The 125,078-nt window shown below is 41.2% G+C and overlaps 1 protein-coding gene across 2 annotated transcripts; it reads right to left on the bottom strand.

The window, feature by feature from the left end:
• Positions 1 to 36,600: 36,600 nt before the first annotated feature.
• Positions 36,601 to 120,070, bottom strand: antxr2a (ANTXR cell adhesion molecule 2a). 2 transcript variants are annotated; one of them, XM_029440411.1, is made up of 17 exons: positions 119,611 to 120,069; positions 114,369 to 114,440; positions 111,271 to 111,342; positions 109,783 to 109,864; positions 109,583 to 109,687; positions 109,260 to 109,328; positions 104,673 to 104,753; positions 101,087 to 101,147; positions 99,931 to 100,026; positions 96,994 to 97,063; positions 88,106 to 88,184; positions 87,348 to 87,443; positions 81,796 to 81,846; positions 80,747 to 80,836; positions 78,250 to 78,420; positions 77,134 to 77,214; positions 36,601 to 39,221 (listed from the first exon to the last, which is right to left on the bottom strand). In XM_029440411.1, exons 1-17 carry the CDS (start codon positions 119,781 to 119,783, stop codon positions 39,183 to 39,185), a joined length of 1,488 nt encoding a protein of 495 aa, XP_029296271.1. In that variant the 5' UTR covers positions 119,784 to 120,069; the 3' UTR covers positions 36,601 to 39,182. The 2 variants fall into 2 exon arrangements, with proteins under 2 accessions (XP_029296271.1, XP_029296272.1); XM_029440412.1 differs by lacking the exons at positions 36,601 to 39,221; positions 77,134 to 77,214; positions 78,250 to 78,420 and adding an exon at positions 78,477 to 79,950 and having other exon boundaries at positions 119,611 to 120,070.
• Positions 120,071 to 125,078: the final 5,008 nt, after the last annotated feature.

The following is a 125,078-nucleotide window of genomic DNA, read 5'->3' as shown; positions in this document are numbered from 1 at the left end:
GGCTCATGGTTGTGTTGATCTCACTCTCTCTCTCTCTCTCTCTCTCTCTCTCTCTCTAGATTCCCCTCTGTACTCTCTCTTCTGTCCTCAATGAATGTCTCTGTCCCTCCCCCCTCCCCCTTCACCCCCCACTCTCTGTTGACATGCCAAGCTGATAAAGAGAACGTTTCATTTCATGCCAGGCATCGGCACCATGGCTGCTCTGCATGAGCGGGTCGTTCGTCAGAGCGTAGGACAAGCGAGGAAGATCCTCGAGCAGCCAGAGCTGCAACGCATAAAGCGAGATACAAAACAAATGGGCCAAAATACAAAAGAGAGAGAGAGAGAGAGAGAGAGAGAGAGAGAGAGAGAGAGAGAGAGAGAGAGAGAGAGAGAGAGAGAGAGAGAGAGAGCAGAAACTAAACATATGTGCGCGTCGGAAAGTCATGTCCTATTTAAGTGACTATTATTAGAGCGGGTCACCATCTGTAAGTCTAGATAAAGCAAAGTGGGTAGGGGGTTGATGATGGTGGAAGATTATGCTCCAAAACAAACAAATATATTAGTACATGCTAATGCTAGCTTGTTAGAAGACTAACGGAAATCTAACATATGTCCTACAATGCATGTAACACTCGGGTCTCAGAGAATGAGTCACTCTAGATACTCATATTATTAAATAAATACATATTTATTTATTTAATAATACTGCCAACAGTAAAAATTTGAGAAAGCCAGAAAGCCAAAACAACGAGCTAAAAGACGCTAAAACTCAGTCAAAAGTCAGTTTGTTGGCCACCGTTCCTGGTTGGTCTTTATGCCAATAGAATGCCTCAGAGAAACTCATATTCTTTTCAGCCATTGTTAAAAAAAAAAACAAGCCAACAAAACTTGCTAGCCAGTGTTAGCTAACGTGTTCAGGGAATTATTCTGCCTCCACCTGCGCTCCTCCCACACACGTCTCCATGAGTACAAATGGTGAGTCAGTTGTAAGCTACTAGCTACAGAAACTATATGTTAAGGTGCCAAAAGAAGCATGTAGGAAAAGGTTTGTTGAAATAAGAAACTAGGATCCTTTAGATCTGGAAAAAAAAAGTCTGTCTCACCCCACAACAGGTTTTCTCCTGAGAAGATGATTAGAAAGTTTACCTTCATATTCACGTGTAATAGCTCCTAACTTTCTACTGACATACATATTGATTAATTCCTGAATATTTTGCTAAATGCATCAACACAATTCAAATATGTAAATTTTTCCCAAAAAGCATATCTCTCTGGCATGGAGTCAGATAGCAGCAGCAGCTGAGCCACGCTGCATTAAAAAATCAGACCTTTGCAGTCGCTCCAGTGTTCAGCTAATCAGATTGGGTATGTTCTCAGAGCTAATGTCACCTTGCTATGAAGGCACATATTGCGCAGTGTGACAGCAATTGCTTTTCAGCCCACACAAACAAAACAGATGTTGTGGGTGTCAGGGGTCGGTGTGCAAGCTGCACAGGCCTTAATCAACTATTTAAACAGCTGAGAGCTAATGACGTCATTACAAACAGAGATTTACAGGCACTTTCAGCTCACTCCGTGTTGACTGGACATATTGTCATTATAATTCATGTCATTATTTTTGTAGATATTTGAACTGTGTGTTTACTTATTCTTGTAGCGAGTTTATGTTTATGTCGGTGGTCATACAGTGTGTCGTATCTGCTGTGTGAGTTCTGGTTAGGCTTGTGTATATCATATTGTGAAGAGTCAGCACACATAAAGCAGGTCACCAGGTCAACTCCTTGGACACCGATTGGTTTCGGCAAAATACATTTATTAATTCAATATTAATATGTTTGCTAATATACATTATACAATATACAGATTGTACAATTACTAACAGAAAGATAGAATAGCAAGCTAAAGAAATATTACAGAAAGAAAGCACTCAAGTTGTAATTTGGCTTGGATTTAAGTGCTCATCAAGTGGAGTATGCTATAATGAAGAAAGACAGCTGTCTGTATACATATCACAACCATTCTGTTATTTTATAACAAAGAGACATTTTATGCAACATTTAGCTACAAATCTCATTTCCCACGTCTCAACAGCTGTAGGTGAGATCTTTCTGGCTTTTATTTTTTTATTTTAATATTTTTCTTATTTTCAGTTCTATCATTAAAACTTTTTATTGGCCTCTTTGGGGCAAACACGCTGTTCACACAATCACTTTTTGAGAGAAAAGTTCAAATTTGAGGACGGAAAACCAAAACAACGAGCTAAAAGATGCTAAAACTCTCCAAGTCAGTTTGTTGGCTACACTGAAGTTAGCCATCGTTCCTGGTTGGTCTTTATGCCAATAGAATCTTGCTGCAAGGCGAGCACACTTCCAGCGCTTGGACCAATCTTCATTGCCAGGACTCATGATGGTTAATCATGTGTGTTTATCGGGCTTTCTTATAAATGAAGCCATACTGAGCATATATTTAGACCATTGTATCATGTCCATTGTACCACTTCTATTTTATCACATCTCTGCAACACGACCTCCACCAATAACAATAATATATAATAAAAGGTAAACAATACAACCTTAATATTTCAGTATAACGCTAACTGTAACTTACAAGGTTAGGTAACGTAACTTTAAGAAGCAAATAACTTGTAGCCTACAAACCTTTTGAGTTTACTTACATTAGCTAATGTCGTTAATAAAGGAACGTTAATGTTCGAACAAATACATGAAAAAATCTTATTGCAATAATTTCAGCTAATGTTAATGTTTGTCGGTTAACAGCATTAGCATAGCTAGCTAATGTTAGCTGACGTTAGCAAACCCATAAGGTTAACAGGCAAATTCCTGTTAAATGTTACGTTATCCAACTTTATACGTTACAGTTAGACCTATATCTAAATATTACGTTTGTATTGTTTACCTTTGTGTTATTGGTGGAGGTTGTGTGGCTTACTATAATTAATGAACGCATGCTATCATATCCTGATGATCAAAACCCAAATGGGTGTGATGAAGGAGGTGGCACCGAGCTTGGAGCTCTGCAGCTAGACCCTTCTCCTTTATGCAGCAACTGTGACTGAATTCTGAGTGGATCCGGCGAGACAGCCTCTGTTAAAACTCATCACTCTCAGGATGCTCGTATACCCCAGCATATGTACCTCCCTCTCCTTGTCCTGCCTCAACTTTTATTGTAATTGCACCCTCTTCTCCAGACTGATAAGTGCTCACACAGCATCCATGTAGAGCAGGTTGTGTTTTCCTGAATATCCCATTGAACCTCAGACAATTAAAGAACAGATCGAGGAGACAGACAGACAGACAGGCCACTGTGTGTTCCCGAGCCTCCATTGGCTGCTACAACAGTGACGCCTCCCCGTCTCATTAAATGACAGAACAGTGTGGCGTTGGCGGAGGAGATATCAGAAAGCGAGATGGACAGATAGAGAGGAAGGGAGAGGGAAAAAGAGCCTGGGGGTGTTGCAGTCAGTTTGTCAGAGAAACTTAACAGCCACCAGAGCTCCAACCTGCGTCACTTTGAATTCCTGGTCTCAGCACATGATATCCCCCCCCCAAACCACCCCTCCACCCGTCCTGTCCGCCTGGAGATAGAAGATAGATGCCCTAGCTGCGAAGTAAGGCCGGCTGTAACATGTAGGCCCAGACAAATGATTGATTCCCTCCTAATTCTCTCAAATAGGATGTATGAGGATGAGGAGGGTGCAGGGTGGAGGAAACTGAGTGGTGGTGATGGTCGTGGATTCGATGGGTGTGGTTGTAGAAGAAAAAAAGGGGTGAGGGACAATAAGTAGGCCACCCTGTGTCAGGTAAACTTTGGGCTTGTAGCTAACTGGACGTGTCAGGGTGACTAATCGTTGAGCTGTCACCGTGGAACAATGGGGTTAAAGATATGGCCTAAAAATCTTATGCTAGCATCACATAGAGAGAGACATGAAGAGGGGGTGGGAGATGGGGGTGGGAGAAAGGACCATGCAGAGTCAGAGAATCCTTATATTTTTTGCTTTTATAAGTTCAGATGCACAGGTTATTGGTTTGGTAACATATTTATTTATCCTGACAATCAGACTGAATCATCAAGAAGTGTTACTCACAATTCTCTAAATTCACAATTGATTTTAATCACAATTTGATTCAATATAAACTTTTTAAATATATTTGTTGGGAATGTACCACACTTAGGCCATAATGGTAACATTTTAATAATGTATTAATTTGTGTAACATAGGCTTCTGGTAAATCGGCAGGGGTAGATAGAAAGTAAATACTGGGAGAATCACCAATCCTGCTTTTAATTTCAAAGGTCGAAAGCTCATTTAAATCGATTTTTGATTTAGAATGGAAATCGTGACACCCCTAGTTCTCATCTCATCATTTACTTTGACATTGTGTTCATGTAAACCTTTTCCTGCAGGGAGGGATTGCTAACAAATTAACAAGTGACAAATCTTTTTTTGCCAATGTCAAACTGTGGTAGCGGTCGTTGGGAGCAGTTTACATAAAGTGTGTCTTGGTGATTGAAGAAATATGTGGATTTAACCTTACAACTAGCAACATACTGTAGCTGTGTCTATCTCATCCACACAATCCACTATTTTTTAAACAACTCTTCCCTTGCCACTTTTCTCTTACACATGAACATGACGTCTTCTTGATTAATCCAGCATACAAAACTCTGATTGGCTCGGCTGAGCAGTCATTGAGAAAATCAGACTATGGGAAAAATGATGGACTTCTGTGAAAATGGCTAAGGTAACTGAATAATTACATTATGCATAAAGACCAGACAAGGGCTGTTTGTATTGGAGGATTTTATATTAAAAAATTAATTATTCTAAAAACAGGTGGCAAACAGCTGTTTCTCTGTAGATTTGTTAGCTACATAACAGGCCAGCATGCTAATTTTGCACACAAAAAAAAATATCTGCAACGAAGCAAGTAGAAAATGCAAGTGTATTCAGTACTGATATTGTGTTTTGACTAATTACACAGAGATTTATCTGTGTAAGCCATAGCATTGCATCACACACACACACACACACCTGACGAATGTTTATTGGACACAGATTGCTGCAGCGTATATAAGCATAGATCATCCATCTGCAAACAACCGACAAATTAACAAAAAAGGTGACAGAGGGACTTTCTTATCAATAAAGCATGTTGGAACACCATACTGTTATCCAAAGATGCATTCAAAGATTGTGTTTTTAAAGTGCTTGTTTTATCCAAACAACAGTCCAAAAAGCAAAAATATAAAATATACACTGCTAATTTGTTTTGAAAAAAAAAAGCAAATGCTCACAGTTGGGAACGAGAGAATGTTTGACATTTGGATTGATAAATGACTTTACGAATAATCTATAAATAAACCAATTGGTGAATAATTCTTTGTCCTTTAACTGTGACGATATTTTTATGTTCGTCTTCCTTGCAGTAAGCAGTCTCTAGCTGTTCTAATAAGTCATGTAAACGTTTGGGACAAACAACAGTGATCCAGGGCTCCTCCACAGAGACTGGGCATCTGCCTTCGTTAATCAACGGCCCCTTCCCCCTCCCTGGGTACGAATCGGAATAATGAGTCAATTAATGTGCTAAAACGTCAATGAGAGATAGCAAAGAGAGAGGGAGAGAGGGAGAGAGAGAGAGAGAGAGAGAGAGAGAGAGAGAGAGAGAGAGAGAGAGAGAGAGGGAGAGAAAGAGAGAGAGAGAGAGAGAGAGAGAGAGAGAGAGAGAGAGGGAGAGAAAGAGAGAGAGAGAGAGAGAGAGAGAGAGAGGGAGAGAAAGAGAGAGAGAGAGAGAGAGAGAGAGAGAGAGAGAGAGAGAGAGAGGGAAAAGACAAGAGAGACAAGATGCACTGTGAAACGGAAGGAATGAAAAGGGAATAAGTAAAGAGAAGAAATAGGGTGTTGTGCCATTTCATTGATAATTGACTGCCTGTGTATCTGTGTTTGTGTGTGTGTGGCAACCAGCAGTTGTTTGCAGTGCAGTGCTTTTTTTTTTGCTTCTTTTTGTTTTATCACATCCACAGAGCCACACCGCAGCATCCATGCATGACTGATAGTCTCGGCTGACACCCGCCTCCCCTGGCCTGTCTGTCTTAAGTGAGGAACCCCCGGGTTTAATTGCAAAGGGCACATTGGAAATGAATCATCAGAGAAACGAGAGAGAGAGGGTTAGTGAGAGAGAAAGAGTGTGTGTAGCAGAGAGTGACAGTAAAGTGGTTTCACTTTAAGTTAACCAGCTCTGCAGTGTTTATTTTGGCACATTCTGCATTTTTGTCAGGAACTTCTCTTTCTATGTGAGTGTGATGTCTAAAAAGATTATTTTAGATTTAATCTGTATCCATACTGCATTAGCACTTAACATGGTAAAAATTGTATGTAGTTTGTATGTTTGTTTGTGTTAAATTCTCACTAATGTACTTCTGCACCACTTATGACAACACGTTGAAGGTATTTATTTCTCTTCCTAACTTCTTCAGGTGATTAAAAACAAACAATAGTTGTTATGTACTAAAGGTTGAGTCATTATTGTGCTATGTGTACTGGACCAGCAGGGTTGGTACTGGCCTACTACTGGAGCTTTTAATATTGTCACTAATATTATCCCTGAATGGGAAACGTAATGCATTCACTTAGGGAAGAAATATTTGCTCTTTTTTTCTGACTTAACTAGATACCTCAGAATCCTTGAGAGCATGATTTAATGTCCCACCACTTAAACTATTGTTATTACTTAAAATATACATTTAATAATTGGATTTTTACAAATGCTATATTTCAGTCTTTAGTGAGTTCTTGCACATTTCATCCAATTTTCATCAATCACCTTCTCAGCAGTGACACATTATGATGAGATTCTTCCGATTCAGTTCATCATTCGTTGTCAAGTGGAAATGAGGTACTAATTGGTCATTTCTGACACATTTAAACAAGGTGACCAGTCAATGTGGAAATATATCTGATGGGTCAAACCAAGACAACAGGCAGTGGAGAGAAATGCATGAACACTCACCACACGGCTCTGCAATAGTGTCACATCTTTCTTACGCTTCACCCCCAGTTTGACACACAGCCTTCCTATTATAAAGGTGAGGTCCCGAAGCTCAAGCTAAGATCACATCACAATGATGATTAGGGTTTTTTTCTCAGACCTGACAAAACTTTTGCTCTTCATGATTAATAAACTGGCCTATACAATAAAAAATGTCAAATTGTTCCAATACTTAAATTATATATTAATTTATAATTACATACAAATCTATGTAAAATTTCAGCAATTATCTTTAAATGTATAAAATGCTTTAGTTCTGTAATATAAAATAACAGGATTGATTTGAAAGTAAATCACATACATTCTACTTGCATGTGTACTTTTACATTCAAATTCTGTGAGAAAACATGTACACTGTATTACTGTAAAAACATTAAGAGTGTAGAATAAGAAAACAGAGCAATAACAAAAGTAATATGAATATATAATTCAAAACATTAAAGATTAAAACCAGGATGAGGGTTAAGACAGACAAGTGATGAACCAGCCAAAGTGAGGCGCTACCACCTGGAAATGTAACACCCACTCTGCCAAATGATTGCGTACACCAAAGTTAAACCCACCGACATCACATGTTGTGTTATCAACTGGTATGTAATGGAAGCTGCTCTCTGAAACTACATCTTCCAGGGCAGCAGGCGCAGCCACGCTTCATGATCCAGACGTAACCTTTAATAGTGGCAACCTGCCAGATGAGAGACACAGAATTTCCGAGGATGGTGACCCGGATGCTGAGTTAGTAACATGAATGCATATAGATAGAGAGGGAGAGGAGTAAGTCCCCCGGCAGTCTAAACTTATAGCAGCATAACTATAAACTATATCGAAGAGGAAAGTCTTTAGCCTGCTCTTAAATGTGGAGAGTGTGTCTGCCTCCTGAACATAAACTGGAAGCTGGTTCCACTGGAGAGGAGCTTGATAGCTGAAGGCTCTGGCTCCCATTGTACTCTTAGAGACTCTAGGAACCACAAGTAACCCTGCAGTCTCGGAGCGCAATGCTCTAGTTGGTTTATAAGGTACTATGAGATCTTTAAGATAAGATGGTTTATATGTTTTAAGATTATCTAGACATACAAAACAAGATTCTTCCTGCTTGGTGGAATGCCATTTCCTTTCAAGTTTTCTCAACTTTTGTTTTAGTTTGTGGGTTTGGGGGTTAAGCCTTTCTCTGTTTTATTATCTTCTCGTATAGAGGAGCAACAGAGTCCAGTGTTATTCGCAGTGAGCCTGCAATACTATCAACAAGATGATCAATTTGGGAGGGACTAAATTTGGCACAGGAGTCCTCCGTTATATTGAGATTAAGTGCCAAAATAATTAATAATTAAATTAAGCTAAAATATGCTACCAGTAACATAGAAACGCAGGAAACCCGGAAATGACAACACACGCTTACTATGCGACGTCAGGTTCGGCTGGACTGCAGCAAAAAGTGGAGATTGTGGTGTTTTAACCATTGAATTACTGAGATAATCTGTGTTTTCAAATGCAGAGAAATCAGCGTCACCTGTTTCAAACTTTATCAGCCCAACAAATGTCCCTAACTGGTTCTTATCACTCCCATTATAATGCTTCAAACTGCAGCTACCCGCACGTTGTAAAAGGGTCACAGTTTTAAATGTTGATAACATTGTGAATAGAAACAGATCAGGGTTTGCGTTACAAAAGGTGTGTTTGTTACGTAAATTAAGAGATTTAAGTAAAGTTTGTTGCGTGAATTGAGATGCGTACTGGGTGAAAGTCCTGAGCTTGTTTGATGCATCTATCCACCATGACCTTCTCCCTATGTGGATTTTGTCCCCCTTTATACTACGTACACTGACTTCCTCCATTGCTTCTGTCATAATTACTGCTGTCTAACAATGTGAACCTCCCTGCGGTGATCCAGTTTAACAATATATGATAACGGCTACTGAGCCAACAGTAGAGTGGGGCCATACCACCTCAAATCTACAACTGATAACGGCCATTTAATCTGCTGATAACATTTGAAGCGGATGTCAAAGCTGCTCTCTTTAACCTGGGCAAAAAAAACCTTAATGGGTTGAGGCATGATACTGCGTGCCGACACCAGCGTACACATGTGGCATTAAGAGACGCTGGTATTACAAATTGGCTGTAAGTGTAATTACCCCTGTTGCTAATTGTCCCCCATGAACGTGGCACTGCCCATGCCATTACAATCCACACGGCCACTTCAACCTCGCTGATCAATTATTTCCACTCTTGAATAATTAATAACTGCTTAATTGTCCACATCGCTGGTGAAGAGTCAGGGCCTCATTTACATCGTCGGTGGCAGCGTGAGCTCTGCAGTAAGATTCTTTATTCATATTCTTGTTGAACATGATGTTTCTTTGAGAGACGTTGTTTTTCACTACAACACACGGACGGAAATCAGAGAGTTTTCACATGGTTATAATCCAGAGCCACACTGACCTGACTCATCAATTATTTAAAGCCATTTGCCTTTGAATCAGTCACTGACACACTGCGCCGACGACAGGAGCTTGTACAGCTACTAGGAGAACACCAGGAGGTCCAGGCCCCAGCGGAGCTTCAGGTTCAGTCGCCTGCACACTTACTCTCAGCTTGTCACTAGGAGTCACCGACGACCTTTAATGCTCCCACCACCCCCACCCCTTTCCGAAGTTAAAGTAAATTAGCATGTGTCCCTGAGGAGCTCCTTTACAAGGCGAGGGTCTTTTATGATACAGCATATCTTATGAACGTGTGATTGTAAAATGGAAGTAGAGTCGCTGTAGCGTTCAGAGTGATTCAGGAAGAACAGGCAGGCAGGAGGTGATAGCTACAACACTGCAGGGTGGAGGATAATGACTGGTTGGGAGTGGGAGGCACCTGAATGAGTGTTTTACAGCACCACACACTGAATATGAGAGGAAATACCTTAACAAATGAGTGGATAAACATAACAAATGCATGATGCCTGCATACATGCAGAATATGAAAAGGATGTGAATCATGCAATGGCCTTCACATCCACTAGATCTCAACCCCATTGAAGACCAATGGGAGAAGGATATTATAATTTTAAGTAATCTGTGTGTGGAGTTTGTCATGGTTGGACATTCAATGTGTTGTTCATCTGCCTCATTGCGCTCAGTGAACACTTGCTACTATTTTTGGCTGACGATGCCAATAAAGTCTGTTGAAACTAGAGCCATTGCACCAGAAGTGATGACATTTTTTGTCGGATAAGGCTTTATTTTAAAGTTTAATTTTGAAGTATGATTTGTTTAGCCACAGCCCTGTGCCTTTATGCAATAGCACTGTGTTGCCTTGATGTTGCCAACCGTCAACACTTAATAGAGCCATACTCTCGTATCGGCCGACATATTTCATCAGGACACTGAACCTGTCCAGTGTAGTTTATTCTGAAACAACTCGTGACTGCATTTTGGATTCCTGCGGAGAAGCTCCATGTCAGGTAAATGTCACGCAAGAGCAAGAATATGCCACTAGATGCAACTGTATGGGTTTTTCACATGTTTTAAAATAATTATATTAAACATAAATAAATATAATGACTGGCCACAGACAACACCTATTAGTGGGACAAATACATTACTGGTTTTGGTCTTTGCATGGGATTTGTAGATAAATCAGTGTTATACTTCAAATGTGTGTCATCCGGAAGGAAAATCTTTACAGCAAACAAAACATTACTGTCCATACCCTCTCGGCTTTTATTCACGTCGTAAATAACGCTTTCTGTGTCATTTCCTTGATTGCATTCAAACACACACAAACTACCAAATAGCGAGACAGAGAGGCCTTGAAAGCACTTTTACCCGTCCAGATGTTGGTGACATCTCCCAGGCTATTCAAGCCTCACACAGACAGGCTAAGTCGCCCAGAGACCGCAGTCAGAAGGGAAATTACATGAGGAATAAGAGCCAGTTTGTGTGCTTTTCCATACAGGCTTAAGGGAACAGTGGGGAGGGCGCTTTAATAGACAGTGTGCGAGGTGGTGCGATGGCACTAGATCCATGGCAGCTGTTTCCTTCAATGTTTCATGCTCATAGCCACAGCTGCTCTCCAAATGAGAGTTAATATTGCAGGGGGGCCGTCCACCCTGGGTCGAGCCTTGTCGCATGGTCTGAATGTCAAACTCCGCCCAGCAGGGTGACACCGGCTCAAAGGACACACTGTGTGTTTCTCCCCTCTCTCCTCTCTTGCCCTCTCCTCCCTGTTGATGTATCTTTCTGCCTCATTGGATCTTTTTCCCCCAACTAGACAAGGGTGAAATCTGTATTTTTCACGGGCACACCAATGTGGTTTCAGCTTTAAATGAAAAATAAATGAGGAAATAAAAGACGGTTGTCTAGATGTAGCCGGGAGAACTGTGTGTTGGCATCGGGATCATGGTATGTGTTGTTGATGGCAGTCGGATACTAATGTTGTGGAGAAGCCAAAATGTGGCCCCTGCTCAGGTTTTATGGTTCGTATGTCGATTCAGTGCTTTGTACATATACATCCGAGCATCAGGACAAACTGGGAACATATGGAGAACTGGCCACCATTTGTTTTACTACTTTACACAATACAAGTAGAAGCATGTTATTTTTACAATTAGTAACTGCAAAGCCTCCACCCAAAAAGCTCCTCTTGTGATGCACTAATCTGTTGTGTGTAAGCAAATATTATTTAGCTCAGGTGGGCCACTTTGCACAGGGAAATAATAGATAATATAAAAAGCGAAAAGGGGTAAATTAACATGACAAATTTCGACATTTGAACTTATTACATTTTCATCCCCCTCTGTCAAACAGAATTACATACCTGGCGAACAGGCCAGCTTATCCCCACTGAGGTGGTTTCATGATGCATTTTTGATGCGTCTTAGCTTTTATTCTGGTTATACGTGGAATAAAAGCATCATGTCAACACAGCTAGTGCCACGCTCTTCCCGCACACACGACCTGCACAGTAGACCTGTGTTTCCTCTGTGCTGATAGTATCCATAGTGATAGATGTAGGGTGCCCCTCGACTCTCTGTTGTGTCTCACTGCAACGTCGGGCACTAGATCCCTTTGGACTGCCACGTACACACAGTGGTGGCAGCAATGAGCATGATTTGAAGTGTCCTGTCTGCGGTGGTGCAGCTGCATAAAGGAAACAGCTGCTGAAATATCACAGGCGGCCCCCCCCGTGTCTTCTAGTATCTATCACACACACACACACACACACACACACACACACAGTGGCCAGCTCAGCTCAGAGAGAGAGGACACAACAAAGACATCTGCAAGATGGCCTCGGACACACAACCCCACTGATGTGTGCACTGCTGTGATGTCGTCTTCGCTAGGTGGATGACAAGCGCACCGCTGTGATGTGCTCTTCTCCAGGCTTTATCCCACTCCTGCTGTTTTTTCTTTTTCTGTTGTATGTCGAGAGACTGACACGCAATCAGGAAATGATGTTCACATTCTTTGTTTGTAGCATAAAGAGACATTTCTGATGCTGCATCTTCGTCCGGTTTAGGATGGTCCAGGCCTTTGATTCCTGTCCTCGTCCAATAGTTTGAGTAGGTCAACACTTTTGCAAGGATCTCCAGCTCACTCTCAACACACTATTTTCAAGAGCAGTGCCATTCAGGTGTAACAATTAGTCTTGAGAATGTACTGAGCAGTAGCTATTGTTTGAGCATCCTTCTCAGTCCTTATCCATTGCAAGTTGTTTCCTATTCATTTTAATATAAAAATGTGTGATTTATTGTATTAATACGGCTAATTTAGGTAGTAATAAGTGGGTATATCAAGGTTAACGTATTTAGAATATTCTTATTAGCTGAGATGGAAACATTTGTTTGTAGCTGTTCATGTTTGTCAAATGAAAGAGAACAGAACATCAGTACGACATCGCTCTGTTTAATTTGATTCCACAAATTGACAAATGGTGGCATTAAAGCACTGTATAAGGTATTCTCCACTAAAAGAGAAGAAGAGCAAAAGCTGATGTAAACATCGTTAATGATAGCCTGCTTATCTGGTTAATGGATTTACGACCCCAGGGGGATAACAATGAAAATCAACAATATATCACCAAACATCTGGTTACTGAGAGTTAATGATTCATGTCCCATTACACTATATCATACACCAGGAAACACATGAGGTTTTCGTTTCACCTCATCAGCTGTTTAATTCTCAGTGGGAGTCTAAGGTTCCTGGAGTCTTTCAGCTTTCACAATACCATCTTATCACACTTTGAAGGGACACGGAAACCTATGCCAAGTTATTTCTCATAGACATCCCATACACCCCCACACCTGTTGCGTTACAGCTCCTTGGGGGATGTGCCATACTGCTGACAATTACGAGACATAAAGAAAAGTCAATGGCATATGGATCCTATTTGAGCAGCTCTGGTGGAGTTGAGCTCAACCAGATGTTGCGACAATCCAACATGCAGAAAGGTGGAGTGTGGTATTTGACAGATGACCCCATGGTCCATTCAAGACAACAGCTTTGGAAATTGTGCTTTTCTACGCAGAAAAGTTAATTTCAGCTCATTTCAGAACAATCTGAACAATCCCTAGTCCGAGAAAACTTGTCTTTAGTTGACATCCACTCTGCCATTCATGCTTTTTACATCCAAGAATCTTTTTTTTTTGACAGAAAGTTATTTACTTTAATAGAGCTTATTTCAAATTCTAATGTATCAATAATGCACAGCAGCTGTTTTCTTGGGGCTGATTTAAAGATTTAGGGTTTAAAAAGTTAATACACGTTTCCAGCTTAATGAGCAGTCGGAGATGGATTAATGTAGCCTCTCTCTGGCAGCCATATTGGAGGTTTCAGGTCGGTGTCAACAAAACAGCAATGTTTTCATGGCTGTGCTTTTTTGTCAAAGATCTCCACTGTTGCCTCATGCCTCATGCAACTTTTACAAACATTTTCATGCTAAGGCAGGGTTTTCAATGTTTTTCAGGGCAAGGACCCTCAAACTGGTGTAGCCTGGAGCAGGGACCCCCTACTGTATATATGGTATAGAAGAGGCTTGAATATAGAAGAGGTGGTGCGTGGCGCAAATATCTGCGCCACGCAAAATACATTTTCATCTCTCCTTCCTCTGCTCTGTCTCTGACTGTAGATGTGTGTGTCAGAAGCAAATCACAGCGGAGGAGGGAATGTGAATGTGCAAAGCAAAAAAAAAAAATCCCAAACATATTTGCTTTATCTACAAACTATTTGGCGACCCCCCTGCAGTACCTATGAGCTAAGGGAAGTTAGCTAGCAACATTTGCTAACCTTCTCACGATCAATGTCTTGAAAGCTTTCACCCTAGAGGCCAGAGTTTCTGTCCCATATGAAACCAAAAGTCAACGTGTTGTTCTATTAAGTTTCAGACTACATTTCTAGGTTAGTACCTAACTACGTTATGTTTTATGTCACATACGTAAAGTAATTATTACTGTACATCCCTTATTTGAACTTAAACCGTGATTTTTTTCCTAAACTCAACCAAGTTTCACAAAAGTAAGTAGAACGATCATATGATTAGCGGTCACGTGTTTAAAACTACAGTCGTGCGACCCTTTCACAACGTTAAACAGAACTTCATATACAGTATGTAGTTTTGGGAGATAGAGCAATTGACCTATCCTATCATTTTAGTATGAGCATGTGTTGTTATTTTTGTTATATATTATTTGCTCTAGCTAACCATGAAGTTACAATATGACTCGTGGCCTAGCAGGTTGGCCAAACAGAATCTTTCTGTCAATATATCCCCTCTATCATGTGGCTATCTAGCTAGCTATTTAACTAGCTGTGTTACGGCCAATGTACACAGCATCACCTTCGCACCGTTTCTGTGTCCTGAGTGTGCCACGCTGCTCTGTTCCCTGCCCCGCTTTCTTCATATGCAGGGAAAATAAATTCTGGAGCAGCTTGTGTCACTGATGTGTGAAAACCCTCTTGTGAATGTATGAAAATGCTAAACACAGCTAAACAGATCTAGAACCTACATAGTGACTCCATCCATGGTAACAGGGATTTTCTGCTTAAACTGCTTAACTTCATGGACATTTTTTAAACAGATTTCTTGACTGCATGATATCAATTCATATTTCATCGTATATGTTTTGCATGTGAAGAAACCTATCAACAAGCCAGTAGTTTAGAGATGTATCAATGAGACTTGTACACTGTGTGTCTGTGTCCTAGAGGACCATTTGTCTCACGTCTGGTAATCTCTCCATGCTACCTCTCACATATGGCCTTCTTCAAAGAGAGAGATCTCTGTTGGAGCCGGTTTCCCATCTGGCAAAGTCATATAGAGCCTCTCAGAGCAGAGCTCGCAGGGTGACGCTGAGCTATATCAACAGTGACAAAAGTATATTGAATAATTATCTTTGGAATTAATACATTAGCCAAAACTTAAGTAAATGTCAGCAGATCAGGATATCTGCGAATGAGAGGGAGAGCGGAGAAGAAATGTGAGGGACGCTGCGCTTCATTAATCACGTCTTCCAAGTAATGTAGGCAGATGAAATGATTCTTACAGGGAGCTGTCATTACAATCACACTGGTCATTTTAGATATCTAATTCACCACTCACCATTGCAATCTTCTTAACTAGATGGGGGGCAGACAATTAACTCATTCAGTGCTGATTACCTCCAGAAAGGATTTATATCCTATTGACACAAAGGCATATATCAAATAGGGAGTTTCAACCGAGCAATTTTACAATCATGATGAACTGAAACTTCAGATACATGAAGTAATATTCACAATAACATGAGTGTCCTGTCTGTTTTTCTGTTTTGTTTTTTACCTTTAAGACCATTTCCAAACTCTGTTAGATCAGCTCCAAAACAAGTCTGTGCATTCATTAGCCAATACAAAAAAAAGATTAAGTTTAGTGCTTATATCACAACATTTGACCATATACGTATATATATATATATATATATATATATATATATATATATATATATATATATGTATATATATATACCGTATACGTATATTTAAGCAATAGCTCACGACCGTGGTATATGCTCATTATATCACAGTTAAGGGGCGTGGTACAACCCCCTTAACTGTGATATAATGAGCATATATCACGGTCTGAAGTGAGCTATTGCTTTTATAAAACGGTTACCAAGTGTGGCAATATGAAAGAAAAATACACACTCCAATGTTCAAAATAAAATAGTCCCTCCGTTGCATAGTGCGAGGTGGTTGCTATGCAACAACACTAACAGCTAGCGAACATATTAGACAGACAACGTTGATGATTTGGTCTACCTGCTCTTCACGTAGCTCTGCATGTCGTCTTTTAGGGGATTTTTTCTCTGGAGATAGGCACTGATCGATCCACTCCTCCAGAGTGAAGCTTTGTAAATGTGTTTCCCTTTAACACCGAATGTGTCGCCGATTGCAAGCAAAGTTTTGAATTACAGTAATTATGTCATAGATTTCAACGGTTTCTGAAAGCTGAGACTCTGCGCTTTACAGCATATATCGATGCATTACGGTAACTTCACTTACGGCCCTTCCGGAAGCCCGCGAAACAGCGCCTTTGTTCTGAGCGAATACACATACAGCGGATTTAATTCAAATGGAAGCAAGACGGTATCTAAATCAACACTTGTATAGAACAGTGTACCAAGTCTGTAAGGTTGTACTAGGTGTGTAATTGTACTTAATCAATTAACTAACGGACCTAATTTAACAGCTGTAGCTTTTTCTCAAACCCGGAGGGATACTGACTTGTTGTGAAAAGTAACTACAATTCTACCCGTGATATACGTTCATTATACCACGGCTAAGAACCAATCAGATTGCTTGATTTGACATGTCCGTTTTATAAATATATATATATATATATATACACCGAATATACAGTATGTGTATATATATATATATATATATATATATATATATGTATATGGGCCACACACTTTTCTACCTATAGGCCATTTAGATCAAAAAACAACTCTCTAATCACCACACTCCCTACAAATGTTATCCAATGTTATCCAAATGCGGTACAGTAAAGCAGGTTCTGACTTGGACTTGTCACAGACTCAACTTAAGCATTCTTGACTACTGCGCTGTTTCAAAGGTTAGAAAGCATGCAATAAAAAGGTTGAACTTGAATGGCTAAGAAGAGTCGAGTGTTGTCGCCATCTGTACAATCATCCATAGTTAACCCCACAGTGAAAAGTGATTGATATTTCCTGTGACACGAACATCAGTTTGTCGTGAGCTGAACTGAGTCCCACACACCCAAAACCAGACCCCGCTCGCTAAAAAAGTGTGTTTACATTATTCACTGGTATGAATAAATCACTCCCAACTCTTGATTGTGCAGCATATGTGAGGCCTAAGTTGTGTTCATCTGCCATTCCAAACATCTGTTTAACCGCAGCCTCAGTTGAGCCGCGCTCAGTAGTGACCGAGCCCGAGCCGCTGGGACATGAGGATGAAATATACATGACAAGTATGGAAGAGAAAACACCGAAGTGAGTTCATAGCGGTGGGTTATTGATGATCCTCCATCCTGTCCCTTGAGCTGCTCTCCCTCTTATTTTGCTTCCCAGAACTTCTCCATATTGAATGATGGTTCCAGGGTCAGAGGGTCTTTCTTTCATTTCTGATTAATATTTAGGGTTGGTTGCACGAAATGCAGCTGTTCTCATCCATATCAGTGGTTATCTGTGTCATAGATATGGGTTAGCTACATCTACGAGTAGCTTCAGAACGCTGTGATCATCTAGTCACACCAATAGGAATACAAGAAGGCGGTGACTTCTAGCGGCCATCATCATTACGATGAGAGCAAATGGAGGAAGTCCGTTGACATAGTATAAAGAGCTCAGGCTGGGTGGGTCTAAGTGAAGGGTAAAAAAACCCGACTTTCACACTGGAGTCCCATGTGAAGCCAAAAGTTGTTGAATTATTTTAAAGGGCCAGTGTGTAGTATTTAGAGGGTTAGGGTTAGGGTTAGGTAACCCTAACCCTAACCCATCTATTATCAGAAATGGAATATAATATTCATAACTATGTTTTCATTGGTCGATAATCACCTGAAACTAAGAATAGATGTATTTTCATTAGTTTATAGAACGAGCACTTCATATCTACAGAGCAAGCGGGTCCTCTTCAACAGAATATGCTCCGCCATGTTTCAGCTCTGAACGGACAAACCAAACACTGGCTCTAGAGAGGGTCTTTCGCGTTTTAACGTTACCTAAAAGCCAGCGTTGTTTTTCAACACGCTTGTTATGTGGTTATGCCGCCACCGGAATTGTGTTCTCGCAAGTAATTAAGTTGTGTTATGGTAAGGATGGCCTCTGAGCAAAGCGAAGGTCCTGAAGATACCGTGGCGTTACCACGATTCTGCACTCGGTGGCTTCGCTACTTCGTTAGTCTTGGAAAGGGAGGAATGTGCGGAGGGGTATACAGTTGGTAGCAATTTGCAACACCAACACTAGATGCTGCCAAATCCTACACACTGTCCCTTTAATTGACGTAGTCTACATAAGCATAAGGTGACGTAACGTACGTAAGCAAAGTGACGTAACATACATAATTTAAGCCATGGGTTAAAAAGAACAAACATCTTTTCCCCAAACCTAACTATGCGTTTTTTTGAAAAGCACGACCAAGCTGCAAAGTTTTAGTTTCTCCATATTTAGTATTCACATATTTGCAATCACAAACAAAATGCCATTCAAAATGTTATTGAATTGATCCAAAAACCAAATGGGACTCTGTTCAAGCAGCTACAAAACTCAAGTTGAGAAGATGTGTTGTGTAGAATTTGATTTGACTAAAACAAGTTGGGACAAAGTAAAGAAAACCACAAAATGGACCTGTTTCCATACGATACAAGTCTGTATAAGTAGAAGGACATCTCACACGTCCTCCTGGCACAGTCTGCAGTGTTAATTTATCTAGATTAAGTTGTCTTGATCCTGTTCAAAGTGTGACCTCCTCCATACAGTAGCAGGTGCTGAGGCAAGTAAAATGGCCCCGGATGATTGATGCTTTTTCAATTAGTCACAATGTGAGACCTTCACATGTCACTCTCCCATCCTTATTAATGACATGCTGCGTTAATACTGGGTGTGTTATAGAACCTCGGAGTGAAGTTTGTAATTAATGTGCACGGCCTTAAAGACATAAGATGACTGAGGAATCATCTGATAAGAGCTTGAGGTGTTTGGGGTAGACATTTCATTTCATATTAATGTACTTCATTATCTACATGTATTAGTTAATATATGCACACAGTACATGCTCAAAGATTTTTAGTAAGTATTGACATGTACTACACATCATTTATATGTATTCATGAATTAGTTTTTGTTTAAATGAAATGAACCTCCAGTTGTGACATTTGATTGATAATGAAAAAGTTAATTTTATCTCTCCCTGAGGCGTCCTATAATTGTTAGTACAAGAGAGATGTCCCTGATGCATTAACATTAACACTTGCTTTTAATGCCCATTACTTTATTACATGTTTAAGCCAACAGCAGCGATATATTGTATATTGTAGGTAATTTGATTTTGTTTCATAATTAAAGGATACATTATTTAACTCCCACGGAAAGACTGAAAATGAATAACTAAGTATTGTCTGTGTTCCTAAAGTCTGATAAATGTTCTTCCTCCGTATTTGTCCAAAAATGATTCCATGTTACTTCATTATGAACATGGTCACTGTAGTTCATTTTGACAATATACACTGTCCTGCTGCTGAACATAGCACCACATGTGTATTACTCCACAGTGGAGTAAAACTATTCTCCAGTTTGATATGGGAAAGACATGTTTTACATATTTTATTCTCAACTAATTTTCAGTACAAGAAGATAGTTCATGTATGTTTTCCAGGCATTACAGTATAAAGAATATACTAGAAACAAGATGAGCTGCATAGCTGCACTCGCGTGACTTCCAAACACTCCTCCCAGCCTTTAGAATTAAGCTCTGTAATATGTCGGCAACAGATTTTCATTTGGGCCTCAGGACAACATCAGTGACCTGATGGCCATTGATCCTCCAGTGTAAGTTTGGAGGTCACATAAGTTTGGTCACGCGATTGAAGATTACAACTATATCTCCAGACAAATAATACATACAGGATTATATAGTACATACACTGCAAATGAAAATGCATATGTGTTCTCAGCACATACTGTATGTTGTGGTTAGATAATAAGAGACACAGCATTGTCTGAACTCACTGAGGGGGCAGACAACTTCTTAATGCAATCAAGACCTTTGGTTTTTCACTAATCCCATTGGCTAAGAAGATCCCCTTAGGCAGAGTATGTGTGTTAGCTGTAAATGCACAACACTGCGTTACACTCGGGGACTGACTTTGTTGTAAATAGTCTGATAAAAATGTTAAGAAGCTCCAGACATCCATCCTTTTCCAGCCACTTATCTGGGTCCGATGGCATGAACCTGCTTCTCTGGGCTGCATGTAAGTAAACGTCAACAGGAGACTTTTGTGTAGCTGTTTCAAAGTAGCATCCGGACGGAAAGTCGTATCAACCTAGCTGTAAGGTCCAGTTCTGAAAAGTTACATCAATGCAGAGGTGCCTTAAACTTGAATTCTCTCTAATAACCAGCAGGGGACGACTCCACAAAGAAGTCCAAATGCATAGAAGTCTATGAGAAAATGACTAATCTTTGTTAATCTTTGTTACTAAGGTTGTGTTCAGAAAGACATTAGAGCCACGTCTAACACACATCCTCTGCATTTATTGCAATGGGACCACAATGATGGGACAGCCAGAATCCTAACACAGAGGCTCCCCAAATAATCGTAAGATTTTCTGGCCAAAAAAGTCCCATCTGGTTCAACTTTTGTCTTCCTGTAGATGACTTTGTAGCAAGATTGGTGTAACACTATTTACCTTAAAATTGTTGAGACAGGTGATGACATTAGGAACTGATATCATGTCAACTGCTTTGAAACGTATTGATCTGTTACTCAAACTTCCTGGATCTCATGATCTGACCTGTACAACAACGCAAGTTCACCATTGTAGACCGTGTGTACATTTTTCAACACAGAGCTATTCCAGTTATAGACATGGATGAATATGCAGAATACTCCCGGATAGATAAATATACTATTTCCCAAAAATAACTCCAAAGTGAGACGTCGTGATCAGATCACTTCAACTGGCATCTTTCAAAACTAAAGAGCAGTCTTGCTCCAAACTCTGAAAAATACATTAAAGAATGAAATGTTATTTTCCTGGTGTGAAGGATCTTAACTACTAATCCTCGTGTTTGGGCAGCTGAGTAAATTGTTGCATGTTTGAGCTTGATTCACAAGTAGCAGTAAATCAGTTAATTCTTGAAAATGAGCGACAGAAAGACTTCCTCTCTTTATGTCTTAATCCTGTTTTTAACCATGTCAGCGCCACAACTCTCGACTACCATTCTGACCAGCAACATGGTGTTCATAGTGAGTCTAAGTTCTCAGATCAGTGGCACTGTAATGGAGGGAGTTTGTGCTAATAATTAGGGTTTTGAATTGTAAATAATGAATCAGGTTTGCAAGAAATACACACTGTATATAAGGCAGCATCGAGGCTGGTGCTGTAGTTGGGCAAAAGCTTTCAAGCTTCAAATTTAATGTTATGTGATTTTGAAAAGGCGCCTGCTAACAATAACACGTGCCATTTCTGGTTGATGTCTGCTGCTTTTGAGATGCAATAAGAGGAGCCATACAGTGGTGTACAGTAGCTCCACCCAGGACTGCAGTGCAGGCTTCATATCAGTGACTGTGTTTCTCTCAGGCAGAGGTGGAGGCGTGAAGGTTTGGTAGTGAAATGAGTGCATTGGAGGATTGTGTATGAGGTCAGCCTGCGCCTAGGGGCTTCCTCAGGTGAGAAGATGTCAAGGGAATCTGGACCTGGAGATGGATTTATTCACCGCAGAGCCATTCGGGCCCCCAGGGGCCACTCTCACTTTGTCTTAATGTCATTCTCTTTCATCCGTCCAGGCAGGTGTGATGATTGAGGCTGTCCCAGCCAATTGTCCGAAAAAGATTTGAGAGAAGAGCGAGTCAATGAGGAGGAGAAATGTGGTGTAATATTCAGGCAGGGGGAAATATTCACCATCACTGAGAGGGTGGCAGTTTGATGGTAGTTAGTAACAGAGTAAAGTTTATCTGTTGATTGTTTTACAGCGACAAACAGGAACTGACTTTTCTTTCAGGGCAATAATCTTAATAATCTTGCATCTAAAACAATTCAAATGTTATGACAGAGAGCTCGTCATGCTGAGCACAGGTTTTGGTTTCTGTACAGAGCTTGGACAATTTTCTATACACTTGAGGAAGTCAGTGTGTCTGAGAAATGTTTACACCATGCAGGCTAACTTCCTCTAAAATTAAAATTCACCATGATCATTTATATGTGTGTAACAATTAGGCAAACAAGACACTTGTTGACAGGTTATTTAGTGAATGCTAGATGTGTTGGAAGGTGTATTTTTGAATTTTGGACAGAGCCAGGTCAGCCGTTTCCCCCTGCTTACAGTCTTTATGCTAAGCTAAGCTACCTGCCTCGCGGGTCCCGCCCCACAGTACGAACATGAGAGGGGTATTTCACTTCTAACTCTCAGAAAAAAGCTAATGTATTTCCCAAAATGCAGAAGCGTGGTGTTCAGCTAACAACCTACATCTGAACACAAGCAAAACAAAAGAAATCATCATTGACTTCAGAAAACACCGTCCAGAACCCGCCCCCCTTCACCTCAATGGAGAGAGATTGGAGAGGGTCCCCACCTTTAAGTTCCTGGGGGTTCAAATCTCGGAGAGCCTCAGCTGGACAGCACACACCACTGCAGCAGTTAAGAAGGCCCAGCAGCGACTACACTTCCTGAGGGTGCTACGGAGGAACAGACTGAACAAGAAGCTGCTGGTGTCCTTCTACCGGGCGACCATCGAGAGATTGCTGTCATACTCCATCTCTGTGTGGTATGCTGGATGTTCAGCTGTGGACAAGAAAGCCCTGCAGAGAGTGATTAGGATGGCAGAGAAGACCGTTGGCTGCCCCCTGCCCTCTCTGGAACACATCTCCACCTCCCGCTGTCTCAGCAGAGCAAACAAAATAATAAAGGACATCTCTCACCCAGGTCACAGACTGTTCTCTCTCCTGCCTTCTGGGAGAAGATACAGGAGCTTCAAATCACAGACAAACAGACTAAAAAACAGTTTCTACCCCTGGTCTACCTCTGCTTAACCACCACACCTAATGCAATAACCATAACCATCTTCACACACATACACACTCTGAATGCACTTTTAAAAAGTATAAACTATTTTTATATCAATATTTTTAACTATTTATTCCCCGTATGATTGCTTATGTTGTCTGTCCTACTGCTGTGTTTTTAATGTTATGTATGTCTTTGTATTTTTTGCACACTGAGACAGAGTGGCACTCTGAATCTCGTTGTACATTTTGTATAATGACAATAAAAGGCTTTAACTTTAACTTTAAGTATTCCTTGAAACAGTGGGCATCAGTGGCTGGTAAAAGCATTAATAAGCAGTAGAAAATATAACTAAAACTTAAATTCTATGTCTAAATTCATCCTAAAGATAAACTGCTACTTGTTCTGTACACATACTTAGTCTCAAAAAAACAAAAAACATGGATTATTATTTTTAGTCTAAGAAGGTGACCAAAAGCTGAAAAACAACAATTCTCTGAGAAATCCCTTTTTTAATGTTTACCTATGTTTACGAGCATACCTAAGTCCTCTGTAACTATTTCCTCATAATCTGCTGGTCTCAGGAGCTTGTCTGCAAAACAGGATAATCATGAGGATAATCTAAATTATTAATAGGATGGTACAAATATGATTCACTGACCGATTGTTTGAACACACGACAGCGCTGAAGCAAAACAAAGGCGGGCCAGCGGGGTTAGAAAGGGAGGCAGCCAGGGAATTATCATGTGTGTGTCGAACATAATCAATCCCGGATCAACAGTGTGATTTGTTTGGGCATTTTTTGGCTCTTAGACTCGCGCTCTATTGGTCTATTGTTATGTTGTTGTTCTGGGAATTTGACCTCGACATGTTTGATTTAAGGTACTTTTGGAGGATTTGAGGATCAGCAAAACGCCTGAAATGTTGATTTAAATGTGATATTAAATTGCTTCTTGTATACATTCTACACAAATAATACATACTGCAAAACCAAGTGACTCCAGTATGAGCACTCTTCACCACACACTTCAGATGGTAGCACCCAGCATCCTGCCAGCCTCATGAATAAATTATTTTACTACTCACTGCCAAAGTGTGCTACAATGAGCGAGACTGTATTTTTGCCATTTAAAATCCTGAGCCCATTTTCATGCAAATGGGAAATTTATTGTCACAAACCATGTAACGCTGGCAGTAACACCTTATCTTAATGAATATCAAGTGCGGCTGTATTTCCCTGCTGCAATAGCTCACTAATCAACTTTTAGTCGGAATGTGATTCATAAAGAGACGATTCATGGCCTCTCGACTTACACTCAGACTCCGCGGCATATACGACTGCGTGTTATGAGGATTGATGAAGTCATCCATCAGATTGATCGCCAGCATTCTACCAAATGAAAATGATTATCGAATTACTGTGGCCGAGCCGTTTAAAGACCCCGGACTCGTAAAACCCGGAAGTTAGAGCTTCTCTGAACCCACTCAATTAAAAAGTACGAGGTAATCGCTTATACATGCTGTTAGTTTGAATTATGGTGGTTAGCTCAGTCTCTCGCCACCGGTGCTCCTAAGTCTATTGTGCAATTACTTAAGAAATGATACATTAAACCTTTAAAAAGTATCAAAGGTTTAAGTTCAGGTGACCTTTAGAAAGTGTAGTAAAGTTAAATAGAAAGTTGGACTGTGGGGTTTTTTCTATTAAAACGGCTCAACTGCTGCTGCAAAACATAATCCTTAAGCCTCCCTCCGCTGTCAGTGGCGTGCCATGAGTTCTTAGTCCATAAGCCACATATTGATATTAATCAAAACCTGAAAATGAATTAAGCCTCTTTACTTGTTTATCGATTTGTTTATGACTTTTCATACCAGGATAACGAGTAAAAAGGAGGCCTGTTGTTTCCTACTGGCCTCTCTGAGACTGTAAATACTGAACATATCAATGTTCACTTTTAACGCAGTAAAACTTAATTCAAAGGATAATCTTTGATCCAAGTGTAAACAAAACAACTGTCTCCTTCAAGTTATTTTTATGTTTAATGTCAACATTTTTTTAGCATTAACATCTAAATAAGGGGCCGTCTGGGGCCACATGCAGTTTTTAAGGGGTTACATACCAACATAGGTTTGGTTATCCAAAAGATTAACAATAAACACAAGGATACTCTTTTAGTGTTATTCTACATTGGATTTGCCACCGACATCATTTCTCCTCTCTGGGGATAAATTAAATGTAAAAAATGTACTAAAATATTCACAACAGTTAGGGGGGCTGGAGGGGGGTTCCCCATTAAACTGCCCTTCCACAGCAGTGATCTTTTCTAACTATCATTACACGCTCACTTCTACTGTCAGGACATTCTGCACCACACATGTCCTGCCCAGTTATGCATGAAGTCCAAAATCAAACCTCAATTTCTCAATAGATCCAAATCACCAGATTTTAACAGGAAATCTGGTGATTTGGTTCAGTTTTGTTGGTTATTTGGATTTGTTTAAATGATTCTCCAAGTTAAATCAATACAACTTATACACATACACAACATGTAACACAGATATAATACAAAGCACATTGTCTCCTGGTAAATTAGCTTTTGCCTGATTTGTAAAATCAAAATAATCTTTATCATGATTTATATCACAAACTAATATTATTTAATGAGACCTTCACAAGTAATGTCTGCTTCTAATATGTTGTAAACACTACTCACACACTTCCTGTAAATATGCAAACCCTGCCTCATTAATTAAAGTCGTCCCATTATTCAACCCCTGGACATTTCAGCCTCGACGGATACCTGCTGCGTATTTGTTAGGTCCCTAAGAAGAAACTAAATCTGGGTTTCATCTTTATTTATTCTTCTAAGTTACTAGAAAACAATCCTATCTAAATATTAGACATCAGGATACAACATAAGCTATTCCCTACATTATGAGAGCCTCCTACAACAACACATGCTAGAGCCGTACATGGCAGGAATGCAGACATCTTTGAGAAAGATTTCAGGTATTGTGTGATGAAAAACAAAAACATTCACTCTCACTAATGCCATCTAAGCTTTTAAATCCTGTTTTTAGTTAACAATCAAAATGATCTCCCTGCATTGAGGCATTCTCACCTTTTGTCAATAAACATGCTTTATCTCAAATAAGAGCTTTAGCGCTGACACAAACGATGATTGGCCCATATGTAATACTCTCGATTTCAGAGAGGAGAACGATAACAACAGTAATTCCCTGAGGGCTTTTGTCCCTTTGTTTTTGACAGCTACTTCAATTACCATCATATGACACTGGGGACAAGGTGACAAACATGTTGTTGTTGTGTGCATATGAAATTGTTTGTTTGCCTTCACAAACCACCAGGTTGAGCTAATACTTCACAGCCTTTGGTGGATTAGACTATTTGGGATGTGTCAATCAGCAGCCCTGCCTCCTACCTTTCCACAGTCACTGACCTGTGGACCAATAGAAACACATACAGGGAGCGTCACCCTCCACCTTTCCCCCCTTCACTCTCTCTGTCTCCCTGTCCTTCTCTCCCTTCATTTACTGAGGATCAAGCCTCCATAATCCCAGGATTTTATATCCACCAAAACAGCTTGGGCCCATCAGCAAATTGCAATGGCATATGGTATAGGTTTATGATTCATCTGGCACATGCATAGCAATGAGAGCCTCATCATCCGTGGGCAAACACCGGGAAAATATTGTAATGTTAAACGATGCCAGCCACGGAGAGAAGTGGCACCGGCCGTGTGGGAGGGCTGTGTTTGTTCGGCCCATCGAGCGCAGCAGCTGAGGTTGTAAACAGCTTTTTGGGTGTGCCGTCCCTCCTGCGGTCCGGGATAGATTAGGGACGGACTGGGACTGGACACTCCGAGAAGAAGCTCCAGAGGGAGGAGAAGCTGGAGAGGCAAACATGACAGGCTTGTAAATGTCTGAAACACACAAAAAAACACAAACACTAGCTATTTTTTATTAGCAATGTGAACATGTTGGTCCTAATTTTAATTAAAGAAGTTCTAGATTTATAATGTATTAACCTCAAATTCATTTAACATGAATGTCAACATTGCGTGGAAGTCTGGGACAGTGCCTAGGGGTTGGCAGACCGGGGTGGTGGTTCCCCTATTTAAAAAGGGGGACCAGAGAGTGTGTGCCAACTACAGGGGTATCACACTTCTCAGCCTCCCTGGTAAAGTCTACTCCAAGGTACTGGAAAGGAAGGGTTCGGCCGGTAGTCGAAACTCTGATTGAAGAGGAACAATGCAGATTCCGTCCTGGTCGTGGAACAACGGACCAACTCTTCACTCTCGCAAGGATCCTGGAGGGGGCCTGGGAGTACGCCCATCTGGTCTACATGTGTTTTGTGGATCTGGAGAAGGCGTATGACCGGGTCCCCCGGGTGATACTGTGGGAGGTGCTGCGGGAGTATGGGGTGAGGGGGTCACTTTTGAGGGCCATCCAATCCCTGTACGCCCAAAGCGAGAGTTGTGTCCGGATACTCGGCAGTAAGTCGGACTCGTTTCCCGTGAATGTTGGCCTCCGCCAGGGCTGCGCTTTATCACCAATCCTGTTCGTGATTTTCATGGATAGGATATCGAGGCGTAGTCGTGGAGGAGAGGGGTTGCAGTTCGGTGACCTGAGGATCTCATCGCTGCTCTTTGCAGATGATGTGGTCCTTATGGCATCATCGGTCTGTGACCTTCAACAGTCACTGGATCGGTTCGCAGCCGAGTGTGAAGCGGTTGGGATGAGGATCAGCACCTCCAAATCTGAGGCCATGGCTCTCAGCAGGAAACCGGTGGATTGCCTAATCCGGGTAGGGAATGAGCCATTACCCCAAGTGAAGGAGTTCAAGTACCTCGGGGTCTTGTTCGCGAGTGAGGGGACAATGGAGCGAGGGATTGGCCGGAGAATCGGAGCAGCGGGGGCGGTATTACAGTCACTTTACCGCACCGTTGTGACAAAAAGAGAGCTGAGCCAGAAGGCAAAGCTCTCGATCTACCGGTCGATCTTCGTTCCTACCCTCACCTATGGTCATGAAGGCTGGGTCATGACCGAAAGAACGAGATCACGGGTACAAGCGGCCGAAATGGGTTTTCTCAGACGGGTGGCTGGCGTCTCCCTTAGAGATAGGGTGAGAAGCTCAGCCATCCGTGAGAGACTCGGAGTAGAGCTGCTGCTCCTTTACGTTGAAAGGAGCCAGTTGAGGTGGTTCGGGCATCTAGTAAGGATGCCACCTGGGCGCCTCCCTAGGGAGGTGTTCCAGGCACGTCCAGCTGGGAGGAGACCCCGGGGAAGACCCAGGACTCGGTGGAGAGATTATATCTCCTCACTGGCCTGGGAACGCCTCAGGATCCCCCAGTCGGAGCTGGAGGATGTGGCCCGGAGAAGGGAAGATTGGGGTTCCTTACTGGAGCTGCTGCCCCCGCGACCCGATCCCGGATAAGCGGTAGACGATGGATGGATGGATGGATGAAATGGAAATGGGGTTAATAGAGTCATTGATTAACAGCGAGATGTTAAAGATCAGATAGCTTCACAGTGAAAAGTGAAGCCAATGCACAACTGCCTTAAACTTGCATTGTAGAAGTCTATGAGACCACTTGATTTATTACGACAGTAAAACATTTTCTAATGAGGTTATGGTCTAAATAACTAGTTTCAAGTCTTCTGCATTCCAGCATGATTTTCATTTTTTAAATGATGGTCCCATTTAGAGTAACATCGTCAATAAAGCTGGGTATGCTTTAGGGCCGGGCTACCTTGTGATTGACCGGTCGCTAGCATGTGTCGTTCCTAGCATGGTGTTGCTAGCATGGCGTCGTTCAGCATTTGGGTTTACTAAAAGACACCCTAGCAGTTAAAGGCTGTTAATTTTTTCATTACATTAGAAACAACAAGCCGGTTTTTCACTTTACAAAATTAGCATCCCAGTAAATATCACAGTTAACATGAATTACAGATGCACCTTGCTAACCAAGTTGGTTACTTAGCGTTTGCTATGCTAGCCCCGCCGCACCTCGCTCCTCTCCAGCTCCACCCTCTCGTGTCACTTCTGGCTTCAAAAAACCAAGATGGCGACGGTCAAAATGCCAAACTCAACGTTTCGAAACGATAGTCCACAAACCAATGGGTGACATCACGAGGACTACGCCCACTTCTCATACACAGTCTATGGTTGGCACCCTCACTGCATGGACGGACCGGCTCCATTCAAACAAATGAGAGCGCTGGCTTCTGAATGCATGTTGAAGGAGTTATGGCTTACACGTAGCCACTGTAACTAATGTGCACCTCCTCAAAAATGTAACTTCACATCAGAGCTGTGGTGGCTACAAAGATGACACGTGGACATAACAAGATAAGATTGGTCAGCTTTGGTTGCTTGTGTTTGCACAAAACGATTGCACAAAACGTTGACACAGGGACAGAGCTACAGATTAAAGGTGAAAATGCAGGAACATTGTATCCCTTAACTGTGCTTTCTTCCCTTCTGCACACATTCACGTTCTGACTCCCACAGGAGCAATGAGCCAAGGCCAACGAGTTGAAGATGTAAGTATAATGTAATAAATACAATTTGCACTCAGCCAGCAAGTGTAATTTAACTTAAATCAAATATAATGCATCACTGGAACAGCTAATATGATTACAGTAACACTTCCATAAAACTGGTTATAAAACATATTTTATGCATATATTTCTGTTAAAGGTACATATCGCCCAAGTTAACTCAGTTGTCATTAGTATCAGAGTTTGTTGCTGCGTGTTCACCCACAGACATAATCCACAACATTAGCACCATTTCCAAACATCTGCTGGAGAAGTCAGAAGCGATCTGCTGCCTCCTCTGCCCGTGCCTCTTTGGAAATGTGACATGATTACATACAAACACCTCCAGCCAAACTTTCCCTCTGCCTTCATTAAAGCGCGAAGCAGAGCGCTGCTGGCAAGGTGACTCGACCCGGCTCTGCCACGGCTCCACCCCCACCGGGACGGCACGAGCTCACACGGCCCCAATGCGATTGGCTCAGAGGGCCTTCCGTCAGCCGCCGTACCGGGTCAATATGGGTTCAGACGTGGAACAGAAGCGACCGCGGCTGCCTGCGTGGATCTGCTGCTCGGAGAAGGCCTGCCATGAGCTGACAGTCAGTATGTTGGAGGTTTATCATTAGCAGGCTCCAGACGGCCCCCCGGCCCCCCCGGCCGGACAGGTGATCTCGCTCAGCCGCCTGACTCAACATATGCCCCCGTGTAGCTTCAACACACATATTGTGCCATCATTATTTCATACCTAGCAGGAGCATCTCTGAGCGCGGCACAGATTTAAGGTGCAAAAGCAGGTTACTGTGAAAAGAGTTCTTTATATTTTTCTGTGTGTAGCAATAGGTGGGAGAGGGAAAATGGCATTTGCAACCTTTTTGCATGTGATGATCATCTGTTCATTTCAGAACACGTTCACATAATATTTCAGAAAAATAATTTAAGGATTGCGTTATTTTCCAGTGGGAAAAGTGATCAGATCATTTACTTGCCGCTTTGCTCCACAGTACCTCCCTGAGCTGCTAATCAAATATGAACTTCTATGAAATATGACTTCCTACGTCGTCTTTGAGTTGTTCCAATGGAAAAATCAAAATCTGGTGAAGAGGCTTTTTGATCGTACGGTCCTGGCTGGTGGAATATAAGAACCAGACTAGAGCTTTGATTCTTTGCCCAACCCTGATGGGGCCCAACCCGGGGTGGGTCGGGGTGTAATTTCTCAAAATTGACTCGGGTCATCTCTTGCCAATTTCCCGGCGTTTTTTCTTCCCCTCTCCTAAATGTTATACAATCTCTATTTAAATATATGGCAATGGCATATGACAGTGTTTGGGCTGTGCTGAACATTCAGTAGGAGAACACTCTGGGATCGGGCCCAAAACAGCTGCCATGGTTTGGGCTCGGGTCGGGCTTGGCCAGAAACTATGCAAGTTCATGTTGGGTCGGGCCTGATTTTTTTGGGCTCCATCATAAATCTACACCAGACTGCATTAGAAAATATAGGTTTTCTCGTGCACATTATTTCACTAATATTTTTCAGCTTTTCAGTCAATCACACAGCGTGAACCCTGGAGTTAAATGTGCCACATCCATTACGTTTTGTCTGCTTGCTTCCTCAGTAAAAGTAGCAATCACAGATACAATACCATCAGCATGTATTTTAATCGATAGCATTTATATGGTATACAGTATATTGTTGATTGTTCAGACACATTTTGGTCGGTACCAATACCCAACACTAGTTTCATGAATAATGTAACAGTTAGTAGATGTATGTATTCCTGCATTTATTTGACAAGTATAATTCTTCATTTTTACATTGTTTTTACATGTAGGCTCGTGCAGTACTTGAGTAAAAGTACTGAGTTACCCAAGTAGGTTTAAAGCTTTTGGAGCAACACATTTTATTATCTCATGGTTCATTATGATTATGTTTTTATTGCAGTACACACAATTGCCCAAATCTTGCGTGTAATATGATTGTACTTATATAACACACACATGTGTGAGTTTCTGCTTCCTCGCTGCTGTCGTGAAATAACTGTACACCATCACTGACACACAGTCTAATCATCTTACAGGGATCCTAAATCTTTATCAGCATATATAGTATATCGGGCTTTACAACTCACAGGAAGCTCACAGAAAAGAGCATCAAGATAAAGCTCTGAAATCCCGAGCCGTCAAGCTCTCCTAATCCCCCCACCTGCATTTTCCACAACCCTCGCTGAACAGCAGCCCTCCATATCGCCTGAGAAGGGGATTTAGTTGTAATGCTCTCAGAAATACAATGCATAAAATCAAGTGTCAACTCTAACAAGCTGTTCTTAAGGAGTGCGGGCTGGCCTCTGGGTGCGACTGGGTCTGGGCTCAGGCTTTGAAAGGTTAGCGGCCGTGCAGAGTTGCAGCATTTGATCCCACAGTTACCCAAATTTCAGAGACAACTGTGCAAATCGGGATAACCTGGGAAGCCAGACGGGCTTTCGGGGGGAGGGGGAGGGGGGGCAACAGCTGCTTAAGTCCATTCGCTGCTTGCCAGAGAAACTTTATCAGGGGAAGTGGAGGTTGAAATTTTATGGCAGCTAAGCCCCCTCCATCAAATTGCGAAAACAGAACCTTGTGGCACAGCTCAGGATGGATTTAGGGGTTTGCTTGGTGTTTTCTTGGCTGCTGAGTGTTAATATAAAAATAGAGGAATGCAAAGACCTTCGGATTCTGCGGTCCTCATGTGCCTCTTTTATTCCAATAGTCAATCATTTTCTTCTTGAAGTCATAACAATTCCAGTTTAAAGCCACACATTTCTGCAGCCTGACATGTGAGGGGATGTAGATTCAATCAACTTTAGTCGTGAACATCTTCAAAATTCATTTCTATTCTGCAAATTGGTCATCATGTATTTCTTTTGTATAATTTTTGTAAAAAATCAATTTCCGAATATTTGCAGCGTCTAAGTTCTTTAAACACACGACATCTTTTGGGTAATTCAGCTGCTTTATTCTCATTTCAGATGTCTTTTCATCTCCAAACTATTTTGTTTGTTCGAGTATGGCAGTGTGTTGCTTTGCACTGAGCCCGTTTACATTACACATGATATATAAGCTTGAATGGCAGCACGGTATATGAGCAGGCTCCACTGTCATATAATGGCACTTCATTAAAGAACTAAATAAAAATGTGTCCCAAAGAAATTGGAAGAAAAACAAAAACATTTTTATTTTTTGCATTGAAACTTTGTCATCATTTAAAGATTAAGTGAGGATTATGCTTTTTTCTTTTTGGATGATTTTGCTGTAACTTGGGTAGTTTTTACCTTCTGTTCACTAACTTTAAGTATTTTTATTCAGTTGCTTTTTATTTGTCCCTCCTGTGTGAATGCATTCGTTCTGGGGACTTGATCCCACATTGTCCTTCTCTTGCTGAGTATTTAGCACTTACAAAGGAACCAGAGAAGGAAGATCAGTCTCAATCGGGACTTTGCAGAAGATGTAATTTGATTGTCTAAAAAGTCCCGACTTCATACTTTGCTTTGAGTCTGAAACAAATATATTCTGACACAATTCAATTAAGTAAAAAATGGCAGCATACAGTGTGAAATAATGAAAATGATGTAGATATGTTGACAATCTGATCAGCTGATGGTCTCTTCTAAACTCCAGATTACGATCTGTGCGAGAGCTGACGTAGCTCAGAATCATGTATTTTGTCTCTTCTGCAAAAAAGCATCTGTAGTAAATATTAGATATGTCCAGATGAATTATGAACATTTATTGTTTTATTTGTTCATGCATTTAGTTATGTACTTCAGCATTTATTATGTATTTATTCAATTCACTTAACTTTATTAACTATTAACTTATTTATTAATCAATTTGTTTAAATATTTATATTTGAATGCATAATTCAAATTCAAGTATGATTCCTGTAAAAGTCAACACTGGTACCGTGGAACAGGGATATCACGATACCAGAAATTGTGTACGATTCTCGATACCCGATTCGGTAAGAAAAAGAAAATAATAATAATTTGCTTTGATAAAAACAAATTGGAATTAGTAGTTTTAATTATGAATTATAAACTGCTTAGAGTTAGTGTTAGGAAGTTGAAACAAGTCATAGTTCTCTCTCTAATACCTATTTTATATTGCTTCAAACAATTATTAAAGTTTCTCACCAAAAACTCAATTTTACAAGATTACATTTGAACACATCATAGTAACTTTATAATTGACCTTCAATACTCATTACAATACAATCATCAATTACTGAATTGAACTCGAACGCATCAAAATGTAACTCAATGCAACCTACGTTAACGTTAGCGGTTAGCTTCGTTATTTAGCCAACAGGACTGTGCTACCACCAGCTGCTCACTTTAAGTGTTCAGTAAGTAGGAAAGAAACGTGTGCAACCTCCAACTTCTACTTCATCTAACAATGTTGCCAGTCACAAACAAACACATCAACACAACTGTGGAGGGAAAAAGGCAAAGCATAGAATATGTGCTGTCTGGACAGTGGTCATGCACCAGACTTCAGTCTAGAAACATGCGTTTTTGCAGAATGAATAATGAAGTCAGAATAGTGTTTCCCGCAGCCAGCTGTGTTTAAAGCCACACAGCCTGTAGCTGCTGCAGCTGATCGTCATTAACACAACAGTTAAGTGAGCAGATAAGAAGATATTTTAATAAAGATTTTAAACACTTAATGAAAACCTAATGTCTAAAAATAGCTGTGTGAACTGGTCAGCTGAGAGCAGTAATCAGCTTATGGGGATTCAGTTAGTGTCTGTGGATCAGAATGACACATAGAGGATGTGTTTAGTCCAATTTATACAGAATCAGCAGTTAAAGCTCAGGGGACTTTAAACACAATGACTCAGGTTTGGTTTCCTGCAGCTGTTTGGAACTGTTTGTAATCAGACAGGAAACAATGAGCTGATGATGCTGTTACTTCTTCGTTGCTGCTCATCAGTACAGCTGGCACACATGCTTCAACTAACAAGGTTTTTATTATATGTTAATACATGTTTGTAGTTATTTCATTCATTGGTTGTGCAGTAAATAACATGTCTGAAAATAATGATGCTATAGCAACTTTCCAGAGGTGTCGTCTTCCAACTGCCTATTGTGTCTGAACAGTTCAAATGACTCAATTTCCTGGTGGATCGATGAAGTTTATCTTCTCTTAAAAGTCCAACAAGACTCGGTATGAAGACGAGAGAGAGAAAAGATACAAATATTCATATTGCAGAGGCTGGGAGCAACACATGCTTTGCAGTTTGTTTGATAAATGATTCATTTTTAATTAACTCTATGTTCTTTTTCCAAAGTTTAAATGAATGGCAGTGATGTATTTGAGAAATGAGTTTGTTAAAGGAGAAAATGTGTGAACAAATGAACATCAGGGTCACACACTGAACATCAGGGTCACACACTGAACATCAGGGTCACACACTGAACATCAGGGTCACACACTGAACATCAGGGTCACACACTGCGACTGTTAGAGGGGACAGTTTGAGAAAAGTTGAAAATAATATTGTTTTTTTCTATTTTAATTTTGATGTATTTGTTTATCTAGGTCTGAATGGATACATACATAATACATCATGACAGAAGCCCGTGATGAGGCTCAACAGTTTCACTTCATCTGATATCAAATGTTTAGTTCTGCTGGATTATCAAACTTGATGTTATTACGATAGTTTTCTATACATTTAGTGATACAAGATACTTGTGTGTTACTTAAGTATCTGTGCTAGTTACATCTCAAATATATCAAATACTATTATATTTAGAACATCTAAAGGGCCATTTTCTATAATAATAATAATAATAATAATAATAATAAGTACTTACACTCCTGATATTTTTAACTTTGCTGATAATACTTCTGTATTTTTACCTAAATAACATTTTTAAAGTGTAGTATTGCTACGTTTACTAAACTGAACTACCGGCTGGTTTTAACCAGATGAATCTTTAAGGCGTATTATAAACCTCCTCTGCTTTTTAATAACCTTTATTTCCTGGTATCAGTTTTATAATATTTCAGGAGCACTCTAAGGTCACCTGGGTTTTTATCATATGTGACTTTGCTTTTATATTTCTCTTAAGTTGACAGGCGGCCATCACTTCATCTTAAACCACTGTGAGTCTGGACAACACAAAATGATTTCTTCAGGTTTTTAGTATCAGAAATGACCAAAACAACCTTCTTTATCTTTATGACGTCTACACCTCAAACAAGGAGACATCACTTTCCCTCTTTCACTTCCAATGTGGAGGAGGGGCTATTGCATGTACACACACACACACACACACACACACACACACACACACACACATCTCAGCTGACATCTTGTCACAGCATGCAAACGTGGATAAAGCACAAGGTGTATGAGCACATATTTTTACTAAATGCAAGACCTCATTTTTGGGGCGTTGAAGACCTTGGAGGGATTCTGTGTGTGTGTGTGTGTGTGTGTGTGTGTGTGTGTGTGTGTGTGTGTGTGTGTGTGTGTGTGATGCCTCCGGTGACTGACTTCACAGGGGGAGAGGCTACACACTGTCCACTCCTCAGTCCACACACACTCTGTATAATCACGTTCCCTGTCGGGCCCTATAAATCTGTAAGGGCCCAATTAAAGATTGCCTTTAGCGTGTCCACCCCTACCAGCACACACACACACACACACACACACACACACACACACACACACACACACACACACACGTAAAAAAAAGAGAAAAAAAAAGAAAACACGCTTTACTTTTCATCGAATGTATTTTTGACACAACAGACTGCAGTGTAAAACAGAAACAAAATAAAAACAGTGTAAAACTCATTTTAAAAAAGCAAAAACAAAAACATTTTTGGTATTTTGGTTGCAACTCACACACATGTGCAGCTTGTGTGACTTGAACCTGGACTTAAAGGTGCTATGTGAATATAAAAAGTAAAAAAGGCAAAAACTGTACAATTTTAAGATAGTAAAAAGATAAATTATATGTTTGCACCTTTAGTGAGCAATAATGTACGAAGCAGAAAGTGAATTCATGCGAATGAAATTCAATCCAAAATTTGAAATGAAGATATATCAACAATTGTGATGATCTACTTTTTTAAAAGTTATATTTAAAAGTAAAAAAACGTGGCTGTGAATTCATTGTTTTAAATGAAAAGAATGCTCCACAGTACCTCATTTAACAAGTGCACAAACACAAACACAGTTTGTTTGTTCATCAAAGACACAATTTAAAAAAGGCACAAAGAAATTCAACAATTACTTTTTTTAAATTTACCACAAAAAGGTGCTAAAAATAAATTCTACGGTGCGTAATGATGTGTGGAGCGGACACAGAGGGGACATGTGACGTGTTATTAGCAGGGCGACTCGTGTTGTGACTGCTATGTAAATATCTCATTAGTTCGGGTTAATAACATTCCTGTGCTCTTGGTTGTAACATAAAAAAAGATCTAAGTGCTAAAATCTCCTCGTCCAGCGTCCGTCCAGAAAGAGGCTGATGAGCCTATTAAATGTCAGCCCTGCAAAATTATGCAAGAGGCTAAAAGCGTTTAAGTCGGACATAAATACCAGCACACCCCGAGGATTTGATTTGGAATTATTTATGTCCCTGCGATCGGGACGAAGAGGAAACAAAGGAATAATTAGCCTGGCGTGTTGCGCGTCGCCCGTCCTGCGCGCCCTCGTGCCCACCGAATGTGAGACGCTCACCCATTCCCCCTCAAACTTGATGGTTGTTGAACTTATTTTTAGTGTCATTTGATAAGCTTCCCTGCTTGCACAGAGACATCCCACTGACCCAGCCACTGGTCATTGTCTATACCGCTTCCCGTCAAAGCCGGCGCGCTTTGTCAGGTTTCGACTCGAATATCCATTTTGCATCTGAGGTACGGTATCCGAAGTGACTGGATCATTCGAGCCTTTTTCTTCAGCTGCTGCCCCCTTTCCTCCCCCACAGTGTTTCCGCTCACACTAACATCATTTGGGATTGGCGTCATGACAGCACGCTTGAGAAATCCACAATATATATAAATATATATACCCTGCTTTTTGGGGTGAGGGAGTTGGGGGTGGAGGGGGGGGACATAATTTCTGGAAATGAACAATACTTATCCGTCCGTCGCATCCGTTACTTTGGGTTTGTGTTTTGGACGTGGCGCACCGTCACCGCGGCACAGTGTCCTCTTTTTTCCTGAGAATAACGCAGTTATAGGTCATTCAATGTCAAAAGACATAAAAAAGAGACAGCCAAGTCTTCACAGGCTGCTGCTTGCTGTTGCCTTTAATTATTTTAATTAAACTTTGATATTCTGGTGCCGAGTGAACTAGTGAGTTGTGACGTGGCCGGGAAGCCCTCGGAGGATTGAGACAGTGGGCAGAGGAGGGTCCCGGCAGCTGTATCTATATCCTAAAAGTCTTAACTGATAGGCCTGTTTATGGGCTGTGATGTGCTACGCCTTGCTGAGCAGAGAGCAGACTGCACTGAAAACAGGGGCAAAAAACACCAAGCGCCATGTCAAGGTCTTAAAGGCATCAATCCCTCAAACCTAGCTGGAGATCATCCTGGTCAGGAGGCTGTCCTGCGGTCGAATAACGCTCTATTAATTTTCTTGTCCTGAGTGCATAATGAAAGGAAGGTGTCTTGAAAAAAAAAAAACACGAAAAACTACAGGGCAAAGTATTGGTGCCTTCCAGTACCTTGGGGCATCCTGTCTACAATTTGTCATGCGTGTGCACTTCTCAGTGTTAAAATGACAAGATAAGCCAGTCAAAGGGCAGCCGCCAGGCTTCCACGCTGCTGAAGTTGGACAGCATTTGTGATGAAACATTGCCAAAAGGCAACGGACTTCTGCACTTGTGAGGCCCACTGGGATTATTCCCACTTCCACGCCAAAGGCAAACAGCCCTTTTCTCCCGTTTTTTTTCTTTTCTTTCTTTCTTTAGATAGCTTCCGTCTGTGTCCATGAAATTAGGTTTTCCACAGAAGGCACAATATGGTCAGAATATGTTAAGCCTTTGGTGCGCACGAAAAACTAACCGAATTTGAATGTTTGAGTGCTGGGACGCCCTTCTGCTTTTTTCCTAATTAAAAGAAACATTTGGTAATGGAAAAAGGTAGTAAAAAACTTAGTTATATATAAGTTAATATTAACATTTCACCCCGTGTGCTTACAAGGTCTAAGAGCAGAAAACCAGAAGGGAAGCTTTGTGCACCACGTAGAGCCGAGCGAGCAGAAAGTGGTTTGAGCTGCAGGATTAGACATGAAATTCTTCTCTTGTCCACAGCGATCAGCACGTGTCGGTCTTCACACAGCTTCTCTTCTACTGACGCTGCACACGGTTGAAATTAATACACCGACCCTAAAAAAGCACAGAGAGAAAAAAAGAGAGATTATTACAACAATATAATAAATATATTAAGACTTCATTTCTTTGACATTTTCTAATATTTCTAATTAGTATTCTTAATTATTTACCTATATTCTCATTTACATAAAAAGTGTAGTCATCATGATTTGATAATTGACTCTTCATAATTAAAATAAGTTATGTAGACAACAATAGAGGCCATATAAAGATGAAAGTAATCGTTAAATGTGTCTTGGGATACATTCCAACACAAGGAAAAACAAACTGTAGGATATAATATGCAATAAACACCGTACACAAATGTTTTCATTATCGATTCATCTGCAGATCATTTTTTAGATGAATCTTTTGGTCTATATTTGGTCAGAAAATCGTGAAAAATGTCGACGGTGATGTCTTTAAATGTCTTGTTTTTTTATAAAGATATTCACTTTAATGTGATATAAAAAACAGAGAAGAAAGAAATCTAAATATTTGAAACAGCATTTTCTGACATTTCTGCATAAAAATGACTTTAATGATTTAAAAACATAGATTATCTTTGTGTGGATGACTAATCCCTGCAGCGCTAAAACACAGCATAATAATACGAGGTTGTACAAATTAACACACATACAACTGAAAATACAGAGAGCACATTTCTAATAGATACATTCATGACAAACAAATAAAATAAAACAATACGAGAAATCAGCAAAAACTATATTTAAATGAAATCAAATGAAGCATCAACTGTTCCCTCACTACCTTTCTCACAACACTGACACAAATAAAAGAGACATCTCACTTTCGTCTCCTTGAGCATGCTCTCACCCAACGTGTGTGTGTGTGTGTGTGTGTGTGTGTGTGTGTGTGTGTGTGTGTGTGTGTGTGTGTGTGTAGGCAGCTGTCTGGGCTTCTCGGTGCAGCAGGACCTGCTCACCAACAGTAGGCCGACTGGCACCAAGAGGGAGCTCTCGCACAGCGAATCCCCAGCAGCCAGCAGGCCTCCAACCTCACATACAAACAGACACACACACACACACACACACACACACACACACACACAGCTCTGACTGTCTGCACCTCCTCCTCTCTCTCCGTCAGCGAGTTCACATGTGCTCTCTGTAACCTGGTCACCACATCCTAAAAGCTAGTTAGTTATTCTTTATTCATTAATCCTTGCTGGGAAATGTGTCCTGTGACTAGTAATACATATTTAGAGGCAGCGAGCTGCATCATATCTACGGATCCCTGCTCAACAGCCACAGCAGGAGTATTGCTAAAGGAACATTTCACCCAAATCACAATAGAAAGGCCAACATTTTCCAGTCACATCTATCCACGCAGATGAACAACGCAGTGAAAACCTCCAACAGCAACACTGAACAACAATGAGCCTCATTCACCAACTGTAGGAAGAGATTTCCTCTTACGCAGTTTACCAAGATTCTGACGCTCGCCAATGTTTTCAGATTGAAGAACAGAATCTGAAACGCATTTGAGTGCCGGCGTGTTCGTGCAAAAAAGTGCAGATTGAGTTTTCTTCAATTCTACAGTTTGTATATTACATTTGAATTATCAGGATATTTTTTAGCAATTATAAAAAAAATGAAAATGATTTTCATTACAGTATTTGACAATAAATAAACATTATGGTGTTTTAAAATAAACACTACAGTAACACTTGGACACTGAACAAGTACTAGCATCACATGCATCTTTTCTTTTGGTGTTATTTTACATCCACTACTAAACATGAGGCTTGTTTGCCGTCCACTTCAGCACTATTTTCTGAACGTTTGGAGTCGGGTGCTCCACTGTTTTTAGACTTTTATTTGGGTGTTCTTGACTTAATTCTTTGCATTTTCTTCAGTATTTCAGAGTGTGCACACAGCCCTGCAGACTCATGTGGATTCACCTTCTAAGTACGAGTACAATGGGATTCATCATTATAAGTAGACATGTACAAACAACTCTGTGCTCTAAGAACACGTCATGGCTCTTTTCTTTCTCAAGAAGAAATGTAAGAACAAACTTGGGAAGTTTTGGTGACTGAGGCCCGATGATGTTGTCAATGTTCTTACAAGGAAACTTTGTTGGTTCGTCAAACGTTTAAAATGGAGTGATTCTTGTAATTTGGGTGTACTGACCCTTTAATACGCAACACTTCTATCCAGTGGAGCGAGAGATCTCAGGACCTTCTGGCTGCGAGTGTGACCCTCTGAGCCGCCATGCAGGTTAACAGAGCCTCAGCTCGGCTGGAGAACCCTGTTTTCTTGATCATGGAGACGCGTAACTGAATCTTTAGGTATTTGTAAGTACACATGTACACGATAAAGACTTTGGACAGAGAGAGTATCCCTTTGGCACAGTGTGCCAGGATGAGAGAGAAGAAACAGCTCCCACTGAAACTGAAATAAATCTGAATAAGATGCTCTCCGCAGATTAAAAGAGAAGAAATCCAAGAAGAAGAAAACGTTGTGCTCGCTCCACACACACCGTCCTCTCATCGTGTCGTCTGTCCAAAAAAAGATCAAGCTGTAGCGTCATTTCAGCAAACCTTTAATACACTGACAATATGCCAATGTTGATTTAAAAACAGGATAAGAGGATAGAGAGACATGTGATTACCGACCAACTGCATTACAGTAAAACCAGAGCAAATCCAGCACATACGTAAATACGTTCCCTATAACCTGGTTTCTGATCTCCCCCTGTGCTTTGCTCTGTGGGTTTACACATTGATTACTTCTTATGGTCCAAAGACTCCCCCCGTGTGTACGAGTGTGAGCATTTGCTGATAGTACTATTTTGGTTGTCATAGTAATAATGCAGAGCTTAATCCACTAAGTGTGACACTAGGTGCTAATAAGCACGTGTCCACACACTGCTGTTTCTGACTCTTGTCCCAACAGCTGAACTAAAAAGAAGTCTGTCCCCTCTGAGAGAAGCACGCACTTAATCAGTGTTCGTAGTCTTGCTGGACATTTTACAACTTTTTTGGGGAAAGAGCGTTCAGTCATTACTGAAAACAGTAGCTCTAACTCTGAAACAACTATTTCATTACAACCGTATTCTTCGGTCGTAATAAGATGTGAGTTGTTCGAGATCCTTCTCCGACTGGATGGAAGCTGATTTCTTAAAGAAATTCTGTGATTACTAGTTGACTAAAAATGTCTTTAATGGATCACATCCAAAGTTTTACTATCGTTGGAAAAAAAAAAAAAAAAAAAAAAAAATATATATATATATATATATTCGATATATAGATATATATATATATATATATATATATATATCGATATATAGATATATATATATATCGATATATAGATATATATATTTTTTTTGGTTTCAGAGGTGTGAGCAGAAATGTTAAACATTTTGAATTAGCACAACTGAATTTGCATTGAAATGTGCTGAACAGATTTGAGCTGCACATGTCTGTTTGTGAAAACAAAAGCACACATCCTCGCTGATGCCGGCAGTCCAGGTGGACGCTTCCCATTGAGGTGCTGTGGACACAAAGGACTTTGGCTCCGGAGCTGCAGAGTGAATGCAGAAGTCAGTTCCTCTGGTGTGGGGGCTCTTACAGTATCTGCACTGCAGTCTGGCTCGGGAGCAGAAGTGTGCGCGGACCGACTGTGACGAGGGCTTTAGACAAGCTGGAGAATCTTCCATTTCTCATTATTTGGCAGGCCTGGTGGGTGTTTGATGGAGGGGTGGGGGCTTCGCTCCGTCTCTGCATGGTAAGCCCCTCGACGTGTACCCTCTGCAACTAATCTCACACAGTCAACAAATAAGGCACATCAGATGCTGTTTTGGCCACGGCCATCAGAGCGGCTAAGTTCAGTGGATTTTACGGGTTTTACGGAGCGGGGGCTCGGTGAGGAAAGAAGTGCTCTCTGCGGCGGCAGAATGGCAGGCGAAGCAGAGGGATCTGGTGCGAGGGTGAAGCAGGTGCAGCACAATACGGTCAAACCCATTCCAGCTCCCCTGTTCCCGGATGAGCGGGGCCCGACTTGGCAGAGAGCGCCGCCTTGTAACTGGGCCATGTTGGAGAGATGGAGGCCCACCTGTGCCACCCGGAGCGGCAGAACAATAGTCTGAATATGTCAGCATGGAATGTCAGTGAAATCTCATCAGACGGACAGAAGCGTGACTGCAGATAGACGGGTGGATGAGTCAGGTGGAGAGATGGAGAGGTGAAGCGACATGGGGTGGGGGGGGGGGCAGAGAGAGGTGTCCACTTCCAAATGAAGGCTGTGATTAATCAGGTTCAACAGACACTCCTCTGGCTTTTACTGAAGCTAATGGAAATATATTGAACCTTGAGGTCAAACTAAATCTATTGTTGATATATCTGAGAGGTCCAACACACTAAAATAGATAGTTTGCATAAATAAATGCTGAAACAAATCCTTATCGTCATCGTCAACCTGCCTGGTGTAAATATCAGGATCATTTCATCTTTGAAAAAGGCCTTTTATTGGAGGAACTTCTTAAAATGAATAATCAAATTATTAAAGCTGTTGATGAATGTTCTCATGAATCCATTGAGTGCCCATCGCATCACTAAAATAATATAATAATATTATAATAATATATTTAGTAAGACCATTTGTTAAAAGAACCCACAAAGCAACAAAGAGCTACAATAATGACGAGGTTCTTGCACCTTTTATTCCAAATGATGTTCTGGAAAGTTGTTAAATGTTGTGTCGTCAATAATCTCAGCATCTGAAATAATCCTGCAAAGTCCCGACTCTGCATGTTGTAGAGTGCATCACGATCTGACCGCAGTCTCAGCCAGCTACACTGAAGTGTTGTTAGCGGGCCCTCGCTGCGTGTTGACAGGAGCTGCAGGTCCACAGTGGCCCGGTCCTCAGACAACATGTTTGTCTCTTGGACTGTTGGTGTGTAACTCGGGGCAGAGCTCCAGAAGAGAGGTGCAGAGAGTGTGACTGTGTCTACGTGTTTGATTTCCATTCTCATCTCTCGCAGTGTTAGCACGAGTCCCCCTGAGCTGCAACTCTGAGGAGCTCTGCTGCATGACAGAAATGTTAATGATCATGTTCTTTAAAATATTGTTTGTGGAGGGATCACAACGGCACTGAGGAATATTTTTTCTTTCTAGTAGTTGAAGGTTTGAGTTCTAACTACAGTTCCATTGCTTGAGAGGGTGTTTTTAAGACAAATAGATTCATTGAAACAATATAATACCGTAATTTTCGGACTATAAACCGCACCTGACTATAAGCCGCAGACGCTAAATTGACTAATTTGTACATATATAAGCCGCACTGGGCTATAAGCCGCAGACGCTAAATTGACTGATGTGTATGTAGCCGGTCTGTAGCTGACACCACGATCGACTCTGCGTTGTGTTGTGTAGAACCAGGAAATAACGATGGAGAACTTCTGCCTGTTCAATCAGCATTTATTGTCTCTGACCGTTGGTGTTTTCCTTAATTTGTCCATAAATTACCGTTGAAACAGAAGAAACACATGGAAGTCATCATCATACGGTAACTCCACAGTCGGGGTTTTTGGACATGCACACCTCTCTTCAGCGTATCCTTCTTTCTGTCTCCCGAAAAAGTGGCGCGAACCCCCAGAAAGTGCCGGTTTCAGGAGTATCCGGTTTCAGGAGTATCAACATAAAAGCATATTTAACAAAATAAGACTCCTCGAAATAAATATATATATTTCCATAATGAGGGTGTCTCACACACTGCCTCGCTCTCGTAATGTCCGTCTGTCTCTCGTACCACTCGCTACTTTTGCGCGCTCTTTCCCGGCATCCGGTGGACTGTAACCTGTAAAATCCATAGATTTAGGAATTCCCCTAGTGGCCGTTAGCTGTAAAAATCCATAGATAAGCCGCACTGTTATATAAGCCGCAGGGTCGCAAAATGGGGAAAAAGTCGCGGCTTATAGTCCGGAAATTACGGTATATATATTATAATATTCCCCATAACCTTTTGTGACAATGTCCACTCCCCTCACCAAGGTGGCACTTTGGGGTAAAAGATCACTTCAGCAAACAAAGCCGAGAAGGTTGTGTAAATGTTTTTAAAGACGTCATACAAGCACAGGAAATGCTTAATGGTTTCCATAATGATTGTGTACACTGCACTCATGTCAATCATTCAGTTATTAAATGACCTAAAGTGAACAACGTCTCCCTATTATTCACACGGATGCAGCCGGAGATGAAACTTTTAAAATGTTCCCACGTCTTCAGAGTGAATGACAAAGCTTTTGGTGAGCGAGCACAGCTGTAGGGGCCAACTGGACACGTCTTCCAACTCAACAAAGAAATGCAAAGTGAACATCAAGTCATTTGTATTCACAGCTGACTCTGAGGGTTTCAGTGGCGGACGGTTCACCTGAAAATCGTAACATCAGCACTCTTCTAAAACCCGTAGGTCACTTTGTAGTCTGGTAGGATACAATGCAGAGGGGGAGTCAGGGCATGGAAGCTACACTTGTGTGTTGTAATAGATATTTGTCTCAACTTTCTGTCTACCATTTAAAAAAAAGAATCTTGAAATCTTCTAACATCTACAAAACAAAACTACAACTGAAACATGTAATTGCCATGTGTTTGTCTCTTCTCAGAAATGAGTCCCCGCAACATTTTTTGGGAGACAAATAAATGGAAATAAACACAGCTGATGGTGCGTCAGCTTCCTTCCAAATGTTTGTATTGGCTCGTCGCATTAATTGATTGTATAGTTTGTCACATTTACAATATCAAAAACAGAAAAACAAGATGCGCGAAAGAAGGCATCCATTTAGGTTACAGAACGAATCTCCCATCTGGACTGTAGTGTGAAAACACTTGCAAGCATGAGAGTTGTAATCCAGTTGCAAGATGCTTATTTTGCAGTGATAAGCTTCAGGCTTTGAAAGATTTTATTACCAGAACAGAGACTTTTTCCCCCCTCCACATTAGAGCTTTGCAGCCTATACAGTATCTTAGTTAATCTAGGGTTTACTTAATCCAACAGCAACACTCATCACATTATTCCAACACTTGTCTGTTGTTGTGACACAATGTTAATGAGCTGAACAGTAAATCCATACTGCATCATATAGCTGGTGTATGTTTCACTGCAGGAAATAGCTACTTATGTATTATATATTACTGCTGCTTCCACCTGAAGAGGTCTGGGGAAGGGTTTGCTTTCAGAAATCAGAAGGAATGTTCTGGTTTATGCAGGACTCTATTAAATAGTAACCTTTTAGTGAAAATGCTTGTGTATGGAAAGAAGTGAGCATACGACTGGATACATATCTACAGTCAAAGGTGTCTGCGTAGTGAGAGTTTGTAAACTGACGTGTTGATGTAGTTTTCCTGCTGTAAAACACGGCCCTCCTTTAGTTTGTTCACCACGGAGGCAGGCGAGAAAAACAACGCTTTCTTCACAAATTCTAGGTAACTAGTAATAAATGATCATTTTGTGGGGGAAGTATTCCTTAAAGCAGGGGTGTCAAACATGCGGCCCGGAGGCCAAAACCGGCCCGCCAGAGGGTCCAATCTGGCCAAAGTGTAAAGATTAGTTGTTTTGATCACAAAGTAAAGTACTGTTCCAGATACCTGTGATGAAATGTGTTGTGCCTTTGTAGACACACTGTGATCAGTAAGTTGTAATGCACATGTGTAAATTATGAACTGCGGCATAATATTGTTGAAAATGCAACTTCTTTTCTTAAGAAATTTCAGGTTGTCCATAATGTTTTGTAAAAAGATCAAATTTGAACATTTTCAGAATGTTCTTTCTTGCACTAAGACGAAGGGAAACATTTGGAGTTGTGGTTATTTATAGGTTATTATGCTGTGATGTTACTGGTCCGGCCCACTTAAGATCAAATTGTGCTGAATGAGGCCCCTGAACTAAAATGAGTTTGACACCCCTGCTCTAAAGGGTGTGTTGCATCCAGTTCGTCTAAACTTCAGTTTCAACTCTGATCTCTGTTTAACTTTAATCCAACAGTTGAAATTATTTAACTTCATGGCTTCATTTTTGATATGGATGAAAAATGTATTAATAACATAACATCTAAACTTTGAAACGTTGACTGTCATAGAAGACAATTGAAAAGCAGAAAAGAAACAAACCCTTACATTATCAATTGAAGGCAAAAAGGACCAAAAAACATTTATTTCTGAAGTATTATTGCAAACAGTCAACAACCATGGTGTTTTTATTTAATGTAAATGTACTTCTGTAGGATGTAGCAGTAATGGTGCCATTTATGATTTGCTTTTCAATGACAATGACAATGATAAATGTATCCAGGACTTTATGGTAATTATGGTGGTTTTAACTTTAAATCCTCTTAAGTTTTACTATGTCAGGGTTTAATTTAAACTGTTAATTCTAACATTTAAGTTTAAACGGATCCCTGCTGACGCAATACACCCCGAGTACAAGACATCAAGAAACGTATGAACTGTTCCTTTATCAAATCACTGTCATCCTCAGTGGTGGAAGCAGACTTCTACAAGTTAAAAAAATAATTAACTCCACACAGTGTCATCATTCCTCTTCGAGCCCCTGCCTGTCGAGCCTCAGCCACTAGACATGTGTTCTGTTTTACTCCGTGTCCTCTGCCACATATTGAACAAATTAAAAGTTCAAGTTGAAGGGAGAAGCACAGCTGCACGGGGACAGAGGAGAGAGCCAGGGTGTGAGCAATCCTCCCTTCCATGAAGCTGCTGGCCCTCTTCTCACAGCCCCTCGTCCACACACACATACACACACACACACACACACACACACACACACACACACACACACACACACACACTGCCCACACAGCGCTGCCATCTGGCCTGCTGGGAAATCAGAGCCACCTGAGACTCGGCCAAATACATGATGATCGCTGACAACTTGGGCAGTTCTTCTCATTGTAAAGAGATGAATAAAGATTATACAAGCACGTAAGGTACATGGGAGGACATTTAAATAATACAAAAACACTCCTTGCACTACTATGTAGTTTAGCAGACATGTTGGAAGATGCTGGAGAAGAAATGATGCCGTCAGGAAGATCTTTTTTCCTGCTCCAAAACAGTCCATGCATAATATCCATGTTTCAAATGCTTCCATGTGCATGTGTTTAAAGTAGTGCTATAGGGCTATAATACACATGATCAAGTCTAGGTATTGTTAAGATGTTTGATACCGACTTAAGCTCCTGCATCGCTACCAAAGACGCAAAACAATGGGCATTAATGTTCTGCTATAACAGCTCCCACTATTCTGGTTTTCAGACTTTCCTCAACATTGTATAACCTGGCTGCTCCCATTCAGCCATAAGATCATTAGTGAGGTCCAACACAGATGCTGGTGGATAAGGTCTGGCTCACAGTCAGCGTTCCACTTCATCCCAAAGGCGATGGGGTTGAGGTCAGGGCTCTGTGCAGGCCAGTCAAGTTCCTCCACAACAAACTAGGAAAAACTTTTTTTTTTTATAAATGGAGCTGGCTTTGTGCACGGGGACATTGTCATGTTGAAACAGGAAAGGGCCAAACTCGATTATGCTCTGCTAGATCAGAGTAATACTATCAGATGTTAATATTGATTCCAAGCGGCAACCTTCGGGTCTGAAAAGTGAAGCCAATACAGAAGTGCTCTAACCCTCCCAGTCTCAGGTTCTCTCATGGCCAGCAGGACGTTTCACTTGATTCATTACCTCAGTAACATTGTAAACATGAGTTTATGTTCTCAATCACTAGTTTCAAGACTTCTTCGATACAGCATGAAGTTATGGTCCCATTTAGAGTTAAATAGAAGAGAAAGCAGGGTATGATTTAGGGCGGGGCTACCTTCTAATTGACAGGTGGCTACCACGCCGTTGTTCAGCATTGGGTTGTACACAAAGATACTAAGGTATTGAGTGTTCATGTTTACTGTGATATTAATGCTCATTTTGACTAGATGGCTATGTTAAATGGTAACATAGTGGGGCCTCGCTCCTCCCCAGCTCCACCTCCGGTTCCAAAAAATCAAAAATCACCAAAATGCCATACTCCAGACTTCCAAACGGTAGCCCATAAACCAAAAGGTGACGTCAAGTTGACTACGTCTACTTCTTATATACAACTCAGGGTTGATTCAGACACAATAACCTTCATAATCCAAAACCTGAGCAATAACAAAGATGCACCATCAAAACATATGATATGAAAATCCAACCTCTGACACATTATTTACATCTCAGATCTTCCAAACAGCAACACTGCCTCCAATAGAAAGTCTCAGTGTGAATAAAGTGGTGGATGATGGGAAATCCGGCTCTGATGGCTACTTCACTGACCCAGAGAGCAGAGAGGGAGTGAGTGACAGCTTGCAGTAAAAAGTTATGCTAGCAGGCAGCAGCATATGGTCTGCAGACTGTCAGAGCATCTCTGGCTCCCACTTCCTGCAGACAGGAGAACATTTTACTGAGAGGAGAAGAGAGAAACTGATGGTGAAGAAAAAGGGTCAGGGTCTTTGGTCCGAACCATCATGCAAATGTTTATTTTTGTTGCTTTGTTGAGTTTCCACTTCCATTTGGAAACAATGTTGATCAGACCATGTAACTTAAGCTTCTTGTAGCTGCACTGTTATATTTTCTTGTTTGTTTGTCAGTCTGAACTGCATGATGACCGTATGATAGCTGAATTAGAACATTATTTTTATCTTCCATTTATTTTTAATATCTTGAGGTCATATTTTGTATCCATGTCATGTCAACATTTGCTTCCTCGTGTCACAGCACTTCCTGTAAACGGATCTGCAGAACAGCATCAGCTGAAAGTCTAAAATCTAATCCTAAAAATATATAAACTGTCAAGTCAGTATCCCAAGTATTGAGCAGCAAAAGCGAGTTGCCAGAGAGAAGAATGAATCTGTTAAAGCGTTTTCCATATGGCCAAGTCACAATGGCAGCATATATTTGGTGACATTAAATCGTCTGCTGTTGTAAATTAGGAGTTAAGGACAGAACAGAACAGTTTACACCTCCTGGTGCAGGATGACCTGGTGGTTTGCAGGTTTTATTCTGTTTCGTGTTTCAGCATCTGTCACCCTGTACCTGCTCACTCATGCACACAGCCATTGTGCATAATACTGCCAGCTAAATGTCTAAAATGACACAGCTCTTGACTCTGTATCAGCTGTCTGTTGTTGCAGGGATAAGTGGTTTCTCCTGAAGCTTGAACAAGGACGTGCAGTACTGTAGGTGCAGCTGTTTCCTGCCGGGGCCTCCTGCTTGCTTCCACCCCCCCCTCACCCTCTCCGGCTTTTTTTCAGAGTAAGTGCACATCATTGGCAGCTAAAAGCTCTGGGCACCGTCCCTCTGGTTGTTCCAGAGAAATGCCAATCGTTTTGGCGTCGACGGGGCCCTCACAGACGGCGCAGGAAGGCACAGATGGCACTAATGGACGAGCAGAATCCAACCGAGGGACCGGGACAGAGCCACACCGGAGCGCCGTCCAAATAACTGTAGTGTGAATGTACTGTATGGCCAACGCGCCACTCTGCTCTAGCGGGGACGATGCCACGGCAATGCGGCATAAAGAATTTAAAATGATAAAATAATCATAAGAGAGGGAGATCGTGGGAGGATTGGCGTGGAGCGGTGCCAGGAGGATCAGACAGAGGAGAGATTGTTCTCGGGCTGATATGTGCTGAAGTGAGTTAGACAGACGTCGTCCAAGTCAACCCACTACAACCAGACAACTGGGTTTACAGCTAATGGACTGCCTGAGACACTGTTTGTCAAGGAAGAGCCAGTTTATAGACCTTCTCCTGATACAGTGGTATGTTTGTAGAACGTCTGAGCCAGCTGATAGCCTGTTTTACGACCTGTGAGGCGATAGACTTACATTTAGCCCCAAACATTTCCCTCCATTTCCCATGTGATGCCCACATGCTGAACATTTTAACATTTCTTGTGCAAAGCATTCACAAAAACATCCCTAAGTCTACCAGTCTCTTTTTTAGCTAGTAGTGCTAAGCAGATGCTTGTAGGAAGAACTAGTCACAGCTTTTAATGGTGCGAACAGGCCACTGAAAACCAGTTTGGAGCTCCGTGTTCTTTCGATGAAAGTTTAAATACTTCTGAAGGGTCACGATAGCTTAAGTTTGAGCCATTTTCAGCCTTCTGCGTGGTTTCTAAAAATGCAAGCGGCTTTCAGAGCTGAGAGGAAAAGCAGATAGGTGGGCAGATTGGAAAGATTGTAGCGTGACATTTTGTTTTGCAAAAACAGCACAATTTAGATAAAAGTTTCTCAGGTGCTAGTTGGCAATACAAAGTACAGTAACAAGCATTCAAACCTTAAATGGTGACACGAGAAAGATACGAACTTGTAGCACACATTGCAAATGAAAACATGCAAACTGCAGTAGCACCCTAATTCCACCCAAAAAGAGAGAAAAAGAAGCAAGTTCTGCATTGGACACAGCTGTTCAGTGTCCCAAAAGCTCAGATCTGCCGTACAACACGTTCAGACAACATGTGCAAGCCTTCTGAACAAGGACTCCAAACATAAACCACAAATAAAGTGGGGGCCATTTGTTAATTTTTCCTCTGGGTGCCACAGTGTATCAGCGTCCACACAGAGCCAGTGGGCTCATCTGTACTTTTAAATTACGTGTCATCGCCACAACTGTCCTCCCAGAGAGGCCAGGAGAGACGCCACACACACTCAGAACTGCACTTAAAACATAAGCTCACATCATGTCTCCAGGCCACGACTCTTGTATGTGGTTAGATAAAGTATGTGTAATGTTTGCCTGTTAATACTTCACCGCAAAAAGAGTCTGTTTTTATGCTAAATGGAATGAACCTCACAGTTGCTTAAACTTCAGGGTTTTTAGATGTTTACAGCACACAACACCACTGACGATGAAATATGTAACAGCATCCAAATCTTCTCATCCGGCCCGCAGAATATTAATGACTTCACAAAATGTGAGGAGGAAGAAAAGGGGTTCCGACATTTAGGATATCAAGCATTTCTTTCTTCCTATATTGAAGCAATTGAGATGAAATCATTTTATTAGGAATTATTTACCCGTCCCAATATCTGTGTTCGACCTGCGGGTACCAAACACGTTATAAATCCACCCGTCAGCTTATTATCAGCGAGTAGCCTGCACCACCCGATACAGGAGTCAAGCCTTCCTCACTCAGAAAGCTGTGCCTGCTGCATGATACCGTCAAAACCGGTTAAAGTTGATTAATATTTCCTGCCCATCAGGACTGCATTCTGCAATTATGTTTCTGTAATTACAGATTTGAACCATCACTCCTCAGTGAACTGCCTCCTTGGCGGAGGGCTTTAGAAGTCTTTATGCTAATAAAAATAATATTATTTTGTAAGAAAGTGAAACTATTAAAGAATGATAAGCTAATTCGGCCCTTGGACAAATGTAGTTGATGACCCAGAATGCCCCATAGCAAAACAATTTCCTTTCTGCAGATATGAGGTGAGGAATATTATTTTAAGTAAGCGAGTACATAATTGTTGGTGCCTCTTTGTTAAAATGTAAAGGCGATGTTTGCCTTCATGTGCAGGGACAGAATAAGTGTGTTGCACTATTAAAGGTTAATCATTTATTCTAACCTCATAATAAACTCAAGTTTGAAGACCAGACAACACAACTGAGCTATTTGCTTTCCAGTCACACTTTTTAAATGTTTACACCAAAACATTTGAACAATCGTTACAATTGTTTTTAACTGGAGCTGCTGCTCCGGCTTCCACTCGTGACTCCAGCTTTGTTTCAGTGGATGCAACTAACTCAATTTAACTGTGTGGCTTGTTACCACTCTACACTGCTTCTAATACATGACCTTCAATTAGCAGCAGCTAAATACTGTCTGCATCTTCAATGAGACAGCCTTTAATATTAATCATTAAAAAAAATAAAAAATGTTTTTCTTACCAAAAATAAATATGGTCTAAACTTTGTTACCTTAAATTCATCTGTCAATATTTAAAAATAACACAGATGATTCAATCTTTAAAAACGTATTAGTAAAAAAAGGTTTTAAGATGACTCATGAGCAGCAATGTGCTTTACTTTGAAGCCAGTCCTGTTATATTTTCAGATATATTTTCAAGTGCTCAAGATCTCATTTCGGAATGAAGCTCTTTGATTGGCCTCAATTTTTTTTGGAGTGTCCCCTCAATGAGTGTAAATGTGTGTGTGTGTGTGTGTGTGTGTGTGTGTGTGTGTGTGTGTGTGTGTGTGTGTGTGTGTGTGTGTGTGTGTGTTTTCCCTGCATGGTTCCCCCTCTCCCCCCTCCACCAGCGGCATGCTGGACGGGGTCACATGTGATCTGCTCTTAGCAGAGATGCAGGCCATGCGACAGGCAGGGCCAGTAATTGGAGTGAGCTGTCAATACGGGGCGGTGTGTTTGTGTGTGTGTGTGTTGTGCACGTGCCAGGGAAGGCTCCCCTCCTACAGGGTGGCACACATTAAAGTCCCTGATGAGACTAATGCAGGAGGAAATGGGTTTGGCGTAGCGCCTGGTCGAGAGGTGAAAGGGAAGGCTGGTCTGGGTCGACCCTGACCTGAAATAAATCTGGAGCAAGTGCAAAAAGGTTGCTGTTTATTTTTCTCTTTCACGTGTGTGAATGGGTTTTTAATTGTTCAACTGGATTTGATTTGCAATGAATATTCATTTTTTTCCCCCAAGCGATTCCTGAAAAAAAACAATACTATTTTCTGTTTCTTAAATCTAAAAAAGCAACATCTCATATTTGTATCATTACTGAATCATTGATCCTTCAGATGTAATTAGCGAGAGGGAGATCACAGCCCTGGTTTCTCTTTTAAGAGTTAATCAACAATTAAAAGACGCAGATTTGTTGCTAATGACGTGCCGACGTGAACTGCCAAAAACGTGCAACGCTTTCCTGCAGTTGACATGATTAACTACAAATACAAAAAAAAGGTAAAACAAAAGAATTAATGGGAAAATTGTGTCTAATCAAAGACACAAAAGGAGATAATTGCGTTGCGGGTTGATGAATTAGTTATTATTAGTTTCTCTGGCAATTTTGGTTTATTTTATCTTTGCCAGTACATGAACATCTGTAGCTGCCTTATTAGTGTTCGGCTCTGACAGACAGAAAAGTTACTTTCTGGAACACATTGAGTCGTTATTAAATAGTTTAATCAATTAGTCTGCATCATTTTGGGTATTTAAGGATTTATTTACATATTATTTTGTCTTTTGATAATTTTGATAACCCTCATTTATTCTTGTTCTACAATAAACTTTTTATTTTTTAACCAAAATATAACATTTCAAGATGTGAAGTATATATATTATACATCCTTTTGTATTAGTCGACTTGAAAATGACACATTATCTGTGAAAACATTTCACTTTAAATATTAGTGTTTAGTGTTTTGACCCAAATGAGATATCCATCATTTGAAAAGACGATAACTTTGTTCCCTGTCTAAATAAATAATTAAAATGTAAAGCAGCACTGTTTAAAGCAAACACACATTTTAATCACCTAACTACATATACATTTGACAGATACTGAAGGATTTTTTCAGCATTTTGAATATTAACTCCGTGTTGATGTGCTGTATATTCAAAAGTTGTTCTGCTTATTTAGCAGAGCTCATCGTTGATTTACACTAAAGCTTCTGGGTTCATAATTCACAACCAAAATCTGTCTTCATGTTCAAAGTTAAATCTGATTTTACAGCAAAAACTCCGGCTTTAAATCTCAGCGGGAGAAAAGTTGTTATTTACGAGGCTGTAAAGTAACAGGGTGGAAATACGAGCGAGCGGCGGCGGCGGCGGCGGGCTGCTCCGCTGGGTGGAAAGGCTCGGTGATAAAGCATCTTGTTAGCTCTACTGAGGAAAATATGCTTATCAAGCCGCATGTTAATACAAGCAGTAAATAATGTGATCATCGGCCAGAGATGCTGGAAATATAACAGCGTGAAGGAGCCTGAAGCCACGCTGACAACAGGGAGGTGTTGTGTGTGTGTGTGTGTGTGTGTGTGTGTGTGTGTGTGTGTGTGTGTGTGTGTGTGTATGCTTCTTTTTAAAAACATGGGCTACAAACTGTGAGAACTGGGTTAATGTGACCTGAGCAGTGAAGACATGAGCAGCAACACACACTGGGTGGACCGACAACAGGCATTTTACCAAACACACACACACACACACACACACGAACGCTCACAAACACACACATCTTCAATGTAACATGATAAATCAATGCACAACACAAACTAGAGACTGATTGTTGAGGCAAAGTTTTTACTGCATGTCGGATGCTGCGCTCAGGTTTTGTGCTTTTCTCCAGGTAGAAGTGAAGCCGCAAAGCGAGTGAACCTCAATAAACTCATATGCAAATTTAAGTTGAATCATCTTCGTGCCATTTATGTACATGATTCAAGTTTAGATGTCTGTTGGATGTCTTCTCTTTGTAGAGGTTTCCTTGATTAAATAAAGGTTATTTATGACTGAAGACAGCATCTAACAGTAGTATGACAACCCATCCATGTTTGCAGAACACTAATGCACAAGACAAAATACGCCTGGTCGTAGGGCTGGGCAATATATCCATATCGTATTGATATCGATCTTATCCTAATATTGCATTAGTATCTTTTCCTGGTTGAAAAGTCTGTATTACAGTAAAGTCATGTGCTTTTCTGATCTTATCAGACTGTTATATCTGCATTACTGATGATTGATTATCAAAAATCACAGTAAATATTTTGTGAAAGCACCAAACGTCAAGCCTACAATATCGTCACAATATTGATATGGAGGTATTTGGTCAAAAATATCGTGACATTTGATTTTCTCCACATCACCCAGCCCGACTTGGAGGACACCATGAGCACTGACAATTACTACCTTTCCTTTCGACTCCAAGTATTAGTGGATATTAAGAGCTGTGGAGATGCCTTCAATGTATTTTCAACCATTAGGGAGACAAAAGAACTGATGCACGAATGACTTGTTGTTATTCACTCTCCATTTAGTCTCTACTAACTCCTGAGAACAAACAGTCTGAAGCTGCTACATGCTCCCATTTCTTCACCAACTAGTATCTAACTCTGTCCCCACTTCCTCTCTTCTATCACCAGTAAGGCTATTTTCCTACCCAGCATGTCTACTATACACTAACCTCCCATCTTCTCAGTTTATGGAGCCTTTCTCATTTCAGCCCTGAAAGGGGGAATTCTGCCTTTAGTGTGATAGCGGACGCATTTATAGGAACTCAGGAAAGAAACATATATAATTTCTGTTTTTGGTCTTATTTACCTCATCTTTATAGTTATTCTTACGTTCTTGAATCGCGAAAACAACATGCAAAAAAGGACACTAAGTTACTGGTTTAGTTTGCGAGCTCCTGGGCCTCCTTAGTGTCTGAGACCCACCACACTAACTGATTTTTTTTTGAATTTCCTCCCAGCTCACTGTTTTTCGGTGCAAAATCAGGGAGTGTATCTTTAAGAAAGCCACAGGGTGCCACACACTGAGCGGAGGTCTTTGTTACAGCGTGTTACTAAATCTAAATCAATCCAGTTAAAAACAATACATCTCATTTTTGTAAGGGACCGCCCTTTTAGGCTTCACTGCAGTTCTCATGCCTGTCCTTAGTCAACGCTCTTGTCCGCGATGGTGGAAACGACGACTGCGACCTTGAGTCAACTCCGGTTGACCTGGGAGTTGGTAGAGGAATGGGGGGTGGGAGCTTTGATTTGCAGAATGATGAATCGTCGCACAGCATGCTCAAACCTTCCCCGAGGCCCAAGCAGTGAAACTAACAAGTTTGGCAGGCCGTCGCTGCCCTCTCAGACGCTTGCACTGTGGTGCTGTGCGAGAGGAGGGCGGGCACTGCCTCTTTGTCTCAATGGAGGCAGATCTTGGGCGGACTGTTTGTTTGGGGATGGGGTGTGAACGGCGCACAAGTCCATCAAATCAATTAGAGTCTTCTGCAGAGACGGCCTGGCTTGGCCTGGGCTGAAGGAGCTTGGCCAGATCTTTTGTGAGGGGTTATGTGAGTCAGAGTGTTGCCACAACCAACAGTCATGACTCGTGTACTCACAACAGCAGTATCAGTGGAGGGAGGAGGGGTGAAAAGCTTGCATATGGCCAGAGCCAGTGTGTCACATTTGGGCTAGAGTTCACATTGGGCTCAGATGCTCACACCAATGAACTTGTGAGAATTGTCGAGCTGCGGCACTGCGGTCGTGTTTGAGGGTGAGATTTACCAGCTTAGAAGCGATGAGTAGAAAACTGTACTGTATGTACACTGACATCCACTGTGCAAGTCCAACTGCTGGCATTTACCCCCCATCTTCTCCTGGACTCCTACTGCAGTCTCTAGGTTTCAAACATATACCCTTGTTCCACCATGTGTATATAAGTGGGTTTAAACACTGGAAAGCCCAGTTAAAAAGTAGAATGTCTTTCAGTTTTGTTTCCACTAGTTTGTCACCAGGGTTTGTAAACGATGACAAATATTACGTTGATTTATTCTTTTTTATATCTGTTACTTATACAGTCTCTCTTTCACACTCTCAAACCAGAGTTGGTGATTGTTGGAAGAGTGGAAAGAGCAACAAAGATGGTTTTGATGAGTGACATTTAGCTTCTGTGGAGTTTGAATGAAGTGTGCTTTACGATGATCAGCGAGGTAAAATGACTGTTTCTGTCAATGGAGTCTGGTGGCTTTGACGAGAGCGTAATAATTGTATGTTTTGTACGCTAAAAAATTATAATATATGTTTAAATCCCTTTCTCCTAAATTCAAATACATTGAGGAAGAGTGGACGGTACGCAGGATGAATGTGATCAAACACATTTCCATAGAATTAGGATGCTTTAAAAGGGATGAGAGGAAGCAATGCAGGAACTGCAAACAGTCATCTGAGGTTTAGGATTTATTATGTATTACAAGCAAACATATACATTTCCTTTCCAGGCTTTTTGTTTCTAAATCCTTCTGTGAAGCTTCATACTTTACTCACATTTTTATGCACGACTCAATGTCAACTTAATACATCAACTAACTGCCACGTGATGATGATCAGGTGATGGAGGTGAATGAAGCTGGAAAGGGTGGTGTTTGTAAGATATAAAAAATGTTTTTTATGATGAATGTTTTGTAAAATTCTATACATTTTCACTATGAAACTTCCCCACTTCATTACTTACATCAAGACAATCATTTTTTTGTATTACAAGTTTTCTGAAATGTTATGTTTAAACATGCAAATGAGGCATTATCTAACGCTAACTTTTAGTGAATTTAGGAGAAATCTACAGACACAAATAAAAAGCTAAATGTGTATTTTGGACATTTCTTTCCACTAGTCTGAAAGAAGAATGAAAGTATGAAGCAAAATAACTCAAAGTCTCAAAATTGACGAGTGCATGAAAAACAATGCTTTTTCCTGCAGTGTCTCGCCATAAAAACAAATACGGGTCAAATTAAATCAAATGCAACTTTTTTTTGCATATCTGCCAACATAATGTATAAGCCAATAGATAGACTTTATTTATCCTAGCAGGAAAGTTTAGAGTTACAGCAGCTTGGATATAATACTGAAACATCTAGAAGCCGATAATAATAAATAAATCGGTCGCTTTCTAGCTAGCAAGTCTCCAAATGTCGACTTCCACATGTGAAAAAGAAGTTTCCTTCCCTGCTCTTTTCATGATTTCAGGCCCTGCAGTAACACTGATTACACTGTTTATTAAGCAGGTTTTCAAGCTCTGCAGTGGGTCAACACGCGCTTCAACTTCTGCTGCTGCCATGAGCACAAATCTGAGTGCGATCTGCATTATGTTAATTTATTTGCATATGTTGGGAACTACAGACATTCACAGTTGCCTGCAGCCTCATCTCAAACACTCAGTATTAAGAGTAATTATTCAACAGTGTGGAGCGGCTCCACTCTCTACTGCACGGCATTAAAAAGGCTAATATAACTGCTGTTTTCCTAATGGCGAGGTTGGTGGCCATGTAATTCATTGCTATGTGCACAATGCAAGTCTCGGAGGATATTTCACCAGGAGGACCCACATATGATGTTACATTAACTGGCCGAGAGCATTTCGTTGCAAGTTTCCAAGTTTTTTGGGGAGTCAAGCTGTACTGTGAGGGTGACATGCATGCTAATCAGCGACGCCTCATCCTCTCGTCTTTTATTATGTGCCTTTCAACACAGCGTGTCAAGATTATTTCGTTTGAAGGAGAACGCCAGCTGTCATGTTTTATGCATTCGCTTTTCAGTTCAATTTCTCTTTCACGTGGCTGTTGGAAAATGCATCTTGACTTGTGCTTCAGCTTTTATACTTTACATACAGGTTTTATACATTCGCTGCAGATGCTCAGGCCTTCATCGCCTGGCAGCAGACTAGACGCCACGCAGCGGTGATGGAATACGACACCAATGTACATCTGGACGGGAACGTGTTGGGATAAGGCTTAATTTCATCTTCATCTAGTTGAAACGACTGTGACTTAACAGTTCATTTTCTTTCTAGGTCACTTAATAATTCAAAGATTTAACCTTAAAAACAATATTAAAGTAGGATACAGGATGACAACCGACTAAATGTTTTAACCCTAAAGTCTCCATTCTGCTCCCACAGCGCACACACCTACACAAGTAACCAGTTAATATATTGACAGAGAACTTTCCAGATACACAGAGATTATTGTAAAGTATATACAATATTTATAATGTATATGTAATGCACTAGCTGTGCGGGTTGAGCTGTCTGGGCTCAAAGTAGAACTGATGATACAAATATTCTCCCAGCCAATATTTATAGCAGCTTCAATATCTTCACCAACAAATACACTGATGATGAATATGGTGTCAGCAGCGAGAGCAACATACTTTAAAACGTCCTGCACAGTGAGCTGCCATTAAATGTTATAGCAGGTCCTGGTTTAGGTTCTTGTATGAGTGCTTGTGTAGAAAGAAAGAAGAGGGATAAGAAGTTTCCATCCCACTCGGCTCTTTGTCCGGTCTACATGTCAAAATATACTTATATGTAAACGTTTGTCCTTTTAAATAGATACATTCTCCTCGTTCAGTGAAGAATCCTGAACTTCATCAGCTCCATATGACAATGGAAAGTATTTTTCCAACATCAATATATCACAGTATGTATATAAAATCCCATGTAATGCAATCATCCAGACTCTTCACACTTTCTTTGACAAATATACCTTGGATTTGAAAAACTGCATTTTGTAAAACATAATCACATCATCATGATATGATTCCACTGAAAGTCACTAAATGATAATATTGAATTATCACCCAGTCTTAAGAATGATCTTACATCATAAGAGCAGTAGCCAGCAGGACTATCAGAGACACTGGAGGAGAAAATGGACTTATCAGTCTAAGTGCAGGGCAGCGACTCTCACATACTCGATCTGTCTAATTGACTCAAATATTCTGCCCTGAAATCCCAAAGGCCTCTGGAGCAAAACCTGCGCACACACACACATACACACACACACCCACACACACACACACACACACACAGAGAGAGGCCCCCTGTCCCCTTCTCTTTCTTCTCCATGGCCCTGGCTTCATTAGCAGTGGTTTACATCATCCCCGGTGAAAACGTCACATGTCATCAGTGACTCCATTCTTTATCACTTCCTTCGGTATAGACAGTGTAACCTTCAGAAACCTGCTGCCCACAGTTTTACGTCTTAATTAGGAGCATTGTCAAAGGCGCCTAGCGCCCCTCGTCCCGATGTGAACGGACAGAGAGGGATGGAGACGAGTGTTAAAGACGCAGAGGAGGACAAAGTCAGACACCATGGCAGCAGACAAAGGCGGTGCGAGAGAAGCAAGGAAAAGATGTACAGTGGAGGAGAAAGAGAGCGGGGCCGGCAGGGAGAGGAGGGGGAAGTTGTGACAGTGGGCAATAAAAGAGACAAGAAGAGAATTTTGTGTGAAGCAAAGTTTCATCACGCAAAATCAAATGATAATTCTCAGGCTGCTGTGACGGAAAAGAGAAAAAACATATCGTCTTGTGATGCAGAAAGAAACTAAAATGAGAAATATAACTGAAGGGAAGATGTTTGTCTGGATATCATAAACATACACGATACTTTTTATAAACCTTACTTAATAAATATGAACGTGTTTCACATAAAGAAACCTTTTTATTGTTTATTTTTAAGGTTAAGTGTTGTCTCTGCACGAGAAGCTATACAAGACTCTGACTTATTTAAACCAGGAATAATTTCATCAAATATTACTGAGATTACAGCTTTGATCAGATGTTACCAACAACGTACTGAGGTTTAATAGCCAGCCATATTCATGTGAGCTGCAAATGATCCGCATAAATCCCAAACATCGAAACATTTAGAAGCCATAAAATGACCAAACGTAGCCCAGGAGCCTGAAGGTGCTGTGGAAGAACACGTATGCCTGAATAAAGACATGCTTCTAATATCATGTTCCTCCTGGCTGACAGGGAAGGAGGTTTTTTTTCTGGCACCAAAAAAACATATTTTTTAGTTTTCCATTTCGGAATGGAAAATAAATGTAACAAATCACATGTGGAGTTTGTTTAGTGAAAGACAGCAGCAGTCAGCAGGAGAGCAGAGGGAGCAGAGAAGGAGGGGGATGAAGCAGAAGCGTTTGGAAGTTGTGTTGGCTACTAGCTCAGCGAGAAAGAGTGAAAATCCGGCTTAGCGGCGAAAACACTGGAGACGCTTGTGTCCTCGGTTTGGGGACAGCTGACGGGTTAACACTATTAAGACTGCGGAGAACACAAGACTGAATGTACATCTGTGCTCCCAAACAGTGGGATTGAACGGCGCTTTCGAGGCATTCGCTCAGACACAGATAAACAGACAGACGGACTGCAGAGAAGCAAAGGGACGACTCAGGAACACAGAGACTTTTTTTCTTTTTTCTTCCCACACTTGTATGATGGCTTTATCTTTTGGGAGTTTGGAAAACACAAGATAAATTCAAATCTGGTGAAAGTACGCTCCGGTTTAATTCAATTTATAGTTTCTCCGTCATTTGCACTTCAATTGCATGTACAGCATTATGCCTACATTTCATCTCATTTGTGCCCAGTCTAACCTACAATAAAGATGGCTCCTGGGTAAATATCTTCCCCTACTACCGTCCAAACAAACAGTAACGTAAATAAACAACAAACAATGAAAGGAAACCCCCAGTGGAGCTGCACTGGGGAGCTGCTGTACAGCCATGAAAAAAGCCATTAGAGCACTTAAGCATTAATTAAATCTGTATCATCATTACTCAGTATAATTGAAGGTGAGACAACCTATCAATTTTAAAAGATCACACTGTCATTAAGGTTAATAAGCTGTTTTATAAACTATCGTCATTAACATCAGATACATCTATTATAATGATAAATGACGTATTGATAAAATAGGTGGTAAAATTGGCATCTTCTTCAAAGATGGCGTACGGTGGACGAGGTGAGACAAATGAGGCCGAGAGACGAGTGAATCAAAGTCTTATCGAGACTTGATTCTTCACTTCACTGTCGGAAAAGCCTAAAACAATAACCGTAATGAGGACATTTCACGAGGTGGGACAGAAAACAAAGAGATGACTACATCTGGAACCCCTTCAAGAATGTTTTCAATTAGCCGCTGGGCCGTTTTGCCAACTATTGTCACATCTGCATCTTTTCTCTCAATCAATTATGAAACGCTGTAATTTATTCATGGGTTACTCAGGCTCCAGTTGTGAGAATGTATGAAGAATTCAACCCCCGCAATGACGGGGGAAAACAAGCATTCAGCAGCATCCTTAAAGAAGACATCTGTTTAAATCACAAGACATGGAGTGAAGAGTTGCGCCGAGATTGTTTTCACTAAATTAAACCCTGTTGTGTGACCGCAGAGCTGCTGATGCGCTTTTAACAGCTGCACAAGTCAGAGGTTAGGTTTGGAGTTTTCTTTTCAGCCACAGGACATCACGAGGAAATCACTTAAAACTGTTTATTCCTTTTTTAAAAGTACAACGCAAATAACTCCGGAACGGACGCTCGCACCTGCTAGCAGTCATGTGTCGAGACAGAACCGTGATGGAAGCGAGGAAATCTCTCAGAGCCTTTTCCTTCTCGGCTGAGGTCACTTAACACAAAATTAATCAGTGTCAAATAGGAATTAAAACGTCTTATAATAGCTGTTGAGCCTACAGTTTAGGATGAAAGAGCTTGGGCCATTTGCATGCTTAAGCTCATTAGCATAATTAAGATCATGTTAAAAAAAATGGCAAAGGCCTGGCGTGGAAGGAGTTAACGAGGTGGAGCCAGTAATTGGACGAGGAGTGACCCTTTCACGGCGGCTGACGGGGACGCGGCTAATTCACTTAAATGGTCACTGGAGGCCGATCCAAACTGATACAATTAGCATCTCGGGGTGGCTTACTGTAAAAATAAAAAAATATGAAAATAAATAAGCACAATTAACCACATTGGTCGGCTCAGCGGTAGCACAATGGATGTCAAAGTGTTGTTTTGTTTTCATGTGTGACAAAGAGAGACAAGAGATACAAGTCGATATCCAACTCTCTGAGATGATTTTGTGACGACTTTCACTTTTCAACGTATAACATGTGACGGACACTGAAGGATCCAACTACAGTAGAAATATCAAGCAAAATGTTTAAAGTTTACGTCCTTTTGGCGCCTTTGAAGACAAAATAAAAATCCCAAAAGATGCTGATTGGCATATCGATCAGTTCAGTGCGTCTGGACACGTTTCTGTTAGTGATCTGCAGCATTACTAAAAGATGACGCCAATATTTAACCTTTTCTGGATTTTCTGTTCTGACTGTGTTTAACTAATATAACTAACAGTTACAGTATATTAGAATATTAGATTTTAGGATTCACTAGAATCCTAGTGAATTATTCTGTTAGTTACATTTGGTACAAGGAAACAGAACAGAAAATTTAGTTTATGAAATTGTTTTGTTTTTTATTCCTCATTGGAGTTGACATTTGGGCTGGAACAATTTGGAAAAAATATATGAATGAGATTTTGACTGATCATTTTTGAAGCATTATTGTAATTTTCATTGAAGAACATATTAATATTATAATGGTGGGATTTTCTGCGAGGATCTGCACCAAACAAAGATTTATTCTTAAGTCTATAGAATACAAATCTGTATGGTAAGGTAAGTCCATATTGTGATCCTAGATGAAATGATCCTCTCACTAAATGAATAAGGAGATGAGATACATAAAGTTATAGGTGGCTCCCCACCTCAGCTGAAAATTATATATCAGTTAGTGGTTCATGGAGGCACCTCTGGATTAGTTTGGGACCTGTTGAAGTTCCCATATTGGTGCAATGTACCTGAGAGACATTACAATATCACTGTGATCATCCAGCGTAGCCACATGGGAAATATTAAACTACACTTAAAAGTACCGTATTTTAAGGGAAATGATTGTACGTGAGTCATAACCACAAGAACAAATAGGTGTACATGTATAATTTTACAAATCACGTATTCATTTATGTGTCCATAAGTATTCAAATACATATTGTATAGAGAAGTCCAGCATATAGGCCTTTTAAAATGTGAAGCTGTGGTTCTTTAAAGACAGATCCACCTTGCAGAGAGCGAGTGACCTGTAGGAGGAGGAGCAGAGACGTTGAGGAAGAGGAGCAGAGAGGAGGAGGAGGGATGAGGAGGATGAGCAGAGAGGAGGAGGAGGAGGAGGAGGAGGAGCAGAGACGAGCAGAGAGGAGGAGCAGAGATGAGGATGATGAGGAGGAGTAGAGGAGTAGAGAGGAGGAGGAGGAGGAGCAGAGGAGGAGGAGAGAGGAGCAGAGACGAGGAGGAGGCGGAGCAGAGAGGAGGAGGAGGAGCAGAGACGAGGAGCAGAGACGAGGAGGAGGAGGAGCAGAGAGGAGGAGCAGAGAGGAGGAGGAGGAGGAGGAGGAGGAGGAGGAGCAGAGAGGAGGAGGAGGAGGAGCAGAGAGGAGGAGGAGGAGGAGCAGAGAGGAGGAGCAGAGAGGAGGAGGAGGAGGAGCAGAGAGGAGGAGCAGAGAGGAGGAGGAGGAGGAGGAGCAGAGAGGAGGAGGAGGAGGAGCAGAGAGGAGGAGCAGAGAGGAGGAGCAGAGAGGAGGAGGTGTGTGAGACTCAAGCCAGCAATGAATCTGAGCATGAATAGAGCCACATTAGAGACACTTCACTGCTCTACTCACAATGGAGGAGAGGATCGGCCGGGAGACGTTGAGGGTGTTTTCTTACCAAAACACATTTTGAAAAAAGAAATCATAATAAGCCTGCATGAGTGTTTTGCCGATGAAATCAGATTTTTACAAGGACAAAAAGAGAATTATAAAGACTTATAGAAAGCTCAAAATAATACATTATCAATGATGGTAAAGCTTAAGGATTAAAGTACAAAATAAAACTGTCATGTTGTACATTCAGTATGAAAATGACAATCTGAGGCTCACATGTTTACATGTTTATTCATAACGCACGTCTGTTATCAAACGCAAACATTTTGGAGCGGATCATATTACATGTAGTTTCATGCGAGGGCCCTTCACTACATATTAGCCGCCGCCGTCACAGCGTTACATTTATGTATACAAAATACGAGCAGGCTAATTGAATATTCACTGTGAACATATTCCCTGCATAACATGACTCCCCGCTTCCATCTTTTAAAAAATTCAAATCGATGGGAGGAGAGGAGGGGGGGCATTAGAATATATTACTGCATGTATGTGTGATCCCCCCCCCTCTTTCTCCTCCCTCCTCTATATGTCTGTCAGGAGGTGAGCCGAGGAGGAGGAGGAGGAGGAGGAGGAGGAGGAGGAGGAGGGCAAAGTGCACGCGACAGAGCCAGCCTCGGCAAAGCTGACGTTAACAATAATGTAATTTAATTAAAGCCAAGATCCCAGCGGTCCTCGCCAAACGACGGGGCTTTGATTTTAATAGGTGATGAAGAAAAGGCTCGGGATGAGGCAACTCTGCCGCCGCTTCAACCAGTCTGAGGGGTTCTGGGAAAAAAGGCACCGGCAGGACATCAGTTTAGATCGTATCAGGCAGGGGGGGGCGGTAGGGAGGGGGGGTAGTGGGTGCAGGTACCAGCCCCGGCCACCCAAATACAACAACACCGATCAGCTAACTGAGAGGAAAAAGGGGAGACCTCCACCACAGGGGGGCTGGACAGTCCCAGAAACAACACCAGGAACAACAACACGGGAAAATACTTGATTGAATGGCAAAATACTTTTGCAGCCGAGTGTGTAAAGCTGTGTTCAAAGTGGATTTCACTGCAGGATGAGATTTAAAGGGAAGAGAAAAACAAGAGCTAATCCAAAAGTGTCCGAGGAGAGATCACAGTCACAATCTTCACATGCAGATAAATGACATTAAATCTGGACGGATATTAAAATATCCAACAAACAGCTTCTTTTTTTTATGTGGGTGACATGTTGCTTAAGAAACTGATTTGCTTTGTTGTTTCTGTAAATCCAATTCTATAATAATAATAATAATATTAAAAATAATAACATCAATAATATTTTTAGAAAAACAACAAACCTTGGAAAGAAGTTTTGTCATATTTGTGTGTATTTAATGAGGCCACAAACACCAGAGGTCTGGGCTGTGGATAACATGTGTATTCAATGTATACAGATAAATAAAGTTTGAAGATCTCTGAATCACATACTGAACACGCTCGTGTTTGACAAATACTGTTTCAATTAGATTTTTAGTAAAACATTTTTAACCACAATTGAAGTGTTACCAATTACCGTTATATACATTTGAATGCATTCTGAAATGAAAGTGTTTCAAATGCTGGTTACAGGAGTTGCTTCAAGTGAAGACTGAGATTCTGAGACATTTGGGTAGAACGAGAAGGGATCTGATCCTGATGTCTCGCTAATCATTTCCTCATTATTTCTCTCTTTTTTCCCACATTAGGTTACTTTTCACTTTACTCCTCCAACCAGCCGCCACCAACTACAATTAGCTTCCTTTTTCCTGGTCCAAGAAACACACAGACACACACACACATACGCGCACACACACACGCACACACACACACACACACACACACGCACACGCACACGCACACGCACACACACACACACACACACACACGGTCCCCTCATTGGTAATCCTGTTACCAGCCAGGTCCCAGCCTGGACTTGCCGTGCAGGGGCATGGATGAGGAGGGGAGGAGGGAGGGAAGGAGGGGAGAGAGGGGGGGGGGGATTAACATGGTGGTCATTATCAAATTTACAACCAGTCATACAGACATCTGCCCTACTTTTCCTCGGTTAATGTAAAAAGAACTAATCTGGTTAAGAGAGCACGGGCGCGGCTCATAAATCGGCGGTGCTCTCCGCCATAGTTAAAGCTGTCACTTCTCTTGTGGGGGAGCGGCGGCTGAATGGAGCTGTCAGCTGGCTACTTGTTAGGGCTAACAAGGCCGTCCACTGATAGGACTAATGAGGCCCAGGGCTCGCCGCTACCCCGCACAGCCCACCGCCACCACTTACTGCTGCTGCTGCATTATGTGCTGGATAATGTACAAAGAGCTCCGAGGTGCAAGAAAGAACACAAATCAATCATGATTATTAAGGACAGAAGGAAAAAAATTAAATAAACTAAATGCACATCCGTCTGAACAAGTAAGAAGTAAAAACCGTCCATCCCAGTTTATTAAAATCCAAGGGGATGTCTTTAAATGTCTTGTTTTGTCTAAAACCCAGAGCTGTTTAAAGTAGATCATTTTTAGTGACTTATGAATTAAGAAAGTGACCTGACGTTTTGATTTAGAGGTTCAGAAAAAGGACAGATAATCTCACATACTGGCAGCCTTCTTTTACTGTCACATCCAAAATACTGTAGACATCATTTGTTAGCAAAATTGTGTTTTGCAGCACTAAATTGTATCTGCACACTGTAGAAGAATCTGCCACACATGACTTTGAACCCATTTAAAAAGCCAACGAAACAAGAAACCAGGGTTAAAAATGGTTACATAGAAAACTGGACATGTATGACTTGTAGTCTGTACGGAGGATCATTTTTCAGTTTTTCAGTTTCTTAAAAATACATTATTTTTATTGTATCTGAAGAATGCCTGAACATAAAGGGATGTACAGTTTATTCATCATTCTAAATTTCCTAAAACGGTACTAAACTCACAAATTGATGTACGTTATGTTATTTGCGGTGAAGGTTTGTTTGGAAAGAGAGAAGAATTAACAATGAGCCACCAGGACCAACGACACAAAGAAACACCTCTAAACTAAATAAACGCAGAGGTCAAACACACCATTTAACTGAAAATACATTTCTTGGCTAAAGAGCGACGAACCCTGCTTTGAATTGTTAGATTTTACAGTGGCGACAAGGTATCACCCTTGTTGTCCATCTGCCTCTTGAGTGAAACTCACACAGCACACACGCAGTGCAACAAAGAAGAAGAAAGAAACACTAAATAAATTCCTCCCCCCTTCAGCATGGAGAGACAAATGTGACGATGGTGGTCGGGGGCTAAAAGTCAAGCACGAGTAGCGTCTGATTGTCATTTTTGAGTCAACTCCAGCCTTTTCCAATGAAGCCTCGTCTCTTCTCCCAACGCTTCATTATTTGCGACGCTCTGGTTTAACTCCAATTAGCCCTGTTAATTAGGAAATCTCATGCTCTCTGATCTAGGGCTTCGTTTCAACTTAATGTCATTTGCCAGGTTGTTTACTTTCGATTAAAGCCTTTTATTGTGAAATTAAGGGTTACATTTGTTTCAACAAGGTATTTATCTGTGTGGCGGTAAACATCCCGACTGACTTCAACACATAGAAGTCGTCCTGCCTGCATCCCCCTGTGTTTACTCTGCATTAGTGCTGCTGTCAACTCTTTCTTTAAGGCATATATTAGTACCACATTAGCATATTGTCTTATCAGACGTTTAGGTACCAAATTATTCCTTTTGACGGCTGTGGAGAGAGAAAAACGTGGGCCTTCTGTAATGCTGAAAACCTTCAAGGATGTGTCATCTATTGGCTCGACTTGGGCATTTATTTAAACACTGAACAATGCAGTTTGACGGCTTTTAATAGTTTCAAGAAAGATGTTCTCACCATATTCAGTGTGGCATTGTAATGTGACAAGACAAAGGAAACAAACGGGAAGCGTGAAAGGATGAGTCTGTGTGCATCTGTTTAGGTTTGTTTTTTTTAACGATAGCGAGCAAATGTTTGCTCCGCTTTACATACTGAGATCAAGTGACAAAAGATGCAAAGAAAGAAGCTGCTAAATACATCCTTTATGTGGAAGACTGAATAAACAGTCTGTTGAATGAATCTCTCTGCTGAGCTCAGTGATCGTCTATTCTCACTGTAAGATGCTGTGGCCGTCATTGCAGCTATTTCACCTCTTGTAATATCTAAATGGGTCACTGTGTATCTCTCAGGCCATAATCAGCCAGCCTGATTTCCTGCGAGGCAGCCATTTCCTCTCTTGGATCGTTTCCATGTGACCAGCCTGCTCAGTACATACTGATACACCAGTAGACCCAGTATGGCAGCCAGTTTGCTGCTGATCCTATGGCATGGCGGATGTCCAATCTTTAAATCTGTATTTAAATCTGATTCAGGGAGTTGGGTTTAGCTAGTCTACTACTGGTGATATTAGTCATGCAGTATGTTTGTACAGTATGTCAACAGATCAGTAATACTTCACTCTTTACACAGCAGACATGCTGCAATCATAAAACTCCCACATCTAGAATTTATATCATCTTATTCGCTTTTTTCACATGGCTGGTTTTCACTTGTACAATAATGAGAAAAGTGTCGCTCTCGGCCCATTCGTGCTGAACGAATGTGATGGCTTAGACATCATTGTATCACTATATGACACCGTGTTCATCAAGTGAATATTCATTCCACTAGTGTTGCATTTTCTGTTCATTTAGTCCACAGTACATACAAACTGTGTACTTTACATTAATACTGATGGTCTTTTGAAGAGATTTGAGTTCAAACCTATGAAGGACTTTAGTTGAAATGTAAAGAAAGTTTCAGGTCTCTCAAACTTCCTTGAGATTGCCACTGGTTAACCACACAGTAACCATCAATATTACCTCTGCCAAGGAGGTAATATTTCTGGCTCGGTTTGTCTTATCTGTTTGTGTGTTTGTTTGTCTGTCTGTCAGCAGGATTACGGAGAAAACTCCTGGCTCAATTTTCATAAAACTTGGGAGGGTGAAGCATGGGCCAAGAAAGAACACATAACGTGTTGGAGCAGATCTGAATCACAAATTATGTTTCACTTTCGTTAACATTGTGAGATAGCACATTTGTGCTGCATTCATGTGGTGCCGTAATAATTGGGAAAATGTGTTCTCTATGGGGAAAACTCATTTGAGCGCTCCCTCAAGACAGAAGCAACAACTCGGAAACAGATATCAACTTGTTGTGAGCAGTAAAATACAACACATCTTCTTCGTAGCGGCCATGTTTCCATATTACGACCTGATGCTCATGAACACACCGAAGACCGAAGAACGACTTCCCAACCTCGGAAATGGAACCATCCGCGGAGCACGTGAATGCAAAAAGACAAATAATGTGTCAAATGTTTTTAAAACCATAAAAGCAATTGTTCAGTGATGGATCACAAATCTCAAATCATTTGAGTATAATAATAATCCTCCTTAGTTCTTGTTACAAAGAAAATGTTCTGATCAGAACTTTTCATTCTGAAGACGACGAACATATTGGAAATTATTTTTCCTCCCCATCAGCCGTTCCCTCCTCTACCATCTGCCATCGAGAGAAACTCGGAGAGAAACTCGAGCTCCATTTGCGGCGGAAAAACATTTCCCACAAAATGTGACCCGGTGGCTTTGCAATGTAAAATTCAGTGTAGAGGCCAGAGAGAAGCTGCCAATCCTCTCAGAAACGCTCTTGTTTGTTTACAGTAATTACGCTCATGTTTCAAAATCAATGTGGTAATTACTGATGACTTACTGATGTGAAAAAGTTACATGAGGCACCTTCATGCCAGTCAAATATTGAAAACTGAAAAATTTAATATTTTCGTCCAAATTCCAGCCTAATGTTTCCCTTGGCTCTATTTCCATGCAAACAATCACCTCGCAGCCTCCTAATTGAGCCCTGAGAAACCAGCAGGCACTACACTGAGCTGCTGAGGAAGCAGAAAATAAACCCAAGCATGTATTGCTGTGACCTCCAAGGACAGCTCTGCCATGCCATGCCGTGCCATGCCAGGCAAGCAGACTGTCACCTCTACCCTTGGTGGCCCTTGGCTTGTGCCAGCCTTGTCCTCGTTTCTTTTGGTGTTTTTTTTTTCTTACACCTCCCTTTTACATCCATCCCTTTCTCTCTCTCTCTCCTCCCTCCATCTGACGGGACTCTTCCAGAGCAGGTCCGTGGAGTCCCTCTGCTCACAGTCACTTAATTAAACACTCCCACAGCACCGTCTAAAACGTGACCGACGACTGTTAAATTAAGACGCTGTCACAGCCGGGGAACAAAGCGCTGGCAGGGTGAAGGAAATATAAACCAGCTCAGGGAGGAGAGGAGGATGAGGAGACACAGAGAGGTGGGAAGCTGCCGCTACGACTGCAGTTTACTGCCTCACATGTGTTCTTCATCTGCACACTTTCTTGCCGTTTTATGGGGGAAATCTCAACCGTCTTACTCCTGAATCCAGTCTTTTAGATTTTCTCCATCTACTCTGACTTCTCTCCTGATGTAAAGAAAAAAGGAAAACAGAAGAAAGGTGTGCCTATCCCACTTATATCATTATTGTTTTATCATGGGAATACTTTGTTGGCAGCAAGTGTTCACATTTGAGAAGCTGATGTAAACAGTATAACATTTTCAATTTCAATTGATCAACTAATGAATAAATCAACATTGTTTCAGCGCTGTATGTCCGAGTGCTGCAGCTTTAAATCCTGCACGCTCTTCTTCTGGCTGCTTGTATAACACAGGCCCAGGATTTACATTCTTTCTGCCGATGCACTCACTTGTGAGTTTACGCAAGAGGATTATGCACATGTAAACATGTCCTCGATCAATTTTAACAACTTTTCCACTTGGGCGACACTTTTGAATAAAAAAATACTAATAGTGTGATGTCACATGTGATAGAGACAAGAGAGGTGCGAGGGTTCTCTTCTTCAATTTTGTTAAATTTTGCTTGAATAACGTTTAGGGAATATGTTCTGCTGTTATTGCTCTGCGTTTCACCCTGAAGGATCAGTAGCTATCCCTACATTTGTACTTTTCATTGAAAAATGTGAAAAAAAGAGATAACTGGAAAAAAGAAAATGCACATGCATGCACGCCACCGCCTCACCAGAATAAGGTCTCTCCCTCCCTCCCTCCCTCCCTCCCTCCCTCTACCTGCTGTCCCCAGTCGATCCCCGGCAAAACTTGGCGGCAGATGTTGCTGTGCTAAGTTGGCTCTGAAGTGCCTCCCCGGCTCCCGGGTCTCACCGACAACACAGTCAAACCACATTAGATCTCTTTATTTGTGCCTGGGGCAAGTTCGGCACTGCAGCTGTGTCCACCCCCACTCTACCTTTGGTGTTGAAGGCCCTCGGGCGCTAAATGTGAGACCACAAAAAAAAAGAGAAAAAAACTGTTTCACTCTCATTTTCTGTCTCTCTTCTGCATCTGCTGACAATCCAACAGTCTGGCTCCGGGCAGCAGCACTGAGGGAGGAGGAAAGGAGACTGCAGAGGGAGGGAAGATGGGTGAGGTTGGAAGCTCGGCAAGGAGAGGGGGAGGAGAGGGGGTGGCATGGACACCCGGGTCCTCGCGCTGAACAGATGTCTGCGACAACCTGCTTCCTTACACCTGTACGAGTCCTTGTAACCCCGCGGATGCAGCGCACTGAAAAATTCATGACCCTAGAGGTTTCCTGTCCGCCATCAAAGACCGCTGCCCCCCCCCCCCTCTCCCTCACTCCCCTCCATCCCTCCCTCCGTCGCACCTCTCCTCTCCCTTCTCCACGTCACCGCTGCCCGCTCTGCCATCTACACCTAACCTCCCACCGGACAGTCCAGACTCCTCTCACTTTGATCAAGTCAAGTTTATCTGTTCAGTCCAATATCTCACGCACGTCTCATCGAGGACCAGGCCGGAGGCCAACAACAGTAGAAGTTACCGACTCAACATGAGCTCTCTAAGGAGACAAGGAACAATAAAAAATGTTTTAGCATATAAGAAAAGAATACATAAAAGAAAAGCTGAGGTGGGAGGAAACACAACAATGACATACTTATGTTGTTTATATTTTAAAGAGCCGTTACAGCTGGACTCAGACAAAAAGTAGTCCAGTGAAATGGGACATGATATCAGCAGTACATGCAAACTGTGTTGTGTGTTAAGCCTTTAGCCCATAGACTGTGTGTGCAGTGATGTCACCCATTGGTTTGAAGGCTTCTCGGTTGTTTGGAACCAGAAGTGACAAAAGAGGGAAGACATTTTTAAGCCGACTAAAATGTTTCCATCAACTTTCATGAAGTGAAAACACAGCCTGAAAGGGTTAAACGAAAACACAGACAACAACCAACAGCACCTTGGTAGCAACCTGTCAATCACAGGGTAGCCCCGCCCTATCGCATACCAAGCTTTATCGTTTATTCTACTCTAAATGGGAACGTAATGTACCAAATGAACATGAAGTTGTATTGAAGAAGGCTTGAAACTACTGATTGAGACCATAAACTCGCTTTAGTCACTGTGAAGATCCACTCCACTAAAAAGATGAAACATGTCAACACGAGTATCAGTCTTGGTGAAAATATAATTATTAGAAACCACAGAATCTGCATCAGCAGTATCAGTATATCTGTCTTGGTTTAAAGCTCCACTACTCAAACCAGATGCCATCTCCACCATGGAGTTGTGAAGGATTGACACAGAATTCATTGCCGTGTAAAAGTCATCAGGTAATCTGACAAGGTAAATTGATTAACATAGATTACTTTAAGGTGTTTCTTACAAAAACCCTGAAAACTAGTTGAAATTCAAAAGTTCATTCTTGATAATGGAAACGCATTTGAAAAAAAACAATGTCAGTATAGGTTTGTATGAGTTTAATTAATATTAACAGAATCAGTTTAGTGAAACTTAATCTATATTTGTAGAATTGTTTTTTTGGAAGTATTGAAATCCTTTCTGTGAGCACATTTTGCCGTCTAAAATATGTATTAAAAACGTAATTTAGATGTTTTCCGTTTTGTAAAAAGCATTTGTATTCTTCATTGCAACACTGGGAGTACCGTGTTGAAGTTCAGCTGAGAGCCACTAGGGGATTTAAAAACATCATGAATCACTTAAAAATCTTTTTTTTCTGTTTTCACCAATATTCAGTTTCCATTCACTGTCGTCGACTGATCCGTTAAGATGTGACTTCAAACACACACAGCCTTTGTGGCCTGCTGTTTGATTCTCTCCTGTGTCCGCTGCGTACAGTCTTGATCAAAGACTTAAAAGTGGAGTTTGGCGCGGAGATCGGCATGTGAATGAAGTGAAGCTGCCAGCGATATCGGGGACTCCGCTGGAAGCCTCTCTTCCCCGTCCCCTTCCATCCTAAGTGCTTTGACACCACTGGTTTAGTCACCAGTGGGCTTCACTCTCCGTTTCCTACACTTCCAAACAGTTTGCTCGGAGCGACTGAGGTGACTGCTTGTGTGGGAACATCTATTAAATTCATCTTTCACATAGTGGGAGCCATGATGTTTCCACAATCTGCATTTTCCTGCTTAACAACTCAGTTGGATGAATACTGGGCGGGGGAATTGTTGTTATTTCAACATGAAATGAAAGCGTAGTGCAGGAAAATATGCAGGTTTGGTCATCTAATGAAAACCCTGGCCTCATCATTAAGCCTCAAGACACGATACAAATGCAACCAGAAAATATTATCAATTTGTTAACAATTCATCATGGTAGTTGATCCAACTCAAATCATACTTCTTCGTGCTCTCACACAGAGAAGTTTCAACAGCACACACACAACTGACACACACGGGTATTGCTTGAGAATACCAAAGAACGCATTGATTTGGTGATTTGCAGGTCAAGAGCTGTCTTTCTGACATATTACTGTTTTTGACAGCACTTCAGTTATTATAGTTTAATCAAGTGGCAACCTACAATGATAACAAATTAAGCTAAAAACTCTAAAAGAGAGTAAATCCCCAGAGACCTCCATGTTAAAATGCTCTACAGTGCCTGGTACAAAAAACTATTTTGGTCTCTATAGCTAATTGCCCTGCTCATGACAACTGTACGGGGAGGAATATTTATACAACTCGTCCGCAAATTATAATAACGCTTAAAGTTATGCATTAGTAGGGGCGTGGCCACTTTGAGTGACAAGTGGGAACCTTCACATGTCACTAGACGCTAGCTGTCTGCTCTGCTGCCTCACCCAGGCCGCCTCAGCTCCACAGACGTTCCACCTCGATGCCCATTTTTTGGATTAGCCAGGAGTCGGGACTGCCAAGATGTGTGACGTCCGGAGCCACCCACTTTGAATGTCCATATTTCTTTTCTTTTTTTGTTGTGCATCTTCTGGCATTCTGAGTTTTTCTAAAGAGCACAGTGAGTCCCTGAGTAGCAACTGGCAGGCTCACAGCTGGCTCACACTGGCTGGTTTTATCCATGTTCTACAGAGCAGCAAACGTTATTTCACTTGAGACGTTTGCAGTCTGACATCATTCTGGGAAACATTCAAACTCTTATGACCATCTTCCTCTTTAAAGAGGTCTCAGAACAGGAACCATAAGTGGCCACTGTGGATAAAAGACGTCAGGGACTAAAGTTATACAGAAGGTATGAATGTGCAGACGAGTCCATTTTTACTTCATTCACAAACCACTGCCAAAATAAATTGTAGCGGGGACTTCATAAGAAGAGGAAAATCTCTTTCTGGGCCTTACATCTGGTCAAGAATTGAAATCCAAATTCTCATCACTCTACAACCTTCTGCAAAGTGATTCTAAAGCATGCTTTTCATTTTGAGATTAGGCATATAGCTCAGTGTCCACAGCAGCTGATGTGGTTTGTTAGATTAACTGCTGCCTTAGAAAGCTAACAACATATCAAAACATCTGGTTAACTCTGACTTGGTGGCGGTTTGTAAGCAGTGTGCTCTCTTAACCGCCTGCAAGGCGTCGGGTTTCAGTGTGTCGGTTCGTGGAGCCGAGATGTTTCCTTTTTACTCGAGTTTGACCATATTTGGCCGTCCCTGTCATGCTTCCCTCAGTGAGCTGTTGCAGCTGCAGCTCACATCGGCCCAGTTTGGTAACAACAACACAATGCTAAACTCGTGCCAGCAGCTTCCTCTTGTGAGAGCCACTACACAGATGATTGTACCTCCACAGCTGTAATTCAATACTGCAATACAATAATGAGTTCTTAACTGTAATCGTGGCGACTCAACAGATTTGGAAGGATAGAACAACTCATACTGAGGATTAGGGCTTTTAAAGAACGGTTACAGAAACTTTAAATAGTCAAAAGAAGCCCATGCACACTGCTGACTAATGCAGGAATTGCACTATTTATATCCCTGAATACATCAAACTGCACTGATGACCACTGATGAGACTTTGACTCACTCCCTTCAGGGTGTCGGTTTGTGCAACTGACGCTGATTTAGTGTGTCCCACACACACCCTACAGTCACACACCCACGTACACTTCACTGTTTATGCAACCTTGCGTGCCTCTGCATATTGTGTGTGGTTTGTATTTTGAGGTGTCTCTGCAAATACATTTTCCACTGGGAACAAAAGTGTCAAGAGCTGCTCAACGTCGAGGTTCTCTTCACTGACTTACCTTGTCTGCATTTGAGGGTCGCATGAGGGACACTCGATCGTACTGCCGCCCCAGCAGAGCCCACAGAGCATCGAGACGACCCTGATAGAAGAAGAGAAATGGTATTTTAACTCAGCAGAACTTGTAAGAAAACTAAGATGATTTTGTTGCATAATATATCAAATAACAAACACCATTAGTTAGATCAGGGGTGTCATTTTAGTTCATAGGCCAGGTACAGCCCAATTTGATCTCAAGTGGGCTGGACCAGTAAAACCACTGCATTATAACCTATTAATAACGACACTGCAACTTTTCCCCCTTTCTCTTAGTGTTAAGAAGTACAAGTACGTTTTGAAAAATGTTCACAATTAATGAACAATACATTTATTTACAAACCAGATGATGAACAGCCTGAGATGTTGTACGCAAAATAAGTGTAATTTCAACAATATGTCTCAGGTTTTCCAGCTCATTGTCATTACAATTTACATTTGGGTCTAAAAACGTACATAACTTTTAGCCACATGTATTTTGGAAATGATCAACAATATGTTATTTTATTTCTTTGTGATTCAAACAACTTGTTGAGATCTACAAATGATTGTATTTTCTATGCTGTGTAGTAATGCTGACGTCACTACACCAGCTAAGCTGGAAGCTATTGTGGAAGCAGGTTAAGTTAACCCCTACCTTACAAACCATTTATAAAGCTAACGTTTTGGCAGTGCCTCGACAATAAGGTCTTACCTCCACACATCTTTAAATGTGACTGTGACAGTACCACAAGCATTCGTTCTCCTTTCAGAGAGCTGGTTTCTGTTCAGCGTGGAAAAGCCTCTGAAGCTGCATTTTACATGAAGTAGCTACTCACTGTTTAACTTGCTCCTGAAACCTGGCACCTCTCAGCCTTCACAAGTGTATAAGAATAGCAGTGCATTTTACTGAACAATTGTAATTAATGACTCCTCTGCAATTTTCACACATTGCAAAGTCATACGGTGGGCTGGATTGGACCCTTTGGTGGGCCGAGTGTAGCCCCTCCAAGGGATAGAGGGAAGAGAACTGAGAGAGGTTCATGCTGAAAGACAAAATAACCAACATATGAAGTTGCACATTGCAGGTTGTCACGCTCACCTTGATGGGAGTGTACCATTTGTTCTCGGTTTGATGGTAGGTAGGGGCAGCCTTCGGGGTTGGACGTTTAATCATTGGCTCCTCTGAATCCTCTGGTATGGACACCACGGCATTCTTGGCTTTCTCCAGCCTGGCCCCCTCCTCGGTGGAGCCCTTCTCCCCCCAGCGCACCTGGACAGATAGAACAACACACAGCACCAATTTAAGAGACAAGAAGAGCTCCGATCTTTTTACATTTATCATTTACAAAATATGAAAACAACATTAGTGCTGAACCTATTAGTCGAGTAACAGATTAGTCGTCGGTGAAAAATGTATCAAGCAAAAAGGCACTTCCCACTTCTAGTTTGTCAAATGTGAGCTCTTTGCTTTTCTCTGTTTGATATAATTGAAAAGTTAATACTGTTTTTGTCTGTTGGTTGAAAAAAACATGTCGAGGACATCCGCTTGCACTTTAGTAAACTGTGGTGGTCATTTTTTATTTGTCATTTTATAAACCAAGTTAAAGTTATCACACAAAAAAGAGAAAAAAACTATTCAGGATTTCAATTTCATTAGATTGGGGAACAAACATGAGAATGAGCAATAATAATGATAAGTATTTTAACACACTTAAGTTGCAAGTTGCCCCAATTACAAATCAGTCAATATTCATGAACTACTAAATAGCCAATAAGCTGTCAGGAGAGGCCGGACACACTTTCAGCCAGAGGACCAACCAACACAGGAAGTAGGAGTGTCCCCGACTAAGAACTTACATAGTCGAATCTGATTGGTCAAGTCTTGCCTGTCGTCGAATCATGATTTTTAGTTTTTTGCTATTGATTGACAGTTTGTTGTGTGTAGGTGTGTGTAGGTGTGTGTAGGTGTGTGTAGGTGTCCGTAGTACTGAAACGGAGCCGAGGCAGACAAACAGAACACTGTTTACTAACCTGATATTTATAACAAAATCTGCAATATTTCATGATTTATTGGGAGAAAACAAAGCAATTGTATGTAAAATGAGACATTCAGAGCCCCTTATAGCTCGCATGGGATGATCTTTTCTTTGCAACACATTTTCACTGCGATGATTCGACTGAGATTGGCAGTCGAATATTAAGGGTCACCCCTGACAGGAATGTGATTATAGTAAGAAGGGAGTTGAACAACAGTTATCACTATGTATCCATAAGGAAATGAAATGACCTGAAAACATGTGTTTGCTTGTAATAATAAGCACATTTACATGTGGTATAATGTGTCATTGTGTGAGCGTGTGAATGCAGGCCTGTGTGTTAGTTAAGCTGTCCTGTTTTTAATTGAATTCATCACATCTGTTGCAAGGAGGAGATAAAAACTCCACCGTCACATGAATGGGGAGAGGTGATTAATTAGCGACACAGTTTTCAAGCTGTAGGTTAAGCCGTGACAATATAGAACAGCTTTTCAGAATCATCTCTGGGATCCATCCCCGGCCTGCCGCATCAAGAAAAGAGCGGGCTGCGATGAATAAAAGATACGTTGTCACCTCAGCCGGCTCAATGCGCGTTTGAAATATTGGAAGCGGCAAAGCGGTGGAGGTGGAGGTGCTTTTTCTCAGCATGACGTCGGAAATATGGATGCAGAGGAGGACGCAGGTTGATCTCAACAAGCACCTCGTCCTCTATCCGCAGGGGGGAGGCTTCAGAAGTGGAGATGGGCCTGTCGGTGGGAATCAACCTGCTCCAGGAAGAACAGAGCGACGGGATAGCCGTGTTAGCAGATCACAAACACTCATGGGGAAGAAAGTCAAGAGATAGGAGCTCCCTGAGGATGCTGGGAAATCCCTGCAACGCCACCAACTTCCTCGGGGCTGAGGAGCGGTAGGGGGAAACAGCGAGGGGGGAGGAGGGGAGCTGGCCTTTAAACCTGGATTCCCTTCGGAGGAGGCGGAAAACAAAAGAGGCTGCCGAGGTTTGGGGGGAGGTGGTAGAGGAGAGATGGGTGAAGTGGTGAAGTGGGTATGTCAAGTTGACAGCAGCACTCAATCCTTCATCCCGGCAATGACTTGATCCAATCAGGCCCGGACGGCCAAGGACGAGATGGCAGGGCCTGTCATGTCAGAGGCATCAGTGGACTGACGAGGACAGCGGGCCGGCTGGTCAGTCAGCCGCTCCCTCCTCCTCCTCCTCCTCCTCCTCCTCTTCCTCCTCCTCCTGCTGCTGCCCGTGTAACTCAACAAACTTGTAGCTTCATAGAAAACTGCTGACATTCAGTGTTTTGGTTTACAGGATAACAGCTGTCAGAAATGTGCGACTTCCTGCTGTCTGGGATTTTATCTTTGTAGGATTTAAATTATCTTTTACTGGTTGGATTTGATTTAAAAACGTTTTAACATTTGCTGCTCTAATCATTCCACGTCTTCAAGAAGATTCATGTGTCAAACATAATGTTAGAGACATGTCTTTGTGACTGTGATGAAAGGGTTTCATGCTCCTGAAAGCAATATGTCGGGGGATGATATTTAGGCTCTGACCTCCATGCGTTTGATCCCTCCAGCTCCTCTTCCTCCGTAGTAGGAGGCGTCCACAGTCGGCCACTTCGACTTGGGCAGCGGCTCTGGCTCCTTCGAGAGAAAAAAGGGAAATAAATAAGTGTTTTGCAGTTGGAGGAGCCATAAGCACAGTTTATTCTATCTATCTCTGCATGGACAAAAGACAGGAAGAGCAGGACCGTGCACGCTATTGTTCTATTTTCTTTCAATCCCATTGATCAATATTTGAATGCACTTCCTCTCAACAGGAAAGACTCCTTTACGTCATTGTGTTTGGAAGGAAGAGACACTAAAGTCCATGGAACAGTATTAGGGCATTAGGGCCGGGCATGAGGAAAAATATGAGAGGAGGAAGATTTTCTTTTAAATTTAAGTAGAAATGCTGAGATGAGTTATAATACCATTTAAAAAATAAAGTGGAATCAAAGTACTACTGCTAGCACATATACTGTACTGAAAGCAAAATACAAATAATCTTACAAAATCTTTTCTTCCCTTATGCCTGACCCTAATACCCTTCTGTACATGTCCTTACTTCTGCTACAGCTATCAATTCATCAACTAAATAATTGGCTCATGTGCTGAAAGTCGACAGATTTTTATGCTACGATGATATCATCTTCCAGTAAAGGACAAATAATTATATCACGCCAGCATCAACTTTTTAAACATTCTTTAAAAACGAAATTCTGGGAAACATGCATATTCACTTTCTTTGTCTTTGTTGGGCCATGAGTGGGATTAGCCTAGCTTAGCATAAAGACTGACAACATGGGGGAAACAACTAACCTGACTCTCTAAAGTAAAACATGAGAGCGGTTTAAATCTGTGGAAATATTCACTCAAGCTACATTTCAAAGCTTAATTTGTATCATTGATAATCTTGTATATGAATAATTGTTAATGCGGTGTAATGAAATGCTGTATTGGTTCTGCGACTTTGCTTGATGATTTTATATTTTTCATCTACAATACTTTGGCAGCAATACAAATATTCTGGCATCGTGACAACACTATAGTGATGTACTCACAGGTGGTGGAGGACGGGAAGGTGGACGAGGTGGCGGCGGGTCTTTGATGACCTGGATAAACAGATAAAGCAAAAGAGCGTCAGCACAAAGTCCATCAGGGGACGTATACACACACACAGACACACACACACACACACACACACGCTTGAACCTTGTGAAGACAAGCACAGACGAGGCTGACGGAGGTGATTTGTGACAGGTGACTGAGTCAAACAGAGACGTCCCTGAGCTTGTCGCACAGCGGAGCCGCTGCCGCCGCCACCAGGCTGCTTTGTAACTGCAGCTGGCACCCCGTCGACCCGCTGACTACTGATTACAAGGATTCTGCTTGTAAACCAACATCAGGAGCCCCCTGTGCAAAATAAAGAAAAGCTGAAAATCAACTTGTTGACAGGGGAGTCTTTGGGGCGAGCGCTGCTGCCCGTTTAGCTCTTAATTAATTGGATGGGGTTCAGTGCTCCCAAGCAATCCTCCCAATCATAAAGTCCTAAGGAGTTAATTAGCTCCAATGAGATACAGAGGAGGAGGCTCGGGCTCGGCTCCAAGCCCCGTCTGCGTGGATGATGAGTGGCAGCGTACACACACAGAAAAAGAAGAGGAAGAAAAAAAAGAGAACACACGTAACCACGACACACCTCTCCCACAGCAGAGTGACCAGCCCAGCGGCATTGTTCATGACAACACTGGATGACATGGCACCTGAGGAGCAGGTTGTCCACAATGTGATTCCACTCAAGGACAAGATGCCTCTACTGGGTTTTTCAGATGTGCATGGCAAAGCAAAGAGCAGCCAGTGGCATTTGTCAGGTGTCAGTCAGACGCTTCACATACACGATATACTTTTTACTGTAGGATTGCTGAAGACACCACTGCCACTCACTCCATCTGTGAGAGGGATCACGCTGGAAAGGTGGAGTTTATTCTTCTGTGTTTCCTGGTTTCAGGAGTTGTAAGTCAAAGGCAAAAACACAGAGGTCCCGTCTGTGGTTTCTGAAAACTGTGGAATTTAAGTGACCCTACATGCATAGACCCGTATGCGACAGGAGCACACCATGCTGAAATTAATAAATAAGTCAATAGATGGAAAACATCATTTGTAGCCACAATTTGTTCTACATGAGGCCCATCGTCTGCTTCCAACTTACAACATATGACAATTTACTTATTTTGTCCTGTTCGATATTGTAAACTAAATATTTTTGGCTTAAAAAAAAAGTAGCAACTGAAGACACCACGTGTAATGACGATGTTTATTGAAGATTAAATGATAATGAAAATTAGGTCAAGAACTTTGCTCGTCAGCAGAGGGCCGATCACAAAAGGAAGGAGTTTCCTGTTGATTCTCCACCCAGATTGTACCGGTTGGTCTGAGATAAGCCTCGTTTCTCTCTTACACAATATTGGACATTGGCACTACGCACGAGAGTACAGAAGCTGGCCTATAAATACTGAACATATAATTACATTGAGGGCATTTCTCAACTTGAGGTGTGCGGCAAAGTGCAAGGCAGACCTTTGTCCATTAGTCATCAAAGACAGACTACTACACTGTCATCACTGGTTATGCATTTGCTAAATTGGTTTTGGAGGGAGAAAAAAATGAGCAATGTAATAATGGCATATCATAGATCCTAACAGCTGTTTCATTCACTGTCAAGCGCAGGGATACCATCACACACTCCACATACTGTTGTCATTAGAATAATGAAAAATAATCAATTAGGGTTAATTAATTGCTCTTTGACACACAACTGGCTGTAAGCAAATCCAGTAAAGGTCTACTGGTAGCCTCTCCATACGCTCAGTGATTAACATCATTTCAGCCACACCTTACGTTGACAGGATTATCTCTTTTTATTAAGTAATTATGCAGCAGATTTCCTCGACATATTGTGGGACAAACAGAGCATTATACAAATGACGGCGCTCTGCTGCTCTTTCCCAGCTACCTGATGGACAGATGTGCTGAGGAGCGCTCAGCGACGTAATTAAAAACTAAACCTTATACTATACTATACTTAACCGTCTGACATCAGCCCAAGCGGCTCACCACCGCAGTCACGACTCCGGGGGGAATCGGACCAATCAGAGGAGCTCGGGGCATCGTCCCCATATGGCTGTCTCTACAACTGTCCAATGGGACTTGGTAATCCGTTCATTCCCAACCTCAAGCTCAAACCGTGTTGTGTCAAGCTGTTTCGGGAGGCTTATTGTGACGGATCAGTAGCAGGTAGCATATTTGGAAATTTTAAAATGATTTCTCCTTTTAACTACGGAAAGATTAACTCTTTTTGTGGAGAATAGAGGGGGACAGACACAACATAAGATAAAGGTTCTGCATCGGAGAGCAACGGTGACAACTTTGAACATGTAATCTGAGATTATTAACATATTAGGCACCAACTGAGTTGAAAATGTGTACAAAAGTGCATCCAATTTAGCAGTGAATCGTTGTTATTTGGATAAACTGGCGATGTAATTCAAAACTACATCTCCGACCCTGAATCCTTTCATTTGAACTAAAGGCCACGCCATTCTGAGTTTAATTTCCAAACAAATCATAAACAAAGAAATTACCACTCCACAGCTTGTATGACCTCTCTCTTGGCATCATTCCATGTGCGAGAGAGACAGAGAGAGAGAGGGATTGTGGGAAAGAGGTTGGGCATGTGTGTGTGTGTGTGAGTGTGTGTGTGTGTCTGTGTGGCCTCATCCCGATTGCTGAAACCTGGCAGACTGGGGGTTTAAATATTAACAAGTCACACATGGCCCTCCTCTTCTGCCGCGTCCCTCGATGGAAGGCAACAGCAGCTCTCTCCACCAAGACAAACACGTCCGCGGCCAGACATGCTGCAGGGGGTTTACATTTTAATGCCTTTGTTGGTTTTCCAAAATATGCTTCCATCTCATCCTGGAAGGGCTCCCTTCAGGTCCACAAAGCCAGGTGACGTCTATCATTTAAGGGGCGGCGCGGGTGTGCGGGAAGCGGTGGTGGAGGGTAAAATTTGCCTTTATCAGATCAGTAGAAAAAATGCAGGGACACAGAAAAAGACCAGGGTGCACCATCTGCAGCCCCTCTCTCATAGCCCCAAACGATAATCTGCTGTGGATTTTTGTAAACGGTTAAGTGGGTGAGGCTGTTTTTCCAAAGGCGATGAGAGCAGTTTTCATGAATATTCAGACTAAAGAGAAGTTTAAACAATGTATTTAAGAAAGAATTATCTTCCATCAAGCACAAGCAAGTTGTTGAAAGGAAAACAATGAAAGAGAGCTCGGCATTTCATTGCAGATTCAAGATTCGTTAATTACACAGAGCCTCAGGTTCCACCTGTTCACAAGGGACCAGTAGCATGTGGCGATCTGTGGAATTAATGAACAACCTTCGAACCTCCACATTTAGACAATGGCCAGAGCCTCTGAACCCAAGTCAATATTAACAACCATTCTGTCGCAGATCAGTCGTGAGTAGTAGCACATTTTATCAATACCAGTGCGCGATATGAAGAAAACGTGCTTTTAACTTTGTTGAATATTGCAATATTTTAGATTTACTGTGCCGCCCTAATACAGATATCGATATTGCTTAATGATATCCATATTTATTGGTGCTCTAATCAAAGCTCTTCCATAAATCTAGTGGGTCTAAAATGTATAACTTGGTGCATCAGTGCTTAAATGGGCCACTCTGCAGAGCACCTGCCCACTTCATGTCATGGTTCACATTCTGTTAGCTGTAGTTACTCACGCAACACTAATGACAATAAGGAAAAAGTAGGTGAACTGAAAATGTTAAATGTTTAATTAATGAACGAACAAGGATGAGCAACAGATCTGATTAATGAACTACTAATTAATCAACTGGTCCAGTTTAGCACTGGACGTTGGTACCCGTCCCTACTGCTGAGGTAGGCTTCATTTGGCCGGGATCATAGCAACAGCGCCGGGATCATAGCAACAGCACCGGGACCATAGCAACAGCACCTCCCTGCATTCGTACAAAGTCAGGTTATTGAGGTGTATGAGGAGAATTTAAATAATATTTGAGTGAAAATGTTATGACAGTTAATGTTTTGTTTACTTTTGTTGCCGACGCCATCAATCAAATCTGATCAAACCCCGACCACACAGTCCCAATGACGCAGATTAGCTTCCTTTTAAAGTAATAACTAAGGATGGTTTTTTTTCAAAGCTTTAATTTTTGTTGTTGAATATTTGGTGGGGAATATTTAAGGTTAAAGAGAAACACTTAAAGCTCCTGAAAACCTACTTTCAATTCTTAACTACCTTTATTATAGTTACCATATTGTGGTCATTTTGGTCACTTTGGCTGGTTGGTACGTTGTTTTAGTTAAAGATATAACGTCAATATTTCTACATTATCAAATGAACTTAATGTAATAGAGCGTTGTTGCTGTGGTCTGATTGGTGGGTTTCTCCCAGGTCAAATTGATATGCATGGTGCCAGGGCTGTTTAAAGAAATCTTACTTGATGAAGCACTGAAACGTCAAGAAGACTCTGTGGTGTGCAGGAGCTTTGCTGAAATCGTTTCACTCTGATTTAGCAAAGCAAAACATTCACTCTATACTTTCCTCTCCAGATTGAGATACTGTTCAGGAGAGGAAGTAAGTAATCACCAGAGAAAAATACTAATTATAACAATAGTAATACGAGGAGTAAGATCTACAAATTAACTCAGTGCCAAAAACAGCAGCTGAAACAAAACACTGACAGGAATGAAAAAAAAAGATTTCTCTGTTTACCAAAACAGAGAAAGTATTTTAAGATGGAGCATGGGCATGAAAGATTCAAATGTGATTAAACCATAAATAATCTCTGTGATTATTATTAATCACTTCGGTCCCCAGGTAGGCCCAATGTTAGTCGTGGGCAAACAGAGATTTTGTTAATGTTCGTGCAGTCTGTCACTCACAGTCTCCTCCTGCTCGTCTCTCCATTGGTTTTCAAACACACTTCGTTTGCATGAAATTACTTCATCTCTTCTCAGAGCTTCGTGCGCAGGATGTGGGTTCTTCACTTCCTGTTTGAGGTTCTTCCTCTGTGGTGTTGCTAAGCCACCGCGGATGACCGAGGTAAACGGGAGGTGAAGGGGCTGAAAAGATGTTCGACACCACTTCCCTTCACAGCCAGCTGGTGCACAATGCAGAGCCGGCTGCATAGAGCGGCCTCGGAGTCGGACACAGTCAAACCTGGCACTGACCTGCTGGTTAGCGCTTTGGGGAATAAACTTCACATGCCTTCGACCCCATCCCCAACTACAATTCGATCAAAGAAAAAACTGTTTTCAGTTGAAACGATTTCTTAAGACGAGCTGCGTTTGCCACAACAGGATGTTTGTCATCATCAGAGTTAGAGAAAGGCAGAAGCGAGTAATATCCCATTATTTTTTGATTGCAGGCAACATAAGAAGTATTTGGCATGTTTGTGTCAGCACAGAACTGTGATGTTATCTCCATGCAAAACCAGAGTAAATGAATCAGTAGCTCTGGTTGCCCACAGCTGAAGATGCTATGAGCAGTGCAGCAACACTCACTATTGTGCAGCAAAGAGGCCAGAACCACCACATGAGGGCCAGAGCGACGAGGATCAGCAGCACCAGGAAGACTATCGCCACCGCAAAACCATCCGACTACAGGGAGAAAATGACAAAAGTCATGAGTTTATTCATCAATAATGCATTTAGGTTTTACATCCAAAGACAAAATAGTGAAATGAGACGAACAAATCACTGCTATTTGCTACTGGATAGTAAACAAAATGTCAGCAAAGAGGACAGCCTTTCAATAAACCCCACCATAATTTGGTTTTAGTTGATCACACGCAGGGATGCAAAATGACATAAGTGATTTTAGTTTCTTTCAATTTAATTCTTCAATATTTGAGTGAGAAGTATAACATATTGATTGGATAATCACTACTATTAGGTTAAAAACTGCGAGATTTAAATGATGAAAACTAATTGACTGTTTGTGTTTTGTTTACCTTTTGCATTTTGCAGCGAGGTTAGGAAGCTATCCGGAACTACTCATGAAAAAAGACTACTTCCATGATAAACATGGAAGAGAGGATGAGGGAGTTCTGCTCATAAGGACGATGACGATCACATTCTCTAAACCAAAATATGAGCAACTCTAACTGAAACAGGAATTGACTCATGTTATAAAAAGACAGGTGTGAGGGAAAGAGCCGTTTTCAAGTCAGAAGGTGGAAAATACAGGAAAGAATATCATATCTCATTATCATCTCAGATGCTTTCACTCTGTGATACATAAGAAGGTCATCCAGACTCACACATGTGGAGGCAGTGATGGTGTGGGCGCTGAAGATGAAGGACTTGCCGTGGTTCAGGCTGATGAGAACATCCATGGTCCTGTAAAGAGTTTAATTAGTGTCACAGTAATATATTCAATTAACCATATCTGATATACACAAAGTGACCTACATGAACATTAGAGAGAAAACCATGCCTCTCGTCACTTTACACTCCGGGGGTCACACATTAATCTCACAGGAAATACGTTTATAACATGACAAAGAAAATGCAATCGTACAAAACCTTCGCTGATTTACCAGAAGAAATGTTGTTCAATGCTGCATTTGTGTGTATGCATGTATGTGTGTGTATGTATGTGTGTGTGTATGTATGTATGTATGTGTGTGTGTATGTGTGTGTGTGTGTATGGATGTATGCATGTGTGTCTATGTATGTATGTGTGTGTGTATGAATGTATGAATGTATGATATATATATATATATATATATATATACACACATACACACACACACACACACACACACATATATATATATATATATATATATATATATATGTGTGTGTGTGTGTGTGTATGTATGTATGTATGTATGTGTGTGTGACTCTTATACACTCCCGATGGTCAGGGCAGCACCTTGCAGTGTCGCTTCCTGCCGTTGGTGTGTGAGTGTGTGAATGGGTAATAAGGAAAAAGCACAATATAAATGCTGCCATTTTTGGTGTATTTTATGTATATTTTCTATTTTTAATTATTTAATTTCAAGCTCACTGTGAGCAGTAAAGATTATTGTTCCACTGCAAATATCATACCTCAGTTGATATCTTTTCAAAGTCCAAGAGGTAAATGTACATTCTTAAATTTTTGCAGTGTTCGTTTTATCGGAACAAAAAACAACAACAAGATTTGTGGACATTGAGGAACAAGAAACACAATTGACAAAAGGATTTGTCAATCATCAAAACATCGTTAAGTAACAAGGAATGTCCAGGTTTTGTCCTTCAGCAGATATCTGTCACAACTTTTAAACTACTGAAATATGAGGGATGATAACCAAACAAGTTTTTGCTTTTGAATCAATAAAAGCAAAAGATCTACAAACACTGCAAATGTTACAGTAAGAAAAGGAACATTAACTCATGTATAAGCAATAAATTCACTTATTTCCAATATTAATACCAGTAATTTCCTCAAAGCTCATACAAAAGGTAGCGTTCTACAAAAAGTATTTTATGACTTCCAGGGACAGAATAAAGAGCTAAATTGTATAATTTCACATCAAATCCTGTTAAAGAGTGAGTCCAGCGCCCACATTAGAACAACGCTCAGTAAAGAACACAATGGGTACAAAGTAAATGGTCACAAACTCGGAGGGAGGAAATCCTCTCGTTATCCCAGCCGTCAGCGCGTGTGGATGAAGTAACCTGACTGGCAGTAACAAGGCTCGTGAACTCCTATGACTTATTTAGAGGGGGAAATGCGGAAGCCAAAATGGGCACAATTAAAACCCTAATGATGAACGGCACCGCAATTTCCATATGTCTATTACGCCCAATCCAATTACCGCAGGTTTAATGAGAATTCAGGATATGAAACGCCTGAAATCCTCCCTACAACACAAAAAGGAAGAGAGAAAGAAAGTACGCAGAGTGGTATTGTGTGTGAGGGGCCAGCTGTGAGTGTGCGGTAGCGTACAGGGGAGGCCTGCATAAGAACTGGTGCTGCGGAATATTAACAAGAGAGCTCTTCGCTTTGCTCTGGATTTCGCCCGAGGCAGTGCCTTGGGCCACCAATTCTCCTGCGGTTCAGAACAGATGAGCAACCTGACCATGTGTTCATTACTATGCAGTGGATTCTAAATATTCTAAAGTGACTCCTTTGCACCTTTTCCTAATTTACCCACACTGAATATTTAAAATGAAACTCATGGAACTTTAAAAACGATGGACTTTGACACTCAACTAGTTGTCTCCACTTTTCTTTTTCCCCCTCTTTTCATTTGTTTATTCTATATTCTATATTATTTAAGTAAAACACATTTAATCAGCAGTCTTAGTTGAGATCAAGATTCTTTTTTTAATTTAAACAATGTACTCTTTATCTGTAAGGGACGGTTTAGTGGAGCAGATTAATTAATAGAACAATTAAAGCAGTAACAGACCGGTAGGGACAATTATTATGAACGGTTTTGAAGTTATTGAATAAGTTTTAAAATGTTTTGGTGACATTGCAGATGACACCATGAGTACATGAAACTCTGTTGCTTGTTCTTAACCAGGATGCTGAAGCAATAAAAGTATAAAAAAAATAATAATCTTTAGAATCGCACAACCAGACGACCAGACGACCAGACGACCAGCATTTAAGCAACACAATAATGAATAAAAACGTTTACCAGATTCATAAAAGATCCAATCATGTTTACATACGCAATAACAAAGACTTAATACTTTTTGGATTGTGGCTTGCATTTGAAAGGTTTTGTGCGAAAGAAAGTGTGTAAAACTGTGTTTGTTTTCCCTCCTCGACATGATGAGTGTAAAGTTAACTGGTAAAGCATCACAAACGGAGTTTAACAGAAGTAATGACGGGGCAGCGTGACAGTGACATCAAGTACATAAAAAATAGCTTTTAATCTGATCTAGAAATATGGTTTAATTTTGTGTTTAACTGAAATTCTGAATATTTTATATGACAGACGTTTGGTTTGTTTCAATTGTTTGCATCTGAACCTTCCTTCCTGTTTAGACGAGGTTGAAGTGTGCCCATTAGAGAGGGCACTTTTGTGCTCGCTACTTTTCTTAAATCATAGACGTTTGAATTCCCAACAAATGAGAACACAAAGATTTGAAAACTCCTATTTTTGAGTGTTTGCTTCTACAAAATATCCCTTTGTGTTCGATGTGGATTCGTGAAACGCTGCACGCCTCTGCAGCTCAGCGAAGCCGTTCCAGGTCCTTGCATGTTAACTAAGTGCTTGTGCTGAATGGGTGAGGGGAGAGGCTAATTTAGCTGACACCCTCAATCCGTGATAATGGTGGGCAGGTTGTTAATCAAGCTGGAGGTGTGGACCTCGGCTTGTGAAGGAGGAAAGCTCCCAAGCGAGTTACACTGACGAACACCCAACTCTCCCCCCCACACCCGCCCGCCTCGCCTGACATCGCTGGACATCCTTAATGTACCACAACCCAACCATAGTCAGAGAGGCCTTTTTTCTTCCTCCCTGAGACAGTGACTGCTAATTTAACGAGTTACTGTTGAGTAGGCAGAATCTGCTGCAACACCGAGGCATGAGTCATATATGCTCTTCTTTTTTCACCCTTTAAACTTCCATGAAGATTTACAGAAGAGTGATTGCTAATAATTAGGTGACAACGTCATTTTAAAGTGGTTATTATGTGCCACTGAATTACAGTTGGTGCTCAAATAAAAAATGTATCTACGAGTATTTAGTTAATCACCTTATTGTTTAAATAAACTGTCAAGAAAGAAATTACATAAATTCGATTGTTTCCAGATTCTCAAATGTGAGGATTTTCTAAGAAATTGGAAGAATACTTGTGACGGCTGTTTTTCTTTATCTCGTGACAAAATGTTTAATAAATGTAAAATAAACCACTGGCGGAAAAATTGATAATGAAAATTCTTAGCTGCAGTTTTAGTAAAGGCCTATAAAAACACTGTGCATTTCTGGTTTATGGTCTAAATTATGCTTTGTTGACAAAACCACAGTGAGGGCCATTACTGAATGAACACAGACAATGCTAGGCACAACCAGGAAATAAAGAGGATCGAAAAGATGAAAAAAAAAAGGCAACTGAGTGACTTTAAAAAGGATCCAGATGAATAATTTAAAAACAACGCTTGCTGTCATTTAACTTCGCCGTGGTGAAAGCTAGTGAGCGACACTGAGGAGCGAGCTGCAGCTGCTTGGTGGTTCCATGGTTATGTTTGAATAAATGGGAGATGAGAGGGCAGATTGTCACAGGGCCCAGGGATCAGTCAAAATTTGGGTAGAAAGCGACACAGGCTCCCAGGGACACCAGTTGAATGGCAGAAGGCTTCTTCCCGCTGTAGTTCTCTTGCTCCACGTTGGAATTACTTTGTCCCAGGGCTCACTATAATCTGTCAGAAAGTAAAGCCGACGTGATGCTAAGCTTTGGTGATGTGATGCAGCTGGAGCGGCTGACAATGATGACGCTAATGGCTTTCAAACTTCCCTTAAAGATGTGAAAATTGAGGAGGCTGAATAATTCACAGCAGAGCATATGCAGGTCCTGTCACTCGGCATCCAGGAGTCATCACTCTGCACGGGTTTGTGTGGAAAAAGTTCTGATGGAGGGAAGAAAACTCGGCCTCATGAAGCCTGAGGAGCAGATGAGAAGTTGTGTTCCAGAGTGAGACATCCACCATTTGGAAAGAGTGACATGCACTCTAACAAACTGACTGATGCTACAAAATTAAAATAAAGAGATGGATTTTCTGACATGGCAGCTGGTACTTAAAAAGGACCAAACCAGTGTGTTGCACGACTTAACTTCTTAACCACAAAGATTTAACTTTTTGTGTAGTTTTCGATTTCTGAAGAAATGTAATGTAATGACAATAATTGCATCTAAAATTAGACATATAAAGCAAATTGCTAATACATTTTCAGATCCTAGAAAATGTATGGAAAACCAGAAGCAACGGACAATCGATGTAAAATTTAGTTTCAAAGGGTCTCAAGATGATTCACAAAATAAAACAACTAACTTTTAGACTAACTACTTTCAGGCCTTTATAAACCCTTAAAAATAAAAATAAAAACACTGTTGGGAATCACTGATGCAAAGTAAAGGAGTCAACAGGCTAAAACTAATAACATCCGTACACCAGGATACCACTTATATATTTAATATATATAATATTTGTCTTCTTTTACTAAAATTGATTTGGAAGGGTTGAACAAACCCTGGAGCGTTTACCAGCTTGGTGTGTTTAGTTTGGGTTTGTGTGAGCGCCAGACTAACTCTGTTGTAGACCAAACAAAAGACAATAATTAGCTAGCTAGCGCAACCCGCGTTCCCTCTGCCTGTAAGGGGAGCGGCAGCTGCGTAGTCTCCTAGCGGCGGGGTGTGAGGCAAAGGGGCCGTTTAGACCCAGCGGCAGCGGGACACCACCCGCTATTTTCTGTAATAAGCATTACAGAAAGCATGAAATAATGGTGGAATTAGCAAGCTAGCTAGCTATTTGACCGGCCGCAAATGAGTCAAATTAGACAACTGTTGAGTTGTACAAGGTGCACCAACTGAAATTCCTGCACCATTTAGAAAATTGAAACAATGCATCATCCTTGCATTGGTTTAATTCAGGAACCGGCCCTTTAGATGTGAACCCGACCTTAATCTGAAAGATTTTCTGAATATCTGGAATTGTAGGTTTCAGTTTATTGCTTATTTTGTTTTCCAGTACCAAGAAGAGCACGAGTTATCCGTCAATGCACATACAAAATCTGAAGTCAACATGTTGCTTCTTGCATCCTTCAATCAAAGAGAGCTGGTTCCAATTTCATGGCAATCAATGCACATCTAACATGTCTGTGTCCCACAACGTGGAGGACAATCAAACAACGGGACATCTTCATAGTCCCACTGGAGCAGATGGAGCGATGCCTCTGCAAGCAGCAGCCCTGGGACAGCCTGTTTAATTATTGACAAGCATTAGCATTCACTACTGTACCTGCTTTGTAAAGCAGGTGTCGACTCCCCCCTTAGTTATTTTTTGCTCTCCACCATTATTGTGAAAACACCAGGTGAGGACATGATGCTGCAAGAGCGCAGCCACTTAACCTCTCGATCGACGGCTCAGCAGGGGATGCCGGGTCTCCTAATGGGGATACACTGAGGTGAGGTGGGGGGGGGAGGGAGGGAGCGGGGAAGGAAGGGCGTCAGCAGATGCTAGCGTTTCAGGCCTGATGCCGCAGCTGTCAGCACAGATGATGCCTCCGCCGTGAGTGCTCCTACACAGCTCGATGACCAACGGAGGACACTGTGGTTCCTGGACATCGAGGCTGAACGTGGAGCCGCCTGCTCCACGTTCCCGGTGGGACGGGAAGCTACCGCTGAGCACTTCAACTCGAGTGACTGCTGCATCTGAAATATATTTCCCGGCAAACTATGTTTACGAGGTCAAGACAGAAATTGAAGCAGTGTTTGCGGAGGACAAGGCCTCGCGTGTAACAAAACATGGTTAAAAAGGGCAAACAGGGAGAAGGAATGTGCAGTGAAAAGGCGATTCTTCTTCGGCTGAGTAGAGCCGTGTTAACGGAGCGCCCTGTGCACCGGTAGCGGTGATGGAGCAGAAGCAGACAGATGGACGGAGACGGAAGTTCCCGGGCTCCGCTGTTCCATGCAGGTGGTCCTGGGTGCGGGGATTGTCAGTGCATGGTGAATTATTTAAATGGAGAGCGTGGAAAAGGGAATGGCTGCATCTGTCGCACATCCTTTTAAAGCCCCTCCAGCAGATGTGTTTACTCACCGCCCGTACCAGCTAACTACTTAATGGGTCACCATCGGCAGCCAAGAGTTAATTAAGCAGGCCTTTTGCAAATGGCGGGCACGGAGCATCAGCATCAGCTCAGGTCTTATCTGGTCGTAGCAGGTGCTCTCGGCCTGTGGCTTACAGATGTAGTCGCTCAAGTCCATCGTTTTACTGCATCCTTAGCGAGTTGTTTGAAAGATATCCGATTCCGTTTTGTTCTCCTGATTTTTGGACAAAGCAAGAATAAGGACTTCTCCAGTGACTGCTACCATAAGACTAAAAAAAAAAACTTTTCACTTTGATAAGTGAGGAAAATCAGGAGATTGCAATCCCACTGAATTTTGTGAATTTCCTATTTTGCCAGCTGGAGGAAGTGTCAAGTTTTGTATCGCTAGCAGCTGGAGGGAACAAAAGCAGTGACCTGCTTTAAAAAAAGAAAAACGAAAGACAGAAATCAGAGACCACATACCTCCGCAAAGGCAGTTACAATCTTTTAAATGTATTTCATTAGAAGAAATTGTTTTGAAATTTGAATCTGCATCTGGAGAAAAATCTATACCAAAATGCAAAGTGACAGACAGTAATGGGAAGTGTCATTTTGTCTTTGCGCTGTATGTCATAAGATAATGATAACAAATCCATCAACATTAAAGAAACATCGTGCAATCTCTCTCCTTACACCATGTTTTATTCATTATATATTATTTGGCCATCTTCCCAAGTGAGTGGATCAAATTCACTTCTTTTAAAATCAGTGCTGAAGACTTTTCTCTTTGAGCATTTTATTTAATCAAATCATTCACTTCTTACACAGCACTGTAACTTGTATTCTATACCTTATTCTATAGCTTGTATACTAGTATTGTAAGTGCTTGTTTTCTGTATGTGTCTTTGTGTGTATATAGTGTGTGTATAGTGTGTGTATAGTGTGTATAGTGTGTGGATCTATGCAAATCTTATTCAGTGTTCAATGCATGTTCAAGCCAGCATTTCATTTGTGTATTAAAACCTGAAAATGTAGTTGAAACCTGCAAGATGGTTTTGTGATATCCGGCTGAGAAACAAAAACGAATCCAACTGAAAACATGTCGAACTTTGTGTTTTGTATGCCTTCAAAAACTCATGTTCCTCTCGCAGCACTGTCGGTCAGCATCTGGCAGGAAAACATGTTATCCTGAGCAGTGTGGACGTGAAAATGAGGATTATCTGAGGTAAGGTTCATTTAGATTTGGAGTAGTTACAGCGTCGCCGTCATCATATGATACATAATCTGTTTTAGAGCTGAAAGACCTTCAGGAGCCAGCGGCACTCATAATCATACATTTTTGATTGGATTGGAGTCATCGAGGACATTAAAATCTGTTGTTCCATCTAGAATGCCTTAGCGATCATCTGTTATGGTTTGGGATTATAAGAGATGACGTTAAAGTCAAACAATAGCTATGCAGCCAGGAATAAATGCATATTTACACTGTTTTCACTTCAATCTTTGTGTGTTGTATGTATGGAGTGTTTTCCTGTCGGGCTCCGTCTACAATGTTTACTGCGTCTCTACGCTACAACAAACTCTTCATCCCTACTTCTACTGTTTTAACATACAGCTAATCTATAGATTAAGGAGTTGTTTATTTGCACAAAAGAAAAACTGTGCATGTAAGAACAAGAGAAACCAAAAGGATTGAAGCGTTGCATCTAAATATCAGACACGGGGGGATTTAAATCACAAAACAACTCCAAAACTGAGACAGCAGAGAGCAGCACCAAAACGACAAGATGCCTGAAGCAGAGGAAATTAGATTGTTTCAAAAAAGTTTTGATATGGGTAAAGTAAAGAGCGGAAGTATTTGTGTGTGTGTGTGTGTGTGTGTGTGTGTGTGTGTGTGTGTGTGGGTTACAGATAAAGACGAAAGACATGATTCCCTCCGCTTATTTCTACTGAGATAAGCTTCTTGATTTCGAAATGCAGCTGAAAAACTAACACCAAATCGATATTTTTACTAAACACAACACTGCTTTTCTTCTCTTTACTTTTCAATGGCAACATAACCTACGTAGTTATTTTGGAAAACTTACTTCATGAGAATATTGCTATATTTTCCACACACACTTTGCATATGTCCAGCCATTTATTTATCATTTATCATTAACTTTATAGTAACTATTGTTTATGCCCACTTACTAGCAATATTTTTGCTGATGAAGGCAAATAAGATAATTGGGAAATCTTATTTCATCTACAGTCATGTCATTTAATTATATAATAAATATAACCAGACAAAAAAATAATATCTATGCCTGTGGTAAAAAGTAAATATTTGCCCCATATGCAACACTAACGTGCTCCACCAGCTCTTCCCTCCAACAGAAATCCCACTGGCTACTTACTGTCCCACTTCATAGAGCTTCGGTGCAGGACACAGCAGATAATCATTATGCACAGCACTCGGCTTATGATCTGTAAGAAACCACAAAAGAAGAAAAGACATTGTGTCAGAATTTGTTCTCATTGAGCGCTGCATCGGAAAAGCACAAATGACAGCAGCATTAAACCTGCGTTTACTAAACAATATTCAAAATGAAAAGAAAACGTCACTACTTGTTTATTTTAATTATTAACGTTTTGTGAACTTTAAAAAAAGAAATCAGAAATTAAAAAAGGCTTGATTCTGAGATACAAGGCATCACAGATTTGTATTCTCAACTGGAAATAAATGTAGTTATTTTGAAATATTTAAACCCTAAATATTAGTGGGGTGAATATTTCATGTATGATTCTAAACAAAATCAATTCTCAGTTTAAAACAATTCCAATTATGATCAGCACAGGTTCACAGAGGCCAGAACCATCTTCAGCCATAGAGGTCGTTCAGATGATTGATATTATTTCCTTGTTGTCTGCTCGGGTCTCCGACTGGTTTGGTGATGGAGAAGACTGTAGCATCTGTTCCACATATGTGGCGTGTGTGTTCCATAGTTGCCATGATGCCTATCCATAATTATAAGGTGCCCCACTGTTAAAAAGGTCTGGGCTGAACACATGCAAAAGCCAATAAGGGAATAAATAGCCCCAAGTGGGCGAATGTGAGACAGCCTAAACTGAGAAAGGACCAACAGGAAGACATCTGCTAACGGCCACTTCCTGATTCGGATGGAGTTCTTTTTTTAAAGGAAAAAAAGAAATATGCTCAAGTGTTTTAGTCAAGTTGAAATGTTGAAAATCAAAAATAGCTTGTCAAGGAGGGAAGTGTTGTCATTGGCAGTCGTCAATCCCGCAGATCCCACGGCCAAATGAGAGCTTGAAAAGATTGGCTCTTTGTGCCAAATCCCGTTTGCTTCTTGAAAAAGGATTTCTCTACAGAGCAGACTGCGAGCTCAAAATAAGGAGCACAGTGACCTACATATCCTTTCTTTCGCTCTGATCATATAGATGCTATGGAGGTAACAGACATGTCGGGTTTGTTTTGTCTTTCCTTTGAGCACCCATCACCAACTCATATTGCAGCAAGTGTAATAAGAAGATGCGGAGCGAGACGGAACAGCCCGCAGGTCCGACTGCGCTGAGAAGGCCAGATCACTCATGTATGATGTTGGTTAACGCGCAATACCACAGTGAACTAAAAGGGCACTCTGAGAGGTCAGACCTTCACCAAGGCCAATGGTGCATTCAAGTGCTCCTCGGATGGTCCCATTTCTCGAGTTGGGAAGTTGCTCTTCCGACTTCGGTGTGTTCATGAGCTTTAAGTCCTTTAACTTCACATGTTGACCGAGACATGTGGTTGAAAGCTAGTAAGTTGACCTTGAGAGCAGAATAAATACGGTGTATTTGTGAAGCGTACATTAACAAATCAACATTACTGGTCGGTCAACACGACTCATTTGAACGAATATTGGACGAAGCAAGCACAAAGGACTTACATGTCACTTCATACATAACTTTATATTATACAGGGTGGTGCTAGCCTAGTGGTCTGGTGGTACGCCTTCCACACCAGATTGTAGTGTGTTCAACACCAGGGCTGACACCAGCAATGTACTTAACCCCAAGTTGCTCCAGGGAGACTGTCCCTGCTCTGGATAAGAGCATCTGCTAAATGACCTGTAATGTAATAATACTGACCAAATTTGAAGTCCATCGGGTTAAATGTCTCAGAGAAGTTAGTTAAAGTACAGAGACTGGAAATGGCAAAAATCGCCATTAAATGCAAAATGGCTTCCTTTTGGGTTTATATATACACATATAAGAAATAAGAAGAAGAAGAAACAGCGATTTCAAACGCTCCTCGTCACAGACGCTGGCGGTGCTCGGGCCCTAAATATATTGACTAAAATAAACATAGGAGCTGGGAGACATTCACACATTCACATGTCGCTGCCTGGTTGGTAAATGGTAGCATTTATATACATTTATATAAATACATGTATTACAAAAAAGTTATTTTAATCTCTGTAGTAATCTCACAACGCATTTACGTTCCAGGCGATACGTCTTTTCACCTGCTGAGCAGAACAGTTCATGATGGGTTATAAGAAGTCAGAGATGCTTGTTTTTGTTCTTTCATGTGAACACGGTTTAGGCCTTCAGCTCTAAACCCTCACGCACTTTGACTTACACATCTTACACACTTATCACATGATCAGCATATATTCTGAGTCAAAAAGGATGCAGCTGATCCAAACACTGTATGTGTGATGGGACGGCAGTGCTCACTGCTGCGTGCATGTACACTTCCCCATCTCTATTTCTGACTTTAGATCACTATGAAACGCTGAACCCCCTTCAGAAAGTCTTCAGTTCTGCAGAAGGCGTGCACATTTAACGGTAAAGCATGACATTCAAACTGCACTTAGGACTTAGTTGACTGGAAAAATGTGTAGCAATGAATCATTTGACTTAGAAATCATGGCTGAAGGCGAACTGCAGGCTTGACGATCAGCTGTGTAACTATGTGGCAATGTGGGTGTGTTTTGGAGAAAAATAGGAACTTTTATAGACAGAAAAAACTGAACTTAACGTCTGAATTCCGCTCACACTGGGCTCATCACATGTTTGACTATTCTAATGTGTGCATACTGTGAGATACTGACTTAGAGCACATATCAGTGAGGGCCAGACAGGAATTGTTATGTGACTCCATATTTGGCTTTTTTTGCTGTTTATAGTGATTAGAAAATATCAGAGCTGGGCTGAATGAACATTTTTAGGCTGCAGTTGGACTTCAGCCTGCCCATAGTGGAGCCCTGTGGTTCAGAGCCTCTGCTGTGGATACAACCAACTGAATGCAACACGTACTTTAGTCACTGCTAATGATTTCCACCACTTACTGAAGGTTTGCTGGTCGATTATGAAGCTGCAGATGACGCCTTCGTTGCTGCGGCCGAGACTGAAGCCATTCCCTCTGAGGACAAGGTCGAAGGACTCTGTGGAATGTAAACAAACGGGAGGTAAGACTGGGAGGAGGGAGCTATGTGAAGTATACAGTGTATAGTTACAGTATAGAGAGGACACTGACACACTGTAGGCTGCAGTTTAAGATGCGCTGATATAATACAACATCAGGCATGTTGTCAGTTGCTGATATGATTAATTAAAATGATTTTAAATGTTTGATAATCATTTTCTTTGCATATTTTATTTTTCCACAATTCTTTTCAGGGCCTTTGTATACAGACCAGTTCCTAAGGGCCTTCCTGCATTCACTTCACATGAATATGAACAGATCCATACTCCCTTTGTTGCAGAGATATTACATTTTACAACATGGTAGTTTATGTCCGAGCAATATCCAAGTTTCAGATGGCTGGCAGGACCAGTAGCAAATTCAAGTTTGAACTTTATGTTCTAACTTCGGTAGCTTGTGTTGTGTTTTGCACAGCTGGACAATTGAAAGTGTCTCTTCACTGCTTGTGAGTTATGTGCTGATATTTGGGCATCTTATTCACACCAGTGGTTCCAAACCTGGGGGGTCGGAGATAAATCAGGCTCACAATATGATTAAAAGGGATACGAAAGACATTTCTGTTACACACATGTCTTTGTTTTTTCTGACTTTTCTCTAACTTGAGGTTTTCCTTGTGAAATACTCGATACTGTCATGTCTTTAGGCCTCTAAAAGTCATAGAAGTGACTCTCTTGCACGCTTTAAATGCTCACAACTTGTGTTTTGAGGTGCGATAAACTAGACTTAATTTCTAAAGGAGCCAAAAAGGTTGATACTCACTGCTTTAATTGGATCACCCCCTAAAGGGATGTGCGTTAAAAGGCTAAAAAGCTGCAAAATGTGAAATAATTTAAATTATTATGTGCAGAGTTTGTTTGAAGTTTCCTACGATGCCCTTAGTGATTAATCTACTCCTAGTCTCCAAACAAACTTGGAAAGATGTCATAAGTTCAGTAAGCAAACAGTACAAAGAGAGATTCCTGCAGAGAAAGACGTGTGCAGATCTCCAGGGACTGACTGCAGCAGGAGGTTCCACTCACCGTTCACACAGACACTGGAGGGCTCCACACTCAAGATCTCTGTGCACGACCGCTTTAATATCTGGAGGATGAGAGAAATGAAATGGGTACATTATCGCTTGATGGCCAAGAATAAATACATCAAGTCTCGGTCGTTATCGGCTCTGTCAAGTTTAGAAAACAGATTAGGGTGCAACACCTGAGAAATGTCTCACTCCTGATCGGGGCCTGGCGGCTAAAGGAGAGCGCCGAATATCAGCGGCGAGAAGAACAGGAGGAAGCAAACGGCAGCTGTGTCAGCCTTTATGGGAAAATTATGCAAGACTATTACATTTCTCAGTTCTATTAAAAACCTCCGGGATCCTGCATTATCATATAAAGAGGCCTGTGTGAGCCCACTGTCATGGAGCTGCACTATCCGCTTTGATTCAATAAATCAACAAAGGACAAACTATGCAAATCCCAGTACACAGTCGGTAAAAAGAAGCATATTAACTGCAATATAGGACACTTGAACCTTTCATCTGATGTTGGGTGAAACTTCAATCAGAGGAGAGGAAGAGGGAATGTTTACAGCGGCCTTATTAAATATGATGGCTTGATATGGAATCGTTAAAAGGGGAGAGGGTTGTAGATGACAGCTGGGAGGAAAAGGATCTGCTGCTGTTCCTCTGTGCCACTATCTTCCCCGTCTAATTACTTCCTTGGCAGTGCCCGAGAAAAAAAGGGGAGGAAAAAAAAAAGCGGACTGTTTGCCTGCCCTAAGCTTAAAATAATGGTGGGACCCGAGGAATTACTTTGTTGTCCCTTTAAGTGTAGAAATGTTGCTCCAAAATGAGCAATTTGCCATTTGCAAAAGTAACACTTACCTTAAAAAAAAAAAGAAACACTATATTTTGTTATATTCATTTAAGAAATGTGGGTAAATTAATTGATCAGGGTTAAAGGAGCTCAATGTTTTGTAAATATTAGAATATAAGCTTTGAATGTCTCAGTTTGGTTGAACTTTAACAGCAGCTATTCATTTCTCTGGGATCTAGTGACAAACATTATTTACAGGCTGCAGGGGGGGGGGGAGGTGGCAAGTCGTCCAAATATCCAAAGTCCTCCGAATATCTCAGCCAGCGTTGAAACTGGTGAGCTTTCTGAAAGGATGAGGCTGGTTTAGTGGAAAGGTTCATGAGGGTATTTCTGTCATACATTATTTAAAGGAATGCGTCACAGCATCCGAACATGTTGAAGTCTGCGATACTGTACAGGTCGCAGCGGACTGCGTTCAGCAGCTAAAGGAAGTTAACGAGAACGATGTGGCTACATTGCAATTTAGAGTTTTCACAATAAGCCGGCAGCGCAGACAACAAAGGTCCAGTGTAGCGCAGATGAAGAAGAAAAAATAGCCTCAAAAGGGTTCAGAAACTTTGTCGCGCTCCTTCTGTGTGTTTTGTCATGCTGGTCACAGACACAGGGTGGATCCTGCAGCAAAAGGCTGCGCAGATCATCTCAAATCCTCAAAATCCAACAGAGGAGTGAGGAGGCCAACTAGTCAGGAATCCATTAGTACTAATCAGAGAAGAATGCAACGCGTTTCACTTGGATGCTGGAAGCGTCGCTGAGCCTTCTTTGTTGCAAATTCTTGTACTGGCTTTAAAGCATTTTTGGAAAAGACAGAAATATGTATTAATGTCTTTAATGGGAAGGACGACCTCGTGAGAAGAAATGTGTGCATGCTCTCAAAATAAAAAAATATAAAAGGTTTCCTTAGTTTAGCACATTAACAGATTAGAAGCATATTTTCTTCTAATTATAAATAAATCTAATCCAGCCTTTCAGAGGCTTTCAACACATCCTCATGCTAATTACTACAACATGGATTCACTCGCTCCTTTGAGATGATATTCTAGGTCATCTTTACCTTTTTATAATATGCTCGTCATTGTTACTCCCGCTTTATAATGATCCAACAACTATTACACCTGTTTTGAATGAATTGTGGTGTCATTTATTTATTTTTATAATTACTTTTTATAATTTTGCTGCAAACAGAGTTCCTTCTTTAAGGGCCTCCAGACCTAATTCCTTCAACCCAACACGGCATAGTATGAGACACGGATCAAGTTAATTAGGGTTACAACATTGAGAATCTTTTGAATAACAAGGAGCAGGTTTTACAGAAGCTCACAGTCAACAGTTAAAGAGAGAGGCTTGAGCGTGTGAACACTTCTGTGCTGCGTTACAGTGACGGAAACAACTAACGCTAAGTAACAAAGATATCTAAATAACTTCCATTTCTGATCTGAGCACAAAATATATAAATTCAAGCACTTTCAATGACACGTGTCTATTTAGGTCTATTTTCAGAAACTTTCAAGGCCTTGATTTCGTTTCCCCTCAAATTCACAAACTTTCAAGGACCCGTGGAAACAACGTGCAGATGAAAGACGCACGCTAGACAACATTTGTGGGACATGCAGTTGTTGGAATTTTAAATACATATCATGATGTTTTAATCACAGTGCCAATTTAGTGAAATAATATATGAGCAGAAGAAATTTCAAATAAGATATTTGGCATCAGAGATATCCTACGTTATTGTGCATCATCCCACTTTCACATTGTGCGAGAGCCACAGCTTCAGAGCCTCCTTCACTCGACAGTCATGTTGTTAAAAAGCAACACAATCAATCATAGTCGTTGCACTTTGGATCACACAACAGAAACAAGACACACCCTTTGGCTCCACGTCCCTCCAGCTGCATGTCTGACTGCTTCGTCTGCTTCTGCTCTTTTCCCAAACACTGCCAGCCTTGTTAAGTCCGGCTTAGGTCAGTGCGCTCCGCAGGGCTCCGGGCTCAGATTCATGTAAAAATGTTGCCATACAAACCCCTGTCTTGGCTGACAGCGTTTAGGCTAAAAGCTGCAGCAAATGGAAAGTATCACTAATTGGCTGGCTGCATGGGAAACTCCATATAAACACTAACGGGACTCTATTCACCGATTACAGCATTGCACTGACAAGATGGGTTTGATGCGCTACTCTTTTATTCAGATTTGTTCATCAGAAAAAAAAGCATTAATTGTATTGAAGCGCTAATGCTGCAGAGTTGACACTCAACACAATAAAAACACTGTGAGGAGGATGTCATATGGACAGTGACTAACTGTCAAGCTGCTCCCATTCCAGCGTCTTAATTTGATTTGATTAATAAAATACATTTCCTTCTCCGTCTACAAACACACAGCGAGCAGTTATTTCCACAGACATTTTCCATGCAGTTCACTGAGGTTGTGCCTTAATGGGTGACACACTTCAATGAAGCCAAGGCAGGGAACACAATTCTTTTGCCCATCTACACACCTGATTTCCGAAATAGCCAACAATATTGTATGTCAATTTTTCCTCCCTAAAATACGGAAAAAAACCTTTAAATGATTCAACAGTTTCATGCATAAGTGTTACTAATTAATCTCATACATCCACCTCAGACCTAAGCTGACTGAAACTCACAGTCCAACAACACACACACACACACACACACACACACACACACACACACACACACACACACACACATACACAGACACACAAACAGAAAGTAGGCGAACTTACAGAATTGATGATGCCTTTGAGCGCGTGGAAGCCATCTTTGACAGGAAACACTTGATCCTTGGTGTCCGCAATTTGAGCAAGCTGTTGGTATCATGACAGAGTTGAGTAAACAAGAACGGATTTTATACTGCTTTCTTCTTTTTCTCTTTTCCTCTTTATGACTGAGCACTGTCTTTCCTTTCATATCATGGGCAGGAGGAGACATAGCAGATGGCATGACTGTGGCAAACACTTTGCTCAACCACTAAAAAAAAAGAAAAAAAAGAAATCACTGCGACATCAAACTGAGAGCAATATTTTCTTTGTTATTTGACTTAATAAGAGCTCATCACAGGATGGTTACCATTGGTTACAAGGGACAGGCCACCATGTTGGAGGAGAGACCGCAGACATCACTGACATGAGAAGGAAAGATTGGGACAGTCTGACATCATTTTATGGAGTGAATATTATATGTGGGGACAAATAATAAATAAAAGTGGCGATTAGATTTTCCTTTGGCCAATTCAATTTGTTGATTTCTAAACAGTGTGAATAGTGTGATGGGCCAATAACTGATTTAACAGCCAATGTAAATGTTCCCTTTACTCCACAGTTTCTACTTAAACTGGCACACAGTGCACATGTTCACAGTCAACTTTAATAGTTACACATCAGTGTTTAACAGACTCTTGGTTACATGCAGGCAAGGGAGAATCGGCAGGCACATGTAGGGACGGCAGGGACATGTAGGGACGGCAGGGACATGTAGGGACATGTAGGGACGGCAGGGACATGTAGGGACGGCAGGGACATGTAGGGACAGCAGGGACATGTAGGGACGGCAGGGACATGTAGGGACATGTAGGGACGGCAGGGACATGTAGGGACGGCAGGGACATGTAGGGACATGTAGGGACATGTAGGGACATGTAGGGACGGCAGGGACATGTAGGGACGGCAGGGACATGTAGGGACATGTAGGGACGGCAGGGACATGTAGGGACATGTAGGGACGGCAGGGACATGTAGGGACGGCAGGGACATGTAGGGACGGCAGGGACATGTAGGGACATGTAGGGACATGTAGGGACGGCAGGGACATGTAGGGACGGCAGGAGACATGTAGGGACATGTAGGGACGGCAGGGACATGTAGGGACATGTAGGGACGGCAGGGACATGTAGGGACGGCAGGGACATGTAGGGACGGCAGGGACATGTAGGGACATGTAGGGACGGTAGGGACATGTAGGGACGGCAGGGACATGTAGGGACGGCAGGGACATGTAGGGACATGTAGGGACGGCAGGGACATGTAGGGACGGCAGGGACATGTAGGGACATGTAGGGACGGCAGGGACATGTAGGGGACATGTAGGGACGGCAGGGACATGTAGGGACGGCAGGGACATGTAGGGACATGTAGGGACGGCAGGGACATGTAGGGACGGCAGGGACATGTAGGGACATGTAGGGACGGCAGGGACATGTAGGGACATGTAGGGACGGCAGGGACATGTAGGGACGGCAGGGACATGTAGGGACATGTAGGGACATGTAGGGACGGCAGGGACATGTAGGGACGGCAGGGACATGTAGGGACATGTAGGGACGGCAGGGACATGTAGGGACATGTAGGGACGGCAGGGACATGTAGGGACGGCAGGGACATGTAGGGACATGTAGGGACATGTAGGGACATGTAGGGACGGCAGGGACATGTAGGGACGGCAGGGACATGTAGGGACATGTAGGGACGGCAGGGACATGTAGGGACATGTAGGGACGGCAGGGACATGTAGGGACGGCAGGGACATGTAGGGACATGTTAGGGACGGCAGGGACATGTAGGGACGGCAAGGGACATGTAGGGACGGCAGGGACATGTAGGGACATGTAGGGCACGGCAGGGACATGTAGGGACATGTAGGGACGGCAGGCGGACATGTAGGGACGGCAGGGACATGTAGGGACGGCAGGGACATGTAGGGACATGTAGGGACGGCAGGGACATGTAGGGACATGTAAGGACGGCAGGGGACATGTAGGGACGGGACATGTAGGGACGGGACATGTAGGGACGGCAGGGACATGTAGGGACGGGACATGTAGGGACATGTAGGGACGGCAGGAGGGACATGTAGTGACATGTAGGGACGGCAGGGACATGTAGGGACGGCAGGGACATGTAGGGACGGCAGGGACATGTAGGGACGGCAGGGACATTGTAGGGACATGTAGGGACGGCAGGGACATGTAGGGACATGTAGGGACGACGAGGGACGGCAGGGACATGTAGGGACATGTAGGGACATGTAGGGACGGCAGGGACATGTAGGGACGGGCAGGGACATGTAGGGACATGTAGGGACGGCAGGGACATGTAGGGACGGCAGGGACATGTTAGTGACATGTCGGGACGGTTAGGGTACACTGTCAATTGGGACTGTATGCAGTAGGACGACATGTAGGACGGCAGGACATGTAGTGCATGTAGGACGGCAGGGACATGTAGGGACGGCAGGGACATGTAGTGACATGTAGGGACGGCAGGGACATGTAGGACGGAAGGGACATGTAGGGATGGCAGGGACATGTAGGGACGGCAGGGACATGTAGGGACGGCAGGGACATGTAGTGACATGTAGGGACGGCAGGGACATGTAGGGACATGTAGGGACGGCAGGGACATGTAGGGACGGCAGGGACATGTAGTGACATGTAGGGACGGCAGGGACATGTAGGGACATGTAGGGACGGCAGGGACATGTAGGGACGTGTAAGGGACGGCAGGGACATGTAGGGACGGGACATGTAGGGACGGGACATGTAGGGACGGCAGGGACATGTAGGGACGGGACATGTAGGGACATGTAGGGACGGCAGGGACATGTAGGGACGGCAGGGACATGTAGGGACGGACATGTAGGGACGGCAGGGACATGTAGGGACATGTAGGGACGGCAGGGACATGTAGGGACATGTAGGGACATGTAGAGACGGCAGGGACATGTAGGGACGGCAGGGACATGTAGGGACATGTAGGGACGGCAGGGACATGTAGGGACGGCAGGGACATGTAGGGACGGCAGGTTAACTACAACAGAATATTAGAGATACTGATAGAAAAAAAAGGAAATTTGATATTTAGTAATTTAAGTCATAATCTATAATATAACAGGAGGGGCAGCTGTGTTTCTGTCTCTGCGTCCGACACGCTAATAGACACATTTGCTCTGTTTGGGACTGTCTCTCTACTCCATGCTTCCCAGTGAGAAGCTTAAGTTAACATGTGTGTGTACAATAAGACAAACAACGGTGAGATTTATGCCTGATCGGAAGTGTTTACAGTTCGTTTCAGTTCCTTCCTCCGGTGAAGAGTAGTGCACGGCCGCTTCCCTAAACTCTAAATGTTACAACTTTATTCTCAAAATCTGAACACAGATATGTGAAGTCTGTTTTGAATGTGCAGACATTTTGGAAAATGAGAATATTTCATTAATTATGAATTCATTCATAATAGAAATTGCACATTTTAAAGAGGTGACTTCATCAAACAAAAGATTCAAAATAGGAGTGAAGAGTAAATCATATCTACACGTGTGCTGACTCAGCAGGGATAGCGTTAATTGAGAAAAGTAGATCTTTAGGAGAAGATAATATTGGAAAGCCAGAGAGCCTTACTGATTCACATTACATTATATTTTTGAATCGTCACCCTCCGTCTGAATTCTGTGTTTTCCTTTACAGAAATAAAGACATTTCCACCAGGTGCAGACAAGTTCACCAGAATGCAGGAAAATAAGTGTTCGAAGCGCAAACTGTGGAGGAGGACCCCCAGACCCCCGAATTCAGACAATGCATGTCCAAGTCTGAATAGTATACAACAAAGAAACTACGCTCACAGTTAGTACTAAAGACACTGCACTCTTGTGATTTTACATCAGGAAATTTGTAGAATTATCAGATTGAAGCCATTTTTACACAAATCACTGCTCACCCACTTAAACTCTTGCTCAGAACTCATAGGCCCAAAACCACTTGACTTACATAGCTTCCACGAAATGGAACAAATTCAGAGAATTCCCTCCTCGTTAGCCAACGTAACTGCGGCAGGACTTGTTTCTTTTTTATTCCATATGTATTCATGAAGAGCCCCAGTAGCCAAATGATTACATAACTCTACATTATCAATCTAAACTATTATCTATCCAAGAAAGAAAATGCTAAAAATAATAAAGTACTAAAAATAAATAAAGAATGCTGAAGAAATGTCTAAATATCCTGTTGTCCTGGGAGCTCCAGAGCTCCACATGAAGCAGCATAATCCACCTTCTTTCAGAAAAACAAAGAGTATTTGGATCAAACTGAACACACAGAAGAACATCTGAAAGGTGGATTATGCTGCAGGAGTGTTTTACTAGAGTTTTTACTGATATCACTGACATGGATTTTCCATGCAGGTAATGGCAGTCACATTACATGTGTTTACCTTTCTTGACACTCTTCCAACATGACAAGATGTCTCTTGCTATGAAATGTAATCGTTCAGCGTTCATTCAGTGACAGACTTCACTGCTGCAGATTAAGACTCGAGCTTTCTTACCTGCTGCTCATCGAAGTCCTTGATACCCACACAGTAAACACGAGCTCCGAATTTCCTCGCCTCGTCCGCCTGCGGATCAAACAAATGTGTAGATTATGTGCAACAGGTTGCACATAGAGAAAAAAATTAATGTAGACAGGATGTACAGGCACCACATCAACATTCAAGAAAAAACATTATACATATTTCACTAATTAAATAAATAAAAGTTGTTTGAAAAATAGGATATTTTAAAATGCTGAGGAAGAAAAGGGACATTTATTTGTTGTATTTGCAGTCAATTTCAGCAATTTCCTAACATTCTGACACTTTATGAATCTCACCTCTTTCACCGTGAGCTCGTGAACGTAAACTGCAAGTTTCCCGTCAGTTAAAGCCAGGATGATGCTGGAGGACTTGGTGGTTTGTGCCCGTATCTGAGCTGAGGCCTTCAGGTTCAAATGACACGAAACATTTCATCACACCTCAATCTCACAAGGATATTTGTAAAAACAAAATGATTTATTTGGGAGGGTAAACTGACCTCTTTTATTCCCTCATGCATATACGTTTCCCCTGCTGGTTTCACGTCCCGCAAGAGCTTCAGACCCTCTTCTATCTCGTATCTTGAAGCACACAGAGAATAAATGCTTGACATTTTGGTCCACATGCGTCCTACTGTACTAAAGTTAAATCAGAAATCCAAATGTACTTATTTGTATCACTGTACTGTAGCTACATGATGAGCTGGTTATGGTCGTGCTGCAGAGACTTTAACAAGTTGTTCTAATAGTAAAGATGAAAATAGAAGCCGTTTATCCAGTTTAGCATTTAGAGGCCCAAAGGGAATTGAACCTCTAACCTCAACAGAATGTCGCCATGCAAACATTTCACTATGGAGGCCTGAAGGAAACCCCAAACAACAAAAAACTGTCATAGTATGTAATTACAGCAATAAAATATGATCAACAGAAATATAAATGATATACTGTATATTCTGATATATATATATAGTATTATTATGACAGCTTGGAAAGTGTCTTAGTTTAATTTAAGAGATATTTTTATTTAATACACAGCTTAGTACTATCTTATATGTTAAGTAAACTTTAGTTCTGGTACTTACCCTTCACTTCACTGATTTAGGCTTTTGTATGTAATCAAAATAAAGTGCAAAGACCACACTTATTAGTATTCATAGCATTTTATCTAATAAGCAAAACTGGAATCCCACCATCAGGTTACAGTTGTTATACTACTTAATACTGTTGTATCATCTGCTGCACACAGCTTTTGTATGTCGGACATGTTTGTTATTTGTTGTATTCACCACGACCGCATGTGTGATTCTCCTGTACACTCAGTGCTGCATATGGAGGTGATGACAACACAATTCTACCGTGACCTTAAACTTCCTAAGAAACTATATCTGCTGCACTTCTGCAAATCAGTTGTTTTGTTTGTTTTTTTACAATTTTGCAGTTTTGACTGAATTCATTTGTATCCCTTTTGTTGGTTCTTAAATAAGTGATGTGACTTTGAGAGGCACAATATTAGCAACACCCCAAGATGGAAAAGCAAAGATACTTAGTAGATAAGTGGTAGAACTGGGCAATAAGGAAAAAGACTATATGTCATTAGTTTTATCTTATTGTAAACATCAGCTAGACAGGAATGTCTGATGTTGGCTAATAATTAACTACCAGAGTAATTAAGTTACTTCATCACAATGATGAAGAAATCATGTAAAAACACAGTATTGCTATAAAAACAGTCCTGATTGGTGCGTTACAACATTAGACATTACAGGGAGAGCTTCAAGGGTTTAAACACTACGGCAACATCTGTGACTTTTGACACATGTCATCTCACAACTGTTGCTGGTGTGTGAGATATAAAACAAAATGTGAAAAACATAAATCAAAAAAACTAAACAAAAGTAGACATATGTAGACCATGAGACTTCTTAATGTAAGGTACAGTAACCATGGAAGCAGCCTTGTACATGAGAGCGTATTTCACAGTTCAGTACCTGTCTCCGGTCAGAGGCAGAAGGACTTGGGCTCTGGACGAGAAGACGATCAACGAAACTCTCATTCTGGGGCTAAAGAGAAAAACAAAAATTAGTAATCAGAAATGTTGTGTTTCTTTCAAAAAATCTCATTCTTGAAATTTAACAGCACTAAGTGTCTATATTAGACAATATACTATAAATAAAATCCTCACTTCATCCTCATAGCATGACATGTAAAACACCCACAATGGCTATAAAAGAGTGTGACTGACAGTTTTTATATAAAACTCTTACATGGGTTCAGGAGAAGGTAATATAATGAACCAAACATAAGGGGCTCTTTTAATGTCAACTAATATTAGTGTACGACTTAAAGCAGCTTCTGTGGGACTGAAGGAAGTGATTAATCCATTCACAGACAGGAAACATGTTGTGATGATGAGTCACACACACACACACACACACACACACACACACACACACACACACACACACACACACACACACACACACACACACACACACACACACACACGTATACTTTGTACCTGTGACTGTTTAAGGGTGTGATATGACACTGGACACTCTGAACACAGAGACTGTTTACATTCAGTATCACTCCCTCTGTCAAGTTACAGCACAATCACTGCCTCAGAAATACTTTCTGAGTATACTTCCAGCTGAAATTTGTGAAAACTAAGATGAGCACAGAAAATATACAACTCCCACTGTAAAAATGTACTTGAAAACTTCACCGGCTCGTCTTGAAAAACTGTCAAATTATTCAAATAAACGCTGTAACGCCACAAAGGAAAAATAATTAATAACTAATTACTAATTACAAGTAATAGTCCTGTGATTTTACTGAAGTAAAAGAAAAGCAACGAGTATTAAAAGTACTCATAGTGATAAACGATCCACAATTTTAAGCGTTACCCTTACTTTGCAACTTGTTAGGCAGGATATTGTTTAAACATGTTCAATACTCGTGCCAACAGAATAGCTGAGTTTTGTTATAAATACTAAAACAAAAAAAGCATTGTAAATTGCGGGTGGTTAATTTCTTCTTAACACACAGCAGTTGTACTTTGCCCAATTAAGATAAAGACTGAAATGAGCAAAATTAGGATTTAAAATAGGAGATAATAAGGTTTGAATATTTTTCCCGACTGACACATTTTGAGCCATACTGACTTTTTATTTATCTATAACTATATATTGTTATCTCGTTTCTCCATATTGTAACTCTACTCTTGTCATTTCAGTCTAATCTATACACAAGACATCCAATGAATGTCTGGGATTTTCTTTTTTTTTTCCTTATCCGAACCTCCGATCTAAGTCTGCATGGAGATACGAATAAATGAATTTGACTTGAGGCTTTTGTTTCATGCACGATGGACTGAAGGTTCACAGGCTCCTCTACAGATCACGCTGAAACAAGGATGCTTTTTTTTTAAGTTCCGGAAAAATGTACATCTCAGAAATACAAGATTTTTATCAAACAGCTTTACTCTCTCAATTTATCTCACAGGGAAAACAAAATGAGGAACTGTAATGACATTATGTAATGGGTCAAATATTGCACCGGTGTGACCAACACACATAAATACTTTTTTAGTCGCTGTGGTTAATAAAAACACAAATTTAAACCTAATATAAATAACAGAAGCCTAAAAAAGATTAAAGTTGGATGCATAGCTAAAGCTACATCCTCAGTTGACACTATTTAAAATCACAGACGCTATAAGTAACCAACCATCAGATAAACGTAGGTGAGAAAATAATAAAATTGATATACCACATAAAGTATTAGTATACTGAAGTACAGGACTTGGGTAAATGTACTTCCTGTATCTGTTACAAACACACAGCACACGGATGCCATCCCACAGAGCGAGTTAAACTTCAGATAGTTAAGCGCACAAGTGTTTCCTTCAGAGATCCGAAGCCTTCGGAGCATAAGGAGAGGTGCTGATATTTCTCACCCACATGACACATGGCCCAGTCGCGATCCTCCCCCGCAAACATAGCACAATCTTTAAGCCACACGGCCAGATTTGGATGGTGCCAGTAGCAGTTGTATACGTCCACATCCTGTCTGCAAGTTTCAGAGTCATATGTGGACTAAAAATTAGCCACGCTCAAGTCGCAGATGATAAATCGTGGGTGGTGACTTCACGTCAAACAAGGCTTTCAGTGGAGCTTGTGATTGTATACGTTACCGCTGAAGCAGTATGGACAGACTAAGAGGCAGTGATGCCAAGGACATATCAGAGGGTGGTTGTGGGACTTCTTTTTCTTTGGCGGGGGGGAGGGAGGGGTTGATGAAGTAGTCCAGTTTGCTCCACATGGCACAACAGAAGAGCTCTTGGTGAGCGAGCATTGTTAAGCAGATTGTCCTCGTCGCCTTCCAGTGTTCTTTTGCTTTACTGTACATTGTCTGCCTGTCAGCCGTTCTGTGGTGGAAGCAGGGGATAAGTGTGGAGCCGGACCCCCCCGGTGCAAATGGCCATTCTCACAGCCCAGAAGACTGCTCCTCTCTGCCACCCACTCCCACCTGGTGCCTTTGCTATTTTCTTCAACCAAGCACTTCATTCTGGCTGGGTCGCCACCGTCTGTACTGTGCTGGCAGGCGCCGCTTGACTCAAACGTTATGCAAGCTGAACGTTTCAAGCTGGTTTCTCTGCTTTCGTCTTTTTAATGAATTATGTGCAAAAAAGGTGTCATAGATTTTGCTATTTAATAGTTTGTAAAACAGGTGGGGGCTGCAACTAATGTTGTAGGCTTTTTAATTATAGCCTTTTAGCCGCTAAAGCAAGCAGGATAATATTAAGACAGATGTAAAATAAAAGGTATTTTGTTGAGGATTGTAATATTACATTTGACTTGATTTTCATTTGATCAGTTATGTTATTTTTATTTGTTTTATTATTTTTAAGAGGTGGTGAATAGCTTTTCTGTAAGAAGATTCTTGTAATGTTTTTTTATTGCTCTGTGCAATATCAGCAGGTCTGCCTGTGGAGCATAATGTCCTTTCTATGAGCATTACGAAACGCTGAAACTTTGTTTCCAAAGAAAGTGTATGACAACGACACTGCCGACTTTGTACTGACCTCACAAATCTGTCGGTAAGGTTCTTCACAAACGAGTAAATCTCGCCCCAGTCATTAGCGACACTTCCGGACCTGAAACAAGAAAACAACAGTAAGTTTGCAGCTCGTCAGTGGCAGCAGATTGTGTGCTGGGGAGTAAAATACTGTACAGTATTTGTGCTTTGTACCACAACCACAGTTGGACATTAACACCAGCCACATGCTGGATAATTGTGCTGATAAGTCTGTGTTGTATAGCAGCCACTTCAGCTGTGAGAACACTCAAATGTTCACAGGAGCTTTGCCTTTCTGCAAATCTACTTGGCTGGTAGAGTTAGAATTTATTTCTCAAAATAAAAAGGTAGAAAGATCACCAAAGTGATGACAGTAACTACGTCCAGGCCAACATTAGCAATAGTTCCCAACTCAACCACGCTCTCCAAGAGGACATGGAAAAACTCAAATTAAATAAAAATAAAAAAACATAATTTCAGAGAAAGACTGGCCAGGTGTGCAATAGGAGCCACGGGCAGGAACAGACAAAATAACAAAGGAAAGAAATCTAAATCCAAATAGGTCAAAGAGTCCAACAGAAAGTCTGTGTGTCAGGACTGCAGCGGGGCAAGTCCAGCAGAATGGATTCATTAACAATTGTGAGACTTATGTATTTAGAGAAATGTTTTGGAATTGTAATATTTTATATCTTTCCTGGTTTCATTCCTGCTTTTCTTTTTTCCTTCATTTGAACTTTTACAACTTTCCTTTGTCACTCTTTTGAACTTATTTTCCTCCTTCTGTCATGTGTTCTTCCATCGAATCTTCTTTCCTTCTTCTCTTCAGCTCATATTAAAGAATGAAACCTGGAAACAGGAAGGTTTCCTTTGAGGTAGAGCCACTTTATTTGCGTTAAAGCACTGAGTACTTCCACCACTGTCTTTTATCTCATTAAAACTAATTAAGACCGGGTAATTTGTTGAAAACGATGCATAAATTTCTCGCTGTAACCAAGGACAAACCAATGTTAGGTGGGTGTCAACCTGTAGCCCTTGGACCTTCTCACCCCTCGATAAGTCAGTCCGACCACAATGAACACACTGTGTAAAATGTGCCCTTGATGTAACGACAAAGAGGTAATTAAAGCAATAATTACAATTCAATGTAATATGCGGAGAACATAAAACAGAAGGGTTTGACCATTAGGAGGCTCATCTTTCATGCCACCTCTCTCCTCCCTGCTGCCCAAAGACAAGGTCACACAGTGAAGGGAAGACACGACTGTGAGGGTGAAGTTCCACTGCACTTTGACAACATTATGTCAGTGGGTGATTAGCAGTGGTTAAATAGTGTTGATGCTGCAGTTAACGGGGTGACACATTTATTGTATTGCTCCAGAACACATCTGTATTGTGTTGATGGTGCTAATGATCAACAGAGACATTTCTTTTTATTGGTATCCTGCATTTCCATAACTCCATCCCACTTTGTTGTGCGCTGGTGGCTGTCACTGCACATGCTCAGTATCCAGATGTTTACCTGTTGATTACAAAGACCGCAGGAACTAGAGAGAGGTAATAAATCAATGTAAGTTATGTAATGATAAGAGATTCAATATCTCCTGAGATTTGGTTTTAGTCATTTCAAGATATACTTTAAAACATTTCCTTTTATATCAGCTAATAACGCCTCCTGTGTTACGCTCTGGCCTGTAATGAAGTACATAAAGGCAAATAATATTCTCTGTAATGAACCACAGAGACTGAAATCAGTTTTAAATTATCTGTAATAAAGTGCATATTATTCTCTAAAAAGTGAATTTAGAGTTAAGTTAGTCTTTGATAAAGTTTTCAAATCTAATTACTAAACTCAATTGAACGTAATCACAATGCATATTATTTTAATGAGTTGCCAATAGTTCTTTCCTCTGTTACACTATGCATTTATATTGAGGTATTCTTTTTCCCAAACTGCTGACATTAGGATCTTTGGCCTTTCAGTACAATCAGGAAGTCTGAAAGTAGAGTGATTTTATCTGCAGGGAAAAGTAAACTTCCGTCAAAGAGACATGCTACTATTTGCCACCATGACAAACGGATGACGGAGGAATCACTGCAGATTAGGATTTTTATATTTCACAAATATAAATGTGTAAATCAAACAGACCCCCAATTCAATAACGTACACATGCACTTGGTCAAACTTGTGCCAATAATCTTGGTCATCATCCTATAATTGAGCTATTTAGGTGAGGGTGAGGTCATTTGAAAATGGGTCAGGGGAGCAGTGTTTCAACTCAGCGGCCCTGAATGATGGCATGTTTCCAAGCCGGGGGAGGAGAGGATTAAAAACAGTTGTTGTCACGGCTGTAAACTCTCCATGATACATGAAGCTACTGCAATGTGTAGCTTCATGTAGAAAGAACTTTTGCTGAACTGACTGAATGTGGTTTGTTTGAAGCAGCACTTTGAGTACATAGAAGACACAGGAAGTAGCATATTGCCAAAGTGTATTCAAAATGGTGATGCAATTCTTTCTTGCTTGTTGCATGATTAACACACAATTTTTCAAGGACTGCAAAGATGTTTAAAGTCTTACTTCCTCCGCCAAGGAGGCTAAGTATCGGCTCGGCTTGACTGTTTGTTCCTATCACGGGGCAGATACACAAATCATTTTTCACTATAGTTAACATTGCGAGATAGGGCAGATGTGCTGCATTCATGTGGTGTCAGAATAATCAGAGAAATGTGTTCCCCACTTGGAAAGTTAAGGTGGACACCCCCTCAAGTCGAAAAAACAACTTGGAAACAGATAACGTGTTGTTTAAACACTGAGCAATAAAATACAACACATCTTCGCGTGAACACACTAAAGTTGGAAGAACAACTTCCCAACTCGTGAAACGGGACCATCCGAGGAGCATGAGAATGCACCATGGGCCTTGGTGGAGGTCTGCTCTCTCTTAAATCCAGTTTTTGGTGATACTTAAGGAGTTAAATGGTCATGTGTTAAGATAACAGTCCTGCTGGATCCTATAGGTCAGACTGTAGACTTTTAAAGTTTTATTAAATCGACAAACTTTGAAGAACTTTCAATGAGTGAGAGAACCCCGTTTTTACTGTCAAGACCAGGACCGCTTACCGGTAATCTATCTCCATCTAAATAACTGTTGAAATGCTGTAACCTAAACAAAACATGGCTGAATTTATTTATAAAAGTATTTAAAAGTAGTAAGCATTTTCTAGGTGACAAACCTCCCTTCTTCCGTGTAAATGGTCACCACCAGCATGTCTCATGTGAGGGAAACAATACATGGACAACCTCATGACACCATGTGACTATGCTTCTTATAGACAGCTGGTTAAGGCTGGTTAACCGGCAGATACAACTACTTGGTTAGAGAGAGAGGTCATGGTTAGACCTGTGTGGTTCCATGAGGTTTGAGTGCTCTCTTCCTCTCATGTCACCACTGAGAATCACACTCCAGCCAATCAGGGACAGGCATCAGTTATCTGTCAGATCTGATTGGTCAGAAGTCAGAGTGTGTCTTCACCAGATCCAACCTGACCCGTTTCAGAAAGTTTTAACTTTCCAACTAAGGCATGAACATGCACACCTATTTTCAACTTTGGTGTTTAGGTATTTTTATGTTGCACACTTTATATATTTGACATTACTGCTAGCAATTAAAACATGCTGTAATGTTACCAAACTTTGTTTTAATGTGTTTTTTTTCCAACCTCCAGGCAAGTACGGTTTAAAACTAATCTCTTGAAATTATTACAGACTTAGAAAACTAAGTTAGGTAATGCATTCACATGAAGATCGTGTCTGTTTTTATTTAAACAGAGCTGCTGTGGCTGCTGATAGATTTTAAAAGTCGGTACGACATTACAACTCAGTCATAACGTCATTGTCCCATTGCTGGATTTCAGTTCAGTTTGTCATATACAAAACCCTAACTGTGTTGCATCCGTCTTCTATGTATTGCAAATGTTGTATATCTTAGTAAATATGTATGACAGACTAAATCAAACCAAATTTTGGAACCGGTTATTAGTAAAGTGTACAGTAACTTGTAGTAAATTAGCTAAACATTCAAAGTCTGGGATATGGTCTTCGCTGAAACATTCAAGCTGCAACAAGCTTCAGCTATCAGCTGCTCATGATGATCACCTCTGTGATAATTAATCTGGGAGAGGAACCCAGTCTAAACCCTATTCAACATGTGCAGGAGATGTTACACTGAAATATGTAACCCCTCTGTGACACAAGAGGACAACTTTGGACAAAAAGACTGATAGGTTGTCCAGATATTGACAGGTTGAGGTGTTAGGGCTCCATACAGAGACTGATACAATATGGGGTGGTGATGGCCTAGTGGCTTAGTGGTACGGCTCCTGTAATAATGTAATAATAATAATAATAATAATAATAATAATATGGCCACTGGTTCCTACTATCACCACTACCCAACAAAAAGCAAACCTTACATCACACCCATATGTGATTGTTAAACAAGTTATTCAAAAAGCATCATGGTGCAGCTATAACAGCCTCCGCTCTTCTGGGAAAACCTTCGACAATATCTTTGAAGAACCTGGCTTCAGGGATTTGCTCCCATTCAGACACACAAGCATTAGTGACACTGATCAGGTCTGGCTCAAAAGGGCGTGTAGGTATTGGGTGGGGTCGAGGTCACGTCTCTGTGCAGGCCAGTCAAGTTCTTCCACACCAAGCTGGGAAAACCATTTTGTTATGGATCTGGCTTTGTGCACTTGGATGTGTTCATGCTGAAACAGAACAGGGTCTTCCCTAAACTGTTGGCACCATTGTTTGGCATACTGTAGCATAGAGACTTCCCTTTATTAAAAGTATGTTAACACCACTTTCCACATGGTTACCCTGTGTGGAGAGGAATGTCCACATACTTTTGGCTAAATTGTATTACCCGCCCTAACACTATGGCGTCACTATGTTTATAACAGTGCGTGAACACAAAGAAACGTGTGGACACAGAGTGTAACGGGTCACAGAAAACGGTGTCACACCTGCGACAAAGCGCCCCTCCCCCGCCCCAACTCCCATCTCCATCACCCCGGCCACATCTTGTCTCTTCTCCCTGACAGGCAAACTCAACGGTTTATAAGAAAAATAACTTAATTTCTAGATGTTATCTTCTTGACCTTTGCAGGGTGAAGTGGTAACGTTACTTCAATCGTTAGCGTCAATGAGAGAGGGCAAAAACAAAAGTTGTGTTCCTACTTACCGGTCTAAAACAAAGTAGAGGTCGTAAGCTCCGTGACAGGATGCTTCTTCTGCCCAGCAGGACGAAGCAAACACGCCCAGGAGGACCACAGCAACCGCCGCCGAAGTCCACCGACTCTTTCCGTGAAAAAGTTCACCCTCCGTGGTGAAATAACGTGACAACTTTTCCAACATTGTTGCCACGAAAAGTCAGTTAAGTCTCGAGTTGAAAAACAATAAATAGCCTTTAGTGTCACAGAGCGCAGAGTCTACTATGAAGTGCACATACCGCAGTGTGAGGAGCTACATGTCAAAGTTCCTCCGTAACAACCAAGACAACTGACAGACCTGCGAAATAAAGGAAACTACCGCCCTGACGTCATGAGCGGTGTAGTTTCCTCATCTTCCTGACTCACTGTTCACTCACTCAATCCTCAATAAAACCAAATTAGCTCCTGACCTCATATCAACCTTGTTCAGAAGAAAACCTAAATCACTGCTAACAATAAAGTTCAGTACCCACTGCGGGAAAAGTTAGGCTGCCTTCATGTACTCCGCCAGAGCTCGTACTTCTGAGTGCTACAGGCGTGACTTTTATTTATTTATTTTATCATAGTTGGAAATGATTAAAAATGGTTGTAAGGCATTTTTATGGCTTATGTTTTGCTTTATACATGCACTGAACAGGGCAGTATATTTTGTTTCAAGCATGTAACAAATGTTAAGTGGTGGAAAAGTGGAAATATTGTATAGTAGTTTGGTAGCGGTACTGAATTATTTTAAAAAGTAAATTACAGTTATATTGTAAATAATACTGTTTATTTTACATATATTATAGTATTTTCTATAGTATCTTTTTTTCTATTTATTTTATTCATGACTGTTGTACTACTTATTTACTGTATTTGTATTTCCTCTTACAATGTGTTTTGTATACACCAAACACAAAGGCAAATTCCATGTAAGTGAATAACATACTTGGTAATACAAAGTATATCTATTCTGATTGTACAATACAGGCTTGACCAATGCAAATGCTTTACAATGTTGGTTTCTTCATGTTTGACCAGATTTCAATACAATCTTTCCGACAGCACTTTAAGGCCTCATCCGTTTCCAGTGTAGTGCGCATGCCCGATGTGGAACCAACTGTTGGACTTCAGAACTGGAGGTCCCAGTGCACACACCCAATAACATCTGCATCATCTTTTATACAAGGCAACTAAATAATGTTAAATTAACAATAGTTACCCAGGTCAGAGCTGACTTAGGTGATTTAATGGTGGATAGTTCATGAGCAAGGCACTACCACTGGTTTATTTCCCAAAAGGCCCATTTATAAATGTTGAAATTGAGTTTGTGTAGCATGCTTTACTCAGTCAAAAACTATTCAATAATAAATCTAACTGTTAATCCATATATTAAGGGAGAACATTGTTTTATTTAGCTGAATTATACACAGTGTTTCTTGCTGTTATACGTTGTTATAAACATTAGATACAATAATTATAGTACATTTCTAGAAATTTGGTCCAAAAAGATTGTGTCATGCCTGTGGCAACTAAAATAACTTATCCTGTATGAAAACAAAAATTGCATTTGTGTTGCATTAAAACCACATGGGCCTGAAAACTACAAAGCAGTAGGGTTTCACACAGAAAGAAGACCTTTGATACTAAAATATATTTTCTATTTCCTATTTTATTTCATTAGCTAATATAATTCATTACATTTTGCAAGAATGACACAATCTGCACAGGCATGGGAATATGTATCTCTTTTTGTATTCTCCTTTTCTCATAATTTCACAATTCCTCAAAATATTATTTTGACATCCACGTTGAGAGCCTCTCATTGAAGCACAGACAGCAGCTTGGCTTTAACAGACTTCTTTTCAAACAGTATGAACATGTGGCAAACAAAGCAGGCATCCAAACCTCTTTTCCCAATACAGAGAGAACAGTCACTCTAAAGGAAACAGAAAAGTATTTTTGGCTAAATGAGATGATGAAGAGGCTGCAGATGTGAGGTTTGCCATGTGTGAAATCAAAGACGTTTCAGGAAACATGTTGCATGAGGACAGATTCTGAAATTTAGCATTGTAGTATTCCTTTTAAATTGTTACTTTTGTGTTTCTTCATTCCTTCTGTTCCAGTTTTTATAACACACATTTAGAAAAAGGGTCACAACCCTCATGTACATTCATACATTCAGTAACAAACACACAGATACAGACCCTAGAACGCAATAAAAAAAATGTTTTGAGAAAATGTTGACCTATTAGGATCTTCAACGTTTTTCAGGCCAATGACCCCTTATCTGAAAGAGAGAGGGAGCAGGGACCCCTACTAACTACATGTGTTTACAACTGAATTGCATATTAAACTGGGACAACAAAAACTAATCTTTTTATAATACTAAGCTTTTAAAATGATAATAAGTGTTTTGGATAGGTGCAATGTTGTCTAAATTAATAGGGTCTTAAAGACATCCCTTTAGATTTTTAGAACTGGGAACATTTTTATTATTCTCTGACATTTTATACACAAAATGATTAATCGAGAAAGAAATCTGTACATTAATTGATAATGACAATAATCGTTAGTTGCAGCCCTGCTACAAACTTGTATTTTACTGCTATACAGATTTTCATGGATTTCAATGCTGGTGCCAACTGTTGTATAACCACCAGCCACATATCTTGTAAAACAAACATAGAAATATACTTATATGAATTGCAGAAATGGCAATAGACACATAAAACCCCTTTAACTCAACCTTTATTGAGAACATGTGTTGCAGCAGATACAGATAAACCAGGTAGAGCTCAACAACAGCTGAGGTGTTGTCACTTTGAGTGCCTAACAGTGATTGTATCTGATTCCATAGCCTGAAGTCACATCCTTCACCAGCTGCACACACCTTGTTCAAACAAGAGGCACGAGGAATCACGTCAGACCAAACCTGGAATTTCCGCTATGTCCTGAAAAATACTAAATGAAGAAAGATATCATTAACGTTTTGTTTAACCTGAGGGGATGGTAGACAGAGACACAGGAGTTACGAAACCTAATTACTCATCTGGAGTGGTCCGTCTTGGTATTCCCTTGAAGGCTTTTAGTTTTGGAATGCCACTTTGGCCACATGTTCATATTACATTTAGTTAAATGGTGCTGTGTAGCTCAGTGGGTGGAGCGTGGCAGCGATAAGATGAGGAAGGCCCCAGTTTTATGCACACAGCTCCATGGTGCTTTGCCAGGTTTAGAGATTCAGCTCCCTGTGTAGAAGAGTGAGTAGAGAAATGCACTAAGTCTGCCAGGGTTGGGGATTTGAATCACACAATGAGCCATCCATGCTGAGGACGGAGGCACCTGCAGCTTCCATAATGTGAATAAAAAAGATCATTTAATTAAATGTTGAACAGAAAATCCCCCGTGCTCTTGTGCTGCTGCATGTCATATCTGTGGTGCCCAATGCTTCCAATGAGTTATGTTGTGTTACCATGGCAAAACAAAAATGTGTGTTTCTGATTGCATAATAGCATTGAACATATAGTTAACTGCAGGTAGCCAGATCCACAATACAGTGGCTTATATGTTAGCAGTTAGCTTTAAAGCATGGGTCTTCAACAGGGGGTCCGTGATCCCTAGGGATCAGAGTTACTGCAGGGGGGGGCTGCCATTTTTTAAATGTTATTCTCTGAAAATACACAATACAGTAACATGAATCCAACATATTTTTAGCAAATACAAATAGGCCTTTTTAAAGTTCTTGTTTTTTCAGTCCAAAATCTAAAGATACTCAGTTTAATGAGAGAAAACCAGAACATCTCCATTAGAGGTGAAGGGAAGAATCGATTCATGTAAGAATCGAGATTCTTCCAAGATTCTGAATCGATTTACAACTTTTTCTTTTATCACAGAAAATGCCAGTTTTACAGAGTTATTTTGTGAACAATTTAATGTATACGTTTCTGAGGAATAAAAAGGCAGCCAGCTTTAGCCTACCAATTTTATTTCTTAAAGTCAATGAGAATTGAGAAATACTTTTAAGCTTTTAAGTAAAAAGTGTTTTTTGTGTAAATTAAGCCTGAATAAAAGTTACCTTCTTGTCTTAGGTTTGCCTTTGTATGTTTACATGTTTGTAATCAGTTGATATAACCTTTTCATATATAAAAACTATATGATCTTATTCACACTTTTCTCTCACCAAACCGCCTTTATTAGCTCACACCGGACTGGAGTAGATCCTGAAGTTAGCGCCCCTATGTACTGAATCGAGAATTGATATTGAATTGGGAATTGTTGAGGGTTGGGAATTGATTTGGAATCAAATCGTGACCCCAAGAATCAACATCAAATTGAATCGTGAGATTCAACGACTGCGCACTTTGTTTTATAACATAATTTTAAACATTCAAAGTCAAAACGTCACAACTTCCTGAACTCACAAATCATTAGTGTTCAGGTCAAAGGCAGGTTGAAAGTCTTTTTTTTTATATTGTGAGGTCTAAAGTCCTCAAATTGATGTGACTCGAGTCCACACTTTGGTCTGGCTGGCCTGCTTTGACAGCCTCCGCCTGCAAATCACAGAAGACAGATGTGAGCCAAACATGGTCTCAAGATGATTTTGGGAATGTGACATTCTGATATATTTAAAAATTATAATCACGTTTCTGTTCGGATGAGTTTCCAGTTCAACCTACACAGTTTACCCAGACTGCAGCAGTGTGGAAGTAAATGCTAACACAACAGCTGTGGACAAACTCAAAATAAAAATTCAAAGTATAAATAAAAATGACACGTACAGTATGTTTATATTTTTGGCCTAATGTTTGGCTCTTGCACTAATTCTAAATATGTAATATCTGCCAGACTGCGATGTCAGTCTTTCTGTCACCACAGTTGAGTAAATTGCTCATAAATATTATTAAATTGAACTTTTTCATTTGAATATTTTATACTTTTGTTTTCTTGCCTTGATAGAATGGGTTAATCTTTTATTGATTATAAACCTCATATAAGAATTGTCTGTGTTTCATTGGAGAGCTTTAGTGTCCTGAGTATGTTATATAAACGTACTGTGAGTGACGCACTTGCATTTGTCATGAAAACCTATAAATGTAAACATATTGAATATTCAAAACTAGCTTTAGACAACGTTAATAGAACTGCATTTTGTTTAAATCGCGATTGCTTTGAGCTGTTATTTTGCTCATCACTCAGGAAGTACTCTTAGAACTAATTACTCAAACCACAGCTTCTATTAAAACATGGATTACACAAAGGAACTACACTTTCTTTTGTTTTGCCTCAGTGTGAAAACTGCGCTGTCACACAACTCCATATCAGCGAGGTAATTACCACTAACACACCTCATCAAATCTGAATAGTCCAGAGAACAGCTACACACGAGTATAATTATCTGGCAAATCAAAGTATAATTAGATTTTAATTAGAATGTTAATTCTTTTGCACGCCATTTGGTTTC

This window comes from Cottoperca gobio, chromosome 9 (assembly GCF_900634415.1).
Source record: "Cottoperca gobio chromosome 9, fCotGob3.1, whole genome shotgun sequence".
NCBI lineage: Eukaryota > Metazoa > Chordata > Actinopteri > Perciformes > Bovichtidae > Cottoperca > Cottoperca gobio.
Note: the sequence above shows the minus strand (reverse complement) of the source record. Positions and strands in the feature narration are given on the sequence as shown.

Coding starts and splice junctions, on each gene's coding strand:
- antxr2a (XM_029440411.1), bottom strand. CDS start 119,783: ATGTTGGAAAAGTTGTCACGTTATTTCACCACGGAGGGTGAACTTTTT. Junction 97,064..99,930: donor AATCGACCAGCAAACCTTCA/GTAAGTGGTGGA, acceptor GGTTTCTTACAG/ATCATAAGCCGAGTGCTGTG. Junction 78,421..80,746: donor GAGGGATCAAACGCATGGAG/GTCAGAGCCTAA, acceptor CTATCTGTCCAG/GTGCGCTGGGGGGAGAAGGG.